The 144,179-nt window shown below is 39.0% G+C and overlaps 1 protein-coding gene and 1 pseudogene across 1 annotated transcript in view; one reads left to right on the top strand and one right to left on the bottom strand.

Annotated features, from left to right (window-relative positions):
• Nucleotides 1-54,749: 54,749 nt before the first annotated feature.
• On the top strand, nucleotides 54,750-104,198 carry LOC122903596 (annotated as a pseudogene).
• A 33,060-nt stretch (nucleotides 104,199-137,258) lies between these two features.
• Nucleotides 137,259-144,179, bottom strand: part of ADCYAP1 (adenylate cyclase activating polypeptide 1) — a 16,041-nt gene continuing 9,120 nt past the window's right edge. Inside the window, exon 6 of the mRNA XM_044241010.1 lies at nucleotides 137,259-137,278. Coding sequence (XP_044096945.1) covers nucleotides 137,275-137,278 — 4 coding nt within the window. The 3' untranslated portion in view covers nucleotides 137,259-137,274. The remainder of the gene's footprint in view (nucleotides 137,279-144,179) is intronic.

The raw sequence follows: 144,179 nt of genomic DNA, 5'->3' as shown, positions 1-144,179 counted from the left end.
CTTTGATGCATAAATTTTGTGTCAAGTATTTACTTACTTGTGGGTTTTGCCCTTATTCTTTCTGAGAATTGTGACTCTATTTCAGACCTGAGGTAGTTTAAAGCTAATTACTATACTGCATTATTATTATTTATATTTATTTGTTCCTTATAATAGTTTTCTATCTGTTAAATTCTTTCTTAAGTTTAGGGTTTTTCCATTCTTGGCAAGTGTTGATATTTTTAAAACAATCGATCTTCAAAGTACAACTAAAAATTATTAGAAGATTTCACAGAAGTATTTTTAAAGGAGCAGGAGAACACTGTGAACACAAAACAACTATTTACTATATTAAAATTTATCTTACCTGAAAGTGCTCAGTAAAGTTACTGGCCAATGGTAATGAAAATACAGATATTTCCATCATTTTACAGCCTTAGATTACTGACAATAAGAAGAAATAGATAATTCCATTCTCTTTAAATCAAAAGCATTTTACAACTCAAAATACTCTAAACTATAACTACAAAGTAATGTAAGGGGAGACTACTACATTTTTATGAGCACTTATTTTTAGTTCAGAACCATGGAAGTGAAAAAAAATCAACCAAAGCAAACATCAACCCATTTATTAAATCAGATGCTAATGTATCTTGCTATATAGGACAATGAGATACTAAAAGTAATTAAATAATTTATGTGGCCATCACAAAATCTCTTCCAATATATTCGTTATAATTTTAGAGATGCTTCAATTCCATTTCCAATGAACCATCAATTGTCTTCTAACATTTCAGCTCTAGGTTTCTCTACTAAGCAATTGGTGTACAAACAACTAAATGGTGTACAAAATGCAAAAATACATAAGGCATTACTACAATTAAAACACATTTTTTCAGTGCAAATTACTGTCTCATGTAACTGTTTCATAAACTCTGATTTGAGTTTAATAACTCAAAATAAAAAAACATGAATCAGAGGGGCGCCTGGGTGGCTCAGTGGGTTAGAGCCTCTGCCTTTGGCTCGGGTCCTGGGATCAAGCCCCACGTTGGGCTCTCTGCTCTGCAGGGAGCCTGCTTCCTCCTCTCTCTCTGCCTGCCTCTCTGCCTACTTGTGATTTCTCTCACTCTGTCAAATGGATAAAATCTTTAAAAAAAAAAAAAAACATGAATCAGAATTAAAGATACAAAAATAAGGATGTTTTAGTTAGAAAAGTCTTTCTCTTAGTTGACATTCTGTATCATTGCTTTGAACTATTATGAGTATTTTAAAAATGTAACACTCATAAACCAATTTTATTTCCAACTTCAGGCAACTTTTCCTTACCACCCAAGTATAGGGAGTAATTTTACCTAAATGCACTCAACAATCACTTTAACATAAAACTATGAGTCCCAGACCAAAAAACTAAACACTAAGAAATAAATAAGATCTAAAGTCATTTCCTATTGATAAAAAGTAGAAAACATGAACCATCATGCACTAAGTAACATCACATTAAAATATATCAAACAAAGCCTAACATAAATACAAGGAAATATTGACAGAACCTTAAGTATAGTGGGAGAGACACTCCTTTCAGTCTATGGCATTATAAGTAAGAGTATATATGATGACAATTAATGAAGTTTTAAACACAAATTCATGCTATATTTCCTAAAAAGAATACAATATCCTTTTGAATGTCTCTAGAATGTTTATTTTTTTAAAAATGGTGGTAGAAAACTTCAGAAAATTTATGTTTTAAATTCCCATGTCAACTTCAGAGAAAAACTCAATAAAGTTATAAGAGGGTAAAGTAGAGAGGCTACACACTCTGACAATAATGCAATTAAATTATAAATTAATAAGAAAATTTTAAGTGAAAGACTGATTACTTTTTTAAAACAAAACTATATTTTATTTAATAAAAATCTGATTAAAAAATAAATAAATATTTGATTTAAGAGGAAATATTACAAAACTAAGAAGACTAAATTTATCCAACCAACATTCATTAGGCCACTACTATATACCACCCACCATGCATTGAAATCACAAAGAATGAGATATCTGAAATACTTTCATAAAAATTAAAGTCTAATAAAAAAGAGAGAGACATAAAAGTAGCAAACAAACAAAAATAAAGTATGTCATATTTGCTTTAATGAATGTATCAAGCATGGTGAGTATCCGGGGCAATGAGGGGCTAACTGTACCTTGGCTAGGGAGTAAGTTTCATAAAATAAATCATCTTTAAAATAATGTCTTGACAGATGCTGGCGAGGATGCGGAGAAAGGGGAACCCTCCTACACTGTTGGTGGGAATACAAGCTGGTGCAACCACTCTGGAAAACAGCATGGAGCTTCCTCAGAAAGTTGAAAATAGAGCTACCCTATGACCCAGCAATCGCAGTGCTGGGTATTTACCCTAAAGATACAAATGTAGTGATCCGAAGGGGCACATGCACCCGAATGTTTATAGCAGCAATGTCCACAATAGCCAAACTATGGAAAGAATCTAGATGTCCATCAAGAGATGAATGGATAAAGAAAAGGTGGTAGATATATACAATGGAATACTATGCAGCCAAAAAAAAGAAATAAAATCTTGCCATTTGCGATGACATGGATGGAACTTGAGGGTATTGTGCTGAGCAAAATCAGAGAAAGACAATTATCATATGACCTCCCTGATATAAGGAAGTTGAGAGGCAATGTTGGGTGTTTGGGGGGTAGGAAAGGAATAAATAAAACAAGATGGGATCAGGAGGGAGACAAACCATAAGAGACTCTTAATCTCACAAAACAAACAAAGGGTTTCTGGGGGAATGAGGGTAGGGAGAGAGTGGTTGGGTTATGGACACTGGGGAAGGTATGTGCTATGGTGAGGGCTGCGAAGTGTATAAACCTGGCAATTCACAGACCTGCACCCCTGGGGCTAATAATACATTATATGTTAATTTAAAATTTTTTTTTAAATTTTTAAATAAAATTAAGTAATTAATTAATTTTAAAAAATAATGTCTTGAAATATTAAGAGTGTTAAGAATACTAAGGCTTAGTGACTTGAAATGGGAATCTTAAGCAGTGGGAAAAGATGTGAATCATCCTGGCAAGGTCAAGAATGATGTAATGTTGATCTGAGTCTTAAAGGATGAACAGGAGTTTAGCAAACAAATGAATAAAGATAAAGGAAATAACATATACAAACACAAAAATCACGTAATATTTGAGGAATTACAGCAAGTTATGATGAGTGAACCAGAGCTCTGATGGTCTAGCATAGTGAAAGAAAAGTGGTAGGAGGCATATAATAAAGAACTCTAGGTGTTTGGTTGAGAAATTAGACTTTATCCACAGGGATGGTGAGCATCCAACAATCTGTACATATCATCAGTAAGTGTTTGCTGAATCAATGTATTAATTATCTATTGCTGTGTAACTAATTGCCCCAAACCTTTGATACTTAAAACAACAATAATCTCACAAAATTTCCTAGGATCAGGAAGTCAGGAGTAGTTTAGCCAAGTGGATAGAGCTCAAAATCTTTGAAGTAGCTGTAACCCAGCTATCTGCTAGGACTATACTCATCTCAAGGTTCAGCGGTGGCTAGAGATTATCCTTTCACTTTCACTCAAGTGGCTATTGGGAGGAGGATACAATTCTTTGCAGTGCCAGCATGACCACAGAACTGCTCACAACATGGCTAAGTGATTTTGGGAATGGAGAGTGGTAAAACAACAAAACACCCAGGATGGAAGCTTTAGTCTTTTGTAATTTGATCTTAGAAGTCATTTACTACTCCCTCTGTCATATGCTACTGGTCAAACTCACCAAATGAAATACAATGTGAATTAACAAAAGTGTGAATATCAGAAGGTGGCAATCATTAAGGATTATCCTGGAGTCTGGTTACCACAGCGAAGAAATGGTTCCAAAGCAACAGAATCTTCTGGACCAAAGGGGCAAAGGAGATTCTGTGGGTAGCAAATTAGACCCAAAATGACTATCAATTTTCACTCCTGGGCAAGATGAAGGACTAGATTTATCTTCCCATGTGGGGGCATAGATAAAGTATATGAACAAAGATTTCAAAACATGAGTATAAAGACAGTGATCCTTGAGAGATAAGAAACAAATGAGAGGGGTTGCCTGGGTGGCTCCGTCGTTAAGCGTCTGCCTTCGGCTCAGGTCATGATCCCAGAGTCCTGGGATTGAGCCCCACATCAGGCTCTTTGCTCTGCGGGGGGCCCACTTCTCCCTCTCCCACTCCATCTGCAGTGTTCCTTCTCCAGCTGTGTCTCTCTCTGTCAAATAAATAAATAAAATCTTTTAAAAATAAAGAAAAAAAATAAATGAGAGAAGTTTTAAGATTCCCCAGATTACTGTCTAAGGAGAGTTTCTAGGAATGTCACAAAAGGAGGAATCAAGGCAGAGCTCAGCAGTCATTCAGACCCAAGAGGATAGAGGTGGAAGTCTGGGGAGGACAAATTGACTAGCGTTTGCAGGTCAGAATATTGAGAAGGAGAAGACTGAACAGGATTGCAGCCCCAGAAATCTTCAGGGGCTCCTCTCTGAAGAAGGTTCCTCTCCTAGTCTTCAGCTGTGTACTGATCATGCATGTATGGAAACTATCTGAGGCAGCAGAAATAACCAACTGAAAGGATAAGAAGTAACAGTACCTAGAACTCACACAGAACTGGGAATAACTCTCTTGTCCATAAGCTAAGACAGAAAAAAAACTAGTCATTTACAGGATACTGGATAGAAAGTTTCAAAGGACATTGCTTCAAATAGTTGGGGTAAACTGGAAGGGGAGGTGAATCATGAGAGACTATGGACTCTGAAAAACAATCTGAGGGGTTTGAAGTGGCGGGTGGGCGGGAGGTTGGGGTACCAGGTGGTGGGTATTATAGAGGGCACAGATTGCATGGAGCACTGGGTGTGGTGGAAAAATAATGAATACTGTTTTTCTGAAAATAAATAAATTAATTTAAAAAAATAGTGAGGAAAACTTACACCAAGACTAACTGCTCTGATTTCATCTAGCCACATTCTGAAATATGACTGTGGTACTGCCTTGAAGGAATTTAATGGCATACAAAAACAAAGTGTAAAAGTATTTACAGGAACAGAAAAACATCCAATATCCAACATCCAAATTCACAATAGGTAGTATCCAATCAAAAACTATGGGGCATATAAAGAAGAAAGCAAATATGATCTATAATGAGAAATTTTAAAAATTAACCATTAAAACCAACCTAGAAATGACATAGAATAATATTACACTAGAATATAATTAGTAATAATGTAATAGAATTAGTAAACAAGAACATCAAGACAATTATTTTATGCCTAAAAAGCTAAAAAAAACCCACATGTGTGAATTAGACACATAAATATACTTAAAAGACCCAAATTAAGCTTCTAGAGCTGAAAACTAAAGTATATTAAATAAAAAAATATTTTGGATGGGATTAACTGCAGAATAAACTGCAAAAGAAAATATTAGTCAACTTGAAGATATAATAATAGACAACTTTATGTAGTCTTATATACTTATAGCTGGAGTCCCTGAAAAAGGAGAGAAGTATAAAGGGGAAAAAACTTGAAGGAATAATGGCTAAATGTTTCTAAATTTGATGAAAACCATAAAAGCACAACAAACCTCAAATACCAAAAATGACAAAAGAAAAAATAGAAAAGCATACTAGGGCACATCATGATCAAATTGCTTAAAACCAGTGATAAATAGAAAATCTTAAACACGGGGGGGGGGGGAACATTATGTACAGAGGAACAAAGATATAGATTACAACAATTTCTTCCCCCAAACAACGCAAGCCAGAAGAGAATAAGCCATATCTTGAAAGTGCTAAAACTATCAATATACAGTTCTTGCCCACTGAAAATATCTTTCAGAAACAAAGGTGAGGGGCACCTGGGTGGCTCAGTGGATTTAAGCCTCTGCCTTCGGCTCAGGTCAGGATCCCAGGGTCCTGGGATCAAGCCCCGCATCAGGCTGTGCATGGCAGGGAGCCTGCTTCCCTTCCTGTCTCTCTGCCTGCCTCTCTGCCTATTTGTGATCTCTGCCTGTCAAATGAATAAATAAAAAATCTTAAAAAAAAAAAAAGAATTGGTACATCAGAAGTTAGTGAAAAGATTAAAAAAACAAAAAACCAAAACAAAGGTGATACAGACACAATCACGGATGTGCATGTACCCATGGATGAGTATCCATGCATACATTTTCTCACCTGTACACTTAGGGCTTAGGAGCAATGATACCTCAGTAGCAACAACCACACTTATTATCCTGATATTGGATTATTTATCAGTTTATTATTACTGTCATAATAAAGTACCACTTAAACAACAGGAGTTTACTGCCTCACAGGTCTGGAGGCTGGAAAACCAAGATCAAGGGGTCGCCAGGATTGGGTTTTTTCCCCAAGGCTATAAGAGAAAATCTGTCCCATGTCAGTCACTTAGCTTCTGCTGGTTTACAGTGTATCTCTGGCATTCCTTGGCTTGTCGAAGCATCACTCCAATCTCTGGCTTCATGTCCACACAGTGTTCTCCCAGGGTTAGGAGAGTCTTATGGAACCAGAAACTAAGAAAGTATTTTAGACTAAGATATCACTGAGATGGAAACATAGGAGGCTCTAGAATTTCTCTCCTCCAACAGATGCACTGAATATACTGCTACATGTGGAGCAATTCCTTCTGAGAGAAATTCAGAAACAATTGACTGACTCATACTCAATTGGCAACCAAGAAAATACTCACACAGAAATAGGTAGTAAAGGTGGAGATAAACTCTTGCCATAAATCCCATCTTTGGCACAGCACATTACAATTGGGAAAGAATTCCCAATTCCCCAGTTCTGAGGAGTGAAGTGTTTGGGTGATTCATATAGCACCCCAACTTTTAAGACTGCCACCCAAGAAACAGGCCCCCAAATCATCTAGCTCTGAACACCAACAGAGTTTGCATTCATGAGTCTCACAGGACTATAGCCAACAAACTAGCAGTTGTTAAAAAGACACAAAGGCATGTTCCTTGGCTATCACACCGAGGCTAGTGCAGAGGAACCAACAAAAATGCTCTTCTTCTAGTTTTTCCAAAGGGGTTTAACTACATTTTTTACCAGCTACCATTGGGGGTCTGGCTTCCAATTAGGTGTATCTAAGTGCTGACTGTGATCCTTTGCAGAGCCCAAAAGAGCCAGCAGACACTTCTCCTGACTTCTCCATCTGGCTTGCTCAAAAAAAAAAAAAACCCCAAGTCACAATATCTAGCCCCCTAATGTCAGGGTGCCCGGGACCCCGAACGGAAGTATAAGCCAAGGTGGTGGCTGGCGACATGCCAAAACGAGCGGTTTAGGAGACAAACAAGTGTCGTCCATTAAGGAAGTCGCTCTCATTGGCTTGAAAAGAGTGTGCTCACTGCGTGATCCCTGCATGCCCCCATAGGCTTCAATATACTGTCCACACGCTTTTCACATGTACCTCTCCCTGATTGGTTCGCACAGCCTTTATTACTAGGGTGCTCGCTGAAGACGGGGCATTTTCCTCCGGAGAGTGTAGAAGAAGGTACGCTGAAATAAAGAGCTCTTAACATCAGTGTGTCGTGCTTCTCTGCGGGCGGAGAATGCGCGATACTTGGTGCCGAAACGGGGATCAACTGATTAAAGGTGAGTAATTCTTAAGGTAAGAAATACAGGAATTAAAATTTAAAAGGAAGGCAGCCTTAACATTCGCGGTATTGCGACTATCCGGGTACGCGAAAAGCGGCCCAATCTGTAAACGGATACCAGGTACGCAGAAAGCGGCCACTGATAGACTACAAAAAATAAAAATAAAAAAAATAAATAAAAGGCCAAAGGTCTTGAGACAAATAATAATGGGGTCAGAGTTATCCAGACTCCGGATGGAGAGACCTTTGAGGGCTTTACTAAAAGCTAATGGAACGCCCCTAAAGGCTTCCTCAGCGAGGAGATTTTTACAAACCGTAGAGGAGGTCACCCCTTGGTTCTTAGATGAAGGGCTATTAAATATCTCTCAATGGGAATATTTGGGGGAAGATCTACAAAAGGCTAATGATAAGACCCCCCTAGCCACTGGCACCTTAGCCATATGGACTTTTGTAAAAAGCTGTTTAACTACGCCTGAAGAGAAATTTCAGCCCCCTCTAGAGGAAGGGAATGCAATTCTAGAGGAAGTGAAAGAGCAACGGTCACGCACCCATGTAACAAGCAGCAGCAGCAGCTCAGAAGGGGAACTTTCAGATGAGGAATTAGAACGTAAGGCGAGGAAATTGCGTATTAAAGATTTTCCCATGCCAACGGCGCCGCCTCCTGCATACAACCCAGAACACGGCACCCCCAAGAATGTTCAAAAGTGGAATGGATTTGACCCTCCCAATTCCTGCTGCTTCCCCGTCTTCGAGGACGCACAAAATCAGAGGTTTCATCAACCACTAGATTTCAAACTATTTAAGAACTTAAAGGAGGAAGCCAGTACTTACAGTGTTCAGGCTGCATTTACTGTGTCTCTGCTAGAATCCATAGCATCCCTAAATTTAACCCCTCGCGATTGGGAAAACATAACCAGAGCTGCCCTTTCAGGAGGTCATTATTTAATATGGAAAGCGAGTCATCGCGAATTCTGTCTGGATACTGCTAGACGAAATGCGGCAGCAGGTAATCCTGCATAGAACGTAGACATGCTTACTGGACAAGGGCAATATGACGATATACAGGCTCAAAACCTATATCCCCAGCTGTCTACTTGCAAATTGCCGCAGCAGCAACCAAAGCATGGAAAACCCTACAGGGCGCAGGGGATTTGCAAGGTCAACTATCCAAGGTTATTCAAGGGGCTAATGAGCCTTATGCAGATTTTGTGGATAGAGTAATACAAACTGCAAGCCGTATCTTTGGCGACGCGGAACAGGCCATGCCGCTAATTAAACAATTAGCCTATGAGCAGGCCAATAAGTGGTGTAAAGAGGCTATTCGCCCCTGGAAAAATAAAGACCTAACGATCTACTTAAAGGTCTGCAGAGACATAAATGATTCCACCATACAAGGTCAAGTTTTGGCTTCCGCTATTATTCAGGGGTTTAGCAAAACAAACCAAGCCAAAACACGACCAGGTGCATGTTATTCATGCGGACAAATGGGACACAAGAAGGCCGATTGCCCAAGCCCAAAACCCACCTTGGGTAAGGAACCAGGGCTTTGTCCCAGATGTAAAAAGGGAAACCATTGGTCTAGTGTATATCAATCACTCAAAGATAAAGAGGGAAATTATTTAGGCCCCAACCCGAGATTGTCAAAAAACGGGAAGTAGGGCCCAGCCCGGGGCCCTCAGCAAATATACGGGATGATTCAGCAGATCCCTCGGAAATGGTATCCTCCAACCCACAAGGGGGAACACGTAGAGCAACCACAAGAAGCGCAGGATGGGCCATCTGTGCCACCTCCCGATTGGTCCTAACCCCGGAAATGGGTGTTCAAGCAATAGATTCTGATTGGAATGTATCCATACCAGAAAACTCAGTAGGATTATTATTAGGAAGAAGCTCCACCACCCTAAAAGGTCTCATCATACATCCAGGGGTAATAGATCCTGACTTTAGAGGCAAGGTTAAAATTCTAGTATCCTCACCTAGAGGAATCACTGTCATTTCCCCGGGAGACCACATTGCTCAAATGCTCATCTTCCCTAGCAATCATGCCAATTGGCCCAGTGGGAGGAGGCTAAGAGGAGACAAAGGCTTTGGTTCTACAGGAGACCCACTCACCTGCTTTACCATGGATTTAGGCAGCCGACCCCTACTGGATCTTACCATAAGGGGAAAAAGATTTAAGGGACTCCTAGATACCGGAGCTGATAAAAGCATCATTAGTTCCACTGACTGGCCAAAAGGCTGGCCGCTTGTCACAGGTGACCAAACTCTCCGAGGGCTAGGTATAGCATCCAGCCCTGACCAGAGTGCAGCTTCCTTATTATGGAAAGATGATGAAGGGAATACTGGGATCTTCCAACCATATGTTTGCAACTTGCCCATCTCCCTATGGGGAAGGGATATATTACGACAAATGAATGTTAAACTTACTGCTGACAAAATTTATCAAGGAACCCCTGTAAAAGAAATGCTAAAAGGCATGGGATACGAGGAGGGAAGAGGCCTAGGAAAAAGACAACAGGGTCATATTCAACCTATCTCCATTCCCACCCCAAAAAATGATACAACCGGACTGGGTTTTTCTTAGGGGCCACTGATAAAGATGTCATCCCCATTATATGGAGAGATAATAAGCCTCGCTGGATCCCTCAGTGGCCCCTAACAAAAGAGAAATTAGAGGCTGCACATGCCTTGGTCAAAGAACAACTAACTGCAGGACACCTTCAGCCCTCTACTTCCCCTTGGAACACACCTATCTTTGTCATAAAGAAAAAATCTGAAAAGTGGAGACTATTACATGATCTCAGAGCAATAAATAGCCAGATGCATCCTATGGGTCCCATCCAATGTGGATTGCCTTTAGTTTCCGTGTTGCCAAGAAATTGGCCTACCATCATAGTAGATTTAAAAGATTGCTTTTTCTCCATTCCCTTACATAAGGACGATTGTTGGAGATTTGCCTTTACTCTACCTGCTATAAATCATTCCCAGCCAGATCAAAGATATGAATGGACAGTGTTGCCCCAGGGGATGACTAACAGTCCTACATTGTGTCAAATTTATGTAGATAAAGCCCTATGTTCCACCCGAGAAACTTTTACAGGACTAATAATCTATCATTATATGGATGATATCCTTCTATGTCATCAAGATACAATAATTTTACAAAATGCTTTATGTCACATGACCAAAGAATTAAGAGCATGGGGCTTTGCCATAGCTCCAGAAAAGATACAAACGGGAGAATTACAAAATTATCTGGAGACAAAATTATCCGCTACCACGGTTCGCCCCTTAAAACTTACTATTAGAGTTGATCAACTAACAACCTTAAACGATTTCCAAAAATTACTAGGAGACATAAACTGGATCAGGCCCTACCTTAGATTATCTACAGGTGAGTTAAAACCTCTATTTAATATTCTCAAAGGAGACCTAGATTTAAACTCAAAAAGATCCCTAACACCAGAGGCTAGACAGACTATTGATTTGATCCAAACCAGGTTGGAGTCCTTCCAGGTGGTCCACTGCGATCCAAGTCAACCTTTACTATTAATCGTCCTCCCAGAACCTCATAGTCCTTCAGGCCGTTATATGGCAGGATGGCTCACTACAAAGTATCCATTTAGCAAGTTCACCTGCAAGAATGTTACAACCTTACCCTCTGGCCCAGTCGCAACTTCTATTTAAGGGGATAGAAGCCTGCATGTCCACTTCGGTAGGCAGCCAGCCACCATTATCACACCATATACTGCAGACCAAATTAAATGGCTCACAAATAATAGCTCAGATTGGTCCATCCTTTACTGCACCACTATCGCAAGTTTTGACAATCATTACCCAAAACATCCTTGGATCCAATTTTGCAAGAATACCCCCATCATCTTCCCTAAAATAACAAGACATACCCCCATACATAACTGTCCAACCGTCTTCACTGATGGGTCAAAAAATGGAGTTGGTTCGGTTTACATAGATGGACACACTCACACCACCATCATACAGTCCTCATCTGCTCAAGTCTCTGAATTAGCTGCAGTAATTCTAGCCTTTAAATTATTAGATAAGACACCATTTAACCTGCTTACAGATAGTAATTATGTTGTCAACTCGCTAGCTGTATTAGAGACTATACCATACATCTCCCCACAATCTGTCATAGCCCCCTATTTCTCCACTTTACAAACATTAATTCTCAGCCGCTCCCAACCATTTTTTGTAGGACACATTAGAGCTCACACTAATCTACCCAGGCCCCTAACCAAAGGCAATAGTATAGCAGACATGGCCACTAAAAGTACCTTTATCTTCTCAATCCAAGATCAGGCAAAACTCTTTCATGAGAGATTCCATGTTAATTCCACCACCCTAACAAGAAAATTTCAAATACCAAAGATCATTGCTAGACAAATAGTCAAGGACTGCCAACACTGTGCACCTCTCATACCTGTTCAATCATTTGGAGTTAACCCTCGGGGTCTCTTACCCAATCATATTTGGCAAATGGACGTCACTCATATACCAGAGTTTGGAAATCTTAAATATGTCCACGTTTCAGTTGATACTAGTTCAGGGGTTATCATAGCCACTCCTCTAGCTGGAGAAAAGATAAGTAATGTTATTCAGCATTGTTCACATGCATTCGCTTGTTGGGGTTTCCCAAAAACCATTAAAACAGATAATGGACCAGCATATACCTCCAAAGCTTTTAAAAATTTTGCCGACATATTTGGCATACAATTAATAACTGGTATCCCCTATAACCCACAAGGCCAAGGAATCATAGAAAGGACCCATCTTACCTTAAAAAATTGTTTAATAAAACAAAAAGGGGGAATAGAGGCATCCTTCAGATCCCCAAAAGACAACTTAACCTAATCCTTTTTATTTTAAATTTTTTAACTTTGGATAATGAGGGGCGCTCAGCCGCTGATCATCATTACTCCCCAAATCAAACACCACAACAATGGGCGCGATGGAAAGATATCCTCACGGGAGAATGGAAGGGCCCAGATCCTGTGTTAAGATGGGCCCGAGGGTCTGTTTGTGTTCCACAGGACCGCCAAACACCTATTTGGGTACCAGAACGACTGACACGAGTGGCAAAAGATGCAGACCCTGCTCCTAGCGATAAACCTCCTGACGCTGACGAATGCAGCCCTGGAAACGAATGAAGATGCAAGCCACCAGCTATGGGCCACAGTTAAGGCCTGGCCTTTTCCCCTGCCTGTGGCAAATACTTCTCGCCTGTTACCCTTTATATTTAGTACTAACGCTACCTCTGAATGGCCTACATTACCCTTTGACCCTACTACTGCTCCTAACAACTTCTCAAAAATCTTTCTCCCTGGGAGTCTTTGTTTTGTTACCCACCATCTTGCCTCGCTGTAATTCAAAGGTCGTGTGGCCCCCTACCTGGACAGGATGCCAAAGCAGACTCTCCCCAGTATGCGTTTCCACAAACTGTCACTTCACCTTCTCACCTAAACTTGTTACCTTTACTAATTCTTCTTTCCATGGATATAACTATACCTATGGAAACCCTACCATGGCCGCGTGTGCCAATCCTTTTGACTCCTGGCTACTCTGCAACTCTGGAGGTGCATGCACCCAGCTCAATGCCTTGGCCTTCCTAAATGGGGGCAATTTCAAAAGCTGCAATTATACATACAACATCAGCACTAGTAGCTTTGAAACTAATGTAAAAGTAAATTGCTCAAATGGTGAACATTTCATTTGGCCCTACTCCAGTATGTTTGGACCCTATTCGTTTTTATTCTATCCAATTATTCAAGGGTCTCCAAAGGCTTCCTAAATTGTACAGAAAACAATGATACATGCCTTTTGTCTAGCTGCTGGAATAGTTCCACACATGATCTAGCCATAATCGCTCGCATCCCTACCTACATTCCTTTTCCGGTGCAGGTGTATAATCGGGAATTAGCAGTAATACTTAGAGAAAAGAGAGACTTTGGAATCACCGCTGCCATCATCACAGTGATAGCAGTGGCTGCCACCTCAGCAGCAGCCGCCAGAGCAGCCCTGGCACTCTCCATGCCAACTGCCCAAGCACTCAATAACCTCACTAGTTCCACGGCGACGGCCCTCTCAACACAAGCTGCCATCAATCAACACCTTCATAGAGGCATCATGTTACTGAGTCAACGAGTGGACCTCCTACAAGAACAAATGGACGTTGTCACAGAGGTCCTCACTTCCACCTGTGTAGCCACAATGACTGGACTCTGTATCACCAGCACACGATTCACCAATCTATCTCGAGCAGCCAACATTTCCAAACACCTTGGACTTTTGCTTAATGGATCTTGGACTTTTGAGTTTGACAATCTTACACGAACCCTGTGGCAGGAAATATCTTCCCTTAATACCTCAAGGGTTGATATAGCTAGAGCTACAGATCTTGTATCTTGGATTGCAAATGTTACTGGATTTGCTAAACAATGGGCGGGTTTGGGGGCTTTATTCATATTGTTTGGTTTAGGATTGTTATTCTTAACCCGCCTAGTCATAGGCCTAAGAGTATCAGCTCGCAGAGACCGCATTATTTTCCAGCAAGCCATGTCCGCTTTAGAAACAGGCGGCTCCCCTCAAATTTGGCTCAGTATGCTAGACCGGTAGTCAACGACGGGTAATGAAGGAGGTGACCATATACCAACCTAAGACAGAAGCGTAGCATACTCTACAGTCTTTGATGACGGGTAAGGACATGAGTCGACCCCTCAACCTAAGACAGGCACGGTCTCTTGCCACTTCATAAAACAAAAAAGGGGGAGCAGTCGGGGTGCCCGGGACCCTGAACGGAAGTATAAGCCAAGATGGCGACTGGCGACATGCCAATACAAGCGGTTTAGGAGACAAACAAGTGTCGTCCATTAAGGAAGTCGCTCTCATTGGCTTGAAAAGAGTGTGCTCACTGCGTGATCCCTGCATGCCCCCATAGGCTTCAATATACTGTCCACGCGCTTTTCACATGTACCTCTCCCTGATTGGTTCGCACAGCCTTTATTACTAGGGCGCTCGCTGAAGGCGGGGGATTTTCCTCCAGAGAGTGTAGAAGAAGGTACGCTGAAATAAAGAACTCTTAACATCAGTGTGTCGTGCTTCTCTGTGAGCGGAGAATGCGCGATACCCTAAGTTTTACAACCTGCAAGGAGCTTCCAGATATCTAGCCCCCTAAGTTTTACAACCCAGGGGATGGGCCCTCAAATAACCTATCTCTGATAGCCAAAAAAGCTCAGCATTCATAAGTCCCACAGAACCATATTAAATAAAGCAAACAGTTCTCCAATGGGCACAGAGGCACTTCTTACAACTGTCCTCACCTCCCAGGCACAGTGCCAATGGATCCAGATAAAAATGCTCTCTCCCAGTTTCTCCCCAGAAGAGATGTGACTGCCAGCTTTCCCACTGCTGCCTAGGGTTACAAAGTTAAATCACCCTGCATAAGGAAACTGTCCATGATCCTTCTGGGAACCTGAAAGAGCTGATAGGACAAATCCTCCCTGTCTCCACCAGCTCACTCAAACAGTAAAATCAAGTCTCCAGCTTCTTCCTGGAAGGAGGTTGTACACATTTCTAGTACACCAACTGTTACAGCTGCCATCCAAACCACCTATCTCTAGGAGATGATGGGGCACAGCATTCACAAGATGCTTGGAATCACACAAAGAGTTTGTTCTATATGGGAATCCAAGCTCTCCCAGAGACTCTTCCCTTTGGCTTAACACAGAGTGAGCAGGTAAAAATACCCAGTTCCCAGTTTCCCCCTGATGAAAGCTAGATGGCATATCTAACATCCTGACTTTCCCAACTGTTGTCTAAAGGTCTTCCAATTAGCCAGCATCAGGGGCTGAAGGGGCAGACAATGAATAGTCCTCTGGGGGCCTGAAGATGCATATGGGCATTTCCCATACCTTTGGGAGACTCACAGATCTTGGCACACCTTAAACTACTGGAACCAAATAAGAAGAAAGAGAGCAGCTGAGAAAGTCACAAAGGAGCAAGAGGCAACCAGGAGCTTGTCCAGGCTGATTAACAAGTTTCTTCTCCTGCATCAGGTCAGTCTGTCAATACTAGGAGATGTGGCTGTTTTATCTAATGCACAGAAACCAACACGGAGGTAAAAGAAAAAGAAGAAATATGGGCATATGTTCCAAGCAAAAGAACAAGATATGTCTTCAGAAACTGATCTTAATGAAACAGAGATAAATGATTTATCTGTCATAAAGATCCTCACTGAGGCCTGGAGAATAATGCATGGACAAAATGAAAATTTGGACAGAGAAATAGAATAGAATAATTTAGATAGAATAATTTAAAAAGGACCAAACAGAAATCATAGAACTAAAGAACACAACAACTGAACTGAAAAAAATAAATAAAGGGTTTCAACAACAGACTAGATCAACTGGAAGAAAGGATGAGGAACTTAATGTCAGGGCAGAGGAATTCATCCAATCATAAGATGAAGAAGAAAAAAAGAATGAAAAGAGTAAAGGATAGGTTAATGGACTTACTGGGACATCAACGACAGTGCCAATATATGTATTATAGAGATCCCAGAGGATACAAGAGGAGATAGACAAAGGGACAGAAAATGTTTCCAATGAAATAATAGCGAAAAACCTTCCTAACCAGGAAAAAGACATTCAGATCCAGGAAGCCCAAAAAGTACCAAAAAAAGATGAATCCGACCAACTGATAAACACTAATAAACTCTCAAAAGTTAAAGACAAAGAGAATCATAAATACTGTAAGAAAAAAACAACTTATCATGTACAAGAGAATACCCATGAGAAAATCAGTAGACTTTTCAGCAGGCCAGAAGGAAGCAGAAAAACTAATACTCTACACAACAAAGTCATCCTTCAAAATTGAAAGAGATTTGCCAGAATAAACTAAAGCTAAAGGAGTTCAAGCCCACGAGACTTGCCTTACAAGAAATTTTAAAGGCAATTCTTCAAGCTGAAATGAAAAAAATGGTAATTAGTAACATAAAAATGTATGAAAGTATAAAACTCAGTAGTAAAAGTAAATATACTTTTAACTATATATATATATACTTTTATATATATATATATATATACTTTTAACTATATATAGTTAAATTCAGAACATTCCAATATTGTAATTGTTATGGGTAATCACTTTGTAATTCCAGTATGTCACAATGGACTAAATTAGAAATCAAGAACAAAAAGATATCTGGAAAATCCCCAAACATGTGGAAATTAAACACAAATTGGAAAGAGGGAATAGAGAGAATAGAATAAAAAACAATGTAAAGCTGCATTATAAAGTATTTCAAAGTAAATGAAAACATCAAAATTGGTGGAATTCAACTAAAGTAGTACTTGGAAGGAAATTCATAACACTAAATTACTATAATAGGAAACAAGGATATAAAGTCAGTACCTCTACTTAAGAAGCTAGAAAAATAAGAGAAAATGAAAACCAAAGAAGGAGACAAGAATGATCACATGGAAATCAATGAAATAGAACACACCAAAAAAAAAATAGAGAAGAATCAATGAAAACACAAGCTATTTTTTTAGAGAAGATCAATAAAATTTATCAACCTCTAGCCAGGTTGATCAGGAAAAAAAGAAAAGAAAAGAAACAATTAGAAATGAAAGAGGTGACATTACTATAGATTCCACAGTTTATTAAAAGCATAAGGTGGCTCAGTTGGTTGGACAGCTGCTTTTGGCTCAGGTCATGATTCTGGAGTCCCAGGATCGAGTCCCATATCCGGCTCTCTGCTCGCTAGGGAGTCTGTTTCTTCTACTGACCTCTCTCCTCTCATGCTCTCTCTCATTCTCTCTCTATCTCTCTCAAATAAATAAATACATGTTTATTTATTTATTATAAATGCTTATTATTTATTTATAAATAAATAAACATGTATTTATTTATTTGAATCAAATAAATATTTTATTAAAATAAAATAAAATAAAAGCATAAGGAATGTTATGCACAACTTTATATACCTATAAATTTGACTTAACACTTATAAATTTGACAACATAAAATAATACAAATTCCTTTAAGACACAAACTACAAAATCTTGTCAAAAATAAATAAACTGAATAGCTCTATCCATTAAAGGAACTGGTTTGTTTTTTTTTAAGTAGGCTCCACACTAGGCACAAGACCTGTGAGATTCACAACCCTTAGATCAAGATCTAAGGTGAAATCAAGTGTCTGACACCTAACCAACTAAGCTCCCAGGCACCCCATGGCAACTGAAGTTCTAATTTAAAATCTTTCCATAAATAAGTAAGTAAATAAGTAAATAAATACTGTAGATCCAGACACGTCACTAGTTAATTCTGAATAATATTTAAGAAATAAATGTTACCAATCTACAAACACTTCCAGAAAATTGAAGGCCAAGGAATACTTCCCAACTCACTCTTTAAAGCCAGCATTATTCTCACAGAGCAGCCAGACAAAGACATTACAAGAAAATAAAACTACCCACCAATATCCTTCTTGAACATAACTACAAAAGTTCTTAAAATTTTAGCAAATTGAATCCAACAATAAATAAAATGGATAATATATCATGACTCAGACTCATGACTCATGGTTTATTTCCAGAAGGCAAAGTTGGTTTAATCATTCAAAATCAATCAATATAACACACCATATTAAGAGATGAAAAAAGAAAAACTGCATGATTATCTCACAGATGCATAAAAAGCATTTGACAAAATCAACATCCATTCCTGATTGAAAATTCTCCAAAGACTAGATGAAAGACATTTCAAGCTTTCCACATAAAATCAAGGACAATGCAAGGGTAATTGCTCTCTCTCAAACATTGTACAGAAGGTTTTAGACAGTACAATAAGGCAATAAGAGGAAATAAAGCATCTAGATTGGAAAGGAAATAGTAAAGCTCCCTTCATTCACAAACAAAAATTCATTTATATAGACAATTTAATAACAGCTATGAAAAAAAGAAAAACTAGACCTAATCAATGTGTTTAGCAAGGTTGCAGAATATAAAATACCCAGAAAACCATTGTATCTTCATATACTAGTAATGAACAATCAAAAATCATTTCTTTTCCTCTTTTCCTCTTTCAGCTACTACTTACAATAACTTCAAAATTATGAAATTCTTAGGGATAAATTTGACAGAAGACTTTTAAGATCTGTTCACTGAAAACTATAAAACATTGCTGAGTAAAATTTTAAAAACCTGAATAAATACTATAATCATGGGCCTAAAAAGTTAATACTTTTAAGATATTAATTCTCCCAAAATTGGCCTAAATATTCCATACAATTCCAGTCAAAATCCCAACAGGTTTTTGGCTAAGGTTTATTGAATATTTCACCAAAATCAAGGTCCATAAAGAAAAAAATTGCTAAATTAGCTTCTTCAAAATAAGAGATTTCTTTTTTTTATTCTTTATTTAAATTCAATTTAGTTAATATATACTTTATTATTAGCTTCAGGGTATAATTTAGTGATTTATTAGTTGTATATAACACCAAGTGCTCATTACATAAAGTGCCTTCCTTAATACCCATCAACCAATTATCCAATCCCCCCACCCATCTCCCCTCCAACAGCCCTGTTTGTTTCCTAGAGTTAAGCATCTCTTACGGTTGCCTCCTGCTCTATTTTCATCTTATTTTATTTTTCCTTCCCTTCCTCTATGCTCATCTGTTTTGTTTCTTAAATTCTACATATGAGTAAAATCATATGGTATTTGTCTTTCTCTGACTGACTTATTTTGCTTAGCATCATACCCTCCAGTTCCATCCACATCATTATAAATGGCAAGATTTCATTCTTTTTGATGGCTGACTAATAGTCCATTATGTATATATTATATATACATATAAAATCACATCTTCTTTATCCATTCATTTGGCAATGGACACCTGAGCTCTTTCCATAGTTTGGCTACTGTGGACATTGCTGCTATAGATATTGGGGTACATGTGCCCTTTTGAATCACTATATTTGCATCCTTTGGATAAATACTTAGCAGTGCAATTGCTGGGTCATAGTGATTTTTAACTTCTTAAGGAAACTCCATACTGTTTTACAGAATGGCTATACCAGTCTGCATTCCCACAAACACTGTAAGAGGATGCCCCTTTCTCCACATCCTCACCAATGGCTTTGGTTCCCAACTTGTTAATTTTATCCACTGTGACCAGTGTGAGTGTAAGGTGGTATCTATCATGGTTTCGATTTGTATTTCCCTGATGCTGAGTGATATTAAGCATTTTTTCATGTATCTGTTGCCCATTTGTATGTCTTCTTTGGAGAAATGACTGTTCATATCGTCTGTCCATTTCTTGATTGAATTTTTTTGTTTCTTGGGTTTTGAGTGTATTAAGTTCTTTATAGATTTTGGATACTAGCCCTTTATCTGATAAGACATTTGCAAGTATCTTCTCACATTCTATAGGTTGCCTTTTAGTTTTGTTGACTATTAACTACCACACACAAAAATAAACTCAAATTGGATAAAAGACCTGAATGTGAGACAGGACTCCATCAAAATCCTAGACCTTGGCCTCAGCAGCTTCTTGCTTAGACATGTCTCCAAAGGCAAGAGAATTAAGAGCAAAAAAATGAACTACTGGGACTTCATCAAGATAAAAAGCTTTGCAAAATTAGGGATTTCTGTTGTGAAAGACACTGTTGAAAGAATGAAAAAAGCTACAAACTGGAAGAAAATATTTGCAAATCACTTATCTAGGAATTCTATCCAGAATATACTTTTTTAAAAACTCCCAAAATTCAATAATAAAAAAATAAACATCCAAAACTAAAAAAAAAGAGGAGGGGTCAAAACACTTTAACAGATACTTCATCAAAGAAGATATAAGGATGGAAAATAAGCACACAAAAAGATGCTCAACTTTGGGGCTCAGTCAGTTGAATGTCTAACTCTTGGTTTCAGCTCAGATCATGATCTCAGGGTTGTGAGACTGAGCCCTGTGCTGGGCATGGAGCCTGCTTAAGATTCTCTCCCTCTCCCTCTGTCTCACCCCCAACTCACATTCTCTCTCTCTCTCTCTAGTAAATAAAGCTTTAAAAAAAAAAAAAGATTTCAATAGTTCTTAGGAAAATGCAAATTAAAACCACAGTAAGGTACCATTATACATTGATTTAAATTACTAAATGATACCAAGAGTTAGTAAGGATTTGGAACAATGGGAACTCCCACACTCTACTAGTGTGAAGGTAAAAATAGTACAGCCACTTTGAAAAGCAGCAGTTAACAGTTTAACATATACTTATATGACCTAACTATTCTACTCTTAAAACTGTCTACAAAATTTCATACCATTTTTTAATACCCAGATATGAAGAGAACCCAAATGTCCAGCAACAAGTGATGAATAAACAAACCAACATATCCATACAACAAAGTACCACTTAGCAATAAAAAGTGATGAACTATGATACACACAGATACACACACACACAAAATGAGTCAGTTTCAAAATTACTATGCTGTATAAAGGAATGCAGGCAAAAACACTACACATAATATGATTCAATTATATAAAATTCAAGAACATTCAAACCTCAGTGGTTACCTGAGGACAGAAGGGGAGGCAATAGGTTGTATCACGTTTTACACTCCAAACATGTGTACTTTATTGTATGTCAATTATACCATAATAAAGCTGTTAAAAAGTGGCTATCCATTATTATGAGTTTTAAGTACGTGAAACTTATTCCAAGTTTAAGAATATCACATAAATATTGACAACTTCAATCTCCCATATGATTTAATTTCATTTCTATTCAAACTCCATCTGTTTCCAACATTAACTAACTCAATCCCAATTGAACCTAATTATTCCCCCAGATTTAATTAGAATACCTTTGCCTTGCCTTAAATGGATGACTCTATAATCATACCTAAAGAATAGAGAAATTAACAAAGAGTATTTCATGTTTCAATTACCAAGAATCATCCAATTCTGATGGTATATGCAACTGTTTCTGGAAATAAAGAAACAAAATCTCAAAAATTTTTCATGCCAGCATGACTTCAAGTTTCCCCAATTATACTGAATACTCTCAAAAAATCCACTTTGAATTTTAGCTGGTCAAAAGAAATGAGATAATCACAGTGAAAACACAAGTTAAGCAAGTATCAGAGTTAATGTACTCCGAGAATAACTTTTTTATCTTTCCAAGAGAATATAAAGGGGCTCGTATTTTCACTGTCCTAAGCATTAGTGGTGGCTTTGATAGTCACTGAGATCCCTCAGTGTTCCTGAAGAGGTCCTTGCAATACAATCAAGTGTCTCTGGGAGCCCGGGGGGAATTAAATGGCAATCACCCAGATACAAATAAATAAATAAATAAATAACCTGTTGATAAAATCAAGAGAATGGAAACTTGGGTAGTCTTCATTCTCTCTTGCTAGTTGACCTAAGCAGTATTGACCAAAAAGCTCAAAATGTACCACCTCTTCTCCTGATGTGGTCTAATGAACTGCAGTTGAGGACAAAAGCTCCAAAACACGAGGTCTATTTTACTACAAGAGTGGTGAGTAAGGGGAAAATAAGCCCATTTTTCACAGTATTTCCCTTCTCTTATTCTGTTTCACTGTCTTAACACCTCTCAGTAAAACATCCTCAGAAAGCTCCTGTAACTTCTGCAGAGCCTAAGCTGACTCTCCATCTGCAGGCTAAGCAAGCAGCCTTCTCATTCCTCCAGCAAACTTTTTTGAAAAACTACTCTTCAAGGAAAGAGTTCATTTCATTCATATAAATGCTATAAAGAGAAACAAATACTATTAGACAAATTTCTATCATTACTTTAAAATTCCTTTTTCCTTTCCTCTCTCTCACACACACATTACTTTTTCAGGGTTGGGGAGCAGCAAATGAATAATGAACTTAATTTTCTCCCTATAAATAGGTCTTGCTCTCAATGCAAAGGAACCATTCTAACATCTTTGCAGAGCTGCTATTGGCAACGCTGGTGCATGAAAATTAGAAGAGTGAAAATCTTCTTAAACTGCCAGCTTTTCCACGAATCTAACACCAAATATATATATATAGAAAAAATACCAAGATTTAGACAAATAAAGATAAAAGTCTTGAGTTGTGAATGTCTGAGACAGGTGAGTGCATGTCAGGAGGTAATAGAGATTCAGGCAGTGGTGTACTATAGCAAACTTAACACTAGTTCATGATTATACAAGCCTGTTATACGAGCTCATCGTCTGATTATAAATTTTCAGAAATTTTGCAAGCTGGCAGTTAAATCTTTGGTACCTTGAAATTGGTCATTGAGGAAGTATTTATGTGGAAATCGGCAAATGTTAAAAATCAGGGCTTTGGGGGTGCCTGGGTGGCTCAGTGGGTTAAAGCCTCTGCCTCTGGCTCAGGTCATGATCTCAGGGTCCTAGGATTGAGGCCCGCATTGGGCTCTCTGCTCAGCAGGGAGCCTGCTTCCCCTTCTTCTCTCTCTGCCTGCCTCCCTGCCTGCTTCTAATCTCTGTCTGTCAAATAAATAAATAAAATCTTTAAAAAAAAAAATCAGGGGACGCCCGGGTGGCTCAGTTGGTTAAGCGGCTGCCTTCGGCTCGGGTCATGATCCCAGCGTCCTGGGATCGAGTCCCACATCGGGCTCCTTGCTCAGCAGGGAGCCTGCTTCTCCCTCTGCCTCTAGCCTGCCACTCTGTCTGCCTGTGCTTGCGCTCTGTATCTCTCTCTCTCTCTAACAAATAAATAAAAATCTTAAAAAAAAAAAATCAGGGCTTTTATTTTTTTTGTTTTAGTTGAGCTAATTGTTGAACATTTACCAGCACACTGCTGGGTGGATGATGAGAGCAGAGACAAAGACAGACCCTTCTAGGTAATAATACAAGGGAACCTTACTTTCAGCCCCATGTTAACTTAAAGGTAGAGTTCTACCAATTTGTAACATTTACAAAAATCTCTTAATTACCAAGAAGATTGGTAACCTGACATGTTAAGTTTTAAAAAAGTTTTAACTATAATAAAATGACAAAATACGCTTGTTAAAAAGAAACCCAGCAGGGAGGTTGTAAATACAATTCAAGCTTTTATGTCCAATTTCTGAAATACTCTTCCAAAAGTTATATTCCCTAGACCTAGCCAAACTACCAGTCTTTAGCTCTGACTCCCAAATTTAGACAAAGTCTGAATTTTGCAGGTGCTGTTTATTGAATGCTTTGACTGCAGATTCATCATCTGTAAATTTTTCAAGAGATTCTGAAAGCACAGTATGCTCAAAATACCACCTGAACAAAACAGAACCTTTGCAGAAGCTAAAAGCAATTAGGTGATAGATATAAAAGAAACACAGCATTCTCTTTCTTCGTTACAAATCTGTACTGGGAAGTGAGGTCATTGGGGATATTTGTGTTCTCTTATTTACATAGTTTAAGATGAGAGGAAGTGGAATCTGAAGTTAATTCATAAAAGTAGACAATCCAATCAAAATTATGATTCTACAAAATTCTCTGAATCAACTATAAGATTCACAATGTTTAAACTACCACATTTTGGAACACTTAGAGTTTAATAAAATAATCAGTAACATTTGCCACTTCTTAAAGTATTTTCAAAATTAAATGTAGGACATAAAAAGTCCATTTAAAAAAAACTAAAACCCATGGATATATTAAGGAATAAGTCTTTTTCACCAAAATGCAGTCATTCAAGGTTAATAATTTTAAGATCCAACAACAGTCAGCTTGACAACAGAAACTCCACAATGCAGAAACTGAAATACACCTGAAATTTTCAAATAATAGATAATACACTCATAATAAATACAAAAATAAATTTAAATTTAAAATTAATTGATTGATTAATTATTAATTAATAATTAATTAAAATAAATTTTAAAATAAATAAATGGTAATGCAACTTGATATAGAGCAATTAATTTTGTTTCTAGAGACTCTTTCTTTTCTGTTTGCAATAAAAGTAGAGATTAGACCACATATTTCAAAGTGCTATTATTGGATGAATCTGTTTCATTCAAGGACAGATCAAAGACTGACTAAATTTCTAACCACAACATTTTAAAGAAAAAAATTTCACAAATATGAAAGGAAAAAGTTTAAATCTTTATTAGAGAATTTCTTATCTTCTGTACACATATGTGATTGACAAAAGTGAAGATCCACTCAAAGAAAACTTACTATGTAAAAATTCACTGCTGAGTAAATGATTAAGGAGCATTAATTATTAAAATATAGTGGATATTTTCCATTTTATGAAAAGTCAGTATTGCTCTAGATCATGAATAGGACAAATAAAGCAGATTAACAGGCAGGAGTTACTATGCAACTATTAGTTAAGTAGTATGTCTATGAACAATGCTAAATGGTATGAGGAATGGTTATGATATTAAAAAACAGATAGTATGACCACAAATACAAGTGAAAATTAAATTTATGATACATACATGTACAAAGAAAAAACTTAAAATACAGCAAAAACATTAACAGTAGTCATTTACGCTTCTTATATATTATGTTTCTAATGTGTATATATTACATATGATTATAGGCTACTCATAATCAGAAAGCAATACATATTAAAGTAAAAATTAAATTGAGCCCAAAATTTAAAAGCTTCAAACTCTTTTTTTTAAGAATTTATTCATTTATTTGTCATGGAGAAAGAGAGCACAAGCAGGGGGAATGGGAAGCAGAAAGAGAAGAAAGCTCCCTGCTGAGCAAGAATTCCTGATTCTGAAGGGTTTGAAGTGGGGGGGAGGGGTAGAGGTTGGGGTACCAGGTAGTGGGTATTATAGAGGGCATGGATTGCATGGAGCACTGGGTGTGGTGAAAAAATAATGAATACTGTTATGCTGAAAATAAATAAAAAATAAATTTAAAAAAAAAAAAAAAAAGAATTCCTGATTCCAGACTAGATCCTAGGAAGGACCCTGGGAACATGACCTGAGCCGAAGGCAGATACAACCTGACTAAGGACTGAGCCACCCAGGTATCCCAACTTAAAACTCTTTCAAGTTGGATCTACTGAAATGCCTTATCTGAAAAACAACACAGAAACTAACATTTGTCCAAGTCTTAGTTCATGCTTTGGGATTTTAAAGGAAAATATTTATTTGGGTTACAGAAATTATGAAGCTTATCCCTTGGGGTGGATAGAATTCTAAGAATGGCCTCCAATGACCCATACCATTGTGTCATCTCCCCTGCTTTGAGCATGGGTGGAACCTATGAATATAGTAAGATATCACTCCTGATTATGTTACTTTATAAAGCAAAAGGGAAATTAACCTGGTGGACCCAATCTAGTCACGAGTCCTTTAAAAGTAGACAGTTTTCTCCAGATGATGACAGAACATGAAATTAGAAAAAGTCCCAGTGTGAGAAGGACTTGATATGCCCTTGTGGCTTTGGAGATAGAGAGGACCAGGTGAGAAAGAACCCAAATGGTCTCTAGGAACAGGGAGTGGCCCATGGCTGACAGCCAGCAAGGACCTCAGACCTACAGGAACTGGATCCTGTCAAAAATCTGAATTAAATTAGAAGCAAATTCTTCCCCAGAGCCTCCAGATAAAAGCCCAGCACTACCAACACTTTGATCTTGTGAGACCCTGAGCAGGAAAGCTCATCCCACTTCTAGCCCACAGAACTGTGAGATAAGAGACAGATAGTGTTTTAAGTCATTACACTTTTATTTGTCATGCAGCAACAGTCCTTTATACTGCCTTTCCAGGCAGGGTCTTTTGAGGGAGAATTTCCTTCAAATAACTTCAATCCCTTCAGAGTAGAATTTCTAGCAGGGTGTTTGCATTTTGAGACTCAAAGTCATTAACATTTCACATGATTTTGGTTCTACGTAATATAAGTTTCCAAAAGGCTATCAAATATTTTATCTATACAGTTTTGTTTTGTTTTGCATTTCATGTTGAGACCAAAAAATTACCCTGAGAAAATATTTCCAATACAATACAGCAGTCATGGTGAAAATAATTCCACAACCTGAAATTTGTTTTACAACCAATTTGGGAGGGAAAGAAACCAATATCATTAAATAAAATCACACCTGAATAGGGCCATCTTTTTTTAAAATTGAGCATTCTTGAATTTCAGTATTGGAGCATATTAATAGGGAAAAATATTTCTGAAAACATTTACCCTTGTCCCATTTACTATGGTTGGCCATTTTCTCCCATCCACCCCATGGAGCCATCCATATTGGGAGAGCCACTACCTAACCTGTCACTTCTGAAACCACGTCCTAAGTTGAAATTTAGCTTAATGATATTCCTTTAGACTTTCTTAGTCTGTAAGTCTACTTATTGCTCTTTTGACATCAAATCTAAGCTTGTCTGGAAGAGAACTGTGCTTTACACCAAAAGCAACTTAAAATAATTTTCTTTCCTAACTTTTAAATCCATTCCTCAAAATGCAATCAGAATTCACTCTAAGCCTGTCCCATGAGTAACAAAAAAGACTAAATGATGTCTGAGATCCCTTCCAAATTTAATATTCAATGGATTGGGCATTTAATGTAATTGGCAATAAAGCTAGGATAAAAACTTATTTTTACAAGATTTAAGCTAGAAGGTGAAGAGAATAACAAATGACCCCTGTCATAATTTGATGAAATTTCCTTTGAAGATCTCAGAGAATATTAAGGCCATACTTGATAGTCTTTGACTGCAACCACCTACAGGCTTCACATTATTTCGAGCATCTCCTCCAACTAGATGCTTCAGGCACAAAATGTAGAACCAAGAAACTATTCTGAGCTAAGGAAGTGTCCGCTTTTTTTTTTAGGTGCATTTCTTTCCAATGTTTTATTATCATGAAAAAGTAGACCAAAAGAACACCATTTTCAATCACCCTCAAACCTAACCAAGGGTCATAACAAATTTTCCATAGGTATTTTGATCGATCTTTCATTGAAATGGAAAAGCAAGGTGTCTACTAGCTCCTTTCATTTCATTTAGGAGAGAAGGATGGGAAGCAATAAAAGAGAGTAAGGGAGCACAATCAGATTTTAATATGTAGTATTTGGATGACTTGTAGTTTCATATTCCCAGACTTTCAGAGAATAACTATGTAATGATTGATACTTTGGGGAAATCATCAGGATATGAAATTAATTTCTTAGCCTGGAACTTTAATTTGGCACATGAAGAATTAAGACATAATAAAATCAAATATCCTTTATTAGCCATAATTCTCCTCAGGAAAAATTACTTTGTACTCCCACCCACCCATTCCTATCTCCACTCTATGATTTTGATTCACGATATGATGTCATCACCCACCTTTATTTTTAAACTGAGATTAATGTAATTAAACCCAATTTCATTTATCAGTCCTATCTGCAGAATCAAGTCTAGGAATAAAAATAAGCCTGGGAGAACACTGCTCTACTAGACCCAGTTAAAACTATGTTCACAAGGAAGTATTTTCTATAGGATTAAAAGGAAAGAATTAAGGATACAATTACCAAATTGCCTAAATACAACTTCAATGCTTCACGGATAACTTCTTGCACAGGATATAAACTGATAGGCCTCCATGCTTTATATCCAACTGGTCCCTCAGCCCCAGGACTCCCATTCCTCCCCTCTATTCTTATTAATCACACATCTCATTCTAAGAAGCCCAGTTCAAATGCCACCTCCTTCCTGGAAAAATTCTGTATCGCCATACCGCAGGTCATTCCTTCTAGTTCCCACTTTTATATTTCCCATCACTGGTCATGGACTAAACCTAGAGATTCAACAGAAGTAATTTAGGGATTATCCCATTCATCAAAGAGTTTATATTGTAAGGGTGCTTTAGAAAATAAGCCAGAGAAGGGGATGCTGCCTTAGCATAATAAAGCTAAGTCGCTCCTGAGAAATATTAGGAATAAATGTTTTAAATATTTTAATTAACATTAAAATATTAATTCCTCACTTAATGAGGAAGAAAAAAATCAATTCTCTGATAGAGAGGCACCAATTTCAAGCTCAGAGAGAAAGCCAGCTTCCAAACAGAGCAAAAACCCCTTGTGGTTTCTCTCCTCACCCCTATGCTGTGCCCACCCTCACCTCTTCCCTCTGCAAGGCCAATAGAGCTGAGCAGAGGATAATGTCCCGTCATTCACAAGACACTGGAGGCAATGATATCAGTAAAACACAAGGAGAGAAGATGTGGACTGAGATTCAATTTTTTTTTTTTTTTTTAAGATTCAAATATTTGAGAGGATGAGGGGGAAAGCATGGACTATCTCAAGGTATACCCAGGAGAACAGAAGGGCACTGAGGACACCTACAGGGAACAAGTTAAAGAGAGAATAAAAGTGGAGGAAGAGTTAGGAACAGGGGAGCTTCCATACGGGACAGCCCTCAAGGTTTACACAGTGGGGCCTCATCGTGTAGAATGCAAGGGAATGATGTTGCTAGAGCTCACTTTCTCCCCCACTCGGTATGGCTTGGGAAAATTACCTGTATCATCCAGTTGTGATTTACGTTTGTTTTTTTTTTTTACAATCATGACTTTTTACTGTACTTGTTTACTTATCTTTCTCCCCAAACTTATAGTCCTGTTTGTCTGTTCTGCTTGGTGTCAGGCCCAGTCTTTTACCCACAGTAGTTAACTGTAGTAGACACTGTTCATGACCCACCCAACAGCCACTCTTTTTCCACCCTATCAGAACCCTGACTTTCTGTGGTTACCTCCTGGTTACCTCCTCCAGAGGTAATCAGGATTAATTTTTAAGCCATTCAACGCATTGTATGCCTCTGACAACTATTACTGGTCTGGGGTGGGAATGTGATAGAAGTTGCTACAATCAGACTGAAGAAAAAGACTTTCATTCTATGCTTAAAGGAGTGGGGGGAAGGCATGAACCAGGAAACTTATGGCTTTAACTGACACTGGTGGCCGTCTTGCAATCACAAAGGATATAGGCTTAAGGTGAAAAAAAAACTGTGAGAATGGCAGAAAGCAGACACTAAGAACCCTGGATGTTAGTGCCATCACTCAGCCCCCAGCTTTATCATGACTGTGCCCCAGCGGACGTCTCACTCCCAGTTGTGGACAGTACTCTTCCACATTTTGATTCACTTTGAGTCACAGTTTTTATATTTGACTAGTAAAGTTACAAATGGGTTTTTTTTTAATTGAAAAACAGTGAATGAAAGTTATTTACACATATTTAATCATAGCTTTAAGGATTTGTTTTTTAAAAAGGGAATAAATGTCACAACAAAGGCTGTGGGAACTTGGGAGCTAGATAGACCATATGGAATTGAATGGAGAAAATGTTTATAGCTAACCCTTTGAATATAGAGAGGATAGTGGGCAAACACTGGAACTGGGTTTCAAGACCTTGAAATGACCAGATGGAAAATCAAGAATGGACTAGGAATACCGGGCAGAGAGCAAAGACAAGGATTTTAGCACAGAGACTAAAGGCAAACTTGGTTACAGAGAGCAGGCTACAAGTCAGTGATTCAGTCACAAGTTCTGTTAGACAGAATTCCTTGAAATAAGTATGATATCAAGATAGGACAGCTTTCATTCATTCAACTATTATTTGAGGACTTGCTTTATGCCAGGCACTGTGTAAGGTGCTAGAAATACAAAAGTAAGCAAGTACAAAGTACCTACCCTCATGGATCTTACAACCTAGTGGGGAGGTAGGCATTATTCAAACTCTAAAAATGTAATATTGCACCAGTAATATGAAATGAAGGAAAGCTACTCAGTGCTAGGAAAACATTGAAGCAGGATATGTGAGCTGGTAGGGACAGTTGCTAAGAAAGGTTTCATGAGGCACAGAATCTTGAACAGAGTTAAGAACTATTAGCAGAAACTGAATAGGTAAATAGAGGAGAAAGAAGAGCATTCCAGAAAGAGAGAAGAGTATGTACAAATGTCCTGGGACAAGGATGCTTAAGAGAGCCTGGGAAAAAGCTAGAGAGAAAGAGTGAAGGGAAGCATGGTAGGAGATGAAGCTAAACAGGCAATGAGATAAGGAGACAACATAGTAGGCCATAGTCTTTATCCTAAAAGCAATGGAGCCCATTAGAGCTTTCTTAGCAAAGGAGGTTATGAATTATATTTGTGCTTTGAAGGGACTACTCCAGAAGCAAGTGAGGGGAAATACCTGGAGAAGGACTCATGCAGATGAATAGGACCAGATAGGATGCAATTACAGTAACCCCCCAGGCAACATATGATGTCTAGAGCAGTAGCAATGACAACGGTGAGAAGTGGATAGATATGAAATATATTCAGGTGGTGAAAGCTATATTGCATAGGCATTATTGAGCAAGACAAAAAGAGCATCAATGAATGCCTAGGTGAAAGAGAAGATGGGGCCAACCACGAAAAAGACAGCACAGGGCCAGCTGTGGGGTTGACTTTAGTTTTTGTCTTTAACAGATTATGAATTCATCAGTGGTGTGAACTTGCATGCTAGGACCTTAATTATAGTTCTGGAGGGATGTAGTTCCTCCTCCCACAGAAATAAATTTGATTATTCCAATTATAAGGATAACAGTTCCCCAGACTAAAATGTTCACTCATGATGGAATGCAACAGTCATACATACACCCACTTCCAAGCCAAACATATTCCCTCCATTTTTTCAACTCTTTCTTTCTGCTTCTCTTGTCCCCTGGTCTCTTTTTGAAACCCCAGCAAAACTGCTTTCTTTTATTTAAGGTTTTTTCATTGTCCCCCCCCCACCCCCAACACCCTGCCAAGAATCAGGAATACTCAATGGAAACCAAAAAAAAAAAAAAAAAAAAAATTCCTTTGAAAGAAATACATCAACTTTGGCAGAAGTACTAGCAATTCTGTTATTATATATAGCCATATGGCATGAAGAAAAATTATCTAATTTATCCAAACTTCTTACTGAAAATTCACTTTAAAAGATAAAAAAAAATACAGCATATACTGCATCTAAAGCTTATACACTATAAATAGTCTCTTTTCCCTGAGATCATTAGGAAGCTCCTCATTTATACCTACAAAGCAAGAGGCCTCCTCCGTCTATACATAGATTTTTTTTAAGTTAAAAGATGATTAGAAACTAACATAGGGGACACATTAGATTTTTATTTTTCTTAAAGTGACCAAAATGGTGTACATTTATGAACAAGCTTCCTGACTAAATTTTAAGCATGACATCTGCAGACTAATGGGCTCCCTTTCTGAGAAGGTAAGACCTCTGATTACAGATAATGTGTACTGTACTTACTCTCCTTGAGAAAAGCAAGAGCATCTTTCAAAGTAATTACACGGATTTTTTTATTAATCAGTTTTCCCAATCCAAAACAACTATTCATACTCTCTTAGGGATGTAAAAACCTAGTAAAATTTCATTCATAGCCTAGTTTAGCAACAGCTAATGAAAAGTCAGATTCATTCTTCCTTACTCTCCCTCTACCAAATCACAACAACCAGACCTGTGGTGGTTGTCCCTGACCAGACAAGTACAAAATTAGGAAAATTAATGATGATACTATTTGTTGAACTGTACTTCATAAGAATTATTATTATTAATACCTACAATAATGAAAGGTAGAAATTCGTATCTTTATTTCATAAATGGAAGGAGAGAAACTTGAAAAGGCAGTAAGTTGTCCAAGACTGGAATGCCAGGAAAGAATAAAGCTGGGAATTAAGCTGAATTTTCTAATTCTAAAATCCATACTTTTTCTACCACAATTCTCTACTCATAAGTTGACCTCTCAGGGTCCGTTTCTAGATCCATTTCAGCTTTGGATCTTACAATGAGAGAGTTCTTAAAGTTTCTTTGGTACAAGCTCCTTCAACAGGAGAGAGAGGCAGCTTACAAAATATGGTGGGAGGCTTTTCCTTGGGAGGCAGTGGTGAGAAGCTCAAGTTCTGGAATCAGAATGAGGTCTGGATCTCATCTCTATACAGGTGTGACCCCCAGGGATATTTTCTCTAAGCCTCAGTCTCCCCATTTATCTACAAAGTAGATGAAAATATCTATCATAGAGTTATTTTTAGAATTTAAGGAAATCAAATAAAATATTTACCCTATTTTGGCGAATACCGAGTGTTCAATAAATAATGAATAATAAATAAATATTAATTAGAGCCTTTGCAAAGAGTAATAGCTAGTACCTTTTCTAGCTGGTACCTCTTCATTCATTTTAGTTTGGCTTTCTGGAAAAACAGTTTAACCCCTACATAGCAACAGAGTTTGTCAGAATCATCCCATTTTTAATACCCTTATAAAAGATGACTTCCTGCTCCTGCATGTTGTTCGGTAAGGAATAAGCTAGACGATCACCGTACTTTTGACTTCTATTAGCTGGTCAATTCAAATCTTTTTCATATAAACAGATGTCGAGCCAACCTAGTTCATAATACACATATACAACTGATTTGAGAATTTAAATGCAAACATTTTAAAATGTGCTCATTAGTTATCACCTTACATACAGAACAGATTCACAAGGATCATGAGATGATCCATGTGACTGACTGCATAAAGATTTTGTGGAGTGAAAGCTCTCAAAGCAGGCACTAAATATATGTCAACTGTCCCCTCCATAGAGTGTTGTTTTTGTCTAATGCCAAGATATCAGCATATCACCACAGACGGCAGCTTGAACAAATATGAGAACATGGACCTCTCCTGCTATTATTGGATTCTGTCTAATCCACCCCCATGGAGTCTATATATGGTCATTTCAGTTCATGTGGAAAAGGAGTCCAAATTGGTCATGTTTGCTGACATCAGAAAACAAGCCATTTATAGAAGGAACTCCTCTAAGCGCAGATATTTGTGGAAAGATTCCTATTCAGGTGGTAATTTGTGACTAATATTTTTGACTTTGTTCTTGATCTTAACTCTGCATTGGTTAGCCAAGAAATGTCCTTGCATCTTCCTACACCTGAACTTTAAAAGTATCAGTAAAAGGTAGATACCGAAAGTGTGAACTGCATCCAGAGTTCTCAAACTGACAGCACATTAGAATCACCTGGGCAGCTCCTTTAATCTACGAATGTCCAGACCTCACCTACCTAGATCAATTAGATCTGAACCTCTGTGGTGGCTTTTTAAAAGCTCCCTGAGGCATTCTAATTTGAATTGAGACTAGCTGACCTCAAAAGTCCCTTTCAATCCATCCTTCATTTTAGAAACACATGGGGTATTCTCCTCCCCTAAGATGTTATCCATGACTTTGCCTACTTACGTTAAAAGCAAAAATCGGGGTGAGGGGGAAGTATTCCACTCTCAAGAACTGTCTATACACATTTGTTATGCTTTGACCAAATACCTGCTATTTTCAGCAATTTCCTCTAAATAACATGTACATAGACTGAGCAAGGTTAAAGGGTTAAATGAAAGAATCAGCCCCCTATTTTTTTCTTTTGAGATCAGAAGCTATAACTCAGGCCCCATTCCTTTCTGCCTACATAGCTACATCTCATCCTTCCTTCTGAATTCTGAATCTCTCCCACTTCCTCCCTGTGGGATCTACAGAGTTCCCCTTATTCTCCCAACCACAAAAGAAAACACAAGCTACAAGTCAAGACTGCTTCCTCCTTGACCCCTATTCTACAGGCAAAAATGCTGAAGCCCAGACTGTGAAATGTTAGAACAGAGAATGCCAAATTCAAGCACTATGTTCCAATTATTTTCACCTTGTCTCTCAGAAATACACACAGATTTTCCTAACATGGTCATCTACAAAACTTTTCAGAAATCAAGAGTATACAAAGGGAAAGACATGCATATTGAAATGGGCTGGGATGAAGAGCACTAATATCATCCATGTAGTTTGAAATGCACCAAAAATTGGATTGATGGATGGATAGATTTTGTAGCAAAGTGACAGCAATGTTGAATCTGGGTGTTAAGTATGTGTTGCTCACTGTACAACTCTTTCAATGTCTCCATATGTTTGAAATTTTTTTAAATAATGGAGGAAAAGGATGTACTAGAGGAAAATCTGGATGAATCCCACAGACATAATAATAAGTGAAATAAGTCAAACAGCAAGAGTACATTTTTATGACTCCAATTACATAAAGGTCAAGAATAGTGAAATAATCTATGGGGAGAGAAGTTGGAATAATGGAAATCTTAGGGTGGGAAAACAGTGATTGGGAAATGTTATGAGAAAGCTTTCTACAGTGCTGGAAATGTTCTGTGCCTTGATTTATTTCTTGCTCTGTTTCTCAATACCCAGACATAATATGATTGAAAATAGATAAACAGATAGATAAGAATTCACTGACCTGTACAGTTTACTATAGTATACCTCAATTTAAAAAAAAAAAAAAGCTTTTAAATATTTACTAGGGAAAAATAGTCATATGAGTTTGCTATATTACTTTCAACAACTCAGTATTATTCATGTGGAATTAACTCGCACTCTGTAGCAAAGAACCACTTAACCATACACATAATCCTAATTCCTACAATTTCTGCCCAGAATTTCTTTTTCTACCCTGATAGCCTAGCCTAAGTGACCACAAGTGAACCTGAAAGGCTGCTGATCTGCCTCTCTTGAGATCTGAAACTTTTTTCAAAACAACAATCAAATTTTTTCTCCTCCTAGCTCTCTAAAATAAAGATTTCTCCAAAGCTGAAGGTAACCCAATTTGGAAAGTCTAAATACAGGAGGAAAGAAGGGAAAAATACCAGCCACAATCACAATTTTGCTTGTTGACTATTCTTTCAGTGTTACTCTTTGTTTACCTTTATGCAAAGAGAAAAGCAGTGTTGATGTTTCCTCCATTTTTCACCTTAATACTTCCTCCAGCAACTCCCTTAGTGAAGTTGGATAGAACTGGCTGAAACAACACTGTTTCATAAGGGGAGTCTCTGAGCAATGAAGCAAAGCTGCAGAGGTGAGTAGCAGAAAAGATGCACCCTTTTCTATCAGTATTCTTTATCTAAAAATTATAGTGATTCTATGTAAAATCCTGAACAATCAGCAAATCAGATCATTTTTTACTGACCCATTCATCAGTCTGAGATTTCTTGATGAGAAAACTAAGGTGAGAACCTAAGGGTGGCAGAAAAGTTTACATGACATTCTTAACAACCAACTCAGAGATAGATATCTTGAAAATCTAAGCCCAGTTATACTACATAAAACATTTAAACCATGTAAATACTGTGTAAATGCCCAAATGCTATTAAGGAGATCAGTCAAATATTTCTCTTGATGTCTATAGAACTCTGTGGTAACTTCAAACTTCTTTAACCTAAATTTTAAGCAATTGGAGAACCAAAACATGTTTCCATTTAAAGCAAAACTCCAAATCAATATGCAGGACTTTTTTTTTTTTTAACTTTACCATTCCTTAGGGGAAGAGAGAAGTTAATGAAAATTCTTAATTCTCTGTGTAAATGCTAAAAGATTCTGGAAATACTTTTATTTGAGGGGGATAATCCTCTGGAGGGAAATTTAATATTTGTATCAAAGGAGCAAGATGAATATTGTCAATCTCTACCAAATTCTGCTTTATTCAGTTTCTTACCTTTCAAATGCAAAGTTTGATCTCAGATTGTCTGGTATGAAAAGTTCCCCCAAATCCCAAAATGATCACTGTGGTTCTTAAGGCCCAAGCTGAGCTAGAGAGAGCTGAACTGTCAGATGTCGTAGGAACCAATTAAGACAACAAATCAAAATGAAAGTACCAGTCAAGCCTCTAATCACTTACTGCAATAGTATAAGCAAGAGACTAAACCAATTCCCTCTGCTCTATTTTCCCCATGGAACATGGTCAGTCACCAATCACTAGTTGATGGTCAGGTGAATCAGGACAGACAGGGTCATTTCACTGCCAAAGGAACCACAAACAAAAGGTTCCTGAAATATTATGGACCCTGAGGATAAGGTAAGGGAGAAGAAGTGAGAGGAGTGGAAAAATACTAAGTACTGAGTCAGAGTGGAAGAAAGTGTCTTTAAATTCTTCCCTTTCTGCGCCATAAGGACACCTCTGCAGAAGTCCCAAAATAAGAAGACCTCCACTTGGAGGCACTTGGGCTAGAAATGCAGCTATGTGTAAGAGCATGGCTGAGCAGGGGGCCTGAGTCCTTGAAAAGAACTCCTTTCATAGGCCGCAATGCACCAAGTCTGCCTTGGGGAGGGCAATGTTCCTCCACGAAGCCTGACATGTAATTACAATTACAAAAATTGTCAGTGGTCAAACCTGGCAGGAGCTGGACTCCTCAGTGATGACTTTCAAAAATATTCCATTTTGTTCATCTCCATCTTACCTTTAGGTTGTGAAAGAAATTCACTATGATTAAGATTGTGTATACACACACACACTTATATATGTAATATATATACATACATACATATATCCTCATATATGTAATATATTTATTTATTTATAAATATCTTTATATATTTATAATATATTTCAAATGTTTTCATAAGATATAAAACTTGCCTCAAAAACATATAATCTCACAGCAAACAAAACCTATGAAAGTAGAAGAGAAGAAATAATAAAGAGTGGAAATCAATGAAATTAATTTGAAAATAATTCAAAGCAAATGTGTAAGATAAACAATCATCAAAGCCAAAAGTTAGTTCTTTGAAAACATTGATAATATTGGATATCCCTAAGAGTGATCAAGGAAGAAAATAAGAAAACATAAACTACTGATATCAGAAATAAAAAGGGAGTTGCACTGCCATTTCTATAGACATGAGAAGAAAAAACAATCATGAAAACTAATAAAAAATTAGTTTATTAAAACCCCCAGGTCAATAAATTTTATAATTTGGGTAAAAGAAAAAATCCTCAAAAAATATAATTTATAAAAGCTATCCAAAGAAGAAGAAAAAATCTTAAGAGTGTGATATTCATTAACAAAACTTAATTCACTATTTAAACTTTCACACACACACACAAACACATAATACCTAAGCCCAGATGGTTTTACTGGTCAATTTTTCCAACCATTCACAGAACTAAAGACCAATTTAGCAAAAACTCTTCCAAAAAATGGAAAAATTATCTTTATATTATATTTAGAAACAGATATTCTTAGTATCTTTATAATGCCAGCAAAATGTTGATTCAAAATATGAAAAAAGGCAAATTTAATATAAAAGGCAAAAAAATAAACTTTTAAAGGAAACATTAATCACCTCACTTTGGAGAAAGAAATTTCTTTAAAAAGATAGAGAAAGCACATTAAAAGTACATTAAAATTGATCATTCCTATTCATGAGAAAAAGCACCATTAAGAGTGAAACAAAATCTATAGATGAAGATATTCACGAGTCATCTAACTACCACAAGACTCACATTCAGAATACACAAAGAACTTCTACAAGTTAATAAATAAAAGGTAGACAAGCCAACAGAAGAAATGACCAGAAGACTTAAACAGCCACTTAACAAAGGAAGGTATCTACATGGCTTGTAAGCATAAGACAAGGTTCTCAACATCATTAGTCATCAAGAAAACGCAAATTAAAATTACACTGAAAAAACACTCACCAGAAACTAAAAAGATAGAATGAGATAACACTCACAAAAAATTAGAAAGAGCAAATATTTGGGGAGTGCTGAAGATATGGAGCAAGCAGATTCTGTGGATGAGAGTACAAGTTGGTACATCTATGGAAAACTATTTGGCTATATGCCAGGAAGCTGAATATGTACATTTATTTTGCTGTACAGAAGCTTTTTAGTTTGATGTAGTCCCATTTGTTGATTATTTTGTTTCTTATGTTGTAGGTATTAGATCCAAAATATCATTCCAAGCCCCATGCCAAGGAGTTTTGTTCCTGTTTTCTTCTAGGAGTTTTATGCCCAGACAGGGGAATTAACTCATACACAAAGCTTAAGGTAACTCCCAGCCCCTCCCAAACAGAGAGTCTGTTTGAGAAACAGAGAGTACCCTAGAGTGGCCCATCACCCTCCCACCCAGGAAGGGAACCTGAGACACAGCCCCACCCACCGTGGAGAGTGTCTTCAACTCCACCCAACCAGAAAAGTGGCAAAAACACCTGAAAGCAGTGTAGTCCACTGGCCCTTGAGCAGAGAGAAAAGCAGCTAGAGCTGATAGTCTGCAGCACAAAGCCAGTGGCCCTATTTGGCCAGGGAATTTAGGGTATAAGTCACTTGACTTAAAGCAATAAACAAAGAATTTTATTGGTTTTAGAGCTGCTTCACCCACTACCTGGGCAGGGAATCTAATTCATAGTCCTCTCATGGCTGAATTAAGCCTTAATCCTGTCCAGCCTGGAACCTAACCAACACAGGGAAGCTGGACAGTCCATTCAAAAGCTCTATATACAGTGGCACTTAAAAAGACAGCATAGCGTGTGGCTTTCTCCATCTGGAGAGCAAATCAGTGAACTCACCTGACCAGGGAATCCAGTGTACACTATGGCCTGACTCAGGTCCCCAAACAATGAACTATAGGCTCTGGGTCCTGTCCTGTTGCCTTGTCAGGGTAGGGAAGCTAATTCATCACCCCATCTACTACTAAATAGAGTACCCAGTCCCAACCATCTGGTAAGTCTGACACAGAGAATCCAGGCAACCAGAGACACCATCCTATAGCCTCACTTGGATAGGGCACCAAGCCAAGCCAATCCTGTCCAACTATTCTCAGCCAGTGGCACAACTTCTCCATTCTCATCCTTTGAACTCGGACAGTTGCCTAACCCAAAAATACATCATAAAATAGCAGGTTGCACCTGCCCAAAGACCTTACCGGCAGAAACACCCAGAAACCCAGACTGAGCTAACTGGTGAAGAACTGTCTCTGCCAAAAATCCTATAAATTCTATAAAATATTCTATAAATTCTATAAAATAAACTCTAAATTCTGAAAGAATTCCTCAAATGTGAAGATACAACATAAGGAATCAAAGATCACAAGATCACAATAAAATCAGGTAAAAAAAATACCACCAAAGGAACCTAATAAATTAAGCTCCAATAACTGACCCTAAAGAAATGGAGATCTATGAACTGCCAGACAAAGAATTCAGATTAATCCTCTTATGGAAGTTTGGTGAACTACAAGAAAACTACAAGAAAAAAAAACAACTAAATGAAGTTAGGAAAACAATGAATGAAACAAAATGAGACACTGGAAAAGGAAAAACCAGCCAGCAAAACAAACAAACATAAAATCCTACAGCTGAAAATGAAATGCACTGCACTGAAGAAATTTATGGAGAGTTTCAAAAGTAGACTCAACCACGCAGAAGGAAAAATCGATGATCTGGAGAATAGGGTATCAGAAATCACCCAGTCAGAGTAGGGGGTGGGGGAGACTAAAGAGACTAAAGAAAGCCTATGGGAATTATGTGCACAATAAGAAGAGACAATACTCACATTACAGGAATTTCAGAAGAAGAGAAGAAGAAAGGGACTACGGCTGAAAATGTCCCAAAACTGGGGAGAGAGATGAACCCACATAGATCTATGTGGCCCAAAGGATCTCAAATAGATTGAACCAAAACAATGCTACATTGAAACACAATATAATTAAAATGTCAAAAGTCAGATACAATGAATTTTAAAAGCAGCAAGAGTAAAAAGAGAAGTGACATATAAGAGAAGCCCCATAAGACTATCAGCAGATTTTTCTATGCAGTATCGAGCCCAAACCCACATATTTTGGTAGTACTCATGGCACAAGTGATCACTGAATTTCATTAGACTTTACCCTGAAAACAACTTTGGATCAAGTCAAATATGGACAATTAATTTTTACAACTGAGAGAGTGGTAATGGCCAGCTGCCTTGCTACTCTCTTTCCTACCTCTGACAGGCTCCCCTAGCATAGTGGGATGTATACACTAGTATCCTCCAGTCAAGGTGGGTAAAGGATGGAATGCACCACCCTCCAATCTCTTTCCAAACACAGAATTAATTCATCTCAAATCACCAGTCCCCTGCTCAGAGGACATGAGTGGAGAACTATCACAACTTAGTGACCATGAGAAATGTTTGAATTCATGAAAAACAAACTGTGCCTGTTCACTCCTTCTCCACAGAAAATACAGGAACAATCAAAGAAAAAATTGTGGGAACTGTCAGGGTGTAACATTATGATATTTTTAAACCTGGAAATACAAAGTATTTTTCATACACCTTCTGAATTTACCCAAGTTCTCCTCTTGGCAAGGCACATTTGTGTTAGGTAAGTCATGCTGTATTATTATTCCAAACTAAGAAATTAATTTAAGCACTGACAGACTGAAAGAGGCAATCCACTTGTTCTGACCATGCAAGCATCTTAACCACAAGGTCAAATTAGTGCAGAAAGAGATGCATTTACCCAACATTATGTTATCAACATCACTTTTGGTGAAATGGAGAGTAAGAACCAAACTAAAAGCCTAACTGATTCGAAACAAGAAGTTCCCAAACAAAGAAACAGAATGTAGACTTTAAAATAAAACTGCTGCTCTAACAAATAGTTGGAACAGAATATTATATTGCGTCCTCAGTCTTGTGAACATAACATTCAGAGCAGAGTATTTGGAAGCATAAATATCACACAGCAATTAGTAATTGGCCTGATGCACCTGTCCTTGTCAGAGCAATCAGCACATTTTTCACTAGACAACCTCTCCCATTAACTGTGAGCATTCTGAGGCCAGAGGTCCGTTCATGACCAGCTTTTAATGCCCACTGTGGAGGAGGCATTCAATATATATTTTTTTGAATAATGATCACATGATTGAAATGAAATCAGTGAGTGACAGAGCCTTCCAGCTTTAACTTGAAAAGTCTTTGGTATGACGTTCTATGTAATCTTATCCCAATAAAGATATGTTTCCAGAAGTTAGCTCTGTTTCACCAGAACTAGCTGGCCCAATAGTTCTATTTAACATTACCCAATTAGGTCACAAAGACTGATTATGTACATAGTAGGCTAGTTAATTGTACGGTCAAAGACTGCAGCCTCAACTGACCAGTTCAACAGTTACACATTTAGAATCATTAAAATTACCTAATTATTAGACAGGATAGACATTTGTTGTGAAAATTCACAGCTGAGTGTGGATTTTGAGAGTGTTTCTCCTTCAGTTCATGAGTCAGGCCCAGGACAAGAGTATGTTAAAAACAGGAGAAGAGGTCCAAAATGAAGTCACTTGTGCTAAGCTTCACATCACCAAACATAGACTCAACTATACTTTTTGCTCTTGCAGAAATGGAATTTTTAACCAATCAATCAATACCAGTTAGGTAACAGACCCACCTGATAAGACCCTAGCCATTCCCTAAAGGGCAGGTTGCAATAACCAATCCACATTTTTGCCTAGTATAACTTATTTGTCCCTTATCCCTTCTCCCAGAAAAGTCTTTGATTTTACACAGTTCCTTGGATCTCCTTTGTATGTGCTAGATTGGATGATGCTTAGTTCTAATAAATTTTTACTCAAATAAACTTTTAAAATTTTGAATATGCCTCAGTTTATCTTTTAACAGTTTTAGTGTCAGAAGAGGGAACTGAAGGAGATCCCCAATGGACACCAGGAGCAATGAGTAACAGGCATAGGTCCATCAAGCCCCTGAACTTGCCACTTTCTTGTTTCCTTCCTCTGCACCTTTTGCCTTGTGAGCTTTTAGACTTTATTAGAGCATTTCTTTTTCTAGACTGGGTCTGGAAACCAGCCAAAGTCAGATTATACTGACTTAAAAACCAGCATGGGTCTGAAGTCAGATTGGTTCCAACTTAGAAACTGAGTTGAATCAAGGGTTAGACTGGGTCAAGTTTAGTTGGACTGGGTCCAGTATGAGGCCTCAAGTGAATAAAATTTTGTTTTAAGATGGAGCAAGCAGGTAAACCTAACTGAAGAGAGTATTTAAATTCACTGGCCATAGTTGAGAACTTTTAACCTAGATAAGCTTATCCAACTATGAGATGCCCTAAAGAAAAAGGGGGTTCAGTCAAACGCCCACCATAAAGAGTACAGGGAAAAATATTTTCCCCCTCTAATTTCTGGGGACCAGGATGAGACCCAACTCACTCCAGAATTATAGTCGGGATTCTGGGTAAACTGGTAGAAACCAGCAAAGTGTGAGAATTATTACCAAACTAAGCTCTCCAAGCTCTCCTAGATCCCTATCTGTGGTGCCTAGTTGAGAGAGAAAGGAAAAATTTCACAATATCCCTTCCTTTCTAAACTCAGATTGGCAGATAAAAAACATTTCTAAGAATTATACCTTTGAACTATGACTCATGAATTTGCTTTTAGGTACCCACTGGTTATCAACCCTTCTTTCCCAGGGATAGCTACTGCCTTCTTGTTTATCTTCTTGCATCCTGGAAAATGGGCTTAGCAATTACAGGTGGAAGTCCACAAAAATATGGCCAGACAGAAATATGCATCAAGGGTACTTGCGTGGCTCAGTTATTTAAGCATCTGATCTTGATTTCCACTCAGGTCATGATCTCAGGGTCCTGGCATTGAGCTATGCATCAGGCTCCCCGCTCAGCTGGGAGTCTGCTTCTCTCTCCCTCTGCCCCTCCCCCTGCTTGGCTTTCTCTCACTCTCAAACAAAAATAAAAAAATACTGTAAAAATACATAAAGGGGTTTTTTTTTAAGGTAAAAGAAATGTATGTTGTGTTCCATGTGTGGCTAGACACAGTGGGAAAGAAATGTGGGTAGCACTCCATTGAAAACTAGGGTCCTGCCAACTTTGAGAGGTATTATCTAAGCTTATTTTGGTTATCTTTGGGAGTGGCTTTGGATTTGGGGAGGCTAATATCTTTTGCACCCCCTTTGAGACAAATCCTATGTCCATGGAGTTGTTCAATACTGCTAGGAATATTTATTGTTTGTCCCTGTTGAAACCCGACAAGATATTTGAAGGAATTCCTTTTTTTAAGTAGCTCTATTGTCAGAAGTTTGTCAAGCTGATATTCAGAGCTTAACAGGAATTTTTTTTTTTAGGCCTTCTCCTCTAAGCTAAAATGAAACTACATACCCAAAGGGAAAGAAAAACATTCTGAAGGCTTTGTGGAAAGATGTACTAAAATATTCTGAAGACACACAGCTCTAAATCTAGAACATAGGAATCTTTTGATTTCCATCTTAGTTAAGATTTTCTCCCTGATACAAAGAAGCAAACTGGAGAAATTATACTTGGATAGGTGGATCTGGCTCTTGATATCTTTCTGGTTGCAACCCAATTCTTTGAGGAATTAAAATCAACTGTATTGGTCTTACAAACTGAGACTTCACAAACAGAAATGCAGCTCTAGAAACAACTCAAAGCACACCATCATTTTTAACAATCCCAAAACATTCCTATTCATTTCAACAGACTTGCAGATAATGTAAAAAAGTATGGACTTAGTGAAAAAAGTCACTTGATAAAACTTGCATTTTTTTTCTCTTTTAAAATATAAATATTCTACTTGTCATCTCTAGAACCCAAGGTAATTCTTATCAGAAGAAGAAAAAAAATCATTAAAAAAATCTAAGTCTCTTCCACAAATATAAGTAAAAAGCATTAGACATCTGAGCAGATAATCTTAAACTTATTCCATCTGCCAAAACACAATCTGAATCCCATTGCTCTTTTATAAATTAGGAGTTCCACAGTATCATACCCACACATCGGGCTCTGTGCAGAAGGTAGAGCCTACTTAAGACTCTCTCTCTCTCCCTCTGTCCCTCATCTCTCTCTCTCTCTCTACTATAATTATTCTTTATGGTATGTCAACTTAAAAATCTTTTTGGTAACTTGAAACCTTACAGTCATACTGAAATAAATTAAATAATGGATATTTGTTGACTATATAGATCATTTTCAAATAAAATGAAATGCTGAAAAACACTGAAATATTGAACCTCTCTAAGACTCTATAGGTTGCATTTCATGCTCATTTCAGTTTTAATCCAAAACCCTGTGAAGGCTGCTGGAGATGGTCATTAGGACAAGATTTTAAGAAATTGCTGTAGGTCAGTAGACAAAGAAACATGTGACAAAATCAGTGCATTTGTTTTTAAAAGCTGTCTTCAATATCTGTTTTTTCTAATTTTACATGGATCTTTTAAACATTCCATCTCCTAAAAATGTGAAAGCACCACAACTTTAGAGTTTAATATATAACTCTTTTTCCCCATTTTATTTACTTATTTATTTATTTTTAATTTTTTTTATAAACACATAATGTATTATTAGCCCCAGGGGTACAGGTCTGTGAATCGCCAGGTTTACACAGTTCACAGCATTCACCATAGAACATACCCTCCCCAATGTCCGTAACCCCACCACCCTCTCCCTAGGCCCCTCCCCCCAACCCCCCTCAGTTTGTTTTGTGACATTAAGAGTCTCTTATGATTTGTCTCCCTCCCAATCCCATCTTGTTTGATTTATTCCTTTCCTACCCACCAAACCCCCCACGTTGCATCTCCACTTCCTCTTATCAGGGAGATCATATGAGAGTTTTCTTTCTCCAATTCACTTATTTCGCTAAGCATAATGCCTTCTATTTCCATCTATGTTGTTGTAAATGGAAAGATTTCATTTCTTTTGATGGCTGCATAGTATTCCATTCTATATATATACCACCTTTTCTTTATCCATTCATCTGTTGATGGACATCTAGGTTCTTTCCATAGTTTGGCTATTGTGGACATTGCTGCTATAAACATTCAGGTGCACGTGCCCCTTCAGATCACTAATATATAACTCTAAATGTTAAAAGTTAACTGAGTAAAATAAGTCAGATAGAGAGAGACAAACACTGTATGTTATCACTTAGATGTACAATCTTAAAAAAAAAAAACTCATAGAACAAGAGATCAGATTGGAGGAATTGGGTGAAGGTGTTCAAAAGGTACAAATGTCCAGTTATAAAATAAATAAGTATTGGGGATATAAGGTACAACATGATGACTATAGTTAATAATGCTGTATGGTATATTTAAAAGTTCTCATCACAAGGAAAAAAATTGCAACAATATGAGGCAATTTACTTTAGTACTTATTTTGCAACATATATGAATCAAGCCATTATGATGCACACCTTAAACTTACACACCTTCGTATGTCAATTATATCTCAATAAAACTGAAAGGAAACTAAATAAATACTTCTGGTTTGGTCCTACCTGACTTAAATCCATTTTTTCTCAAATAAACTCTTCAAATTTTTTTTAACTTTAACTCATCTTCCAGTGTTTTATTTTATTTCCAAGGAGCAGCTAGCAATTTTCTTCAGGAATACCAATTCTGTGGATAACCTATCCTTTTTAAAGAGCACATTATAAAATAAAAGTGAAAATATTTAATATTTAAGACTATAAGATTCATTATAAAAGAAAAATAGCAACTGTAACCCCAGTTAAATAGGGAAATAGATTGTAAGTCAGTTCATCTCAAGGGCTCTGCAATTACTGAGACAATTATTATCATCTATGGAACATCAGTTCAAAGACGCCCCCTACCAGCTTGATGATTGCTTTTCAGATCAAGTGCCAATTTGAAATGTGTAACAGGACAGCTCCTTTCTTAGATGGTAATTTTCCATATTTTACTCTTATAATCCAAGCCACTTTTAGGAGACCTGAATGCAATATGAAGGAAAAATAGAACCAATAGAACCAACTCTTTCTAAACTTTACACTGAAATAAACTTATATACAAGTGTGTGCACAGGTCATCAGCATGAAGTTCACAAACTACCTAGCACCCCAAATCAAGAAACAGACTATCGGCACCCTCAGGAATGCCACCCTGTGTTCTCTCTAAGACTGGTCCTAACAAGGGTAGTTCTTGTCATCCCAACCTTTAACATCTAGGTCTGTTTTACCTGATCTATATTTTGTGCAACTGAGTCATCCATATTGTAGTTTATTGTAATAAATGGATCATTCTCATTTTTGTATAGTATTCCAGTATATGAATACAAATTTATCAAAATTTATCATTTATCTATTATTGATGGGCATTTGGATATTTTCCAATTGGGGATTATAATAGTGTGACTGTGACTATCCTGGTACCTATCTTTTGGTGAACCTATAGACACACTTTTGTTGGGTATACAGCTAGGTATGAAAATAATGTCACAACTTTAACTTTTGTAAGTAATGCCAGTTTTCAAAAAAGATCATACAAGTTTTTACTCTCACTCTGACACATGAGAGTTCCCAATTACATCACTTGCCTTGTATATCTAGATGATCAACATACATGTGTATCTCCTTAGGTGGCTGATACAAGGATGAAGAGAATGATGAGAAGACACTGTCAAACATAGGCAAAGTATAAAAATTTGTCTGTTTATATGAAGGAAAATAATCATCTACACATAGAAGACCACATAGTACAGGAACACAGTGAGGAAAAGGCAGGCAGATTTCCATAGCCATGAGTCTCCAACAAAGCCCCCAGCAGCAAATAATACAATTTGAGGTTCTTCCATCTATGCCATTCTCAGGGAATCTTTATGCATTCCTGGATTATAACTATTCTGGAAGTGCTGATGAAATATGTGTCTCCTCACTTTGGGCAGGCAACTAGGAATAATCTGATTCCCAATATATTCCCGAGTATTTATTTTTACTGTAAGAATGGAAAAAAGCAAGTCAATTCCTCAATAAACTATATTCCAAGCAAAATGCCCACTTGATATATTTTCTTACCCTTCTCAACAAACTGTAAATTCCTCCAGTATAGCAGATGTATTATTCATCTTGTATCCCAAATATTAATAACTGTATAGAATACAATAGGTGTTGAACAAATGCTTTTCAAACTGAACTGAGTAAAGCAATTATTATCGTTCCCACTTTACAGATGAGCATGGTGCCAGGCACAAGGTAAGCCCCTAGATGTGGTAGCTTCAACTAAATCTTACTCCAGAGCAAAGCTAAACCACACTGGAAATCAATTTAGTTGTATTACCCCAGCGAAGAAAATTAGGAAAGGAGATTTTACGTCAATATAAAGATAATAATTCTAATAGTCTAAATATCATTTGCTTTAGGAGTTACTACTAATAAAAGTGTTGTTTATGAAGTATTTAGTATGCTAACTCCACAAACATTATTTACTGAATACAATACAGTTGCTGAGTATATAGGGAAAAGCAGAAACACTTCTAGACCATGTGTTCATCAAAGTGATAGCAAATGTATTATCACAAAAATAAATGTAAAATTTTAACTGCATTACAGGTATATGGTCTATGATACATGAGAGGGATGAGGAGGCTTAATGTAAATTATCACTTTCCCTGAGAAAGTGATATTTAAATTGATGTCTAATGGCTGGTTAAGAATTAACAAGAAAATCAAAGGGGTACTGCTCTAAGTAAAGACCCCAAGTTAAGGGGAAGAGTGATGTATTTGAGGAACTACAAGAAGGCCAGCATGGAACAGAAAACAAAGAAGAGATGGACACTACATTGGGCCAGCTTACAAAGCATCTTGTGAACCTTATTAGGGATTTGGAACTTTATCCTAATATGATTAAGTGTGGATTTCCTCAAAGTAACATCCTAACTTTCTCCAGCAATTTTTGGCAAGCAGCAAAGGACACAGAAAGACAATAAAACGAGCGGAGGAATTTTAAGAGTCTGATGATGACTTCATTGTAATGGCTAGCCCTGAGATTAGGGCCACCAGGGAAACAAATTAGGTCTGAAGGAGTAGGTAAATGATACAAATAAATGGAAAAATATACATGGATTAGATACAAATAAATTAGATACAAATAAATGGAAAAATGATCATGGACTAGAAGAATGAATATTGATAAAATGTCCAAACTATCCAAAGCAATCTTCAGATTCAATGCAATTTTCATCAAAACGCCAATAGCATTTTTCACAAAACTAGAACAAATAATCCTAAAATATGTATGGAACCACAGAAGACCCCAAATAGCCAAAGCTATCTTGAGAAGGTTGAACAAAGCCGGAGGTATCATACTGCCAGATTCCAAGCTATACTATAAAGCTAAAGTAATTAAAATGAAAAAGTATTTAAGATGTTGATCAGACCTTTGCAAATCAAGTGCTAGCCTATCAATTCACAAGGGCAAATAATTCCCCCTTTATGAATAAACGTTAATGTTAACATATAAAAAGGTGATGGCTATAGTTTGGGGAGCTTTATTTCCTTTATTCAGCTTTTTTTTTTTTTAAGATTTTATTTATGTATTTGTCAGAGAGAGAGAGAGAACATAAGCAGGGAGAGCAGCAGGCAGAAGGAAAAGCAGACTCCTTGCCAAGTGAGGAGTCCAATGCAGGACTCAATCTCAGGACCCAGGGATCATGACCTGAGCTGAAGACAGATGCTTAATTGACTGAGCTACCCAGGCATCCCAACCTTTATTCAACTTCTTATTTAAGGTCATTTGACATCCAAGATCAGCAAGTTATTTATTTTTGGTCAAGGGTAGAATGCAAATATCTAACTTTTAAAAATTATAGGAATTAAAATACACAATCCTCAAGTGCCCTAAAGAAATTCTACTCGGTATAGTCAAAGAATTCTATCTCTTAAGCACTGCAGGCTGCATCTTGTAGATCAAAGGACTCTTGGTATTTTTCTAAAATATATTGCAACATTATTAAGAATGAGGAAAGAGATGAAGATGAAAAACCCATGGGAAATGAAACTGTTTTAATATCATCAGACAGTTTGAGAAGTAAAAATTAATGAAATTCTTTTAAAATATGAAATAGTAAGGAAAGAATTTTCTAGAAAATAATCATGTACACATACGCTTTCTTGACCAGATTCAAAGGGCAAACCTGTGTGAATCCAAAATATAAGCCTTCAATAAAATATAGACATTGTGCTCAGGCAGCCAGGTAAATGACCATCTGCCACATGACTTAAAAACTGCCAAGTGACACATTCTACAGCACGTACTAGAAACGCTAGAAATGCAGGAAGTGTCTGCTTCCAGCGTGGCACATTTGTTCTGCGGTTTCAACTCCAAGCATCCCATATTTCCTCCGAGGCCATGGCTTATAAATCAGATGAGATTGGTCATCTTGTAACAAAATGGATTTTTAAAATGTGATTTTGAAGAGATTGGAAAGTGTAATACAACAGGTTTTCCAGTCTTCAGTGCTGAGAAATGATTGTTTTATTGACGGCTCTATTGCAAATGTGATATCACTGCAGAAAGATGTAGACCTGTAACATTTTCAGGAGCCGTATCATTAGATGTTTTATTCCAGGGACTAAATGGTCAGATACCAATTATGTGCTCTACTCCAAAAGATAAAATAATAATGACTTGAGGGCTCCAGTCATTTCTTTATTTCTGAGTTAATCATGATATTTTGATAAAGCTACAAAGGAAAGCCCTAATGAAAAGTTCCAGTGAAATTTAAATATTCCAATATTGGTAGATGATTCATTACAATATAGATGTGTGGTTCCCACTTTAAATGTCACTATTGTTAAAATGAAAAATCCAAACAAATACTTTACAAAATCATTCTATATTTGCACCCATAGAAACGTAATATATTTCTAGCCTTCACATTAACATACACAAAAAAGAAAGCTTAAATTCAATACCCTGCTAAATTAATTCATTGCTGCCTTTTTAGCTATCCAAGCACTAGATGGCCTTTCGCCTTTTCCTCCTACAGCAGTTCAGAAAATACCCATTCTCCCCATCTCCCCTCACCCCTGGCTTGCATTTAATGACCAGAATTCATGCAAACTGGCTGCTCTTACAAGCTCATAAGGAGACGGCAAAATCTGGAACCAGGTGGATGACGGCCAGTTAATTGGATCTTTCTTCTCCAAACACCAGGGGACAGCTGGTTTGCATTGTTGTTCTAATGAGCTATGCTGAAATTGAAGCCGCACATTAGTGGGGGCTCTTCGGGTGCTATGTACAGTTGTGGAAATCACCCTCATCACTGCCAGAAGCCTTTATGGTGAAAACTTATTCTTTATTAAACTTGATGAGTTTCTTTACTTTAAAAAAAATGCAATCCCATATTAAGGGAAGATGACAATGTTTCTTAGTTGCCCCATTTTAGTCCTCAGATTTCTAAATGATCATTTCCTCTGTCACATACTCACTTGCATGGGCATACATATCTGATATGTACATGTGTCTCTGCACGCCACACGCACACACACTTCTCTTGGTAATCCTGTGGGGGAAGGGGCAGCATGGGTTTAATGGAGGCAGAATGAGTTTAAGCTTGTAGGCTTGGTAACCAGAGCCAAAGGCCAAAAGCCATTTTAAAAAATAAGAATAAAGCACAACTATGGAGTAGCTTTGTAAATCTTATTCTTTCAGAGGAAGGCCCATGCAGTGTTAACAACTTTCTTAAATATATCGGAAGAAAAGAAGGAAACGTGGAATACTCCCATTTTAAATGTAAGATCTAGGAAATGTGAGTAAATTGTCAAAAATCCAGAATCATAGGATTCTCCCCTCCCAAAAACCAAGTCTCTGAGGTCACTCACAGGTTACACAGGTAAAGGTCTGTGTTGTGAGACTGTCAAATGCTCAACATTTAGACAAGATGCTAAAGTGTAACTGGGTGTCTGCTTTCACTTTAATTTTTCAGAAAGACATGAGGTACCTTTTTCTTTCAATGTGTAATATAAAAATGGTTCCAAAATAGTGTCAAAATATAAAAGACTTAGTAAGATTCTTAAACTGTGAAGGCTTTTCTTTTTCCTTCAGGACAGTCAGAAGGCATACAAAGAATGATGGTTAGGCAACACTATAAAATTATTGATGAAACTGAAGTTCTCTGGCAATAAATCTTATTGGTTCTCTGGCTCTCACTTTCCCAAATATCCTTTAATTTTCTCTTTTATGCTGAAATTTAAGATCTTTACATTTTCACTTAGTTATCTAGAGGAATGAGGTGTTACTCAGCATTAAAATGTGTCACGCTACAACCCTCCCCTTATAAGAGACTCATCTAAATGATAATGAGCATGAAAAATTGATTATCTCCTAGGTTGAACTGGTCTTTGTATTTTTCATCTGACGAATCTAACAGTTCTAGAATAGGTCTCAAAACATAAACATGCCAGCAGTTCAATTAATAGAATAGTTAGAGGCAAATCTACAGGATGTTACCTATTTCAGGCAAAAAGCTTCTCTAATAATAGTGATTCATATCATAATTTCAACAGAAAAGAGCTAACTTCCTATTTAGACTTGTATGTGGCCTGTTTCCTTAAAATCCTCTAATCTAAGGCAGAAGACAGATCACAGAGTTTTAAGGCATACCAAAATATGAATTACAATGACCTAACCCTCTAATAAAAACATAATAATAATAAACATTTGATGAGAAAAGTAGTTCTTACATGAGACTATATTCTGGGGCTTTCTGGATCTTTCTGGATCTTTATCTGGATCTTTATCACCTTTTAATTTTCTGTTCTCAATTTTTTATATTCTCTCCTTTAAAATATGCATCCTTGGGGCGCCTGGATGACTCAGTCGTTAAGCGTCTGCCTTGGGCTCAGGTCATAATCCCAGGATCCTGGGATCAAGCCCTGCACTGGGCTCCTGGCTCCGAGGGAAGCCTGCTTCTCCCTCTCCCACTCCCCCTGGTTGTGTCCCCTCTCTCCCTATCTCTCTCTCTCTGTCAAATAAATAAATATGTGTGTGTGTGTGTGTGTGTGTGTGTGTGTGTGTATATGTATATATAAAAGATTCAACTTTCTTCTCTCTATGACTTCCCAAGCTATGGCTCTAATCTTAATCTCTGTACAGATCTACAGGGCCAAGTATCCACAGGAAGTCTCCTCAACCTGTATCATATACTTCCAAAACACATTCTGATTCAGTGTCCACATATCATCTCCTTCTCCTGATATCCAAGCTTCTGTCAATGGTGCCTATTCATTCCATATTACCCTGTAGTTTCTCTAGCATAACATGTTCTGCCATTTGTGATTTCTGCCTGTTTTCATGGGCACCCCCGGACTATGAGATCGTCAAGGTAGGGAATGTTTTGTTAGATAGATATATATAGATACACATAGATAGATAGATAGATAGATAGCCCCAGAAATTACTTTTTCTATATTCCTAAATATTGTTACTTAATAATGTTAAATGAATAAATATATAAACTATCCTATAGCATTTGATTCATATATCGCTATCATACTCATTTGAAAATGAATATGAAAATTCATATTGGTATCATTACCAAAAAATGAATGGCAACTGGTAACATTTGAATATGGATTGAATATTTGACAATAGTATTATACTAAGGTTGACTTTTCTAAATTTTATTATTGTTATGTGTCAGAATATTATGTGAATATATGTTAGAATGTTCTTGCTCTTAGGAACTATGCTAAAGTAATTAAGAGTGAAATATTAAGAAACCTTGAAGTCACATGATAGTTGTCATTACTGTTGATATTGGAAATAACTTTGTTTTTAAAATAAAACTATTAAATGCTGTGCTAAATTCAGATTTTATATGATGTAGTGCTATGCTAAACCAAGACAATTTTGGAAACTAATTAATGTTCTAACTCCTAAAGGAGTTCTGTCATGCCTAATCTCATATAACTCTAATATAATAAATACCTGACATCCCAAAAACAAAAACAGTCAGGATTCCAGAGGGTGTCTGAATGGTTAGATGCTATAATAGAACCAAAGCCTGCTCACAGGGACTATACTACGCATCATACATTTTTATTGAATATTTGCCTGATTTGCCTGCCAGGACTTTTGTCAAATGTCTTGGGAAATATTAAAATCTGTAAGCCGACAGATTCAACTTCAAAAAATTGTGACCTGAACCTGAAAATTCCACTAAAGGTAAAAAATAAATCTACAGACAAGAACAACTTTGCACCTTCAAATGAGTTTCAGATATTCTCCCTTCAAATTCCCACCACATTTCACCCGAGAACGTGGAAAGAAATACATATTCTGGACTTTCATTTGTTCTAGGAAAGGGAAAAAAAGAGAAACAGAGAGAAGGGGAAAAAAAAAAAACAGAACAAAGAGAGACAGGGACAGAGAAAGAATATGAATATTCTCTAAATGATTATTTTTCATTGATTTTCATGCCCACCCCACCCCCCATGGTTAAGATTCAAAGATTTCTAGGACTGCAAAGAACCTTAATGATCACTCACCCAGAGGTGTTTCAAACTGTGTCCCAAAAATCCCTAGAATACTTTGGCAACCCTGAGGGCCATTTTGGGAATCAAAGGAAAACTTGACCACTGCCTCCACCAGAACCACACTACTATTATTTGCTTTACCTACTGGGGCTCTGGGTAACATTTCACTCAAAAACTAGGTTCAGTCCCACTGTGATGCAGCTGGAAAAACAGACCAGAAAGGTTAAACGACTTCTAAAGTCCACACAGCATCAGGCATGACTAGAACCCAGCCAGCAGACCTTCAAACTTCCATTGCTATTCCCACATCAGCAGGAACTCCCAAAGCAGGCTGCACATCTATGTGATCTAAAGAGTTCATTCAGATGAAGACTCCAGATTATCAGTCCAGGTGATGCCATTCAGTGCGTCTGGGTTGAGGCCTGGCCATCTGTATTTCAGCTATGTCTGGATAATTCTGATTTAGCCAGTCCACAGACCAGATTTGGGGAAGCACTGCTACCTCCACTGATGCATGCATTAAGTCTCAAAACAAATACAGTTTATTTCTAATCAATGCTGAGCACGGGATCAGCAACCTGCCACCCAGGATCCTGCTATCAGCTGGTTCAGGAGTTTAGAAGGCTTAACAGTTAATTTAGCACCAATGAGAGAAGTGATTTATAGTGTGTGTGTGTGTGTGTGTGTGTGTGTGTGTGTGTATTTGCTCCTTAGGGACAGCTCTCAGAGGCTGGGGAAACAGCATGTCCACCTTGGCCTTAAGGCCTCTTCCAGATGGCTCTGAAATTAGCTAGAGGAATCAGCAGCATATTTTCAAAATCCTACATATCCACCCATGTGGTCTAAGCAAACTGAGCACTTTTAACGAGTCTTAGGAAAAGACCTTATTGGGTGCAGGAGACAAATGAAGAACCGCACCAACTGTCTCCCGCTGCTCCTCACTCTCTCAACATGAGCCCAGCAGCAGAAACTCTCGGGCAGGGATGCAGCTGACCATGCATGCAAGGCAGACGGCAAGTGTTGGCAGTGCTAAATCGACAGCATGGTTCCTGCTGGGGATAGAGATGGGAAAACTACAGGAAAACGCTAACCACAGCAGCCCGCACCTCGTAAAAGGAGCCTTAGCCCTTTTATTGTGGATGGTCCACTGGGTAAGCATTATTATAGGTCACAAACAGCACAGTCTACTCTCATACCTAGAAGGAGACCACTCTTCCCAGCCTCTTTACAGTTAGGCAGAGTTGGGTGACTAAGTCCGGCCAATGAGCTCTATACACAGGTACCTTGTGTCCCTTCTGGGAAAGGCTCCTGCACAGCCCTCCAGGTCTGTCTCCCCTGTCACTATGAACTGAAATCTAGGTGCTAATATTCCAAAACATTAGAAACAGAGGGATTCCTACGTCACTGCTTGAAACAGGGCTGCCCTACAGAGCATCAGGGTATATGCAATACACAATGCAAGCTCAAGAAATAATTCTTCACTGCCTCAAGCCACTGAGATTGCAATGTTAATTTGTTACTAGAGTGTTAGTTAGACTATCTTGCCTCATCTCCTCCTCTTCCCACACCTACGACTCCCTGCTCCTATCAGAAAAGGGATTGCTCCTACCCATGCATCTCACCAAGACTGTTAAAATCAGAAATAGAGGCTTTCTTCTCATTGGCCAGATCCCCCCAAAATCCTTTTTATTTTTTTTTATTTTATTTATTAGACAGAGATCACAGGTAGGCAGAGAAACAGGTAGAGAGATAGGAGGAATTAGGCTTCCCACGGAGCAGAGATCCCAATTCGGGACTCGATCCAGGACCCTGGGACAATGACCTGAGCCAAAGGCAGAGGCTTTACCCACTGAGCCACCCAGGCATCTTCCAAAATCCTTTTTAAAAAGTGGGCCCTAAACTATTGTTGGATCACCTGCCTTGTGATGTTATCTACCAAGATACCATTGAACAAATTAGGAGTGAACACCTATTCTAACTTAATGTGTAGGTCAAAAAAAATATATAATGTAAAAGAGACAGAGGTCTCTGTGAAGCTCCAACATTATGAGTGAATTTAGGGGTCTAAAACAACAGTGTCTTTTAAAAATTGCATAACTGAAGTACCAGCGTAGAGACTCAAGGCTGTTCCAGATCAGCCCACATCCGCAGGATGCTAGGTCTAGTCAAAATTCTTAATTTCAGAGCAAAGGCAAATACAAGATGAAAACAGTATTAGCAAAGTCTCTGTTCACACTGATGATCAACGGAATTCCCACTGCTTCTGTGCACAGAGGTAAACTCCCAAACTCATGTCACCCTAGAAATGGTCTATACAAGACCCAGAAAATAGATGTTAAACATGATGACCTTCTTTCAAAGCTATACAACAAGACGACCTTCTGCGCTACAACAAGCCCTGCCAAGCAGGTGGGTGATGCCCTTGCGGTCGCTGTGCAATCACCTAAGTGAAGGAACCATGGTTGACACAAGCAGGGAAAAAATACTGAAGTAGGGCTTCAAGCTCCTCAGCATAACTGTGACCTTCCAGAAATAGCAAAAGCAGCAGTATCACGAAAAGGTGTCCCAAGAGGCAGGGTAGGAGGACCTTGGTCGAGGTAGGCTTGCCAGCAGCTGCAAGTCTCAATGGACGGAAATCACACTGGTGTTTTAGGCACTCACAGACATCAATCCCAACCATGATTCTGAAATACTGCAGACTGTTGATGGGGAACAGACTAGGGATTGCTTTGTCCTGTCCCACAACGTGATAAGCATTAGGAAAATTGATTCTCAAATACAAACCTAAACATAACTACCTGGGAAAGCGGGCAGCAACTTAGAGCCCAGAATAGGAGCCCAGGCATCACTAGCAGGGCTCCAGGTCTCACATCTAACTGAGAGATTGTGTGACTTGGTGGGAACATCAATTCCCAGATGATAAGGAGTCCAGCCTTCCAAACCAAAGGCTTTGGTCCTAAGGCCAGGGCCAGCCATATCCCAGAAACATCCCTCTAACTTCCTCTCTTCAAGTTAACCCCAAAGTGCAATATAGTGACTAAAATCTCAAATACCCCTAAGCAAAGATCTAAATACAGAGGGAAACTGTGGGGTCCACTTCTAAAATTGCAGATTTGGGTGTTCCATGGCCAGAGCACAATAATGCTTTATACTACTTTCCATTATTTTAAGAAGGATTTTCTGCACATAACTCTACCCACAGTTAAATATACACAATAAACCTGCTCTGATTTCTGCTAAGTCATGATGAAATTCAAATCTAAGCCTCATGCTGAGGAATCATATATCACTGGAAACTTCTCATTTCAAAGCCCCTTTGCCAGACCAACTCTGAAAACATTGTTTTAGTTGAATAATTATTTAAATGTGTGCTCATAGGAAATATTATCAAATTATAGTAAATGAACAAATGCAATTAAATAAAACTATGGCTCCTCATACGCATGTAATGATCTGAGATGTTTGGCCCCAGGAAATGTAGATAGAGTGGACATTAATCTCTGTCCACTGACTCAGGTGTGCGAAATAATCCATTTTTTAATAAATAAATTTAATTTCTGGCTCAGTCCCCATCCCACAGCTTGCGGAGGGATACCCCTCTCTTCAGGGTCATGCTGAGGTCATCTGCCTTGATAAATTATTGCTAAGGTACCTCCTGATCTGAATCACATAGTTTCTTCAGATCCAGAAACTTCTTATGGCTCCTGTTGCTCTGCCAAGGGTAGAAAGATATATAAGGTTGGGACCCCCAAGCCTGAAGTAAGACCTTCCCCTATGCATTCACCATGCTGTCATTCTCTTTGGCATCTGCTGCCTCACCACTTACTACCCTGAAGACAGGTTTGGGTCCTCAGTGCTTCTCCCACAGCTGGGAGAATGAGGACTTCTGTCTAGTAGAAGACTACATATTCCTCCTTCTTCTTCCAAACCATCCTGATTCTTCCTCTAAATCTTCTCCTCTCTCTATTACCTTTGCAAACCATCCCATCCCCTTATGGACTTGGGTTTTTAGCAACAAACATGATAATGCATCACAGGTCATTTCTGTGTTCAGTGATACGACACAAATAACAAAATATCTTAACCCTTAGTTTAAAAACATAAAGCAAACTCAGGCACACAGAGCATTCTCTAATCTGTTGTGTTACATTTTAATAAACAAAGGAAATCTGCCCACAAATAAAAAAGGGTAAAATATCAGAAGTAAATTAGAAAAAATTTGAACTTTGAATAAGTACACTGCATAGCCTATTGGACTGCTTTCTCTTCACTAATTAGTGTCACTCAATTAAATCAAATAAATTTTCACTTAGTCCACTGGATTCAAGACTCATTAAAGCAATCAAACAACTTCCATTGAGGTTTTTTTTTCCCTCTACTCATACACACTCCATCAGATTGGCTCACAGCCCCACTGAGAAGCTGCTGGCAGCTCCAAATAAGTGATATTGAAGTTACTCTTATATTTCTGTTAATTCAACCTAGTTTTTTTTTTTTTTGGCTTAAAGATGGTATCTCCAAGTGTTCATAAATATGCATGTAAGAGAACTTTTTAAACTTGGATTTTTTTTTTCTTTTTGGCCTTCCAGGAATTTTTGAAGTCACGAATCTCTAGGCTAAGGAGAAATACCAGTAGTCAATCAGCACATCAAATTTACTAGGACTCAAAGAACTGTAAAAGCAAACAACAATGACATACCTACCACTTAATAGCTATGACATTGGCCATTTTAAGCACTAAAGAAGTGTTGGTAAGACTGAAGGGAACAAGAAGGGACACTCTCATGCACTGTTGGTGGAGGAACAACCTTTCTGGAGGACCAACTGGCTATGTTAGCTAAGAAAGCACTAGACGCTAACAGATAAACCCCTATTGTCTGCCCAGGGGCTCCACATGATGAGTCGTTCTTTTTTTTTTTTTTTTTTAAGATTTTATTCATTTACTTGACAGACAGAAATCACAAGTAGGCTGAGAGGCAGACAGAGAGAGAGGGGGAAGCAGGCTCCCCACTGAGCAGAGAGCCCCATGCGGGGCTCGATCCCAGGACTCTGAGATCATGACCTGAGCCGAACGCAGAGGCTTTAACCCACTGAGCCACCCAGGTGCCCCATGATGAGTAGTTCTTACTTATCTAGAGTCCAAAGGGGTAATCCTGATTGGTGGCAGAGGTCTCTCATCCTCTCACTGACAGGGAAGATGACAGAGCCTGATTGACAGAGCCTCCACCATCATCAGTTGGCTTTCAGGGTCACTCAGTCATCAGTACTCAGATGAAAGGTAGGAGAAGAGGGAAACTAGAGAGAAGGCACACCAGAAGGTGACACAAATTAGTTCTGCTCAGAGTTCATGGATGAGAATCAGGCCCATGGGCTGTTAACCGGCAGTGAATCTCCACTGTGGATGGAAGGCATGAGACAGTCTCTGCCAGGAAAGCTAAATAAATATATAAATTTACAAAGTGTACATACACACAGATATATAGATATATCTGTATCTATCTATCTATATATCTATATATATATAGATATATCTATGTGTCTGTATATATCTATATATGTATATATAGATATATCTGTATGTCTGTATATATCTATATATGTATACATATAGACGTATTTATATATATGCATACACACACACACAAATGGATACATACATAAATTTTTAAAAGTCATACTCTTCGTCCAAGCAATTCCATTTTTTTAATTTTATCTAAAGTAAATAAACAGATACATGCATCAAGATGTTCACTGAGGGCACCTGGCTGTGTCTCAGTTGGTAGAGTATGTGACTCCTGATCTTGGGGTGGTGAATTCAAGTCCCATGTTGGGTGTAGAAACTATTTAAAAATAAAATATTTAAAAACAAAAAAAAGATGTTCACTGACATTTTGCTTATGCTGGCAAAAAAAAATTAGAAACAACCTAAAAAATATTTTTAGGCAAATTAGGTTAAATAAATTCTAGCACATTTGTTTAATGAAATACTGTTCACAAATCAAGAATAATGCTATAAATATTTATTTGCTAATTGATATGGAATTTACAAACCAGGATACACAAGATGAGCTCATTTCTATAACAAAACATCTGGTAAATATACAGGTTGGTGATTCACCATGTAGAGCCCAGTTTCTCCACCTTTTATTACAACTTCTAAAATTCAATTTTACCCATTAACGTAGAAGAACTCAAGATCTGAGAGATTGACTAAAAAAATATTCTCGAGTCCAACTGAAAAACTACAATGCTGGTTTATTCTTTTGCAGTGAAAAAATATGTAGTGAAATTTTAATCCTAAAAATGCCCATTTCTTTTCTTTAAGAACACCTTCACCCAGTTATTAAGAAACTAAAAAATCAAGATTCTTTATCAGAAGCTGCTTCATGGGGGGTGGGGGCACCTGTGTGGCTCAGTTAGTTGCCCCACTCTTGACTTCTGCTCAGGTCAGGGTCTCAAGGTGACGAGATTGAGCCCCACGTCCAACTCAATGCTGAGCATGAAGCCTGCTTGAGAGTCTCTCTCTCCCTCCGCCCCTTCCCCCCAACCCATCCCTGCTCGGGAACACACTCCTTTCAAAGAAGAAGTTGCTTCATGAGCTCAATCCTCAAAAGAAAGGAAATGTCATGCTCTTGAGACTTTTTTTCTGGACTAGAAAATCCTCAACTGTTATTTAATCCACTCCTTCTCTATGACACAGACCATGTTAGACCCTAAGGATACCAAGGTGAACAGCACAGAATCTGCCATTTCAGAACTCACAGAGGACAAGAAAGAACCAGCATAAATAGCAGTCGTGACCTGATCTGTAAACAGAGTTTAGTAAGCGACACCCATATGTCGCTTACTAAATATTTCTCATATTTCTCATATGAGAAATACCCAGCCCAGTCAAGAAGGACTCCAAGAGAAACCAATATTTGGGTTAAACCAAAAAGGGTGAGAAAGTCTTTCATGGACAAATAAAGTGAGGAAGGACCTTCCAGTCAAAAGGACAAGCATATGCAAAGAAGATATTGTGAGCTCAAAGCCCGTGAACACCAGAGAAATATGCAAACCATGTTCCCAAACTGAAATAATATTACACATACAAAACATTGGGTGTGATGCTTGGGATAGACTAGGTGCTCAAATGTCAGTTTCCTTTCTTTTCTCCTTCCCCAATTCAGAGCAATTGAAGCAGAGTCAGAGTAAGAATTGTTTTGTGAAGTTTCTATATTTGGGAGACTCTTCCCCAGAAAAATAATACAAAATCAGTTGGAGAGTCTTGGAAGGGGCCCATGCAAATGAGTGGACACAAAGGTTATGCTTCAGTAGCTTTAGTCCGTGTGCCTCTGGCAGCATATAGGATTGATGGTAGAGATGGAACAGAGCAGGAGTAGTAGGAGAGGGGCACCATGGTGAGGACTCCAAGGCACTCCTGAGACTTCCCTTCAGGAAAGAAGAACTTTCTCCCCAGCCGCTAGGAATACAGCAAGGGGCATGCTGTTCATCCAAGCAACACACCTCCTTCCTGGAGCATCCTAGAAGGTGTAAAGTTCCACTCCCACACTCGATACAGAAACCCAGAAAACAGAAGTATCATCAAGCCCTTCATCAGTATATCATCAGTAAAGATTTGGTGGGCCAAATAGCAAAGAGAGCCCCGGCCCATGTCCAGTTCACACTGAGTGCCATAGGTCCACAGACCCACCTAGTGGTCATTTCCCCATCCCCGAATGTATATTTGGGATGCACACACCTGCTAGTTGCCAGAACCCATGCACTGGTTCCTTGGCCTATGGGGTAAGAATGAGTGTGGTATGGAAGACAAAGTGGTAACCTCTGAAACTGCAAAGTGCCCACCAACACCAAGATGGAAAATCAAGAATAATACTGCCTCCCAAGGACAGTGGCTGAGCTTAGTACCATATTTAAAGAAACAGATTCTATTCATTTAATTACCATCCTGGTCCCTGCAAAAACTAGAAGTCTTCCAGCATAGACATGGATTACTACAAATTCGACCAATTGGTATAACCCCACTTGCAGCCACTGTGCCACATGTGAAATCTTGGCTAGAGCAGCTCTGAGTGTATGGTTAGTGGCACTGATCTGGCATAGGCATTCTCTTCTATCCTTCCATAAAAGATCAGAAATAATTTGCATTCACCTGAAATGAACAACAGTAAACATTAATAGTCTTACACAAAGGCTATGTTAATTCTCTCACCCTCTGTCACAATTCAGCAAGAGACTTACTGGACATCTCAGACAGCACTACACTGGCACACTGGCCCACTCTATTGATGACACTGTGCCAATCAAAGCAGAGAAGGAAGATGTGACCTGTAGATTAGAGGCTTGGATAAACACATGAACTCCAGGATATGGGAGATACACCCTCTGAAAATTCAGGACCATATTAGTAAATTTTTTGCATACCATTATCAAATTTAAATGTCTAATGGACTGGGATGAACCAGGAGGTCCCCTGCAAAGTAAAGGACAAATACTATAATTTGTGTTTCTCACCATGAAGAAGGAAATGCAAAGCCTCGTAGGCTTCCTTGAGTTATGAAGACAGCATGTTCCATACCCAAGAATGTTGTTTCAACACACATGCCAAATTTCCGGCTTTTTGTGTAGGTCCAGACCATGAAAAGTCATCAGCTTTTCTTTTCATTGGAATCAGAGAAGCAAAGAGCTAAGCAGCAGATGTAGGCTGCAGTTCAAGCAACCCCCTGCCTTTTGGACCATATATCTCAAGATATATGGGATATGTGGTCCCTATGATAATAGAAGTTTCAGTGGTGAGAAAAGACACCATGTGCAATTTATGGCAATTACCTGTAGAAGAAGTATACCATTCAGCCACTGGATTCTGGGGCATGCCACCTGTAACAAAGAATCACACACCATTTGGGAAATGGTTGCTGGCATGTTACTGAGCCCTGTTAGAGATGAAATGTCTGATTATGGGACACCAACTCAGAACTGCCCCTGACGAACTGGACATACCAGAACCACCAAGTCATAGGTTGGACAGGTCCAGCTGTAAGCTGGAAATGACACATGTGGGATTGAACACAAACAGTGACAGAGAGCACAAGCAAGCTGCACAAGGAAGTAGCCTTGACCCACCCCTACTACCCAGAGTCTCTTCCTCAGTGCACACCTCTGGTCACCTAACTGGCCCCTTTTGACCAGCTGGTGATGGAATAAGAGAAAACCTGGATTTGGCTCATATATGGGTCAGCTCAGTATGTTGATGAAAGACAAAAATGGTGGGTATTAGGGAGGGCACGTATTGCATGGAGCACTGGATGTGGTGCAAAAATAATGAATACTGTTACACTGAAAAGAAATTTAAAAAAAAATAAAATGACTATTAAAAGTTATAAAAAAAAAAAAAGAAAGAAAGACAAAAATGAATGCTGGCTACAATACAACCTTATTCAGGATTGGTTTTGAACTACAGTGAATTCCAACAAGCAGAGCACAGGCAGTGACCACTTTATGAAAAGAGAAATGGGCTAAGCATAGACTGGGTTGGCTGACTCAGTCAAGAGCCTGGAAGAAAAATGTAAGATCAGAACCAAGAAGGTCTCAGATAGAACCATGTGGATAGACATACAGGAATAGGGACAAGGTCTGAAGATCTTCATACAATATGGCAATCCCCATCAGAAATAATCCATCACAGGGACTCCTGGGTGGCTCAGTTGGTTAAGCAGCTGCCTTCGGCTCAGGTCATGATCCCAGGGTCCTGGGATTGAGTCCCACATCGGGCTCCTTGCTCGGCAGGGAGCCTGCTTCTTCCTCTGCCTCTGCCTGCCTGTCTGCCTGTGCTCGCTTGCTCTCTCTCCCTCTGTCTCTGACAAATAAATAAAATCTTAAAAAAAAAAAAAAAGAAAAGAAATAATCCATCACAAAACAGGCACTAAACAACTACATAGACATAATGACTCAGCCAGCTGATGTCAGCCAGCTTCTGTCAGTAGCCATCCCATGTCAGACACAATGGAATTTACATTACTAACTACTACTAGATTAAAGGATTAGTTATGGTGGCATTGATGGAGGTTAAGCATGGGTTCAAAGAATGACCTTTCACCTATCAAGGGTGATCCAACTACTGTGACTGCTGAATGTCTAGCCTACGAACAGCAAAAACTAATGCTGAGTTCCCCATACAGCACCATCCTTCAAGGGGCCAACCACCCTCAGGTGACAAGCTAATTACACTGGACCCCTTCTTACACAGAACAAAGTTACTCATTTTCATAGGAACAGACATATATTCTGGTTAATATATTCTGGGAAAGGCTTGCCATTCCTACCATAGGGCCTCGGCCAGCATTACTGTCCAAAGGCTTAGAGAATATTTGATCCTCTGGCAAAGAATCCTACATAATACTGCATCAACCAAGGAACGCATATTACAGCAAAGAAGCTATAGGACAGGGCAGTGACCATGGAACCTATTCTCATATGATGTAGTATAATACCAAGAAGCTGATAGCTGGTAGTCTGTTGAAAGCACAGCTGAAATTCCAACTCAGAAGTACTGCAAGGATGGGGGAGGGAGCCATCCTTCAGGATGCAGTGCACATTTTAAATCACTGATGTTTATACAAGCACTACTTCCTGAGTCAGTAGAATAAATGGGTCTGACAATCAAGGAATGGAAGGAAGAGTGGTTCCATATACCATTATCCCCAGGGCCCCATTTGCAAAGTTTGCACTTCCTGGCCCTGCAACTTGGGGCTCTGTGGCTTTACAAGTCCTGGTACCCAAAGAGAGAATGCTTCCCCTGGGGGACACACCAAGAATCTCTCTGAACAGCCATAGCTTCTACGTGGGCACTAAAGGCTCCTCAACCAAAGGCTTAGACCACTCAGCAATGAGGGTCTGGGTCACACCAACAAGTTATCCAGTAATATCAGCAGAGTTGTTTAAAAAGGTAATGAGAATATGGAACAAAGAGCAGAGGACGGTAACTGTAGGAATGCAGGGGTTAGGGTTAACAAATTACCTTCCTCTTCTAAGTGTGCCTCAGACAAAGAAAGGCCCTAGAGGGGAGTTGCTTCCAAATTTTATACAAATAATTGGATCAAAATGACTCAAAGGATTGACTGCACTACCTGGAACCCCAGCTTCTGGAAGTGCTAAAAGCAGGAGCTCTCAGCTATGAGCCCCCTAGGTACAATACCTCTACTAAAGAGAAACACTTCACCCAAGATCACACCTCCTTCCTAGGATGGCCAGAATCTATTGACTGATTGACATGGCATGCAATGGCCCAGTGCCTGGCTCAGCTCAACACAACTCTGAAGGGTCATCTCAGGTTCAGAAAACCCCAGAGAGTCAGCTGAGGCCTCTGCTGAGAATGTACCACAGCCCAATCCTGCTGCCTTCCCTTCTACAGATGTTGGCCTCAAGGGTATGTCCTACTGAACTACTGAATTTTTATCTTCATCTCAGGGAACTTGACCTGAGATATGCACCAAAATAGAGTCACCAAAGATACATATGTCTGCCAGGTAAGTTTTCTCCTCTGAATGGTATGTGATAAACACCAATACATTTATCATCCAACTTGCCTGCATAATTATCTACTATAAACAAGCAAAAGTATAACTGACTTGATCACAATTTATTTTTATTAAATAGATACTATCTAAAGAAGGGGTCAGAATCCTGTCATCCAAGATGACCCCAGATGTCCAGTTTGATTAGACTTTTTCTTCAAATATGATTCACTACCAATCAGATAAAACCCAATTCACTCTTGTTTTAGAAGTAAGTCACAGCCAAAAAGACTAATTAAATGTCTGGTGGGCTAGCTCTTCCCATTACCAGGTTGATCTAGGGTCTTCAGCAGCAGTACTTGGAATCAGATCCTTGTTTATGATTTCTTGAAGTCCCTTGCTTTAAGATCCCTCATCTTGGCCATCCTAGGACAACAAAAGGCATAGAAGAGCTCTCTCCCTATTCCTCAGTTCATTTTTTTCTGCCAGATACTCTCCTATTGCCTGGGTCAGTCAGCAGCTCACCTTTCATTTCTAGAGAAAGACAAGAGAACTCTTATCATTAATCTTCTCTTTCCTGTTCCCTTTAAATGGTACTGAAAGGGAAAATACTGCTGTCTTCCCAACCCCAGAATTACACAAATTTATGAAAGCCAATTAACTGCAGAAGGAAAAACCCATAATTCAAGTAGACATGAAGCTACAAATCATACAAAATAAAAGAAAGTTCTAAGTGTGGCCTGGCCTTCTCCATATCAAAATGGTGTCTGGGGAACTAAACAACTAAGCAACTTTAGGGGAGAAGAAATGGGAAAATAAAAGGCTGGCTCTGTGCTCTATACTACTTAAGTCATCCAAGACCTAAAAACACCCTGTTGTTGAAGACCCTTTGTTAAGAAATGGTTCTACTCAAAATCAAAATGATAATAACAGATGTCTGTTTCCTAAAATCATACCCTCCGTATCAATAAAGTGGCTAGATTAAAAACAATTTATGATGGTGATATAAAATAACAATAACTGGGGTACCTGGGAGGCTCAGTTCATTGGGTGCTCAACTCTTTTTTTTTTTTAAAAAGATTTTATTTATTTATTTGTCAGAGAGAGTGAGCACAGGCAGACAGAGTGGCAGGTAGAGGCAGAGAAAGAAGCAGGCTCCCCGCTGAGCAGGGAGCCCAATGTGGGACTCCATCTCAGGATGCTGGGATCATGACCTGAGCCGAAGGCAGCTGCTTAACCAACTTAGCCAGGCGTCCCATGGGTGTTCAACTCTTATTTCAGCTCAGGTCATGACCTCAGGGTTGTGGGATCAACCCCAACATCAGGCTCTGCACTAGGCATGGAGCCTGGTCAGGATTCTCTCTCTTCCTCTGCCTCTCCCCCCATGCCCATGGTCTCTCTCTCTCTCAAATAAATAAATAAATAGATTAATTAATTAATTAACCATAAATGAGGAGTTTAGGGTTCTTGGCCCAGACCTCCTGCTAAAGATGAGTCACCTTCCTCTCCTGAGGTCTCCTCTTCATCTTTTGTTTACACAAATGGGGAAGGGAGAGTGAGGGCTAGCTTTCCCAAAAACATTTTGTAATAAACATGTATTACTTAATAGTGGAAATAATAAAAATTATTTTATTCTTTGAAAAATAAACTTTAAAGGTAATTTCTAAGTTTCCATCCAAGGCTAAAATTTTATGAACTACACTGCAGTAATTCATCATTCCCAGCCCATATGCCACTCAAAATCTGGCTACAGTAACAATCTGCATGCCTACAACCTCCAAATTTACATCTCTGAGTCCTACGCCTCCTCTGAGCACCAGACTTGTATACAACTGTCTGCTCCATATATCCATTTGGAAATCTCAAAAGCACCTCAAATGCTTCCCTCAAACAAGTGTCATGACTTTTTGCCCCAAATCTGATTCTCCCCCAGTGATCTTTATCACAGTGACAAGCACATCACCTAATAAGTATAATGAACAAGGTAACTAGAATAAGACTTGATACCTCCCACCTCCTTCATCTTCTATTTTCAATCAATCAATTCCTATCAATTTATCACTAAATAACTCAGACCATCCACTGGTATTCCACACAGACCATGTAATCCAAGCTATGATGACTTCTAACTGGCACTAGGCAACAGCTTACCCTCTTGCCCTCGAAATCTTTACTTGCCCCATATCCTTCTCCACACTACAATTAGTGATGTTTCAAAATGAAAATATCATAATGCTGTTCCCCTCCTAAAACTCTCAAATGATTTCCCTATTCTCGTACAATCACAAAATCTTTACCTTTTACTATAAGGCCCCAGATAATCTGGAGTGTTGACCTCCACTCCTCTTTTGGAGCTCCAGCCACAACAGCCGCTTTAAGTTTCTTAAATATACATGCTCCCTCCCACCTCAGTACCTTTGCACACATTCCCCCAGAGCTGCAGAACTCTGTTATGAAATGAATGTTCCTATGTCCCTACCGAAAGTCATATGTTGAAATCCTAGCTCCAAATGTAATGATGTTAGGAGGAGGGGTCATTATAATGTGATTGGGTCATGAAGGTGGAACCCTCATGAATACAATTAGTGCCCTTGTAAGAAGAAACATGAGAGTTTACTCACTCGTTCTCTCTCTCACTCTTTCTCCTCTCTGTCCTGTGAAGACACAGCAAGAAGACAGAAATCTGCAAACCTGGAAGCAGCCCCTCACCAGACCCAAATCTGACAGCACCTTGATCTTGGACTTCCCAACCTCCCAAACTGCGAGAATTAAATGTTTGTCATTTAAGCCACCTAGTCTGTGGTATTTGTTACAACAGCCTGAGGTGCCTAAGACACACTCCTTTTTCTCTGCCTACTTACTCTTACTTTCCCTTGGATCTCCATTCAAAAACCACTTCCTCAGGGAACCCTTCTCTGGCGCACAGTTTAAACTAGTTTTTTTTGTTACAAGTTCTCATAGTACCTCATATATTTTCTTTATAGCACTTAGTCTAGTTTATAAATGATGAATGTAGGGGGCTATTTATTCCATATCTGTCTTTCCTACCAGGTAAATTTTATAGGGCTAAGACTTGTTTGTTATTCATGTTACTCCAATACCTCACTCAGAGATTAGCACATAATAGGCACTCAAGAAGTATTTCTTTACTGACTGGATGAGTCAATGAATGAATGAATGAATGAAAGCAGAGAAAAGTAATAAGGCATTTTTCTTATTGTTTTTGCTCAAATACCTAGTTTTTCTCTTAACTTTACCGCACTTTGACTATGAAGATATAATTTGGGACTGCTGCTCAAATTTCATCAATTTTAGAGGAGAAAAGATATCTACTCATCAAATTAAATTGTTAAGAATGATTATTTGCTATTTCCATAATAATTAAAAGATGTCAAGTAAAACTGAGTCCTGATAATCCTTCTGGGGAAATTATTATTAGGTCAAGAAAAAATAGAAGCTTAGAAATATTTGTAACACTCTCCAGGAATGAGTTATCATCCCTGAGTATTATGCAGTGGAAAAGATTTGAATTACTGCCAGCTCTACTTCTCCATAAGTATTCTAGCCAAGTGTCTCACACACTTCAATCTTAGACACCTAATGAGGTCCCCAAACCACTCTCTAACCTGGAGACCATTGGAAAAGAAATGAGGAGTGTTTCTGGTGGTACATAGATAGACAAGTACACCAGTCTAATGAAAACCAGAGAAAACATATGAATAGCAGGGAGAGAGGGAAGAGGGATGGATATTTTCTGATTCAGTCTCTGATCAGCTTACCTCCCTATCCCTCTGTCCTTGGAAATGAATTTTGTAATGCCACCCCCAACTATGAAGATACAAAGATAGGTAGGACATTCATTAAATACTTGGGATCTTGGGCCCAGGGCACTCATCATCTTTGATTTATCCCTTCACTGTGGCCCTTTGGCCAGCTCTGCCTCTAGAGAACAAACTGACACCAAGATTCTCAGCCACGTCTTTCATCAGCACCAAATTCAATTTATAAAAACGCAAGAGTTACCTTTCTCAGTGAAAATGCGCCAGACAATATTTCGGAGGCAAGTCATGCCCACATCACGTGACATGTTTGACTGAATCTCTAAACTGATTTCCCCTTCCCTCTACCCTTTACTGCTTTCTTTTAAGAGGAAAAAAAGAAATAGAAACAGGAGAAGGCAGGAATCAATCACTGAGGTCCGCATTCCCTCTTCTTCCAATGTGACTTGAATAAAGCACTCATCCTTAAGATAAAGCATCAGTTGGTCCTGGACTGGAGAGAAATTTACAAAGGACACAATAACAACAAAAAAAAAGCTTCAGAGGCATGCAGCCAGGCACCTGAAAACAAGACCAGCGACAGGTGCTGTTTAAGATCTCTGCCTTTAACTCCGGGGGCCTCAGGATAAATAGTTCCCATAACCTCCCAAAGAAGAGAATGAGACTCACAAGGTGCATAATTTTGATATAATTAAGAAGAGAGGCTTAGAGTTTCCTTTTTGTAAAGCCATCCATGACTGCCCTGACACACTTAGCTACACGTGCACATGCATACAAATAAACACACACATCCCTTCAGCTATGATAGCACAATTTTTTGGTATCTCTGTTGTATCACTGGATACAGTGATACATAATTATTTGTCTACAATAAATCTTCACTGTACTAGGAGATCTGCTGGAGCCACATTTTTCAGCTTTATAGCTTCACTGCACAGCAAAATAGGTGCTCAGTAAGTGTTTGTTGAATAAATAGGTAAATAAAAGAATGCAAAAATCTGTCAAGATTAGCTGATTAAAACTTTACATTTTTAGGGGCGCATTGGTGGCTCAGTTGGTTAAGCATCCAACTCTTGGTTTTGGCTCAGGTCATGAATTCATGGGTTGGGAAGTCTGCTTGAAGATTCTCTCCCTCTACCCTTCCTCCCACTCTCTCTCTAAAAATAAATAAATAAATATTTTTTTTTAAAAAATCTTTTGTTCTTAACATAATGATTAAGGTTGGTCAACCAATTTATTCCTTTTATTTTAAATGTTTTTCTGTTTATAGACATAGACATTTTTTAAAAATATTTTATTTATTTGACAGAGAGAGACAGCAAGAGAGGGAACACAAGCAGGGGGAGTGGGAGAGGGAGAACCAGGCTTCCCACTGAGCAGGGAACCTGGTTCAGGGCTCAATCCCAGGACCCTGGGATCATGACCTGAGCCAAAGGCAGATGCTTAACAATTGAGTCATCCAGGTGCCCCTAGACATAATCATTTTTAATCATGCAATATTAAATATACACAAAAATGTATAAGAACTAGCACAATGAACATTAGGGTGCCACCTTTCTTAAGAAACAAAACATTACTGATAAAACTAGAAATTTGCTTGTACGCTCCTCCCTTATCCCCACTCTCACCCCACCCAGAGATAAGCATTATCCTGAGTCTGGAGTCTATAAAGTAATCACTTTAAGATAAAGCTGGGGGCTTTGAAGTAAAAATAAGCAAAGATAAACTCAAAATGGATAAAAGCCTCAATGTGAGACAGGAATCCATCAGAATCCTAGAGGAGAACATACTCAGTAACCTCTTCGATATCAGCCACAGCAACTTCTTTCAAGATATGTCTCCAAAGGCAAAGGAAACAGAAGTGAAGATGAACTTTTGGGACTTCATCAAGATCAAAAGCTTCTGCACAGCAAAGGAAACAGTCAACAAAACAAAGAGGCAACCCACGGAAAGGGAGAAGATATTTGCAAATGACACTACAGACAAAAGATTGATATCCAGGATCTATAAAGAACTCCTCAAACTCAACACACACAAAACAGATAATCATATCAAAAAAGGGGCAGAAGATATGAACAGACACTTCTCCAATGAAGACATATAAACGGCTATCAGACACGTGAAAAAATGTTCATCATCACTAGCCATCAGGGAGATTCAGATTAAAACCACATTGAGATACCACCTTACACCAGTTAGAATGGCCAAAATTAACAAGACAGAAAACAACATGTGTTGGACAGGATGTGGAGAAAGGGGAACCCTCTTACACTGTTGGTGGGAATGCAAGTTGGTGTAGTCACTTTGGGTAAAATAGTGTGGAAATGTGGCCTGGGTGGCGCAGTTGGTTGGACGACTGCCTTCGGCTCAGGGCGTGATCCTGGAGTCCCGGGATCGAGTCCCACATCAGGCTCCCAGCTCCATGGGGAGTCTGCTTCGCTCTCTGACCTTCTCCTCGCTCATGCTCTCTCTGTCTCTCTCTCTCAAATAAATAAATAAATAATCTAAAAAAAAAAAAAAAGAAAAAAAAAAAGAAATTAAAAATAGAACTTCCCTATGACCCTGCAATTTCTCTACTGGGTATTTACACCAAAGATACAGAGGTAGTGAAAAGAAGGGCCATCTGTACCCCAATGTTTATAGCAGCAATGGCCACGGTCGCCAACTGTGGAAAGAACCAAGATGCCCTTCAGCGGATGAATGGATAAGGAAGATGTGGTCTATATACACTATGGAGTATTATGCCTCCATCAGAAAGGACGAATACCCAACTTTTGTAGCAACATGGACAGGACTGGAAGAGATTATGCTGAGTGAAATAAGTCAAGCAGAGAGAGCCAATTATCATATGGTTTCACTTATTTTGGAGTATAACAAATAGCATGGAGGACATGGGGAGATAGAGAGAAGAAGGAAGTTGGGGGAAATTGGAAGGGGAGGTGAACCATGAGAGACTATGGACTCTGAAAAACAATCTGAGGGTTTTGAAGGGGCGGGGGGTGGGAGGTCAGGGTACCAGGTGGTGGGTATTATAGAGGGCATGGATTGCGTGGAGCACTGGGTGTGGTTCAAAAATAATGAATATTGTTATGCTGAAAAGAAAAAAAAATAAGCATGACAGTGTCATTTCTTTAAGTCAGCATGAACAGAGGTTTGCCTTACACAAAACTTTAGAGTGTGACAGCAATTATTATTCAAAATTTCACTAATAAAAACAGACTCAATAATAATTTAAAATGAAAACCAAGGCAAATATCTCCAGCCTGTCTATATACAAACAAAGATGAACAACTGGGACTACATCAAACTAAAAAGCTTTTATATAGTTGAGGAAAACATCAACAAAAGAGCAAAACAACCTACTGAATGGAAAATGATATTTGCAAATGATATATCAAATAAGGGATTAATATCCAAGACATATAAAGAACTTCTATAACTCAACACAGATAATAACAATAATAATCCCATTAAAAAATGGGCAGAGAGGGGCACCTGGGTGGCTCGGTGGGGTGGGGCCTCTGCCTTCGGTTCGGGTCATGGTCCCAGAGTCCTGGGATCAGCACCACGTCAGGCTCTCTGCTCAGCGGGGAGCCTGCTTCCTCCTCTCTCTGCCTGGCTCTCTGCCTACTTGTGATCTCTGCCTGTCAAATAAATAAATAAAATCTTAAAAAAAAAAATGGGCAGAGAACCTAAATAGACATTGTTCCACAAAATACATGCCAAAAAACACATGAAAAGATGCTCAACATCACTAGTCATTAGGGAAATGCAAATCAAAACCACAATGAGACATCACTTTACACCTGTTAGAATGGTCATCATTGAAGATAAGAGATTATGAATACCAGCCTGGATATGGAGAAAAGGGAAAGTTTGTATACTGTTGGTGAGATTGTAAACTAATACAGTCACTATGGAAAATAGTATGGAGGATCCTCAAAAAATTAAAAATAGAAGTACAATATAGTCCAGCAATTCCATTTCTAGGATTATATTTCCAAAGGAAATTAAAACATTAACTTAATATCTGCATTCCCATGTTCATGGCAGCTTTACAATGACCAACATATGGAAACAACCTAAGTGGCCATCAAGAGATGAATGGATAAAGAAGTTGGAATATTATTCAGCCATTAAAAAGGGAGAAATCCAGGGGTACCTGAGTGGCTCAGTGGGTTAAGCCTCTGCCTTCAGCTCAGGTCATGATCTCAGGATCCTGGGATGGAGCCCCACATCGGGCTTTCTGCTCAGCAGGGAGCCTGCTTCTCCCTCTCTCTCTGCGGGCTGCTCTGCCCACTTGTGATCTCTCTCTCTCTCTGTCAAATCAATAAAAATCTGAAAGAAAAAATGGATATACTTCTGTACTGTCTGAAATTCAAAAAAAAAAAAGAGAGGAAATCCTGTCATTTGCAACAATATAGATGAGCTTTGAGGGTATCAGGCTAAGTGAAAGTCAGAGAAAGACAAATACTGTATGATCTCACTTATATGTGGAATCTAAAAAAAGAAACCAAACTCATAGAGAAAGTGATTAGATTTGTGGTTACCAAAGGTGGGAGGTAAGGGAATTATAGGAAGTTAGTCACAAGGTACAAACTTGGAGTTATAAGATAAATAAGGGCTGTAATGTACCACATAATAACAAGAGTCACACTGGTGCATGATATGTAGGAAAATTGGTAAGAGCACAGATCCTATGAGTTCATATCACAAGAAAATTTTTATTTCCTTCTTTGCCTTTTTCTTTTTATTGTGTCTACATGAGATGATGGATGCAAATTTACTGTGGTAATCATTTCACAGTAAATGTAAGTCAAACCACTATGCTATACACCTTAAACTTATACAGTGATGTATATCAATTATATCTCAGGAAAACTTGGAGAAAAGAATGTCCAGGTCACTAAAATATTATGGCAAGTTATTCTCATTTTCTTTCTTAATAAAGCATAATGTTTCAAGTTAGATGATAATAGAATTATAATGATTTAAACTAGTAGAGTGAAAATCAGGTCTCTGCTCTGATTAAATAGATAAATAATAGATTAGATGATTGATAGATGATAGAGAGAGAGAAATGATAGACATATAATAGATAAAGATTTTTTTAAAGATTTTATTTATTTATTTGACAGATCACAAGTAGGCAGAGAGGTTGGCAGAGAAAGAGAGGGGGAAGCAGGCTCCCTGCTGCCTGATACGGGGCTTGATCCCAGGACCCTGGGATCATGACCTGAGCCAAAGGGAAAAGCTTTAACCCACTGAGCCACCCAGGCGACCCAATAGATAAAGATTTAAGACCACTCCAAACTGATCCTTTCTGCTTCTATATTTGATCAAACATTTCTTTGGTTTCCTATGGGCAGACACTGTTGATTACTCATTCCACAACCATGTCCCCATTTTCCTTGGTAACAAAACAATGATTTTGTTTAGGTGGTAATAACTTATTTTCCTGGAAATGAATTTTGATTGGTCTATACCAGCATATCACTCGCAATCCGTGCGGCCGAGCAAGTGGCTGAAAGAAATAAAAAGAAGCCTGTTGTGTACTTCTGAGAAAGACTTTTCTCTATGAAAGAAGAAAGATGTGAATGGTGAATGTTCTTCTTTGCTTCTTCATTCTTGTTATGGATATTTTTATGTGAAAATCTGATGCTTGGACCTGTAGCAGCCATTTTGAAACCATGAGGTCACATACACGAAGGTGAAACTAATTCTCCAACAATACAGGAAAAAGAAGAAAAGAAACCAGATCATCAATGGCATCATTTACCCGTCAAACAAGCCTGAGATCATATTCCTTCAGGCTTTTATTAAGTAAACAATAAATCTCCTTATGGTTTGAGTCACTACTAGCTGAGGACATCCTGATGTATTTTTAAACACTAAAGAAATAAGGAAATGACCTAAGAATTTTCAGTTGGAAAAAAAAGTTTTATGAAGCTTCTAAAACTGGTGAAAAATGTCTTGGATATACCTATTTATGATCAAGTAAGTATGTATCATTAGGGTATCATGGAGAATAGTAGTAACAATCTGTAGTCTCTTGGTTGAACTTTACTTAGTAAGTTTTTTCCAGGTCACAGTATTATATTTTAGGAGGAACAATAGAAAAGTCAAATATAAGTAGCAATTAAAATGATGAAGACCATAAACAAATCTTAAATAAACAGTTGAATTACTTTTAGGTTGTGTAATAAAAGACATAAGGAATCATGACTGATAATTTAAGCATCTGTACATTTTTGATGCAGTATGGACACATGGAAAAAATATTCTGGCCTACCTTGCCACGAAATTCCTCCTTTTATATTCCCTATAATTATACCATTCATCCAATTGTCAGTGTCAGAAAATTGAGTCATTTTTTAACTCCTCCATCCCCCTACAAAACCCCCATATTCAGTAAATTACAAAAATTTCTGGCTCCACCTTATTAGGGTCTCTCAAATTCCTCTAATTCTCTCCATATTCAATGTCACATCCAGTGTTGACCACCATCATCTCTCACTTGGACCACAGAAGTAACCTCTTAATAGGTCTTCTTCTCTCTGGTCTCACTCCTCCTTAGTACAGCTTCCAAAATGAGCTTTCCAGATTGCTCCCCTACTTGAAACACTTCAGTGTTCTCTACCTGCCTTCAAAATAACTTTAATATTTTTTAACACACTGTTTTATTAGTTCCAGATGTACAATATAATGAGTCAACAATTCCATACATCACCTGGTGCTCATCACAAGTGCAATCCTTAAACCCCATCACCAATTAAATCCATCCTCCACCCCCACCCCTCTGATAACCATCAGTTTGTTTTCTATAGTTAAGAGTCTGTTTCTTAATTTTTCTCTCTCTCTCTTTCTCTGTGTTTCTCTCTCTCTCTCTCTTTTCTGTCTGCTTGTTTGTTTTGTTTCTTGGACATTGGCTATAGCAACTTCTTTTTCTAGATATGTCTCCTGAGGCAAAGGAAACAGAAGCAAAAATAAACCATTGGGACTACATCAAAAACATCTTCTGCACAGTGAAGGAAACAATCAACTAAAAGGCAACCTACAGAATGAGAGATGATAACTGCAAATGACATATCTGATAAAGGGTTAGTATCCAAAATTTATAAAGAACTTATAAAACTCAACACCCAATAATCAAATAGTCCAATTTAAAAATGGGTAGAAGACATGGAAATTTCTCCAAAGAAGATATCCAGATGGCCAACAGACACATGAAAGGATATTCATCATCATTTACCATCAGGGAAATGCAAATCAAAATCACAATGAGATATCACCTCACACCTGTCAGAATGGTTAAAATCAACAACACAAGAAAAAGGTGTTGGCAAGGATATGGAGAAAAAGAAACCCTCGTGCACTGTTAGTGAGAATGCAAACTGGTGCAGCCACTATGAAAACACTGATGGCTAGTGATGATGAACATTTTTTCATGTGTCTGACAGCCATTTGTATGTCTTCATTGGAGAAGTGTCTGTTCATGTCTTCTGCCCATTTTTTGACATGATTATCTGTTTTGTGTGTGTTGAGTTTGAGAAGTTCTTCATAGATCCTAGATATCAACCTTTTGTCTGTACTGTCATTTGAAAATATCTTCTCCCATTCTGTGGGGTGCCTCTTTGTTTTGTTGACTGTTTCCTTTGCTGTGCAGAAGCTTTTGATCTTGATGAAGTCCCAAAAGTTCATTTTCGCTTTTGTTTCCTTTGCCTTTGGAGACATATCTTGAAAGAAGTTGCTGTGGCTGATATCGAAGAGGTTACTGCCTATGTTCTCTAGGATTCTGATGGATTCCTGTCTCACATTGAGGTCTTTTATCCATTTCAAGTTTATCTTTGTGTACGATGTAAGAGAATGGTCAAGTTTCATTCTTCTACATATAGCCGTCCAATTTTCCCAGCACCATTTATTGAAGAGACTTTTTTCCACTGTATATTTTTTCCTACTTTGTCAAAGATTATTTGACCATAGAGTTGAGTGTCCATATCTGGGCTCTCTAAGAGTTCCTTTAAAAATTAAAAATTAGGGGCGCCTGGGTGGCTCAGTGGGTTAAGCCTCTGCCTTCGGCTCAAGTCATGATCTCAGGGTCCTGGGATCGAGCCCCACATCGGGCTCTCTGCTCAGCGGGGAGCCTGCTTCCTCCTCTCTCTCTGCCTGCCTCTCTGCCTATGTGTGATCTCTGTCAAATAAATAAATAAAATCTAAAAAAAAAAAAAATTAAAAATTGAAGTACCCTATAATCCAGCAACTGTACTACTGGGTATTTACCCAAAGAATACAAAAAACACTAATTCAAATGAATACATGCATCCTCTGTTTATAGCAACATTATTTACAATAGCCAAGAGTCTACTGATTGATAAATGAATAAATAAGAGGTGGTATTTGCATATAAAATAGAGTATTATTCAGCCATGAAAAAGAATGAAATCTTGACATTTGCAACTACATGGGTGGAGCTAGAGAGTATAACACTAAGCAAAATAAGTCAGAGAAGGACAAATGCCATATAATTAAAGAGACATCAGTATTCTCAGCCCTTCATAATTTGTCTCATGCCCATTATTTATATTCTCATCTCATTACTTTCCCCCCAATTACCCCATGCACATACCAAAATACCTGCAAGCTCTCTAAAGCACGTCAGATGGTTTCAAACTTCTGTGTCTCTTTGTTTCTTCAATATCCATGGGAGAAACACACACACACACACACACACACACACACACATACACAACAGTCGCTTCAAAATTCTGCTCAAAATTCTCCTCCATCCCTGGAGTTCCTAAAGCTCTCCTTCCCTGGACAACAAAGACTGAAGGACACAGGCATACTAATGATACATTTAAGTGTTGCAATAGCCTTGGTCAGACAGGAGAGCAAGGACAGCACCAGCTGCAGTAGAGAGAAGCTGCATGGGCTACAGAAGCCAGGGTCAAGAAGTTAGATAAATTCTATATAAATGAAACTTCACTCCCATGAAATCAGACAGGGAAAATTCAGGTAAAAACTAATAGGATAGGAATGGGAGAGACAAGGAGATTGTCAGTATCTGAAATGAAGAGTAGGAGCAGAGTCCAGGATTAACTGAGCCAATATGGGGGGTGACTACAGGCTAGATGGCCACTAGTGTGGCTTAGGGAAGTATCGGTTACAGATAAATAAGACAAGTTCTCAGCTTTTGCTCTGGGCTCCAAAAGTAAAGAGAAGTGAACTACTCATTGTCATTCTCTTTACAGAGGCAATATTTCTATAAGCTCATTACTGAAATTTTGGAAAAAGGACTCCAGTCTTATTTGTGGCTCCCTGAACTGTGTGAGAACCCAAACTCATGGAGGTTAAAAGAGAAGCCAAATGGGGGCGCCTGGGTGGCTCAGTGGGTTAAAGCCTCTGCCTTCGGCTCAGGTCATGATCTCAGGGTCCTGGGATCGAGTCCCGCATCGGGCTCTCTGCTCAGCTGGGAGCCTGCTTCCTCCTCTCTCTCTGCCTGCCTCTCTGCCTACTTGTGATCTGTCTGTCAAATAAATAAATAAATAAAAATCTAAAAAAAAAGAGAAGCCAAATGATCTCAGACAACTCTTCTTTCCTCAGAATAGCCTTTCTCACCTGAGGCTCCACAGGCCTTAATGATCTGCCTTTAGAATTCCCCCATGCAGGGACACCTGGTTGTTTCAGTTTGTTAGGCATCTGCCTTCAGCTCAGGTCATGGTCTCAGGGTCCTAGGACTGAGCCATGTATTGGGCTCCCTCCTCAGCAGGGAGTCTGCTTCTCCCTCTCACTTTCTTCTGTGTGCTCTCTCTCTCTCTAGTAAATAAATAAAATCTTTAAAAAAAAAAAAAAAGAATTGCATCATGCAAATAGACACCAGACTATTTCACTTTTCAATCTGAAACTTCTTCCATGCCACTTTGAGTCCATAGTGTACAGACATGTCTGGCACATAAATGTGTGACCAGCAGCATTTACTAAATGAATGAATAAGAAAATATTTTCCAAAATGAAAAATTAAGATGGCTCTATTTCTCAAAATAAGTTATACAAATGGCAATAAGCACATGAAAAGATTGTCAACATCACGAATTATTAGAGAAATGAACACCAAAACCACAGTGAGAAACTACTTCACTAAGGTAACTGTGATTAAAAAGAAAGGCAACAGCATGTGTTGACAAGGCTACAGGGAAACTGGAGCCCTCATGTGCTGCTCATGAGAATGTAAAATGGTACCACATCTTACCTGGAAAACATTTTGGCAGTTCCTCAAAAAGTTAAACAGAACTACCATATAACCCAGCAATTCTGCTCCTAGATATATACACAAGGAACTGAAAACATACATTCACACAAAAACTTACACTACCCTAATGTTAATAATGGCATTATTCATAATAGTGCAAAAGTAGAAACAATCCAAATAACCACTAATGAATAGATAAACAAAATACAGTATGTGCCATGCAATGAAATATTATTCAGTCATAAAAAGAAATGAAGTACTGCTACATGCTATAACAAAGATGAGCCCTGAAATCCCTTGATAAGAAGTCAAACACAAAAGGCCTTATACTGGGGTGCCTGGGTGGTTTAGTGAGTTAAGCCTATGCCTCCAGCTCAGATCATGATCTCAGGGTCCTGGGATGGAGCCCTTCAATGGGCTCTTTGCTCAGTGGGGAGCCTGCTTCCCCCTCTCTCTCTGCCTGTCTCTCTGCCTACTTGTGATCTCTCTCTCTCTGTGATAAATAAATAAGTAAAATCTTTAAAAATAATAATAATAGTAATTAGGATGATTGGATGGATAATACATTACTACAGAGCAGATTCTGGCCAGTTCTTTTAGAAGTACTTTCTACTTTTAGAAATAGATATCCCCACCTATGGAAATAAATTCCTCCTTCAGGTAATGAGCTGCCTATCTCAGGGACTATTTAAAAAAAGCTTGTCAGATATACCCTTATGTTTACTGCAGCATTATTTATAATATTTTTACAATATTACAAATATTACAAAATTACAGTATTATTTATAATAATTACAATTTACAACAGCAAGATATGGAAGCAACCCAAGTGTCTATCCAGACGTGAATAGACAAAGAAAATGTGATTCATACATGTACACACACACACATACACACACGTACAGTGGAATATTACCCAGCCATAAAAACAGAATGAGATCCTGCCATTTGTGACAATACGAATGGATCCAGATGGTCTTATGCTAAGTGAGATAAGTCAGACAAAGAAAGACAAATACCACATGATCTTACTTATATGTGGAATCAAAACAAAACAAATGAACAAAAAAACAAAAAACAGACTGCTAAATACAGAGAATAAACTGGTGGTTGCCAAAGAAGAGGTATATAGGGAGATGGGTGAAATCAATAAAGAGGATTAAGAGGTACAAACTTTGTTATAAAATAAGTCACAAAGATGAAAAGTACAGCATAAGGAATAGAGTCAATAATATTGAAGTAACATGGTATGGGGATAGATACAGAGTACACCTAACATGGTGAGCACTGTGTAATGCACAGAATTGTCAAATCACTATGTTGTACACCTGAAATTAATATACTACTCTATGTTAATTCTACTTCAATAGAAAAAATCAAATAAAATAAAATACAAAATAAGAAAAAGTAGATAAGCTTGTCAGGAGTGCTATAACAGGAATTCCTACATTACACTTGAGATTGGACTACCTTACAAATTCCCTATCACATTAGGTACTCCCTAGTGCCCTATGCAAAACAGGAACTCAATTATAAATAAATAAATGTCAACAAATGCCTGGTGAATAAGTTAACAAACCCTCATAAAGCATTTATTAAGCATATCTGCACATGATGCTGTACTAATCAGCAAATGCCAACTTTTTCATTGAAAGCTTACTATGGATGGAAGCCAATCTGTCCCTGATAGGCAGAGAGGTGAACTTCACATATTCTATGTTGGGTTTTATCAGCTGCTGGAGAAGTTATTTAGAAGAAAACCAATAATGGCTGGTAAACTCTAATTGTCCAGCTGAGTGAATATAAACACTGCTGGCCAACACCGTTTATACACCCCACCAGTGGAGAATATGCAGCTCTCTCAAAGAGGAGGGAACTAGGGGTCTGTGTTAGTTTTCAAATCCTGGGAAAACAAGAGACATTATCAGAAGAACAGCATTCCCTGACATCAGAATAATGTCCACAAAGTCCATGGGGCGAACTTCATTCCAACATTTACAGTACTGAGCCCAGTACTGGGAAAAGAGTAACACTCATTTTATATGTAAATTTTTCATATGCTTTTATAAATTTTTTCCCTCTTTCTCTCCAAAAAGGTTTTTTGCATTCCCCTACCTCTGTGTTACGGGTTGATTTGCAGCCCTCCCAAAAAGATATGTTGAAGTCTTAATCCCCACGTGCCAGAATGTGACCTTATTTGGAGATAAATCTCTACAGAGGTAATCAAGTTAAAATAAGGTTATGAAGGTGCCCCCTAATCCAATATGACTGGTGTTCTTTTAGACACAGACACACACATACAGAGGGAAAACACATGTGATACAACAGAAGTCAACTAACACCAATGATTGGCCAGCAAGTCATCTAGCAAGAAACTAGGAAGCAGGCATGAACAAATTCTCCATCACAGGCCACAGAGAAGCAATCTTGCTGACACTTTTGATCTTGGACTTCTGGTCTCCGGAAGTGGGAGATCATCAACTTCTGGCACTTAAACCAGCCAGTCTGTGGTTCTGTGTCACAGTAGCCCTAGCTAACCAATCCAACCCACCATCTGCCAGCAGCAGCAGCACCTTCCACCTTGCTATCCTTGTCATTTCTTGTCCTGACTTCCACATGCTAGGAGCTAACTTTAAAACCCACACTGAAAAATCCAGCCAGTCCGGGAACACGCAAGCTTGTAAGTGTCCAAGACCATCTTCCCTCTGTGAGGACAGTCTGTGTCCTCTAGGCCTCTGCAGGAAACAAAAGGGACTAAAATATCATGATCCACTCCACCCCTATTCATTTTTATTATATACCATTCATCTTTAGCAGAGTGGCAAAACAAAACAAAACAAAAAAAGAGAAAGAAACAAAGAAAAGCTGTTCTTAAAATGGCAATTTCATGAAGTTAAACATGATTTTGAATAAGTGAGGCCCAAGGGCTCAATAAACAAATATGAACAGATGTTCCAAACTGTGCAAAGAATGTGACAATGGAAAAGAGGGAATAATGTTGCCAGACTGACATTTCATACCAAGGCCCTGTCTGAGCTCCCAGTCACCAGTACACCTGCTGCAGGAGTCGCATTTCGTTATGATTTAATATACTCAGTAATGAGTTCAAAAGTGCATCATGCACATAACTTCATTCTAAGGTCTGTAAATTAGAGTGATCTTCTAATGAGGGATAATAAGTCACATTTCCAGCCTGCCCTGAGGAAGCCACGAGCAGAGCAAACTCTCTAGCTCAGAGAAAAGGGCCTGTCTGCCCTCTCTCTCTCCATGCTAGAGCCTCTGAGGAGGTCAGCTGTCTAGAGAATGGTGCCCCTACCCCAGCAGCCACCACACTTCCTGGCTGCAGAGTCAAGATTGGTATGTCTGCAGAGTTTGGGGAATGGGGGTGCTCCAGCCAATATCAACAAATACGACCCTCCCTAAGCCCAAAGTCAGCCTCACAGTTTGATGAAGAAACTAAACAGAGAAAGCAGAACTATTCACCCTGTGGAGGAAAAAAGTCTTAACATGCAATGCTATGAAGGATATTTCAGAGAAAACAAATTTAGGTTGATGACAAGTTTCCAGCTTTAGAACAAAATAATTCCTTTGTGCGCTTTAGCCAGGGTTCATCTGTAAATCATTCCTGAGGACCTACTATGTGCCAAACATCATGCAAAGAGCTAAGAAAGGTAGTAAAGATGATAAATACAGTTGCTGCCCATGGAGAACAGTGATGGGCAAGAGATCAGACATGGGAGTCAGACTCACCTAGACTTCAACCCTGAGTCAGTTACTTATTAGCGGGGTGATCCTGGGGAAGTCATATGACCTTTCTGAGCCTCAGCTTCCTCACTGTAAAATAGAAATAGTATGTCCTACAGAATATTTTGTAGCATTTCTAGTACATAGTAATCACTTGAAAACAACTATTATAATTTTTATATGTTAATGTGTAAATGCTGATGAACACATCATCTTTGTAGATTTGCCTTTAAATGTCCTTCAGGAGCATCTGTTCTGCCTTTCCAGCTAGAAGCAGAAACAACGTCTTCTTTTTCTTTTTCTTTTAATATCCTCCAACTGTTTGTAGCATAATGATGGTTGCCTGCATTCCCACACCAGTGTCCTAGACCACCTATAATAGACCATAAAATTACATAGTTGAGAATGATGTGTTATGATGCTGCTCAGGACGAATTAATGGGGTAATAGTTAAGGAAAGACTTGGAAGCAAGTGTTACTGTGATTGGGTGTCTTGCTCTAGTCCCAAAACAGAAAACTTAGTTTTGCTCCTCACTCTCTGTCTAGAGTAAACCAGTCTACACCAGAACCAATATATGCTCAGGCCCCAGAAGCAAGGAAAAGATAGAGTCTATAGAATACATTGGTATTATGTAAATTCGCATAGCATGTATATGTTCCCACATAATAACCTCAGTTATGAGACCCACAGAGATTGGCCTGTTCCTGAATCACATGAAATATTTTTCAAATAATATCCTCACTCCAAGAAGAGGAAATAAACTGTTTCTTCTGAGGAATCGGCAGCTTTCCTAAGGAACCAAATGTTCTCCAGGACACAAACCATTTGCCTTCCAAAAAGAGATTATTTTCTCCCTTCGTCAACAAGAGAGAGAGTTTACTGCTTTTAACTCAGAAGGTATATCTAACCTAAACCTGTTCAAGAATGTCTTCATACATTTCTTGGCTATTTTCAAGGGCTTATCATAAGAATGTATTTAAAATATAATCAAATATTATATGGAATATGGTTTTCTGTGTTTTATCAAAAGTTACACTGAGGGGCATCTGGGCAGCACAGATGGTTAAGTGTGCGACTCAGGTCGTGATGTTAGGGTCATGAGATCAAGCCCTGCATCTGGCTCCCCATTCAGCATTTGGAGTCTCCTTAAGGCTCTTTTTCCCTCTCACTCTGTCCCTCCCGCACATCACACTAACTCACGCTCTCTCTCTAAAATAAATAAATCTTTTGAAATAAGAAAGTTACAGTGATGTCTTCTTAGGGAAGAATAAGAATAAATTCCGTTATAAAATTCAATAAATTCTTCCTTTTCTCAAAAATAAGGTATTTAATGATAAAAGGGAGGTTAGAGTCGACAAGGGATAAAAAGATCTTTTAATGTTTCCAAGAAGGCCATCAAATATAGAACAAATTGTCACACACGTTCAGCCCTTCAAGAGACTCACAGTTTCCCTTAGATGCTCCTAAAAGAATTAATGATACAGACAATGGCTCAATGGGAAGTAGACGCTCCATAATCTGGCCACCATTCTTAACTCGTGCTTTATTCTCCAGCCTTCTGCTGCTCTGTGGGCTCAGGCTGGCATGCCCATTTATGTACTCTCCTAGGACCCAACCTCTCCAGACTCCCATGAACTGCTAATGGACCCAACTGGCTTGTCCCAGCCTCTCTCCACCTGGGTCCTGCCTTCGGGGACAGCCCTGACAAGGTTTGGCGAGGCCCAGAAGGGCCGATTCTGACAGCCAACTGCTTGTTTTGAATGATTTAATCTGCTCAAGACTAGCAGCTGTATCAGGTGATACCTTGAGACTTGAGGCTTTTGAATAAATATTCTAACAATTCATGGATAAATCCCCCAGTAGAGCCAGACAGAGAAATGTCCTATCCATTTAAAACATGGACAGAGAAAATATGACTGGTGGTAAAATAATTTAACCTCAGTCCAGACCTATTATCAGCTGCAGACTAGCGGACTGGTTTAATCCTTTCAAAACTACGGGATTTTCTATGGCGTAGATGTGTGATAAATTAGAGGAGGGGGGCCAGTCACGGGGATAGTGAGATGAGCATCTCCATTTTAGCCTAACTAAGAGGAGATTATCCCTCACCTCTGAGGTTTGAATAAAAGAGAAAGAAAGCTGAGAAAAGCAATTAAGAGGGCTTAATAAGGGTCTGAGAAGGTTTTGCTGCAAGCAATAATACGGCTTGTCTAGTGGAAGACAGGAAGAACGTTTCAGTCCTATTTAGAACATCTGAAGCCAGATCTGCATGTGGAACTGAATGAACACTAGTCGTTTGTATTTGGATAATTCACCAGTTGCCACTAAGAAATTACCCTGGGGAAGGCTTTCTGGGAAGGACATGGGGGAGGGGAGCAAAGGACGGCCTGTGTCCTTTCACCTGATTGTTCAGAGCCTGGACTCATTTGCATAGTCCTCCGAGGATGAAGTCTTTTCTGCCATTTGGTAGATTGCCATCAAATTTCAAATGACATGATGCACCGTAGATTTATGCACCGTGAAGCGGATACTGCAGGGGGCTGGTATATTTGTGTTTCATTTCCAGTTAAACAATACACAAGGGCTGTCACACTAACAAGGTTTATAATGATTGACTTGTTCAGCCGTATCGAGACCTTTACTTCAATGGAACAGAAGCCTCAATAAACAGGAAATTTATATTTGAACAGATGTCTGTCTAGAAGGGTGGTACCATATTTCTGCCTGACTTGATTCAGAGTGAATCAAGCACATTCTCCTCCCACCCCCCAAGCACACACACAGCTACATTCTGGACAATGTGCAGAATCTCTGGGTCACTAGCATCTGACTCTCGTAAAATAGAATCCCTTAAAATGTGTTTAAGTCCTCTGAACGAATTACCAGGCATAATTCAACATTTGGCTATGCTTAAATACAAATTCATGATTTTTTAAAATGCATACATCATACCAGAACAAAAAGAAAGAATCTTTATCTCTGATTTGGAGCACTTTAATTCATTGAGCCTGAATTTTTTCACTTATGAATTAGGAATAATAAAACCCATGGTAAAATGTTGTTATAAGAATTAGATAAGAAAAAGTCTGTGAAAATCTGGTACATAATTGATGGCCAATAAATGTTTAAAAAACTACACAGATGATATAACTGACCCTCTAGGTATACCTGATTGCACCTTTGACTGATGAATTCATATTATTTGTGACAAAATTAAGAACAGTCAGAATGTTTAGGAATAGAGCAACGCAGATATAAAGAGAGAAAAATGCGTTCCTAGAACATGATATATCCAGTGAGTTGGGCAAGTATGACAGTGGCCACTGCCAGGGATTGGATCCCTGGGGAGCTAGATGAAACTTGCTAAGTATTAAGATATGAGAGAGTCAAAGGAAAGTTGAAGGAAATTATTTCCATGCTTGGATTCAAAAATACCTAGCTAGGTTTGTTAAGTGAATGAATGAAAAAAAGAACAAAAGAATACATACATTCTGACAAAATCAATCACCTCCAATTAATCCAAGATTTCTTTACGATTACCATTTATTGATTCAGCATATATTATTGGACCCATACCATGTGCCAGATAATGTGCTAGGCACTGAGGATACAAGAGTGGGAAGATACATGCCTTCCTAAAGTTCATAGTCTAGTACGGAGTCAGATGAATATTTGCATAAAGATAAAAATTGTGGTAAGTACTATGATGGAAAACTACCGAATACTATGGAAGCATTCTTATACCTTAGGAAACTAATGTCTGAGACCTGAGGTATGTGTAGGAATCAGCTAAGTAAGAAATGTGTGGAGTTCTAGGCAGGGGGAACAGCATGTGGGAAGTCCTGAGGCAGAAAAGAGCTTGGGGCATTTTGAGAACAGGCTTTAATGGCTGGAATATCATACGCAAAGGGAAGACTGGCAAGAGTTGGCAAAAACTGGGGCACCTGGGTGGCTCAGTCAGTTAAGCATCTGCATTTGGCTCAGATTATGATCCTAGACTTATGGGATCATAGCTTCCTACTCATCGGGAAGTCTGCTTCTCTCTCTCTCCCTCTGCCCTTCCCCCTATCCCCAATGCTCTCTTTCTTGCTCACTCTCTCAGATAAATAATTTTTTTAATCTTTAAAAAAAAAAAAAAAGAGTTGGCGGAAACCAAACCCAGCAGTCTTACTGGCTTTGTAGTTTATTCTAAGTATAATGGGAAATAATGACTTGATCAAATTTTTGCTTTTAAAAAGTTATTCTGGGCGCCTGGGTGGCTCAGTGGGTTAAGCCGCTGCCTTCGGCTCAGGTCATGATCTCAGGGTCCTGGGACTGAGTCCCGCACCGGGCCCTCTGCTCAGCAGGGAGCCTGCTTCCTCCTCTCTCTCTCTGCCTGCCTCTCTGCCTACTTGCGATCTCTCTCTGTCAAATAAATAAATAAAATCTTTTTTAAATAAATAAATAAATAAAATAAAAATTTATTCTGACTACAGTGTACTAAACGAATCAGAAATATAAAAAGGATGTGCAAATACTATTGAAAAGCTACTGCAGTCACCCTAACAAGAGATGACACAGGCTTACACTAGAACGTGGAGATGAATTTAATATGTATTTTTGAAGTAGAATTATTAAACCTAAAATTCAATTAGCAGTGGCCTGGCAACAGGACAGATAGTGGTACTACTCACTAAATGGAATATTCCAGAAGAGCAGATTGGGGAGCGGGAGCAATGGGAAAAGATCAAGAACTTAATTCTGGACAATTCAAGTTGAAATGTCGGCAGCCACCAAAAAGTGGATGTGTCTAGAATGCAGTTATACCTAGATTACAGAGCTCAAAAAAGAAGTCAAAGCAGAAGATATAAATTGGGAAGTCATAGGCATATACAAACAATAAATAAAATCACAGGAGTGGCTGCAATTGCGGGCAGAAAGTACAGAGGAGGAAGAAAAGAGAGTTTAACATTTCAAGGTAGGTCAAGTAGACTGGGAAGGAGAAGCCATGGGATGGGATGAAAATAAAAATGCTGGGGGTGGGGCAGGGGGATGGTAAGAGAAGAAAGCATTTCAATAAGGAATGTTGAATGTTGCTGCAAATAAAGTAAAATGAGAACTAAAGTGGGTCAGTTGGATTCAACACATGCAAGTAACCTTAGGAAGTCCTGATACAATGGAATTGTGGGGCAGAAGCCAGGCTGGAGTGGGTTGGAAAGTCAGACGTGAGGGGGCCCTGGGTGGCTTAGACAGTTAAGTGGCTGCCTTCAGCTTGATCCTAGGGTGGAGCCCCACATCTTGGGGCTCTCTACTGAATGGGGAGTCTGCTTCCCCTCCTTCCTCCGCCCCTCTTCCCAGTTGTGTTTTCTCTCCTGCACTCTCTTTAAAATAAATAAATAAATAGATAGATAGATAGATAAGATCTTGAAAAAAAGAAAAGGAAAGAAAGAAATCAGAAGTGAGGAAATGCAAGGCTGTGGGCAGATAAGGCTTGTGGCAGTGGAAGCACGGAGATGGGAGAGAGACTGGGGTCAAAGAAGGGTGGTAGTGGGAGTCATTTGTCATCTTTGCTGTTGCCGTCATTATACTTCCTGGTAGGAAATACTACAACATACATTAATACCAATCAAATAAAAGCTAGAGGGAGTGGAATTCAAATCGCACGTGGAGCAAGTATCCTTGGATAAGAGGAGGGGTGTGTCCTCTGTCACAACGTGTGAATAGAGGGCACAGACATGGTCTTCGGTGGAGATCATGTGAAGAGAACTTGGGTAGTTTCCACCTGAAAGTTTCCTTTTTAAATATGAGGCAAGGTCACCTTCTGAGACTGAGGAAGAACCAGAAGATTTAAGCAGAATGGAAAAGAAATGAAACAGTCATTGTGGAAAGCAGGATGGAGCTTACTAGACAAAGCAGTGCTGGATTTGTCATATACTGGGAGAAAACAATTAAGAAGTTTAGTAAACTCAACACCCAAAGAGCAAATAATCCAATTAAGAAATGGGCAGAGGACATGAACAGACATTTCTGCAAAGAAGACATCCAGATGGCCAACAGACACATGAAAAAGTGCTCCATATCACTCGGCATCAGGGAAATACAAATCAAAACCACAATGAGATATCACCTCACACCAGTCAGAATGGCGAAAATCAACAAGTCAGGAAATGACAGATGCTGGCGAGGATGTGGAGAAAGGGGAACCCTCCTACACTGTTGGTGGGAATGCAAGCTGGTGCAACCACTCTGGAAAACAGCATGGAGGTTCCTCAAAATGTTGAAAATAGAACTGCCCTATGACCCAGCAATTGCACTACTGGGTATTTACCCTAAAGATACAAACGTAGTGATCCGAAGGGGCACGTGCACCTGAATGTTTATAGCAGCAATGTCCACAATAGCCAAACTATGGAAAGAACCTAGATGTCCATCAACAGATGAATGGATAAAGAAGAGGTGGTATATATACACAATGGAATACTATGCAGCCATCAAAAGAAATGAAATCTTGCCATTTGCGACAACATGGATGGAACTAGAGCGTATCATGCTTAGCGAAATAAGTCAAGCAGAGAAAGACAAATACCATATGATCTCCCTGATATGAGGAAGTGGTGATGCAACATGGGGGCTTAAGTGGGTAGGAGAAGAATAAATGAAACAAGATGGGACTGGGAGGGAGACAAACCATAAGTGACTCTTAATCTTACAAAACAAACTGTGGGTTGCTGAGGGGAGGGGGGTTGGGGATGGGGGGTGAGGTTATGGACATTGGGGAGGGTATGTGCTTTGGTGAGTGCTGTGAAGTGTGTAAACCTGGCGATTCACAGACCTGTACCCCTGGGGATAAAAATATATGTTTATAAAAAATAAAAAATTTTTTAAAAAAAAGAAGTTTGGTTAGGGGGAGTACACAGTGTTGCCATCTGCCAGGTTGTGTGATATTCTCCAACAATGCCATGCCCTTCAGGGGTGGACCTGGAGAAGTTCGATGGCTGGATTTCTCCCAAGCTGGAGTTTTAGCAGGTAGGTGGAACAGAAAAAAAAAAAAAAAAAAGGCGGGTATTTGCAACAAAGGAATGGTTGTGATGAGCAATGGAGGACAAGAAGGACTATGGGGAGAGAAAAAGTGAAAGGGCCAGTGGACTGGAGATGCAGGGGACATCAAGAAAGCAGGGAAGACACAAACTGCAGGTCTCAGGGTGCAAGATGTGCAATTTAGATATTCTGCAGAGGTGAAAGCCTCTAGTGATGACAGCATCCGCATGTAAGCCATGGAAGAGGGTCGACTTAAAGAAGAAGAGGAGAAAGCCATTGTAGATGAAGTGTTCCAAAACTGAAATTTGAGATGTTGAACAAATTTAACCATGGTTATTTAAGTTACGGGAGAAAACAGAAGTTAAAGTGGACAGAAAAACTGAGCCATGGTTTTAAAGTCTTTATCAAGAGAGAGTAAATATCAAAGAGATTTACTCACTAAAGAGTAAGCAAATTACAATGAAGAAAACGAGGGAGAATGAGGTACAGCAGACTGGTTTGAATTCAAGAGTTTTTATAAAAGGAGGGGGTAGTTATGGTCTAAAAGTTTCGTGAGGGTGGAATGAAGACATCTACCCTCTGGCCAACCCCACAATTAATCAAGCACAAGAAAATTGCCTCTACCTGAGAGCATCTTAAACCATTTGTAGTTATTGTTATTTTATGTTCCTTGAGAGCATCTCAAGGAACATAAAATAACAATAACTACAAATGGCTTAAGTGCCAACCCTATGATAAGAATATTTTATATATTACAAAAACCATTAGGTATTATTCCCATTTCACAGATGAGGAAACTAAGCTTAGACACTGTTAAATAACTTTTATATATATATATATATATATATATATATATTACAAATGGCAGAGCTGAAGCCATATGTTGAAGGAAAACTGCAGTTATTGAAATGTTTCTGAGGGATTATTATACTGACAAGATGCAATGCTTCTTTTGTAATTAGAAGGATCCTGAAAAGCATTTATTCTACGGACAAATGATGAAGTAATAAAAGCCTTGTAGACTGCCACATGCAGGCAAAGGTGGTTATTTCATCCCATGTCCTTGAGGAAGGAACCACTCTTGGTCCCTCCTGCCCCCTCCTTTCCCCTTTTCCCTCACTCTCCTGCAATATAAACTCATGAACGCCAAGTCCCACTTTGTCTCCCCTGAGTCACATAGTAGTTGCTAAACAAGTATTTGGTGAACTGAAACAAGAAAAACATCCAGACTCAACCAATCCACTGGTCTCTCTTACTCACTGAGACAAGGACAGAAGAGAAAGAATGCAACAGTTTCTCTTGCTGCATCCCTAGCCCCTCAGGAAGTTTGTGGTCATTTTATTTCACATAGTGATAAAGAGACTAACCATATATTCAGGACATGTAGCTCTTGGTCTGGATTTTAGGACAGACCTCAGGACCAGAGAGAGCAAAACAACCGCACATTGGCAAGGAATTCTCCAATTCTCAGGATTAGGCCCTCATATTTTCTCTAGAACACAAGAACAAAAGGAAAACTATTTCCCCTTTGCTACTAACCCCTCTTCTTCTCTCTCTAATTTTCAACCATAAAACACCTGGGTATTAAACATGAAGAAATGTGGGAGAGCTAAGGTAAGAGCCCACCACTCAAACCCAGGGAACCTGATCCACAATGCTGTCAGATACCTAAAAATGGCATTTTTCAAAATCTGAGATTTCAATCTAGTCTGATTCAGATTATAAATGCTTCTACATATAGGTTAGGCACCCACTGCAAAAACCCACCACGTCTTCTCAGGAAGTTGACTATGACCTCATTATTTAAACATTTCACTTACTTGGTCAGCTATCATTCCATTCCTGTAAGTGCTAGAAGCTACAAAGATGTGCCATGATTGTGATTTGTGTTACTCTCTGCAACCCACAGAGGTCTCCCTGACTGGTGCAAAACTCAGAATGACAGCAGGAGAAGGAGAAGCTTTTGTCAACTCATCAGAAGCGTGTGAGTCAGGCCAATGTATGCCTTGATCCAGGCCTGACATTGGAAAGGCTGTGGACACAGGTGAGGCCAAACCATCAAATCCATCATCATCACACTGTCCACCTGCAAAACGTGCCAACCATTCTACAAATAGGGCCCCAACACCCAATCTCCATCCTTCTAGGAGACTGCAGTGCACACACTCAGAATACCTTTTCTTCAAAATGTCATTAAAATATTTCTTTTCTCTTTTTAATATTTCAGTATTTCAAGAGGAAGGAGGCAGAAGCTGGTTGCAGGGCTCTAGACGTTGTCAGCAAACCCCTCCTTACATCTGATGACTTTCTTACAGGAAACTGTCATCTTGATGAGGCTCCAGATGTGTCCTTGCAAGAAGGACAGAAGTAGAATGGTGATCTGGGCCAAAGAAATAGATCAAGAAAGGTCAAAGAGAATACCCCAAAGGGGGATTCTCCTACATCTTTATCAGTCTGCTCAGACCATCCTAAGAGAGATACAAGAACACTGAGATCCATTTACCACCTTCTGACTTAATTTTATTGGCTCAGTACCATCACCAGGTGATAAAGCCAATTCTCCACTACATGCCCCTTATGAATTCTTTAAATGCTTGGATCGTATAATTCTTACTAAAGTTACCAGCTACATAGTATTACTATCCCCATTTTATATACAAGGAAACTGAGGCACAGAAGCACTGCTGACAAGTGGAGGTAGGAGGCAAACCCACACATCTCAGGCTCTACAGTGCTAGCGTGTGGCCATTACACAACGGTGCTTCCCGGAAGACAAAACCTGCAGCGGCTAGATGCAAACTGGTGGTAGCCAAGATTCAAAACTGATTCGTTTTCCCATCCATTCTTATCTCTTATCTGCAACCCAAACCACAGAGGAGGCAGAAAAGATAGCAAGTCTGCCAAACACGGAATAGAAATTTCAGAAATGAGGTTGTGAGTTTCAATAGAAACATAAGGGATAGGGTCCTCTGGTTTGCTTCATTTTCCGAATATGCCAGGACAGACTACTCCAGATCCTGTGAACCTGATCGTCAAATGCAGTAGGAGGTTAAGGTTCAGGGTGCTGGAATTATCACCTGGGGGCTCCAGCCCACAAAGAGAAAGCATTCCTCTCTCCCACTGCCTTTGCAGCGAGTGACAAGAAAGTGAAAGATGTGGTGAGTCTGTTTTCTGTCATTCATCATGACTGCAGACTCCCAGGGATGCTATGGGAATAGGACTTCAGGCAGTAAAAAGAGGTGGGTGTCGTAACTTCAACAACATGAGAAAAAGGAAAACAGATCTGCAGAAGCCTGGGGAACAGAATGTAAGAGAACCTGAAATGTTCTTGGTTTCAGTCACATATACAAATTATGAACCAGTTGGAATTCATCAGAAATTTTCTGTGGGCCAACTTTGCAGCGAAATGCTTCGCTCAGTCTGGAGAAGTGTGAAGAACTGGCAGCTGACTTGGGATGGCTTGTTTTGAGTTTCATTCTGGGTTCACCCCACAGTTTACATCTCCAGAGCCCTCCGATACCCAGCTGAGACAGCTTCCATGGAGAAGATTGTCACTGGAGACATCACACACAATTAAGCTGTACATTGGCTTCCAAAGAGTGTGCTCCTCTCTAAGTGGCAACTGATGACTCACAGAGCCATCTGAACCAGTGGTATAGCTACCTCCCTCCCCTTCCCGGTGCTAGGAACTCACTTCCGGCTTTCTCCAGGTCATTCCATTAGCTTTCTCAAACAACACGGCAAAAGTAGGAAGATGAGTAAACTGGGGACCAGATGAATAGTTGATGTGCCCACATCCAGGCTGTAAGTGAACAGAGCTAAGATCCAAGCCACTTCACAACACAGACAAGGGTCTACCCTGTACCAGCACTGTAGTTATCTAAGATCACTGAGATGCTGCGCCACCCTCAAGGAACTGACAGTCTATCTGGGTGTGCTTCACCTCCTGGGTTCCAAATCCAAATTTTTTAGCCACTTCTAAAATACCATAACTACCCTAAAGCACTTATTGTCTGTATCATTTGTTTGAGACTTAGCACAGATTATCTGGGATGATAGTTCTCTTCCTAAGTGTATGAGATATATTTATAACTGGGTTTTAAGCTATTTGAAGACAAAGGCTGTGTGACACCTTTGTGTTCCCATACCTAGCACTGTATCTTGCATATGATGGGCTGACTCAGTAGATACTTTTTGATACTGTTGGTGGTAGTGTTCATGTAGGAGACAGATAGCAATTGGAATGGAGTAGAGAAGCAAATTTGTTCCCTCTGTACCAACAAAAGAGTGTATTTGCAGAAACACAGTGTGTGCATATATATATATATATATATATGTATGTATATATATATACACACACATATATATATTCCATATATATATTCCACACACATATATATGTGTGTATATGTATATATATATATGTTTAAAAATATACATATAATTTTAAAAATTAAGAAACACAACACATATATATGTGTGTGTATATATATATATACATGATTAAAACTCATTTAAGCATGAGCTACAAACTAGTTATGTATAATTCAGAATACAGGCTCTTGAGTCAGACTACCTACATTTGAAATCATTCCCACCACCTACTTTTTAGCTGTATGACCTTAAGCATGTTACCTGAATTCTCTGTGTCTCGGTATCCTTATCTATAAAATAGTAATAATAACAGTAAGATGTCTGTGAAGATTATGCAAGTTAATACATACAAAACATTTAGAACAGTGTCAGACACATAGTAAGTGCTCAATGAAAGTTAACTTTTTAATTTTGCTTCAATGCAGTTAATATATAGTCATAAAATTGGCAGAGACAAATCACAGACCACAAAACCTGTTCATGGATTTTTTTTTTTCTAAAGATTTTATTTATTTATTTGACAGACAGAGATCACAAGCAGGCAGAGAGGCAGGCAGGCAGAGAGAGGAGGAAGCAGGCTCCCCGCCGAGCAGAGAGCCCGATGTGGGACTCGATCCCAGGACCCCGAGACCATGACCCGAGCCGAAGGCAGCGGCCTAACCCACTGAGCCAAGTAGTCTCCATGCCCACCCAGCACACAGCCCAACAAAGGGCTCAATCTCACAACCCTCAAATCAAGACCTGAGCTGAGATCAAGAGTGAGACACTTAACCAGCTGAGCCAAAAAGGCTCCCCTGTTCATTGATTTATTTTAAATAATTACTTCTAAGTAATATCCTGGGTTCAGTATGCATTAAGTTCAATGCTTCTTCAGCTATGATTAATAACTAATGCAACAAATATTTATTAAGTACCCATTGCGTGCTAGAAGACAGAGACATAGACTATGGCTTCTCTCAAAGAGCTTGTAGCTAGCAGTGAATTTAGCTCAGGAAGTGCAGGGACAAGGGATGGCACAAGGTTGGCTATGGAACAAGTCAACTATGGAACACATACAAGGGATATATAACCCAACACAGAGGGGTCAAAGGAGGCCTCTACCAAATTTTGAAAAACAAGTAGAAGTGAGCCAGATAAAGAAGGGAGAAAGAAATTGATGAAAACATAATTACATTTATAATTATAATACCAGGGATGCCTGGGTGGCTCAGTTGGTTAAGCCACTACCTTTGGCTCAGGTCATGATGCCAGGGTCCTGGGATCGAGTCCCACATCTGGCTCCTTGCTCGGCGGGGAGCCTGCTTCTCTCTCTGCCTCTGCCTGCCACTCTGCCTACTTGTGTTCTCTCTCTCTCTCTGACAAATAAATAAAATATTTAAAAATAACAATAATAATACCATGTATTTCCATATGTCTTTACAATTTCAAAAATGTTGTATCACTTATCTCATTTAATGAAAACTGATCAGTAACTGGTCCAAAATGTGGGCACATGAGTTGCACCAGACTAATCAAGGCCATTCTCTGAGGATTTTTTTTCATTTGAGCTGTGAAGAAATGTGTCTTTATCTCTCTGGTCACAATTTACAAAGGTGGGAGGACAGACCTGCCTGCTGTCATGTCCCCAGCTGAGCGGACAAACAGCTGGTGAGAAAGAACGAGGCTTGCAGGAAAAGAGGCAGAAACAAGAGAGATGGTGTTTCATGGGCTGGATCCAGTAGTTCCTACGGCCAGCTCCAACCTGCCCTTTCCACTTGGAATTACATGCACCGCTAATGACAATGAATACCTATCATAATACTGATAATGAGCATGTATTGGGTGTTTAATATGTACCAAAGCCCGGGCCAACCTCTGCACAATTCCAGGAGCCAGGGAAGGAAAGAATGAGCTACTGTATAACTGCCCATCTCTCAATGACTTGAATTGAATTCCTGCTTAGCCAACAGCTAAGAACTGTCTCATTTGGGCAGCATCACTAGATATTCAGTATAGACAATGAAATCTAGTGGCTTGTTGCTATTTTTTTAAATATCCTTTCATTTACTTTCTCTGTAAGTCCAAAGATGTGTTGCACTCTGGAAAGGACAACTGTTTACATACAGACAGTTTTTGGTCCCTTGCAGTCTGCTACTTGGGAAGGAAAGGAGAGAGGAGAGACCAGCTCTACAGGCATGCTTCTCACAGAGCCTACTACCCGACCTGCCGTCAACTTGCTATGTAGACACTTAACATGATAAGCCCCATGATGCCCTCCTGTCCTCTCTCAGCAATGGCTATTTGGATATAATTCTTCACATTGTCCCTCTGCACCTCTCAGACAAGGGGCTACCCTCTAGCAAGTGGTCAGAAAAGTCTTAAAAATATTCCTATAGTCCCCCCAGTACTTCTCTCTTGCCAGATGCAAATTCTCCCTCCATCAGCAAGGGCAATTTACTCTGTGCCACAGCTCCAAATTGCCTGCATGCTCATCTCCAAAAGTACAAACCCTCCTCTTTCAATGTGCTACTTACTGTTGTTGCCAAAGACACTAGAAAACAAGTTGATTTCCAAGCCACACAAAGCATGAGAAAAATAACAGCAATATAACCTCAGAGCAGCTTAGCCCCTTATGATATTCCAAATACATATGATTTACCCCACTGTTGTTTTTTTTTTAACAATATGGGAATTGCGTAATGCAATTTGGACAGATATTTTTACCCCATTTCACAGATCACAGAAAGCACATTTATTTCTTCAAGGTTACCAGACTATATGTGATAGAGCCAGCCAAGGACCCCATGCATCTTGCCTATTACACTCTGAGAAGAAGGCAGCCATTATAAAGATACAACTCCCGAACTAATAATAAAAATCGTTTAAGTTTAAAACCTTGGTTGCCTTTTCCTTCACTTTCTTCCTAGACTATATGATGCTTGGCTTTAACAGATACATATTATGTTTGGACAGAAATAATTTATATTTTATCTCCTTTGAAAAGAGAGTCCAAAAACAGGATTCATTTTCATTAAGGGCTCTGTGTGGGGTACGCAGCAGTGGCTGTCATGCAAACCATTTCCCATCTCATACCTTGAAATGAAAATGAAGGAGTAGTCCAAAACTGAGAGGTAGAAGATAATCTCTTTAAAATAAGGACTTCAAACATAGCTTTTGGAGTACTATGAATGTCTCCCACACTTCATATCAGGGTGGCTGACTGGTAGATAAGTCAGAAAACTCCAGAGGAAAAAAAGTTTTCTTCCCAGTTCTTCCCCAAGAGAGATTTTAAATATTAATCACTTTCTCATTAGAAAAGCCATGTTTGTTCAAAAGAGGGAGTTTTCCCATCCTCTTCAAAACAATCACTACCCAGCCCAAGAGAGTCAAGCAACAGTCATCAAATGGAACCATTTTGGTGGTGTCCCTGGTTCCCTGAGAAGACACAGTGGTAAGACAAATGATAGGACCTCAAGCTGCAGCAAATAACTGGGGACTGTACCACATGGCCTATGGCAAAGAGATACCCAAACGCTTGCTTTAACTCAAAGTTAAAACATTAGCATTTTGCCCATGGCGCTCTGCACTGGAGCCTCCAGGGGTCACTATTAAATGTCACAGCTTATTCAACCAGCACGTCTCCCAGGACCCAAGCCCCAAAAGTTCTTCTCTAGCCAAAACTTTAATAACTCTTGTCAAACTCCTTTTGATAGAATATTTTAGGACTTTGACATTCCTTGACATATTTATTCTTTGTCTTTAAAACAACCTTCATTGTTAAAGTTTTTACATTTTTTTTTTATTTTCAAGGAACAAAAAGTGATTCTTCTAACACTTCACAACTAAGAAAACCCAAATAACCTGCATAACTCATGAGGTACCCATTACTAATATGCACTGCTTCTTCCTCTAAAATCATTCATTTTCCATTTCTGTATAGTTTACACACACATAGAAAAAAGGAAGGGAGAATTCAGATGTGGGCAGGAAAAAGGCCCAGAAAACAACTCAAATAGGAGGATTATACTGTGTGTGTGTGTGTGTGTGTGTGTGTATTCACGTAGATAAGAAAAGAATTATATATTATATATTCAGTATACTTACATAGGTAATGTAACGGGCAGGTTGTTAAAATCCCACAGGAAGGATATTAATGTATTATTTTTAAATTATCTTAGCAAGTACACAAAAGTAGCAAGTAATTTATCCCAGTTTTACTAAATACCAACAACACTTAAGCAACCAAAAGCTGAGCAGTTGTTTTAAATATAAGGTAATTTAAATTTGGTTTTAGTCCATAACAACTTTTTCTAAACTGAGTTCCCCAAAGTGGTTCAAAAATGTTACAAACCATTTCCTTCTTTTGGAGAAGCACAATGCACAGAAAGAGAGCTATTGAACCTAGCATTTAACCTAGTTGTTTAACATAGGATTTTGTAAACTTATTTGACCAATGAACATATAATTCATTGATTATCTTTTAATTTATCATCAATCCTAACCAACTGTGCCACTCAGGCACCCCAATATTTAAGAATTTTTAAATGCCATATGTATATATACACATATATTTAAATTCCAAATTTTTGGAATTAAATTCCAAAAATTAAAAAAAATATATATATATATTTGTTGTTGTTGTTCTTGATTTTTGAAATTTCCTTTTGGGAGACTATCTTACTATCCAGAGAATCCATGTCAATATATATATATTATAATCCAAGTTTATCAATTTCATTTTCCTTTGTCATGTTCTTCTAGTGCTGTAAAAATTTACAGTGATATACGAAGCTTTATCATTTCACACAATAAGTAATAGTTTGTTTCTCAAAAAAATAAAAAACTCAAAGCATACTGCAAGCATTTTGTAAATCATTTTCATAACACAACTGTGACACAAGTGATTAACTGTTCCATTTTACAGATGTAGAAAAGGCATCTTAAAGAGTGAGTAATAAAGTTTGGAAATAAAACTCACTTATTGAGCCTTCAGAATGTAATCTTTCATCCAGATGGCAATGCTCCTCTACAAATTAAAAGTTTGGTTCTCTCTGTGTGTGACCAGCTCCTTGGGAAAAAATAAAATAAAATAAAGAACAATTGAAAAGTACTATCAATGAAATCTTCTCCACAATAGAAATATTTGATCAAGGATCTCTTCCACCAGGATTCTGAATAACAAGCTAAGAGAGCAACCCCCTTCAAGCGGTAAGAGAAAGCACTTGGTGATACCATGCTAATGCAAAGCCAAAGAGTTTTAGTATCAATCATCAATTTCCAGCCATCTACTTCCTTTTTAAAAGCTAACAAGGGCTTTGCAGAGTCATTTGCCCTAGGCCACAAAATCAAATGCAAAACAGCCAAATCAGTTGAAATAATTTTAAATCTCTTAAAATAATGGAATCTTCTGCATTCATTGAATATGCTTGAAATAGTCAATGGTTATTAAATCAGTTATTGTTGTTATTCTCACTTTCAAATGGTTTGGCAGCTATCATTTAAGAAAAAGCTTCCTAACAGCTTTGCCAGTGCCTTCAGTCCTCAGACGTGTGTGCACATGCATGCACGCACATGAACACACACACACACTCAAACACACTTATCTTCTGGTCTCCGCCAGGACATCCTATTCCTTTCAAAATCAAAAATAATTTTAAAAATTGGATTTTTTTTCCTTCTGTAACATTTTCATTCTTAACATTTAACCTTGCCTCCTGGTGCATTTTGCCCAGCAGAAATGCTTATTTGGACAAAGTCCCATTTGTGTGTCCCATTCCTAACAGGACAGCCCAGCCAGGTCTCCCTAAACTCTCATTTCTCCTCATCTCTTGACTTGGGTGAATAGATCTTGGCCAATTTTTTTTTCTATTCAAAGGGAAGTTAGGGGGTAGGTGAGCTTTGATGCTGGAATAATGTTCAGTTCCTTTATCACTGGTGTTCTTCTGCCTTTTGAGGCCTCCTGGAAACTAAAGACTAGTTCAACTAGTCCAAGAATCTGAGGCCAAGGCTGGGCTCAGCTTTGGGCTGCTCTGCCTGCCCACCCACCCACCCACCACAGACGCCACCCACTGCCTTCATGGTTTCCATTATTTCCATCCCGTCACCCACTACTCCTGTCCCTGGGTTCTGCCAGGCCACTGGATCATTTTTCATCACTGGCCACCAGGCAAGCTTCTCAAAAACCTGGCCAGCCTGAATACCATCTGTCCTCCAGTACCTTCCTTGGCCACCTGGACAGTCTGTCAATACACTAAGTTCCAAGCACTTGAGTATAAGTATCCAGAATTTTCAATCCTTCCTAAGACACTGACAATCTGGAAGAACCAGAGTCTGAAAATTTCACTAGCCAGACAGGAGACACCCACCGTGCCAAGTACAGAAAGTTGCTTAATATGTACACATTGAACAAACAATAAGTACTGGCCATTACACACAGATAGCTCCACCCCTGACATCCGCCCCTTCCCTGTAAAACTGATCACCAGGCACAAGTGAATAAGAGAATGTGAATCATCAGATTAAGGTATGGTGGCTCACAGTGCTGACTTTGGATTCAGAATGCCATGACCCCATTCCACGTCCACCACTTACTGTATAATCTTTGGAAGGCTACTTGGACTTCCTAACCTCAATGTTCACATCAATAAAATGGGAAGATAATCACTTACCTCATTAGATTTCTATAAGGACTACAACGAGCAACATAAGTGGCCGTGCAAGTCCCTAGGCTAAAGCTGACACAAAAGAAATGTTAGCTATGATTAGCATTAAGTCCTTCCCATCAGTTACAACCAGAAAGGGGAATAAGAAATAAACAAGACAACAATGTGGTGCCTGAGAATGTCAAATAGCTGACTGTAGGTAACTGCAAGCATTTTTCCCTAACTTCCACTTTTGATATTTTCACAGTGTTTGCCAGGGATAGCAGCCCATAACACCAGACAACCAGCAGATCGACATGTCAGCAATTCTCAGTCTTCAACGGCGCCCCAACTAACGTCACAACAACGAGCCACTCCAGCTCTCTTCAATGTGCTGCTAAAGGGTGGGAGGTATATTTCTGCTTCAGGAGCTATTAAAAATCCAAGATTACTTTGGCCCTTGAATACTCTTGAAGAACCCTTGTCGCAAGCTGGTCAGGCTTTCAAGTTTCTCTTGACTGGCTCACTGGACTTTGTACCATGCTAGGTATTATCCTCCTGGACCCAGCTTCTAAGGTCAGAATTCTTAGTGGTCCAGAGCAAGCTGGCTTTGGAGTCTTGACCTCTTTCAGAGAGAGAATGCCACCTTCTTCAAAGTCCTCTAACACCAATTTCACTTTGACTATTTGCTACAATTTGAAAAATCCTCTAGAGAGATGCTGAAACGTGTAACACTGTGCAGAGTATGTCTAAAGAATAGAAAAAGTTATCCAGCCAAAGGACTGCTTTTCAAAAATGTGGGCTCTGATCCATTAGTAAGAAGTGATATTTACTTGATTCAAGAAGCTTGGTTTTAGTAAAATAGAATAAAGTAATGGAATGGAAGGGAAGGGAAGGGAATAGAATACAACAGAAAAACAACTAAATAGGCAATATCAGAATATGTCCCAGGTAATAGAGGTATTGTGTCAGGTTTTAATTACATATAGATGTATATGGATCACAAAGTGTAATGAAAGTGTAATTCTCACTATGGATCAAGATGAAATATTTTTTCAATCACATGTGTAACAGGATGCCTAAGCAGTATGGGCATACCTCGTTTTACTGTACTTCACATTATTGTGCTTCATAGATATTGTGTTTTTCACAAATTGAAGGTTTGTGGACACCCTCATGAGAGAGTCTACTGGTGCCATTTTTCCAATAGCATTTGCTCACTTCACTTCATGTCTCTGTGTCACATTTTGGTAATTCTCATATTTCAAGACTTTCGTTGTTATTATGTTTGTTACGGTGATCTGTGAGCAGTAATCTTTGATGTTACTATTGCCTGGACACTACAAACTGGGCCCACAGGAGACAGCAAACTTAATCAATAAATGTCACGTGTGCTCGGACTGCTCCACCAACCAGCCCTTACCCCATCTCTTTCTTTCCCTCTCCCCAGTCTTCGCTATTCCCTAAGACACAACAATATTGAAACAATGGCCTCTAAGTACCCAAGTGAAAGAGTTGCACATCTATCACTTTAAATCAAAAGCTAGAAATGATTTAGCTTAGTGAGGAAGATAGGCCAAAAGCTGGGCCTTTTGTACTAAACAGTTAGCCAAGTTGTGAATGCAAAGGTAAAGTTCTTGAAGGAAACTGAAAGTTCTACTTCAGTGAACATATGAATGATAAGAAAGTGAAGCAGCCTTATTGCTGCAGTGGAGAAAGTTTGAGTGGTCTGGATAGAAGATCAAGCAGCCACAACATTCCTGTAAGCAAACATCTAATCCAGAATAAGGCCCTGACTCTCTTCAGTTCTGGGAAGGCTGAGAGAGGTGAGGCAGCTCAGGAGAGAAGTCTGAAGCTGGCAGAGAGTGGATCATGAGGTTTAAGGCAAGAAGCCGCCTCCATGACATCAAAAGTGCAAGGTGAAGCAGCAAGTGCTAATGGAGAAGCCACAGCAAGTGATTCAGAAGCTCTAACAAAGATCACTACTGAAGGTGGCTACACTAAATGACCGATTTTCGAGGTAGACAAAACAACCTTCTATTGGAAAGAGAGGCCATCTAGGACTTTCATAGCTAAAACAGGGAAGTCAATGCCTGGCTTCAAAGCTTCAAAGGATAGGCTGGTTCTCTTGTTAGGGGTTACTGAACCTGGTGACTTTAAGTGGAAGCCAGTGACACTGAGCATTCTGACAACTCTCGGGCTCTTAAGAATTATGCTAAATCTGCTCTGCCTGTGTTCTAGGAATGGACAACGAAGCCTGGATAACAGTGTGTCTGTTGACAATATGGTTTACTGTTGAAACCTATTGCTCAGAAAAGATTCCTTTCAAAATAGTAATGGTTACTCAACAGCTCTGAAGGAGATGCACAATGAGATGAATGTGGTTATCACCCCTGCTAACTCAACCTCCATTCTGTAGCCCATGGATCAAGTAGTAATTTTGACTTTCAAGTCTTATGATTTAAGAAATACATTTCATAAGACCATAGTTGCCATAAATGCTGATTCCTCTGATGAATCTGGGCAAAGTCAGCTGAAAACCTCTGAAAAGGATTCACCATTCTACATGCTATTAAGAACTTCATGACCCATGGGAAGAGGTCAAAATTATCAACATCAACAGAAGTTTGGAAGAAGTTGATTCCAACCCTCATGGATGACTTGGAGGGGCTCCAGACTTCAGTGGAGGAAGTCACTGCAGATGTGGTAGAAACAGCAAGAGAACCAGAATTAGAAGTGGAGCCTGAAAATGTGACTGAATTGCTACAAGTTCATGATCAAACTTGAACAGATGAACAGCTATTTTTTGTGGATGAACAAAGAAAGTGGTTTCTTGAGATGGAATCTACTCCTGGTGAAGATGCTGTGAAGACTGTTAAAATGACAGTGAAGTATTTAGAATACTCCCAAAACTTAGTTGGGAAAGCAGTGGCAGGTTTGGAGTGGATTGACTCCAATTTGGAAAGAAGTTCTACTGGTAAAATGCTATCAAACAGCATCGCACACTACAGAGAAATTGATCATGAAAGGAAGAGTCAATTGGTGCAGCAAACTTCATCGTTGTCTTATTTTAAGAACTTGCCACAGCCACCCAATCCCTCAGCAACCATCACCCTGAAGAGTCGGTCACTCTAAAATGGAAGCAAGACCCTCCACAGCAAAAAATATTATGACTTGCTGAAAGCTCAACTTGGCATATTTTAGCAATCAAGTATTTTTAAATTAAGATATATACATTGTTTTTTAGACATAAAGCTAGTATTACATCTAAGAGACTACAGTATAACATAAACATAACTTTTATATATACCAGTCTTCTAGGGTTTCTAGACTCAATTCCAACTTGGGGGCCAGGGTTGTGGGGTTCCACCCACACAACATCAGGGAATTCTTGGACACCAGCAAGGTGTCCGAGAATTCAACCCAGTGCGAACTATCTACCCAGAGGTAGCATCAGATTATACAGGGTAAGGGTTCAGTCCTAAAAGACTGTCTCCCAGCCTCCCACTTCAATTGCCAATCACAAGCCCCAGGCTGTTTGTTGCCTGTGCTTCTAACTGGATACAGATTGGAGGTTCCACTAACCCCTTCCATGGAATTCAGAAATCACATGCTAGTCCAGTTGTGACGTGAACTGCTGACCCACTGGATATAAAGCAGAGGTTCTCTGGACCTGTTCCTCAGGTTCAATTAATTCACTAGAGCAGCTCCAGAACTCAAAGAAACATTTTACTTACTGCATCACCAGTTTATTATAAAAAGATGTAACTCAGAAACAACCAGATGGACGAGATGCACAGGGCAAAGCGCGTGGGCAGGGGCACAGAGCTTCCAGGCCTTCTCCAGACATGACACTCTCCACACACCTCCCCCCCCACCACACACCCCGTGTTCACTACCCAGAAGCTCTCTAAACCCAGGCCTGACTAACTCATTGACCCTTGGTTAAAGCAACCTGGCCTCTCTCCCTTACAGAAGTTTGGGAAATTTCAGTCCCACCCCTCCAAGCACAAGATTGGTTCTCCAGGAAACCAGCCCCATCTTTAGTTACCTAAAGGCAGTTTCCAAATTGCCTCATTAACGTAACAAAAAACACCTTTATCACAGGAAATTTCCAAAAGTTTTAGAAGCCATAAGCCAAGGACCTTAGAGAAAGACCAAATACACATGAGAAATATATATTTGGTCATCTTGATGACCAGATCGTAATATTGCAACTGAGAAACCAAAAGAATTAATTTGACTCACTTTATTGCAAAATTAACTTTACTGAGGTAGTCTGGAAGCAAATGTTCCGTATCTCTGAGGTGTGCCCTATTGACCCATTCTTCTACCTGTAACAATAACTTTTCAGTCTGGGGTAGGGGGTGAACATTGGAAAAACAGCAGAGAATATAGTCAAATTTAGCTGCAGGTCTCAAAGTTATTTAAATAAATTTAGGAAAAATTAAGACTCAGCTTACATCAAACACCTAGAAACTTAAGTAGTAGTTAGAGAACACAGACTAGACACCAGACTGTTGAGATTCAAATCTTTGTCCCTTGCTGGCTATGTCTTAATGGGTCAATTACTTAGCCTCTCCAAGCCTAAGGGTCCTCTTCTGTGAAATAAGGATAAAAGTAGTTAGTAGGAAAATGAAATTTGGTATTATAATGAATTATTATAAATGGATTACATAGCACTTAACACAGGCCTGGCACAAAGTAAGCTCTATTAGCTATCATTATATTTGCTATTGAAATTGGGTAGTTATTGTTGTTCATTACATGAGAAAAATATACAGTTGTCTAAATAACATCATCTAAAAGATAACACCCAGTACACCATGAAGACCAAACAGTTATTTTCCCTCATTAAGCCACCCAGTGTATTAAAATTCCTGGTGACTCAAAACACCAAATCTGCCTGAACAATTAAGAGATGCCTAGAGCTCCCTTTCGAAACAGAGCCACCCAAAGAGGAGGTGTAGCTTTAAGGATCCATGGTTAACACCATGATATTTTGTTCCGCACAGTGATAGCCAGCATGGGTTCAAAAATAAACACACAAAAAAAAAAAAATTAAAAAAAAAAAAATAAACACAAATACTATACCCAATTGGTCATGTGTGAAGAAAATTTTGCCTTTCAATCTTTTTTCATAAAACATTAAAAGGAATTCCAAAGAGATTTTGATTAATTATTTCACAGCCTTAATATCGGACTTGGAGCTAGTTTTGCTTTCGGGTTTTCAGGTTGTTCTTTTTTTACAGTTACTTCTCTTACCTATTTGCATTAGCCCTTTCGGGACTTTCTCTGTGGCTCAGTGAAAACACACGGTGAAGGAAGGTGAGGAGCAGGTGATGGGGTGGCAGGGCCGGGAGGCAAGAAACCTAGCTACCCATACACTGATGAGAATAGTATTTTCTAGCTCTTGTTTTTTCGGTCTCTTCTCTCTCAACACTATGTTCCACTTCACAGCAGCAGGGAAAAAATGTGGTACATTCCTGCCACTTGAGGATGGGTTGAATATGGAACTCTTTCGTAAAGAAGAGATTTCTCCAAGCCCCAGATTGCTTACGCAATCTCTAAATGAAATTAGGGTGAACTAGACAAGGACTTTTTTTGAAAGATTTTATTTTTAAGTAATCTCTACACCTAATGTGGGGCTCGGACTCACAACCTGGAGATCCAAGTTACATAATCCACCAACTGATCCAACCAGGTGCTCCAAGGACATATTTAAAACTCCGTCTTTGATTTAGGCTGTCTTCATTCCAGCCTATAAACCCACAGGTCCTCAGATCCAACTAATCACACTCTGCAGCCTGAAAGTTAGCTTTAACATATGAGAAAGAATATTCTTAGTGCAGTAAAAACACAGGTGAATCTGTTTTTAATTCAGATACCAGATTACAGAAACAGTCATGTGATAAAGAAACTATGTGCCCAGTGCTACAGTGAATGTTTTTATACATTATCTCATATAATCTTCATCCTTTGACAATGTTTATCCCCATTTTACCGATGATAAAACTGAGGCTAAGAATAGCTAAGTAATTTGTTTGAGCCCACACAGCTAGCAAACAGTGTGGCCAACAATGAGAAAGGAATCAGAGCTCCTCTGTTCCCACAACATCCCTCCAATAACAATAAGTACCCCAGTCTTTATATTTGCTTCCACAAACCATCCTACAAACCTCTGAGAACAGACAGGGAGGTGAACTGAACAGAGAGAAAGGGAAAACCAGTGTGATTTCACAACCTCCTCTGATTCACAAACATCCCCACAGACCAGAATCTATGGGGACATCAGTAGAATTGGACTCTCATCCCAGCTCTGGAAAAACGTGTCCAAGAGTAGTTTAGCACCAGGCAAAATAAAAACAACAGAGCATAGAGCCAGACTGCTCTTGGGAGTAGAGTAATACAGGAGGACAGCCAGAGCATTCATAGCAGGCAGAAAGTCTCACACAATTTTAAAGAAGTACCTCTGTTAGTGACATATCACAATTTATAAATATGTTCAACTCATCAATGTCTCAATAAACATCACCTCTACTTGAAACAACAGGCTGAAGAGATCATATCTAGTGATACGTTTTAACTTTTCTGGTACCAAATAATAGTATCATTATGTTCCAGCCATGTTTGAACTAGAAACAATGCAATGAAATTTTAATGGGGAAAAAAAAAACCTTTAAATTGACATGAAATTTCCTAATTGAAAAATGAATCCTCTATAGTCCCAAAGAAACACACAGGGTGCAGACTATGGTTATTGTTTTAAGAAGCAGATAATCCATATTAATGTGTTGTCTTAAGAATTCTTTGATCAGTTAAACATTTGCCGTAAATCAGAAATGTTTGCATAACTCAGCATCATTCAAAATCAAAATGCATATACAATCCAATCTGAGATCATTTCAAAGGCTTGTTCCCATCACATGTTCAGACAGATGAAGAAATTTTATACAAAGCCCCTATTCTTAATGAAAATCCATCTCTCCTTCATCCCTCACCTCTGGCTGTTCTTGACAAAAAGCTTTTCCCTAAAGAAAGTGGATTGAGTAGGAATGTGGAAAAAGAGACATAATGTGTATTCAACCCTCTGCCTGCTGCCAGCTCTTGGGATTTAACCGGCTTTGAAATATGTATAAGCTAGGGTGACTGTTGTATTATTCATCAAAGATTTATCAGACCTCTAATACACAGTTATACACAGTGACCATGGGTTGCTTTAAAATAATAATAATAATAATAACAAAATGTGTAATAAAATAGATCTTTTATTTTTAAAAAAAAATGCTCTCTAGGAAAAGAAAAAACAGAACAGTTGTTAAAAGTTAATATCTAGGCTTTTAAATAAAAATTATAGCAAGGCTACCCATCCTCCAACACTGTTTTCAAATAAACAATTCAGCCTTGGTTGGGGGGGAGGTCCCTTCCTCACCTGGGGTCCTTTATAAAGCAGGATTCACCTGTAAAGAATCAATACCTTCCTTCAGGAGATAAACATTACAAAAACCTCTGAAAAAGTCATTGTGGCCCACATAGTTAAATTATCCTTTAAAGAGGGAAAGCAACAGAAACCACTGTACCATTCCTTTCCAGTCCTAGCTTTTGGGTTTTGTTTGTTAAATGGAAGAGGATTGGCAGGCAACCAACGTTCCTTTCTAGTTTTACCAACCATACAGAAGGGATTGCACAGATGTAGTTGTACAGATCTGAGCCTCAGCAATTCTGTGACTTGGCCAAGGTCACTTTATTTCTTTATTCAACAAATATGTAGAGTCCCCAAAATGTGCTAAGCATTGTCTTACATATGCCAATGTGTATAGTTACAGTGTACCATGTATAGTGTACCTATACATAAGATGGTGTGTACTCTGGATAGTGATTTAAAAAACAGCTCTGACCACTGCCCTTCTGGGGCTCAGTGGCTCTGAGGACAACAAGGGTGTGTAAGCCCACTGATGGTTGACTCTCAGCCCTGGAGCCAGGCCCAGCCCACGAGGAGGTTTGCACCAATTAGAGGCAAAAGGAAAATGTACAGGGTGCAGAGTTCCATGAAGTTGAAGGTACTCTGCTTTAAAAGGAGTACTATTTTCCTTATTTTATTTTGCTAAAATTTTCCTTTCTTTGAAATGTTGGTGAGAAAAGATAGCAATGGCTTTTTTTTTTTTTCTATGTCCTCATTTAGAAAACCAATTCTACTTTTTAAAATCTACTGGTTTGTGCAATCCAAGTCCAGGAGACTCTGCTTTGCACCACAATACCCTCTCTCAGGGAATCAGCATATGCAGAGGTCAGGGAAGGAAGGTCACAAAAGCAAAAGCAGGAAGCCTCCAATTTGACATGGGCTGGGGTTGGCAGCTATTTCTTCCTACAATTGGAACTCCAGCTTGAAAAAGTATGTTAACACAGTTAATAAAGTGTGTCCCTGGCTGTACAACAAATTCATATCAAGAATGGAGAGCTGCGGGCGCCTGGGTGGCTCAGTGGGTTAAGCCGCTGCCTTCGGCTCAGGTCATGATCTCAGGGTCCTGGGATCGAGTCCCGCATCGGGCTCTCTGCTCTGCAGGGAGCCTGCTTCCTCCTCTCTCTCTCTCTCTGCCTGCCTCTCTGCCTACTTGTAATCTCTCTCTGTCAAATAAATAAATAAAATCTTTAAATAAAAAAAAAAAGAATGGAGAGCTGGACCACCAAGACTGTTCTTTTATGAAATAAATTAATTAGTGAATATTATGGAGAGCTTGAAAGTGGTAAAGGGTTATGTCCACGCTGCATGCCATCAAGATTACAGAAACAAGATTAGAACTGAATGAGGTGTGTACCTGCTGAGGAAGCATTTCAGGAAGTCTCTAAGTGCACATTGTTAACCTCAACATACACAAGCAGGCCTCTTATAATGTCCTGGTTGTGTTTCCTCCTGAGTAAAGGATTGAGAGCTTTCCAAGTAGCCTTTCTCCCCTCTCAATCTACAAATAGTAGTGGCCTTGTTCCTACTGTTGGATTTTTCAACTTCGCTTATCCCAATTCTGGGCCCTTCTGCCAAGCAAAGAGGAAGGCTAAAAGAAGCAGAGGGCAGGTGCATGAGTACCTCAGCACCGAATAATAAAGCACAGCTCCTTTTCATCCTCTGTTGCAAAAAACTGTCACTCAACTCCACTGTGCTCCCAGTGGAAAATGCTTACTCCCAAAAGTTCTGTCTTATAAAATTTCTAGAATCATAACAACAGTGACCGTTTATTGAGTGCTTTTCCATTCGCACAGCAATCCATATAAATAGGTAGCATCATCCTCAATTTCTAGGCAAAAAAAAAAAAAAAACTAAGACCTAACGAGACTAAGTAACTTGACCAAAATCACAGAGTGCAGGACTTACACCGAGTCCCAAGCTCTGCTTTTAATCCATGACGTCGTTCAGCCTCCCGCAAAAGCCCTACAGCATAAGGAATCAGGCAGGTTTCCCTTCCAAATGAAAACTGAATCTATTCCAGTGGCTGCTGTGATACAGCTGTGGTGCTGCTCGTTCTGGGGCACTGGGAGTGTGGTCTGATGAAAACATGCAGCTTTGTCCCTCTACAGGCATTGCCCTCCGCCGAACCAGAGGCTGCAGGCAGCACCCAGTGACTGACTGATGATGCAAAGGCCAGGTCCTTCTGCCTCAATCTGGGACAACTTTGAAAAGCGATCCCTCTTCAGAGTGCACCATGGGATCAGCTGTCACTGCATCCCAGTTCATCCTCCCCCCCTGCCCAATCTTGTTTTTATAAAAACCACTCGAACACAAATCTGAGTCTGCCTCCCAGGGAAACTAGAATACAACATTTATAATAACGTATGATTTTTATGGCACACACTTACTATTAGAACAAGAGCTATTCAAAAGTTTTCTCTATAACAAGAAATTTGTTTTATCAGACTATCTATAATTGAAGGTTCCAAATGCCCCCACCTGGTCTGTAATATTGAGGTACTGTAAGAAACCTTCTGTCCCTCTTACTGATTACTGATATTCTATTATTGTTATTCAAGCCATGAAAACACTTGAGGACAATATCCTTGCTTTGAATGTTGAGGCTGCTGAACCAAGGTTTGGACCATGGGGAGAAGAATTAAAGCCCAATGGGGAGAGAGGCAGGACTTGGGGAAATATGGGAATTTTTTTGGAGAAAGACCATCATCTTCACAATCAACCTCGTATCTGTTACATCAACAGATCAATTATCATTTAATCACAAAACTGACGATCTAGAACTATACTGTCCAATATAGTAGCCACTAACCAGACACATATGGCTATTTAATATTAGTTAAATTCAGAAAGTTAAAAATTCAGTTTCTCAGTCATACCAGCCATATTTCAAATCCTCAGTGGCCATGTGTGGTTAGTGGCTAAAATATTGGACAGTACAAAATTTGCACATACCCATCACTGCTAAAATGTTCTATTGGTACTAGTCTAAAATGAAAAACATTTTGCCCATTAAAAACTGTCACTTTTAAACTAATCACTACTAAATTGTCTCCATATTCCTATGGAATAAGAAGAGTCCCTTTGATGATAATTCACATGAGATTCCTCTTTACTACTGAATTACTGAGACCAGATTCACCAGCCATCATACAACATTCTACCCAGGATTCGGGCTCTGTGCAAATGAACAGCCCACCTGTATGAACAAGCAGGCCACAGTTACATAGCTACTGGAGATAGCACTAAGAGAGAAGTGGAGTCAGCTTTCTGGTATGCATGAGTACAAGACAAGAGGCCATGAATTCTGCAGAAAGAATAATGCAGAGAACTACTGCTTTCACATTACAGAAAATGGTTGTCCAGAGGCGGCAGCCTACGGAATACAGTGCAGGAAAGAGTTAACACAGTGAGCCCTACCGCCAACCCTTGAAAGATCTGCTTGCAAGGTTGGCCTTTGGCTGGTGTCCAAGAACTTGGTTCTCAGGAAGGTTCCCATAACCCCCAGAACTAAGGTGGCTTATTATGCCTAAATTGTTTCCACAGACAAAATGGTTTATGCTGAACCCCTGCTTTCCCTCTGGAGTCTAGAATTTTGGTATGTGACAAGCAGAGGCTGCCTACATGACCCAGTAAAAACCCTGGGTGCTGAATCTCTAATGAGCTTCCAGGGTTGGCGTTTTTCACATGCATTGTCATAATTCATTACCGGGAGAATTAAAATACATCCTGTGTGTCTCCACTTCAGAGAACCCTTGGAGACTGCACCTGGCTTCCCTAGGACTGGCTGCACCATGAACCTTTTCTCTTTGCTGATTTGGCTTTCAATCCTTTCACTGAGATAAATCATTGCCATAAGTACTACTACACTGAGTCCTGCACATCTTCCTGGTGAATCATTGAGCCTGTGGGTCTCCTTGACCCCAACACAGATATTGTCTCTCACAGACAAGTCTCCTAATAAACTCCACCTGAGTGACAGAAAGGACTACTGATTCTTCCCTAGAAGCCAAGGCAAGGACTCAGGTGTGCCCTGCCCCTTGTGCATGGTTTTACCAGAAGATCATTTTTCTCCAGATGAGTGGGGCAAATACTAACATGGTGACCCCGATCACTTATTTTCATATAAACAGGCATTATATCAAGTCTCTTTGGCATCCCCTGAGGTTCATTACTTGGGTGACAAACAGACTTTTTTGTCTATTGTTACCTTTCCTTCACTCTTAAAGAGGATCAAGCTCAAAAAAATCATCTGAAGTTTTCAACAAAGAAAGCAAATGAAAAACCATCATACTGATTAACAGGGAATGATTAATAATGTAGGCTCACTTACTTAAGGTACAGACTACAGCCAAGTTGAGACAACCTCCAGGACAATAGTGACTTATCCAGGCATCAGTAGGGGATCCTACACTTCTCCTGTTGGAGGAATGAAAAACAGTCTTCTCTTATACCTGGGAATTCTGCCTGATAACGTGGAATGGGAATTCTTTAAATATTCTTTTCTTTTTAAAGATTATATTTGTTTGCTTGGCAGAGAGAGACATAGTGGGAGAGGGAACACAAACATGGGGAATTGGAGAGGGAGAAGGGCTTAACTGGGAGCCTGATGCAGGGTTCGAACCCAGGACCCTGGGATCATGACCTGAGCCAAAGACAGATGCTTAATGACTTAGCCACCCAGACACCCCTTAATATTCTTTAAAAAGGATCCCAAAGCTAGATGTAAGGATAAAAGGAACTCCAGGCTTATTTTCAAGAACCAACCATTTTGTTCCTCTAACAAGAAATGGTTTGACATCAACATATTGACAAATACGTTACTGATTCAGCCACATGGCTGTTACACTTTAGATGGAAGCTCCTGTCAGACTAACTTCACAAATAAAAAGTCATTATAATATGACACTGTCAGTAACATAGACAACTTCCAACTCCTGATAGCCTATAAAATGAAAAGCTCTTTCTCAATGAACCAATAGATGTGGCCACCACTTACCCGGTGTTAATTAAATTATTTTTGTGTGTAATCTCATTTAATTAAATAATCTAGCAAGGAGAGCATTATTACTCCCAATCAATAGGCATGAAACGGAGGCAGAGAACTATGGAAATTTGCCCAAGGATAAGCAAGAAAGTAGGGAAGTCAGGGCCAAAACAGGTTGGCTGACTCCAGAGCCAACACTGCCAGTCACTAGACTTGAAATTGTGCCAGTCACCTGGAGAAAACAAATTGAGAGAGGCCACAACACATGCTTCAGCTCTTTCTTTAAAGAATTTGGGGCTGCAGGGTGCCTGGGTGGTTCAGTGAGTTAAAGCCTCTGCCTTCGGCTCAGGTCATGATCTCTGGGTCCTTGAGCCCCCTCAACGGGCTCTCTGCTCAGCAGGGAGCCTGCTACCCGCCCCCCCCACCCCCGCCGAACTTTGCCTGCCTCTCTGCTTACTTGTGATTTCTCTCTGTCAAATAAATAAATAAAATCTTTAAAAAAATAAAAAATAAAGAATTTGGGGCTGCTTCCAAGAGTACACTAGATTTTCTTGTTATATAATCTACTTCTAGGATTAAAGCTGTCCATTGGACAGAGGACAGTAATGCTCTTTGTTACGGAGGCTCCACTTGGTAGTAAACTACTTCTTTTAAGTACAAAACAACCCTAAAATGATTCCTCCAACTTTTCAAACTATGAAATTAACAACATCAGTCCTCACATACAAAGTCAAGTGCTATTAAATAAAAGGATATAAGCATGTAAAGAGAAAGAGGAATGATCCTGGAAAGTAAAGACCTGTAACCTTCTCATGAACTAGGTCCAGTGTTAACGATTTTGCTTAAACCAATGGCACTTGGAAAGCAGATTTTCTACTCACTGTCTAAAGTAACAAGATGTTTCTAGTTTTATCAAGCCTACTGTTTATTTGTTAATTCCTAAAATGTGTCCTAAGTCCAAATTCTCCAATACTTTTCTAATAATTTTTTCTAAACTGACTCAGAGTTGTACAAATTTTTCCCTCTGGATTCATAAAGTACTCCACTTATTTTACCAATTTATCCTGTCAACAACTCTATCCCTATCCCTGAATTACAGGTGGAGAACTAAACCCAGGACTACCATTAGAATTATCCAGAGCCACAGAGTGAGTTCCAGATGGGTTGCAATATCCCCAGTGCTCTTTCCTCTAAACAGTTATATAATTCTTTGGTATGTATGTGTTAGTGTGTGTATATATATTTTACTTGCTATTTCTTTGGGGGTCATTTCCACAGTCTGGATAGCTATCTGAATAGCCTCTTGTTCCCAAAGCAATCTACCAAAGTTCAAGATGTACCCAGCACAGTCTGAGCTAATTACCTGAGTGGAGGATGGGGTGCCATTTGCTAAGGAAACAATTCATATATGATAAAATGGGTTTTGGATTAAAAATAGAGAAGCTTCGGGGTGAGACAATGGGGAAAAATATGTAAATATTAGAACTGCTCCCAAACCTAGAACGTATGTTTACATATGTCCATGGATGTATTTTAAAAATTTCCCCATATATGTACAACATCATCAGTAAAATCCTTGTTGAAGCAAGCCCTTGCCAAATACTTGTTAATGGAGTGGTTTGTGCAGTAAGAGACTTGAAAGTAACACAAAGTTACCAAACAGACACTCAAATCCCAGGAACTGAAAAGACTACTACAAGTAACACTGTCATCATCTATGCATAAAGGAAAATGTCATCCTTTTGTTAAGTATACTGGATGTGCCTGGAACTGGGATAAATGGTTTGTTTAAATCATTCCACTTATTCCCAGTAGGAACTCTTCAAGGTAAATATTGCCACTGCCATTTTGTAAATGTGGAAAACGATTCAGGGGGATTAAGTAACTTGCCCAAGGGTACACAGTACCAAGTGTCCCTTGGATAAAACACACAGACGAAGAAAGGCTGAAACCAACAAAAAACTCAGTGGAGGGAGCTTTAAGGGCTTCCCTACCATTTCATTATAGTAAAATTTCATTTCATTATTCTGGTAAAAGAAATATTTCTAGCCTAATAGACCTGAAGATAAAACAGAACTGATACCATATTTATGTTATTATATAATCAAGCAAGTCAAATCATATATTTAGAGCCCAGCTGGGGCTATTTCTTTCCTGTGCCACTACCTTTCTTTAAGGTACTTTTATTTAAGTGGAATTCCTTTATGTAAAAAGTATAATTTTGGAGCATAAGGGATATAAGAATTACAGAGAAGCTACTATTTGATGAGAAAAGTGAAGTAGTAATAGAAGTTGTAATAATCATAATATTACTATTTAGTCCATTATCTTAAGCACTTTATACAGAATATTTAATCTTCATAACAATCTTATGGGGATACTAAAATCACCCCCTATTTTACGGGCGAAGAAACTGAGGCACAAAGAATTGAGTTGCTTGTGAAGGTCACACTGAACAAATGGAAGAATCAACATTCATACTCAAGAGAATAGGCTCTGAACTAAGAATTAGGAGAAATTAAGGTCCTCCTGGCTTTTCTTCCCATCCTTACCGTCCACCCCATCTTCAGCACCTCCACAAGAGCTCTTAACCCTTTTCTCTGTTAAGGGATGACAATGATTAAAGAAGGGAAACTGGTTTTGAGTAGGATTTTGTGTAATACGAGATGCAGTTAAATTTTTTCTGCTGGGAAAAACTGTCCTACCTCCACCCTACTGCAGCTTCCAACCAAATATTCCTCTCCCTTTTCCAGCCCACTCAAATGGATTTGTTCTGTCTCTGAGTTATAGCAGAAAGTACACTGATGACAACCAATGACACAAAGCATATCACTCACAACCAATGCATATACATTTTAACACAGAACTTCAAATGGGACAACCCTTAATTATAGAATTGCAGGCACTGTAGCAGGTTTGGGAGCTGCATCAAGAACAGTGGGTCTCCAGGGCGCCTGGGGGGCTCAGTTGGTTAAGTGACTGCCTTCAGCTCAGGTCATGATCCCAGAGTCCTGGGATCAAGTCCCACAACAGGCTCACAGCTCCATGGGGAGTCTGCTTCTCCCTCTGACCTCCCCTCTCATGCTCTCTCAATCTGTCTCTCTCTCAAATAAATAAATAAATAAACGAATAGTGGGTCTCCAGAGGAACTCATCCAATTAGGAGCATTCTGAATGATACTGACATGTGTGTACTATGTAATGTATAGTATTATAAATTTGCAATCATACGATATTATAAAGTAACACCGATGAACTTATAAGGTTAAATAAAAGTAAATTACCTTAAAATATACACTGAGGACTCAGAATTAGATGGACAGATCCAAATCATGACTATAAAAAGTACTAGAGAGGTGTCTGTGTGGTTCAATGGGTTAAGCCTCTGCCTTCAGCTCAGGTCATGATCTCAGGGTCCTGGGATGGAGCCCAGAAGCTCTCTGCTCAGCAGGGAACCTGCTTCCCCTCTCTCTCTCTGCCTGTCTATCTGCCTACTTGTGATTGCTGTCTGTCAAATAAATAAATAAATCCTTTTTTTTTTTAAAGTACTAGAAATTATAGAATCTGCACTAGAAACTTCTGGAATTAGAATAATGCCTCATCATTACAGGAAAGTTTAGGTGTAGATGGCTCTTACTGTTTATTCTTGGCCCTGATCCTCTAAAATGTCCATTTGTTTCATGCCATGAGAACAGCCAGACAAATGAAGATCAATCTAGACATTCTCATCAGATCAGACCCAAAGATGATGGTATACTCACCAAGTCTAGGATTCAGACATATCCACTCATGCTAAGGTTGGATTTCCTGCACCTCTTTTTTTTGGGGGGGGGGTTGTGGATTTGATTGTGTAGGCACTGCTACAGATACTTTATTGGGAGACGGGATCTAACTGAACCTCTGCTATTAACTAGTTTTGTAAATTTGAGTAAATCATTTAACAACTCTAGTCCTCACTTCTGATGAATGACCAGGGTAATGAAAGAATCCCTCTGATCCTGACTGGCTTGAAAATTCAGTGATTCAGAACAAACCATCTACATTAAACACAATACAGTGTTGTGACTAAACACAAATGTAGATTCAACACAAATACAATGTTGTGTGAAGGAAATAAGACAGATGGGCACATTTTGTATAATTCTACTTATTTTTTAAAAAGCAGACAAAATATTTGTTCAAAGACAGAAACCACTACCTTTGGAAGAAGACAGTGAGGGAAAGTCCTCTGGGGTGCTGGTAATTTCTCCAACTTGATACTGGCTAAATGAGTGTAAATACTTGGTGACAATTCACTGGTACCCTTATAATTTGTAGACTTTTCTGCATGTATGCTATGCTTGGTTAAAAAGTTGTGTTTTTTTTTTAAAAAAATGTATAGTGTTTCCAACCCATGGTGCAGTTCTCAAATTCATGAAGTAAAGGAAAGCTCTCCCTTTTACTCTGTGCTGCATCAGTCTGGGAAAACAGAGGAGGAAGTGAACACCTGTTGAGCACTTACTATATGCTACTCACTTTTCTGTAGAAGTCCAAGATCAGGGTGCTAGCATGATTGGGTTCTTGTGAGCCTTCTCCCCACCAGGTCACAGACTGGTCACACCAGGTCACAACTTCTTCTTGTGGCCTCACTAGGCAGAAGAAGACAGGAAAGCTCCCTGGGGTCTCTTTTATAAGGCCACTAATCTACTCAGGAGGGCTCCACCCTTCTGAATGACCTAACTCTCTCCCAAAGGCCCCATCTCCTATTAGCAACACATTGGTTAGAATTTCAACATGTGAACTTAGCAGAGGATACGAACGTGCAGTCAACTACATGTACCTCGTCACTATTCTTATAACAAGGCTCTGAGATATCTATTACCATCTACATTTACAAATGAGGACTGAGGCTCAGCAAGTGTGAGACGCTTGCCTAAACTCACGCAGCAGTAAGCAATTGAGCCCAGGTCTGTCTGCCTAGGTCGGTAATGCTCTTTTCATTATGTCTTGCTGAAAATCATAGCAATTTGGGGTTTATAAAAAAATCTTTAGTCATAAGGTCTCACATGCAAGAAGAGTTTGGGAAAGGTAGAAAATACTTTCCCAAAATTTGGGCACCTCGGTGGCTCCATTGGTTATGTGGCTGCCTTTGGCTCAGGTCATGATCCCAGGGTCCTGGGATCGAGGCCTACATCAGGCTCCCTGGAGAGCCAGCTTCTCCCTCTCCCTCTGCCTGCTGCTCTGCCTACTTGTTCTCTCTATCTCTCTGCTAACTAAATAAGTAAAATCTTAAAAAATATATATTTCCTCCTGGGGATAAAAATACATTATATGTTTATTAAAATTTTTTAAAATTAAATTAAATTAAATATATATTTTTCCCCAAAATTAAAAATGCAGTCCAAGGTTAAATATTTGCAAGTTCCTGGATGTTACTCATTTAGAAGGAGGTAAATAGAGCCACTTAGCCCATCTTGGCTCATCATACGATGTATGCTTGAAAATAAAATCTTTTCTTATGAACCACTCCCTCTTGAAGATTTAAAAAAGCTCTCAGTGTCTGAAAGATCCTTTTCAACTACATTAACCACTGCCTTAAACACACATGCAAGACTCATAAACACTGACCTTATTCATTCCAGGAAATCCATTTAAACGGCAAAGAAAAAAAACAGTCAACAAGATGAAAAAGCATAGGAGAAAGAATGGGAGAAAATATTAGCAAACCATCTTTCTGATAAGGGGTTAATTTCCAAAATATATAAGGAGCTCATACAATCTAATAGGGGGGAAAAAACTAATTTAAAATGGGCAGAAGACCTGAATAGACATTTTTCTATTAAAAACATACAGATGGCCAACAGCCACATGAAAAGATGCTTGACATCACTAATCATCAGAGAAATGCAAATCAAAACCACAATGAGATATCACCTCACACCTGTTAGGATGACTATTATCAAAAAGACAAAAGGTGAGGATGTGGAGAAAAAGGATCCCTGGTGCACTTTGGTGGAAATGTAAAGTGGTTTGGTCACTACAAAAAAAAAAAAAAAATGGAGAATCCTCAAAAATTAAAAATAGAACAACTGTATGATCCAGCAACCTCACTTCTCTATACATACCCAAAGCAAATGAAAACAGGGTATTGAAAAGATATCTGCATTCCCATGTGCATTGCAGAATTATTCACAATAGCCAAGACATGAAAACAACCTAAGTGTCCACTGGCAGATGAATAAAGAAGAAGTAGGGGGCGCCTGGGTGGCTCAGTGGGTTAAAGCCTCTGCCTTCGGCTCAGGTCATGATCTCAGGGTCCTGGGATCCAGCCCCACATCAGGCTCTCTGCCCAGCAGGGAGTCTGCTTCCTCCTCTCTCTCTGCCTACCCCTCTGCCTACTTGTGATATCTCTCTCTCTCTCTCTCTCTGTTAAATAAATAAATAAAACCTTTAAAAAAAAGAAGAAGAAGATGTAGTATATACATACAATGGAGTATTACTTAGCCATAAAAAAGAAATCCTGTCATTTGCTTCAAGGGGGATGGACCTTGAGGGTACTATGCTAAGCCATTAAATAAGCCACACAGAGAAAGACAAATACTGCATAATGTCATTTATACGTGGAATCTAAAAAAACCAAACTCACAGAAACAGAATAGAATAGTGGTTGCCTACGGCTGGAGATGAGGGAAAATGGGGAGATGATGGTCAAAGGGTACAAACTTCCAGTTATAAGATATTAAGTTCTTACAGTTCTGGGAATCTAAAGTACAGTATGGTAACTATAGTTAAAACACTGTATTATATATTTGAAAGTAGCTAAGACAGATCTTAAATGTTCCCACCACACGCACGCGCGCACACACACGCAAATGGTGATTAGGTGAGGCGATGAAAATATCAACTCGTCCCCATTGTAGTAATCATTTCACAAAACAGGGGTCCCCCAAAATCCACGGAGAACATTCCACGACCCCCGCGGGATCCGTGAAACCACGGATAGTACCAAACCCCATATATACTATGTTTCTTCCTATACGTGCATACCTATGATAAAGTTTGATTTGTAAATTTAGCACAGTAAGAGATTAACAACAATAACTAATAATAAAATGGAACAATTCCAACCATATACAAAAGTATCCTATTGTATTATTCTCACCCTGCAGGATGAGACGAAGTCAGGTGAACGACGGAGGCACTGCCATGTAGAAGTGGAGTACTATTCAGCTTCCGACGATTCGTCAGAAAGAAGGATGACGGAAGCGATGGAAAGCAAAACCGAAACTGCGGCCGACAGGGGACTACTGTATATACATATATACCCAGATCAAGTGATCATATTTGACACCTTATGTGTACTGTCTATACATATATGCCAGTATCAAGTAGTCATATTTTACACCTTAAGTGTACACCTTATGTCAATTATATGTTAATAAAGCTAGAAAATGAATGAATGAATGAATGAATGAATACCGCTGCTACCCACTGCCAGAAAAAGTTACACACACTCGGATGTCGGATCACTTCAGACAATATATAACATTCTTCTATTTAATTCATATGCTTCCTATACCATACAGGAAAAGTATTAAGTGGGTTTAAACTTTTTTAGATAATTCAGGTTGAGACAAAATGAAAAATCCTTCCGGAAGCCTGTACTCAGGACCTTCCCAGCCTGTTCCCCTTTCACCAAGAATACCACATTCCTCTCTTCTCCCACCAAACTCTCAGGGTGGCTCACTTCAGTAAGGTGATAGAAGGAAAGCAATAGGACTGGCAGCATTCATTCTAATATCAGTTTTCCAAGGTAGTCGTCTTTTTAAAGTAAAGCTTATTTATCCACATAAATTCCTACTAGATGAAATATGATTCCAGCCTATGTACCCAAGGAAATTAAAGAATTCCAGTACTGTGGGAGAAAGAGAGCCATTATTATCACTTCTTGAAGAAGGTAGCTATTGTCCATGATGCAAGAAGCTTCACTAAGAGCTTACAGCACTTAGAATATGATTTAAGGATGATGGCCGTGAGTCACACTCCTTGAACCCTAAGTGGTTTGATCACTAATGCGTTTTTCCCTATTTCTAGATTGGCAAAGTTCCAATAACTTATAGGCATATATTTATACAGATAATATTTCAAATATCATACCGAGATGCTGTCAGGAAGCTGATGTTTAAATAAGTGGGGAAAGAATTCTAACTAGCTAGAATATACAGCCATGATCTCTAAACGAGTCTGTTATTCAGTCTTCTCAGCTCCCCATACCCATTCTTTTTAAGACGGATTCTTGCTTTCCACTTCCATTGCTTTATTACACATATATAAACACAAAGAAAAATGAAGCAAGAACTAGATTTATGTTCATCAGAATGTGGGTGAACTGGTACCATTGTTAATAGGGGTTTAAATTTGATAATGAAATCTTTGGCACAGTGTGGTATTCCAACACCCAGCCAATTTTTATTATCTACTAGGTGTCAAGCATTGAAATTCACTGTTGGAATTACTGCCATATCTCAGTTCTTGCATGCCTGCAGAGAGACTGGACCATCAAATACCCTTTCTTGGACCCCAGCACCACACAGTAGAGTCATGAAACAAATAGGAGAGTCAATGCAGGTCAATATGTTTAAAACATGACTCCAGCGGGACATTAAGATAAAGGATAAGCAGGATTTGGAAATTATAGCAAAGAGCCAATTTGAAGAGGAATGTTTCTAAGTTCCAAAATTTACATTTTTTAAGCAAGTGGAAATCAAGTAGTGGTATTGGAAAACAAGAGCATATTATGAATGGGGAAATATTTTCTAACAAGATACTTACCTCATCCTCTCTGGAAAACTTTTCCCTTTCTGAGCCTGAATCTCTAGTATACTTCCTTGTGTCCACTGTTTAATAGTATCTAGAGTGCCTAGTACAGTATCTGGCAAATATCTATTCAGTAGGCACTCAATAAACATTTATTGCATGAGTGAATGAACTGTTGAAATCAGTGACTCATATTTTACTCAGCAAATACAACTACAAATGGTGTTTTAATTAATTCAGCAACATGGTGTTGATTCTAAATGTGTTTTATTAAACCATAAGCAAGCTCTGAGATTGTGATACTAACAAAGGTAATTTTTCTACCAGAATATAATTATAGTAATGAATTACTAGATTTATTTGTTAAATACAGAATATTAATAGGCTTTAATCAGCTTCCTAAACTGTGCAGGAAAAAACTTTTTTTTTTTTTTACTTAAGTAGGCACTGTACTTTTCCTAACAAGATAAATTATTTTCCAGTTTTAGTTATTACTTCCCCTAGAACGTGCTTTGTCCTCTTAACCCTAACCTTCCCCCAAACAGTCGTCACCGCTCCAAGGGCAACGACCAGGAGACCGGAGCTGGAGCCGGGAGGCGGTTTTTCCTTCCTGAGCGGAGTCGTCGGGGTCGACGTCACCCGGCGGCGGGGCAGCTCTGACGGACCGCACCCACCCCGCCCCGCCCCGAAGAGCAGGACTGTGGGCTGCCGGCTTCCCTGGGCCCCACCGCGCCAGCGCTTGACATTTAGTCCTCGGTAGCTGGTCTCTCCACTCTCTTCCCGCGGCTCATTCTACAATCTTCCGCGACCAGAGAAGTTGCAGGGGGGAGTGGTGTGCACAAACGTTTAAATACTTAAGCTACCAGATTTCTCAGTACCAGGAAGGAAGTACCTCCCTTGGACCCAAGCAAAAGAAGGGCCTTGTCTCTGGCCCTTGTCCAACTGCACCTCCCCCAGCCCTGCCAATGAGGGCATCTGCAGAGCCAAAGGTACATACATGCACACCCAGAGGTGACACCCCCTCTCCTAGACCACACTCAGAATGCCTAGGACCCCAGAGTTCCCAGGTCAAACAACACAAGCTACTTCCAGAAGCTGTGGAAGCCCACTTTCCAGAATCCCTCCTCTAGGGCTAGACAACACCTAGGGGGCTCGCCCTCAGCCTCAGGGTTGTAACCAACAGAGAGCCCACACAAGTGCATGTAAGATAGGGGCAAAGATGGGGGGTTGGGGTGCCTAGTCTCAGGCAAAGGAACAGTGTTTGCTCTTCCTGTGTCACAACCACCAAGGAGACCAAGGATTCTAAATTCAAAATTACTGAAATAAACATGCATCATAATATTGGTTAATTTTGAGTGTGGAATTGTGGGTGATTTTTTTCCTATGTGTTCTATATTTGTTTTGCCTCAGTTTTTAAAGTTGAGATAATGATAGGACATTCCTCATTAAATTGTCATAAATCTAAATGAGAGGGACACCTGGCTGGCTCAGTCCAGAGAGCATGTGACTCTTGATCTCGGGGTTGTGAGTTTGGGCCCCTCGCTGGGTGTAGAAATCACTTAAATAAATAAATAAATAATTTAAGACTAAATGACTAAATGAGATAATGCATTAAAGCTTGAAGCACAATGGATAAATGCTTAACTACAATTTTCATTACACAGACACTAATTTTGTAACTAGAAACATAGGCAATAGATGCTATTTTAAAACCCTATTTTAAAGACAAAAACAAAAACAGCCGTCCAGGTCACTGCTAAAGTGCATGTGTCAGGAACGTCTCCTTACTTGCAAGATAAGTTGCTGCCTGATTCATGAATTACTTAATAAAACCATTTAGATCTTTAAAGAAGAAAAAAAGTGTATGTGTCAAGAAAGAAAGTAAAAACAAATACAGTTTGGTAGCTTGATGTCTTTTCAGAATTTAGAAGTATGGTTTGTAGACCTCCATAATGGTGCCCCCAGCTTTGCAAATGTTAAGAGTGCTTTCTTCAAATTCTTTTCTTTTTTTTTTTAAGATTTTATTTATTTATTTATTTGATTGATTGATTGATTGATTGATTTTATTATATAGAGAGAGATCACAAGTAGACAGAGAGGCTGGCAGAGAGAAAGAGGAGGAAATAGGCTCCCTGCTGAGCAGACCCCATCCCAGGACCTCGGGATCACGACCTGAGCGAAGGCAGAGGCTTTAACCCACTGAGCCACCCAGGCACCCCACCCCTCAAATTCTTTTCTTACATTCAGGTGTCCAAATGTACTGAGTATACTTAGTGAAGTATTACAAGTGATATCCTGCCCATTTAAACCTTTGAGGTTTCTTGTTCTCAAATTTACCAACAGAGGTGCTTGGTTCAAAAGAATAACTTCTCTTGAGATAGCCTGTGAAGATCAACAAAGTTCATCTCTAATAGAAATAGTATTTACAAATAATAATAAAATTTATCAAGCCTTGAGCCTATGCCCAAAGTATAGCAAGAAATAATTTGCTATTATTTTATTCAATCCTCAAAACTCTAAGGTAGGTGTTAATATTATTTTATTTTATAAATGATGAAACTGAAGTATAAAGAAGTTCCGTAGCTTGACTGAGTTTCCACAGTCTGGAAACTGATGTTTACACAGACAACATCCTGGATGCCAGCTGGGCTCAGCTCTCTGCCCCTTATTCTGGATGCCTCCAGAATCAGCATCACAATCCCCTCCCATCTCTGCATCCTTTCTTCCTTTGGCACTCTTGCTGTTGCCTTTGCACAGTCCCACCCAGAACTCAGGCCTCCAACTCAGATTTCTAGTTATAACTGCTTAAAGCCTTGAATACAAAGATTACTTTGGGTGACTGAGGCCCTTCAACACACACTCTGGAGTGCAAGGGTACCATGGAATCAGGCGAGCGATGCCCCAGGATGAGATGAGAGAAGTGGAACTGAGTCATGGAGGTTCCAAAGGGAGTCAGATAAGTCAGAGAATGGGGCACAGACAGTACACCCTCATGCCGGAAGCGTGCTCTGCGTGTCTTTCCACTCTGCTGCACCTCGGAAGAGGAGGGACAGAAAAGGACAGAACTGAGAGGGTGTACAGACATGAGCCTCGGTGTTGCTGCCAGGGAAAAGGGCATTGAACTGATGGAGAGCCTCCAGGGTAGGGAACACAGTTTGGATCAGAGAGAATAGTAAGTAAAATTCACTCTTCTTCATTAAACTCTGTACCAAATTCATTCTTGTTTGTTTGTTTAGTTAAATCTATGTTTAAAAAACAAAAACAGAATCTAACCAATGTGTATTTGAAATATAGAGATGTGGGTAAGGGTGAGCCACAAATTTCTTCAAAACTGGTATGTGTTGGGGATACAGCTCATGAGCCCAGAGAGGCAAAATGTTCCCAGAAGCATGTCACCAGATGATATAGTTTGGGAAGGAGCAAAAGGACAAGAGAAGAGCATCTTTTCTTTCCATCTCCCTTTCTCTCTTTTCTTTCTTCAAATGCACTGACTGAATATGCTGACTTTGGGGGGCTAAACTGAGGTACAATCATGACATCTGCCCTCTTTAGAGAGAGAGAGATGAAAATGATATTTCATTTTAAATCCACATTTCAGTTCAACCTCACCCTTAGGTACAAAAGCATCTAGGGCATTCAAAAACTCTTACTTGCTCTTGTTTCTGTTACCATGACAACAGGAATCTGCTCTGAATGGACAGGAAGGGTAGGGAAACAAATATGTTTCAACCTCCTTGAGAAATACTTTCTTGCTGATAGCACAACGTTTCCGGTGTTCCTGGCTTCTAAGCATATGTAGGGACAGAAACTTTTCTCTTCCTTCCTTCTAGGTTCTTTGGCTGATCTAATAATTAAAGACATAAGACAGAGTAATAGGAGAAAAGCAAATCTAATTTCATACTAATGGGAACCCATAAAAATATGAGACCTCAAAGGAGTGACCAAAGCAGGCAGCTTTTTAAAAAACATTTCCTTGTTTAAAAAAAACAAGGACACAATAAATTTGTGAAGAATTGACAAGACAAAGGAGTTGGGGGTCGGGGCAGCAGATCATTGAAGAAGTAACAAGGTTTCCTTATCCAGCCTCCTCAGCCCCGAATTCCCCATCTCTGGTGATGAGGACGGCTTCTACCCTCCTGGTACAGGGAGGGTATATTTCAAATGGGAGATTTATTTCCTGCTTTTAGGGAAACAAAGGAGGATCCTTCTTGCACCAGCTGCTTCTTTTCTTCTTCTTTTTTTTAAATTGAAGTATAGTTGACATACAACGTTATATTTGTCCCAGGTGTACAATATAGTGATTCAAAAATGCTATAGAACCAGCTGTTTCTTAAGTAAGTTTAATTCAAAATCATCAATATGCCAAAGTGGTATATTTGGGGATTCTCCTTCACATATTAAGTGGTTAATAGAAGTACCATCAGGAACTTGATTCTCTCTAGGATCTAAGCTATGTGGCTAAGGAACAACCTGTTTGATCCAATTCTTCTACCTGATGGAAGGCAGCAGGTGGGGCTCACAAAAAGCCCTCTATCAACTCTCAACAGTAGCCAAGACACACAGGGCTGTGGTTCTGCATGGCCTCAGATAGGTGCACAGCCTATGCTAGGAATGGCCACAGTCAAGACTTACTGGAAACAAAGCCAAGAACCCTTTGTAGAGTCTGAATCCTGGTTATGACTCAAAGAGAAAATAACAAGGTCCCTCTCCCAGCCATCCTCACAGCAGTTATAATCTGTACCTGATCCCGTTCAATATTTTTGAATCCTATTGTATGCCAGACCCTCTATACAATTATTAGGTCTAGCCACCTCAGCATCTTTATAAACAGGTGCAATTATCCCCACTTTTCACCAGGAAAACCAATGTTCAAAGAGGTTAAAAAAACTTGTCCAGATTCACAGGGCTATCAAAGACAGTCTCACCTTCAAATTCACGTAAGTAAAAAGAGAAGCCCGTCCCATGTTCTGCTGCAATGCAGGAAGTGGGGAGAATGCTGAGCAACCCCATCACTGATTGGCAACACAGTAATCAACAGTAAACCAAAAGCTTGGTCCTTACTCCCAAGTAGCTTGCACACTGAGGCACTCAGACCATAGACAATATGTATGATTTTTAAATATGTATATGATTATATATACATGATTGTATATAATGTATATGTGATTATAAGTTGTAATAAGTGTTGTTAAGGAAATGATGCCCTAAGAAAGAATTATGACTTCATCCTTATGAAAAATTCTGCCCTCCGGAGCCTTCTTCCTTGCAAAGCAAATGCAGAGACTTGATCCACAGGCCTGAGATGATGGGCTAGGGAGCAGCTCTGCACCGTGACAGAGAATATGAACTTGCTCTCAGTCCACCATTTGACACCCAGGTCTGCTACAACCTAATTGTATGACCTGGGACAGGCAACTTAAAACTCTAAAGTTGGCCTCCCCAAATGCAGCAATACATATAAAGCATGTAGCTGAACCTGGTATATAATATAAATATGAGTTTTCTCCATGATATTATTATTGGCACTATTTCCCTCCCACCCACACCAAAAGTCCTCCCACATATTTCCTGGTATGGCAATGGGAAATGGTGGCCTCTAGAGATTATGGAACTAAAGACAAGGAGGATCAGCTTAACTAGATGAAAATGTCTACTTCTTCTGCCCAGGCTGACCGAGCTTCTTTCTCTCCTGTGTTATCTATAAGCTGATGCAGCAAATACTGTCCATGACCCACTTCCATGTCCTCAAATCCCTTCACCATTTTCATGCTCACTGGGTCCTTAGCGCACTCTCTCTGGTGGTCTGCGCTCCAGCTGTCTGAACCTGAATTTATGCCTCCCGGGGACAGCCCTAACCTCTGCATGACTGACAGGTGCGGAGGATAAAAGGATAAAACCCTGCTTCTCTACAGCCTGATGGAGGAGGCAACTTGAATGAGTGCTCTCCTTTGTAGAACTTTGCTCCATACTACACCCTCTTCCCCTTTCAAGTCACACTTCCCAACCCCCTATCAGGGGACACTTCCGACTAAGTAAACAGCTTTCACAAAAATCCACTTAAGGTCTGCTTCTGAGGAACCAACCTAAGACAGGTTAGTGTTAATTGGCTTAAACACTTGCTTTAAAAGCATGGTTAGAAATAAAACACTCAGGTAAGAAATCCTTTCATTTTAGCAAGGCTTGACACACAACTTTTAGTATTCTCCGAGACTTGAAGAGAGTACCAGTGGGCATTTCGTCCTTCAGTATGAAAGATGGAAGACTATTAGAGTCAAGAAGTGTAAACACAGTGATGCATTTTGGAACAAGATGCACCTTCTGGGCAGCAATCACTCCTGAGTTAGAGTCATCAGATTTTCCATTGTTGCTTGTTCTCAAATGAAATGTTTCCTAAACAAAATTCAGAATGTGCCAGAACAAGCAAGACTTTCTTAGGTGCTCAAAATTACAAAGAGATTCTAAACTTTTAAGGTAAATGCAACTAGTAGGAGTAAAGTATTCACCATTTGAATGCTTGATGGAATCCTATCTAAGAGAATCTCTTTATTCCTAGAGCTTAATTGTCTAAATATGTAACCTGTAGACATGCAACATTGGTGTCTACAATTTCTGGGTGGCTTTTCGTTAGATTAAAATGTACCCAGGCTTTCCCTTTAGGAAAAAAAAAAATTCAGCTCTAATTAGAAATGATTTTTGAGACTAGACTCCTTTGTCATGACTGTTGCTATATGGTCTTAGATGTGAAATTTCTGATATTATGAACATAACATTCAGAGTTTAGAGATCATCTAGACTTATTTTTTCTTTCTAGAGTTCTACATTTCCAGTTTTTCCATAATAGGTATATGGATATATATAAGATATTTTTACATATATGTATATACAGATATGCATATCCTTATGTGCTTTGTGTGTATATAAAAACATATACATATGTATGTATAAACATACAAAGAAAAAGATTATTTTACAAGCTGAAGTTTCCAAATTGGACCAAGTTCAAGTGTATGGACAGTTAAAGTATTTTAAATTAGAATAATGCAACAGTTTAGCTTATATATTACCAAATTGTTTTTTCAGTAATAAGACTTATTGCTGAAGGTGGGAGTATAAACTCATATATTCTTTGAAAACAATTTAGCAGGAGCCTTTAAAGTTAGTAATCCAATAGCTTTATGCATATAAAACTGCTATAAATAAAAAGTCTTGTGTATAAATATGCACTTTTTTGGTAACATTAAATAGGTTGTCTACCTTTTATTGAACTTAACATATTTATAGAGAACGATACAATTCAATAAATCTCACAAACTGAACCTACCCATAGAACCATCACCCAAATAAAGAAGCAGACATTACCACGACCCCAGAACATAATAGCTTTCCAAAGAAGAAACAAATTAATGTCCAACAACAGAGAAAAATTTAAGATGGGATGAACTAGGGAAATGTGAAGCAAAGACAACCAGACAAAGCAATAAATAAGATTTCTGTAGACACAGAGTCATAAACTTGCAAGAGCTGTATTAGTGGTGGTGTGGCCAAGGCAATGGGAAATTGTGCCAAGTGGCCTTTATGAAGAATATTCAGGAGAATCACAGTAACCAAGGCTCTGAGTAAAAGTTCTGCTCAGGTCAGGTCTTTCCTAAAGCTTCTGTAAATGAGGTCTAGGTTGACATATAATCTAAACCAAATGCTAAAAGTAAGTAGGCAATCACAGAGGGGAGAAGCAGATAAGGATGACAGCCTCACCGAGGATGAAAAATATGGAAACATATTCTGTATGCGGAGAAAAGATGGAGTTCACCATTTTGAAGCACACAGTGAACATTTACATCAAATCAGATTATAGCCGAAGACTAATGAGAAAACCAAGCTTAACCAATTGGTGTAACCAGCTATTACCATCTGGTTTATGACTAAGCACAGCTAAATTAAGCATGAGCCTGAGATACAGACCAAGAACATGTAGAATAGTTTCAGAAGCCAGAGCAAAGAAGCCTAAATAATGCAACAATAACATTCCAACAAACAAACCTAATGCTCCTGGAAGCTAGGGTGGCAAGAACATTTTTCACCCATACATGTCCAGGCTTCAGGGAGAAACGAGAGAACCAGGTAATAATATCCACCTAGACAGTCCAGGTTTCACAGGAACCCTGAGAGAAAAGAGTAAGCTAGGTATGACAGAGCTATCTCCATGACTTCCACAGGACCAAGGTCAAACCAAAGTCATTGCAGTTGGGGGTTTCTTAGCCTGGGGAAAGACAGGACTAGTTTGTTTCATAGATTCATTCTTTCTTTCAACAAATAGTTACTGAGTCCCTACTAAGTGTCAGACACTGTGCTATCCAATTTTTCACTGAGAAAAATTCATACGGGTCCAGGCCGTAAGAGGCTATCACCTAAACTGTGATAAGGAAAGACATGTTTACCTGCAAGCTAATGAAGTTGCAGTTCAGGCTGAATTTCAAGGCCTGCACCTAATTATTTTTTCACTATTTTGTATTCTTTGGGTCCCACAAAGGCCCCACTTCTGTTGATGAGTCCTGTGAAAAGGCCAAATTCCTATGATGGCATCTCTCATGCTTCATTACACACATTTATTTGCAGATTTGTCTTTCCCTAGAACCTTGAGCCCCTTCACATTAGGGACATTTCTAATTTATCTTTGTGTCTCTATATTCAATGCAGATGTTAAATAAGTGAATAGACTTAATTAAACTTTTAGTTATCCATATACTAATTGATGGCTTTCATGTTTCTGAACATAATTTGTTCCCTTTTTGCTTTCCCTCAGGAAAGTTCCTTTTGAAAATTCCAATCTGACCAGGCTGGAATAAGTGAGGAATTTTTGACTCCTAGTCAGACCAAGGAGCCAAGAAAAAAAGCAGCTTTTTGTGGCCAGGTGAGGTAGCAACAGCAGGTCACAGGTAGAAAATCTGTGACGTGTGGAGTTGCTGAATCAATTAAGGAAATGAGGTGCCTGGAACAACCACTCTCCTCAAACCATTTGAGTGAAGAAGTAACAAAGTTTGTTTATCTACCTTTCTCAGCCCTGAATTCCCCATCTCTGGTGATAAGGATGACTTCTACCCTCCTGGCACAGGGAAGGTATCTTTCACATGGAAGATTTATTTCTTTCTTCCAGGGTGACAAAGGAGATCAGGGTGCCTTTTTTTTTTCCTTTTATTTATTTATTCAACAGAGAGAGAAGGCCAGAGAGGGAAAAAAGCAGGGGGAATGGGAGAGGGAGAAGCAGTCTTCCCGCCGAGCAGGGAGCCCTATGCGGGGCTCGATCCCAGGCCAGGACTCTGAGATCATGACTGGAACCAAAGGCAGAGGCCCAGTGACAGAGACATTTGGGTGCCACGAGTACCTTTCTTGTACCTGTTTCTCAAGTAAATTTAATTCAAAATAATCAGTATGCCAAAGTAATCTATTTTAGGGTGGCATCTTCTACTCCCCTCCAGCATGAGGCATATTTTGAAAATGTATGCAGATCACAAGTCTTGACCTATCCTTCAGCTTGCCAGAAGCAAGAGTATCTGAATCCTCTTTTGGAGAACCTTAAGAATCATTTAGAGAGAAATTTAAGAATCTTTAAAGGTCATGGACTCCAGATTCCCTCCCTTTGCAACATCCATCCTCCCATGGAGCAATTTCTGTTGGAAGCAGCCTTTCAGCATTTAAATGGCTCCAACTATTAAAATCCAAAGGAGACTCACTTAGGCCCTGCTGCACACACACCATGCTCACTGCTCTACACACACCACGTCTCCAAGCCTTGGCTCTTGTCAGTGACTGCCTGAAATAACCACCCCTACCCTTCCAGCTTCATCCCTCCTGCCTGTTCCCACAGTAAGGTTTTCATCCACACCTCTCCTATTATATTTCTCTCCCAACGTGACAATATTTGCATTTCCATCTTCCTTCCAAAATAATGTGAGCTCCTTGAGGGTAATTTCTCTCCCTTCTGGCCCTAGTACCTAGCTCATACAATAAATGAGAGGTTTTTGAATGAATGTGGATAATGTATTATTCAAATCATTGACTCCTCCTTTTGGAGGCAAAAAATTTCTTACACGTCCCAATTGCCTCCCCATTTCCACATCTAATTGCTGGAAGACCTTTACCTTTGTCATAATTTTAAAGGTAAAAATCAACTCGGTAGTATGAACTGCAAAACAACCAAATCAAACCCAAATGATACAAAATGATGTCCCAAAATAGAACCTAAAACAGAGAGCTATATTAAGGTACCTAATTAAATAAGGAAAATGAGAAACTTGCTTTTGCATTACAAGTTCCTAGTTTTACCTAAATGAATGATAAAAGAAAGTGTGGAAGAGCAAAATGACTTCACAGTAAAACTCTAAGCCCCAGAAGATCCTAGCATTCCTTCTATTCTAAACTTAGCTCAGCCACTGGCCCACCATGTGAATGAGTCACTGTTCTTCCTTGACTTAAATCATCCCTCTTATAAAACTTGTTAAAGAAAGACGTCACTGCAAATTAGATGTTGTAGCTAAGTTTAGCCATCCTTAGGACATAAATATTATAACTTATGTGAGTTCAATCATTTTTGTTTCATGACTTATATTTGGTCATGTGCTTAAATATATGTTTTTATACATGCTGTAGCTAAAGATACACCTTATGCATAGATAGAGACTTATATTTTTATATAATATTAATACAATATATATGCAAATATCCACAGAAAGCACCTTGCACAGAAACATCCTTGAGCTATTTTAAGAGGCAGCATTATTTTACTGACAAGTGTTCAAAATTTAGCTCTCTGACTTGCCCCTAGCCTAACCTCTGAATTGACTATTCTCAGAGAGACTATGTGAGTGTGTAAGGGTACATATTAAGGAGAAAGACCCTGTCCCTGGCTTCTCAGATAATGCCATTCATAGTGTAACTGAGGGATTCATGGGGTCTCTTTGTCAGAAATATACCCCTATAGGCTTGTCAGAAGGCTGAGATTCCAGTTATCACCAGTATAACCTTCATTCTTTATGAGCCTTCTTAAAGATGCAGGTGTCTTCATGGATTAGGACACTGTGTTATCTCCTAAAGGATGCACACTTAAAATCTGACTGACTGGAGAAGTTAGTTTATCTGACCAACCCACTACCACCCACTGTTGTCATCTCTTTGAGATTAGGATCCTGAAAGAATGAGGAAAAGGAAAGCTATGTATGGTGATTTAAGAAGCCCCAAATATTGCTTGGGAGGCAGAAGACAGAAACCTGGATAGTCCAGCAGTTTCATGAGGGTCTCAGCCTGAAGAAGCAGGTGGCAGAGGAGAGTAACAGGGACACTAGAAGCCAGGTAAGTATCAGCAAAAAGCTAACCCTGGCCAGTGGCCAAGGCTGACTGCTGCATGAGACTTACAGAGAACTTTTTGTAAGTTACAGAGAACTTTTTCATGTCATGTGAATCTCATAAAATCCCAGTGAAGTAGGTATTGTTATGTGTATCCTCATTTTATAAAAGAAGAACATGAGATTCAGTAACTGAGTCACTCACGCATGGTCACTCAACTAGGAAATGGCAGAACCAGGCTGCAAGCTATGGTCTTCAAAATCTAGCCAGTCTTCTTCTTTCATCTTTCTGATTGCATTTGTCAGGCCAAGCAGTGGGGGATTCTGTCTCCTCCAACACAAAGAGATGTGGTTATGTGGCATGGCTCAGTTTCCACTTACTATGGTCAGATCTGGCCCAAGCTCCCCAGCAACAGTCAATAGCCTGCTCTAATATATCAGGGAAGCCAGTGTCCTTGCAAACATAAGGCAAATGGCTAAAGAAGAAACATAAAAGGGAGGCAAATATTAAGACAGGTAAGGAAGGTATCCCGAACCCCCTGATCCAAAAGAGAATGTTGCTCACATCATCTTGTGTGGTCAAAAGAAAATCTGAGACCAGGGAATACAGATTCTGGAAGAAGTCATGTGATCATCAAGCCTTCCACGAACAGGAAAAAAAAGGCAAGCTTCAATTTTCTTAAGAGACTCATTCCCTTGTTCAGTCATCTTTCCTTTTAAAAAGGTGTTCTTTTTTAATCTAATTTAAATGTTTTCCACTAGCTTTCTTAGGTCTGCTCAGGAAGAGATCATCAGTGCCTATATTTAATACTTCAAAGCCTACTAAGAATCCCTTCAGTATTTCCTCTCCAGTAAAATAGCCACAACTCCTTTGATAGCTCTTTGTAAAGCCTAAGTCCTATTTTTCATGCCTTTAATCAATTCCATTGCTCATCTGTGGTCCCTTTCCAATTTTATCACACACATCTCAAGATGTGAAGACCAAAAACAGTGCCCTGGATGCATTACTCTAGGGAACGGACCAATAAAAGGCTGGTTTCTTAGCTCCTGGAAGAAGATCACAAAATAAGAGACAGGGTCATGTTCATGCCCAAATATCACATAAATAACAGAACTGCCTTGCTGACTCATTGAATGTGCATTCCACTTGCTGCCACTCCCCTGGGACAATGCCCTCCCTCCTCAGCTGCAGCCCAGTGGTCCATGTTGAACACTCCTGCCCGGAACTCTATCCTGACCCTTCCTGGGCAGCACTGCTAGAGAAGAGAGAACCACAGCAGCTCACAAGTTTAAAATAGTAGCCACTCCTCATTATCACAGATGACTAGAGAGTCACAGAATTTTAGAACAAAAGGAATGTTCAGCACCACACAAGAAAGAAAGAATTCATAGTATATATAGGTGCTCAATGAAGGCTCTACAGGTACAAATAGCCTAACAGTGTTTGTAGGTGATTTATACACTTAGGTCTGTCTGTATAAAAGGAAACATTATCCTCATTCCCCAGCTCACAGGTTTGATCAGCAAAGTGGCCAAAACTGAGAAAGCCAGAAGTACCCAGCGCTTGTTAGAAGATCTATCACAGTTGGACTAGCATTCACTTAACCAGTTTTCTCTCTTGTTTTCCCTTTCCACTTGCATATTTAAACAAGCTATTTGTTCCTCACAAAGGGGAACTGCTGCAACCTGAACTTTCTCACTTTCCTCCCTGAAGCAAAACAAGATTGGGTAAGTAAAAGACCCAGAAACATTCTAATCAGGATTCTAATCAACAACTATGATTCAGGCAAACAAGAAAACAGATTCCAGAGTTCACAAAGAGCCTGCTGATTCTGCTAGAGGCATTTCTAGCACAAGTAACTCAAGCTTTAACTTTTAATAGAGATGTCCTCATATCTGAATGCCCCAGGCCTCTCTGCCTGGAGGAGCTGAGGGCCTATGGCAAATACTTACTCAGTCTCAGAGCATCCTTTTGAGAGTGGTATCTTTCTACTCTACTGATGGAATGCAACCCTGTAGAGGCTTCTGAGGTAGCACCATGTGCCCCTTACTCTCACAGAGCATACAGCATGGGGCCTGCACCATTTCACATTCCCCCAGAATGAGTCCAGTTCTCAGGAATGTTAGCTTGATACCTGCATTGCCAGCTTGGTAATGTAAGGTGGTCATTTCAATAGAGAGTAGTCTGCAAAATCAGTAAAATTATTCTATTCTATTCATTTTAGTAGGTGAACTCTTGTCTATTTGCAAAAGAATGCAGTTATTTGTTAATGATATTTAGGCCAATTGAAACACAATGAAGACAAGAGGTGTTTGCACTCCTCTGTTCACTACAACATTATTCAAACTAGCAAGAGGTGTCCAGTGATGGATAAGCAAATAAAATGGGGTACACACATACACATTGGACTATTATTCAGTCATAAAAAAAGAAGGAAATCCTATCATACGCTACCGGTATGCACCTTGAGGACATTATACTAACCGAATAAGCCAGGCAAGGAAGGGTAAATACTGCTTGATTCCACTTATATGAGGTATCTAAAGTAGTCAGACTCACCAGTTCAAAGAGTAGAATGGTGGTTACCCTGGGGCTGGTACAAGGGGCAAATGGGGAACTACTGTTCAATGGGTATAGTTTCAGACACGTAAAATGAAAAGGTTCTAGAGATCTGCTGTACAACTTCGTGTTTATAATAAGCAATATTGTACTGTACACTTAAAATTTAAGAGGGTAGATCCGATTTGTTTCTTACCACAATAAAAAAAAATGCAATCCCCTCTACTTCACTGTAAATAACAAACTGAATTGACAATAAAATTATATGCATATCAAAATAACACACACACACACAGTAAGAATAGAGCATTTAAGAATGAATAAAGACAAGGTTCTGGAGTACGTTCTAGAGATGCCTACTGTACTCAGTCTGCCTAGATCTAGAACCAGGGCCACCTTTATGACCTTACAACCTATATAGTCACATTGCACCCTGAGCTCAGAACAGACCTGTACTTAGTTTAACACTCTGCTGGTGGTGCCTAGAGATTCTTAATATTTTTTTTTTAGAAAGGGCTTTACATTTTCATTTTGTCTAGGCCCCACATAGTGGGGAGCTGGTCCTGCTGAGAACTGGTTGTGTCTGTTCAGACTGGTCATCTTCACATATTTCATTCCATGTGCCTGGAAAGTGATGATGTCCAGTCATTATTGTATAATCTATGCACTGGGGTCAATGGGTTATAAAATAAGAAAACACATTAGGGTATTAGACACAGGTAGTTTCCTTGCTAAAGGTAGTTTCTGTAACCATTTAAGTAATTAAGCTGGGATATGGAGTATTATAGTTGGGAGTAAAAGAGATTTGGAAATCTATGACTTTAATCTTCCCTCTGCCTGACAATACCCACCCCTGAACAGGCCAATAACCAAGGCTACCCTCCCAAGCACATCCCCAGCAAACTGAAAGGCCTGCAAAATCATGCTCATCAAATCTCCTCCAGCCTGATATCTTCTATCGTTTGCTTAAAATGGATCCTTTCTCTTATAACAGTAATGATAGAATATGGTAGGTGTCCAAGTGCTCATATTCACCAATGCTCCAGCCCAGTTCTCTGAAGGATTTCCTCAGGGTTATCTAAAGGAACCAGAAAGAATAGGTATTTTCAGAGACTTGAGTTGAATATTCTTACAACAACTGGGTGATCAAGTTACCTACAGTTTTTAGATCATGTGAATGAAAAGCAAAACTAAGCCTAAAGTCTAAATGACTCTAGTTTACACAGAGATAATTTGTTAAGAATGACTACAAATTAGTTATCTCACGGTATAATCAAACAAACCCTTATTTCATAAATTTGTTTATTTTTTCCATCCCATGGTAGGATGCCTGTTACAGTAATATTAGGGATATAAGCTATTCATTAAAATTAAACCGTTTTAAAAAAAGAAAAAGGCACTCTCTCCCCTATTACTTCTCAAACAAAAATCCTAGTAAGAAAAGCAGGACCTCTCCCCATTACTGGTAATAATAGAAAGAAACACGTACTGATTAGATTTGTGAGAATCTAGAAGCCTTGTTTTGGCAGTTTCAATATCCTTTTCACCAGCCTTTCCACCAAGATGTCTAGCAATCAACAAATTGAACTAGTTCACATTTTTGTTTCTTCTCCTTCCCTCTAATTGAAGCACAATAAATAATCTCATGATCAGAGCACAGAATCTGCAAATGGGATCATCAGCTCCTTCCATAATTATAAAAGTTATATGAGCAAGATATGCCCCTTGCAAAATCACAATCCCAAGATAGCCTCCATAAAATTAATGCTAAAAGCACCATTTACTTCCCCAGCTACTGTAGGACCAAGCATCTTGTTTCCACAGCCAAGAAAGTATATGACAGTAAAGAAATCAGAATGCCTTCCTCTGATGAGCCCTGAGTGGAGTAGTCAAAAGAGATCTTAGCAGGGGATCATCCAAGAACATCTGCATCTACAAGCAAGATGGAAAATTCCCAAACACTTAAGAAAGTCTCGTGTCTATTGTTTGAATGCTTTTTTTTTTTTCATTTCTCATCAAAGCTTAAATTTTAGAGACACACAAGTCAATGCCCAAAGTCAAATATCCTTGGGGCCTTTGAGCAACTACAAAGAACCGAGCTCTAATTTGGAAGCTTATGTTTTCTTAGAAAACAAACCCATATTCATTTAACCAATCTATAACTTTTAGTGAGCACCTACTTTGTGCATGTTCTGTTACTGTTCCCATCTGTCACCTGAAAGCATTAGATGCTTTCACCTACTTGGATCAGAAAAGAAGAAAAGCAGAGTTCCTGCAGAATTCATACAACCTCAGGACAGAGACACTTTGGGTATTCAAAGGAGTAAACTTTGACTCTTCTTTCAAAAGACATTTGTTGTTGTCCAAATCCTTCCTAATATCTAACCAAAATCCTTCATGTTACAATTTATTTTTTCCTGTTGTCTATATGGACAATAATTGTTTACCACCTTTCACAGGATTCATTCCAAGTCAACAAATAGTGATTGAGTGCCCATTATGTGCCAGAAACTACAAACCTTAAGGAATGGAAGTTGAATAATTATGGTCCTTGGGTTCTCAACCTATCAGCAAAAGATATGTATGCAACTAAATACTAAACTAGTACTATGACAAGCTGCAGCAGAAAAACAGAGAAAGGAACTGGTCTTCCCTTGAAAGATCAGTAGAATTTGACCATGAAAAAAAAAAAAAAGAATATAAGAGCATTCCAAAGAAAAAGAGTCATAAGTAGAAGGTGATAGATGAGAAGAGAAAGGTAGATTGGAGTCAATTATTAAAGATAGTACAAAGACTTTGGATTCCAGCTAATAGGTTTTAGGAAGTCATAGAAATTTTTCAAGCTAGCATAGGGAAGTAACATAACCAGGGACTTGTTTTACATAAATCATTCTGGAGGCAGAGGAGAATGACTAGGAAGAGCAATTAGAGCCAAAGTGTTGGGAGGCTATTGCAAAAAGAGCAGAAGATTGTGTGAATATGGAGCTCTGCAGAAAATAGGATTGGAAAATTCATAAGACTTAGAGGTCAATTAAATGAATGGAGTAAAGAGGAGGAAACAGAAGAATGCTCTGAGATATTTAGATTCAATAGCATGGTAGATAACGATGGTGGAATAAATGTTGGTAATGATTTTATTGGGAACATACTGAGTTTGAGGTACCCATTGGACAACCAGTGAATGTCAGATGGACATTTGAATTCACTCACAAGAGCTGTGTAATTGAGAGTCATCAGACCATCACAGATGAGCTCATCCAAGGTAAAAATATATTTTACCTATATATATATTTACCTATAGAATAGTATAGGTAAAGGAAAAGTATAGGATAAAGGAGGAAGAACAGAACTTGAGGCCATCCACATTTAAAAGGAAGAAGAGGCATTATGGGGAAAAAAAAGACCAGGACAAGGAGGAGAAAAGTATGGGGACAGGAAGGCAACCAGTAGATTCAAGTCAAGTGAAAAGAAATCTTCAGGAATGAAGGAGATGCTAGATAACACAGGATGAGGCTACAGAGTTATTGGTTTCAGGAAGTATGGGACAATTAAATACGAAGAAAATTCAGTAAAATTTTGGAGGACATACAAATGGCCAGAAATCGAGATAGAAACAAACTGAAAAAATAAAACAGTTCAGTAAAGGGGAAAAAAACTGAGATAGTTTTGTTTTTCTTTGTTTTTACTATGTGGGAGGCAAAGTTAACAATGAAGTTAGAGAGCAAGATGAACGGAGGGTCTTGAAGAATAAAAAGAACAAGTACAGGAAATAGAAAAAAGAACTGATTAGAAGTGAATGCATTATAGATTCAATGGGCATAGGTAATCATAAATTTATAAGCAGAGCTGGATCAAAACAGATTCGAGATTTTTCCAAGAGTCCTCAGCAACCAGGAGGAAGCATATGGTTGGGCTGATCCAAGTTTAAGTGTTAAGGTGAGTATAGAAGAAATGGTCAGAGAATGAACGCATTTAGGGATCCAGGGAGGGTCATTAAACTGATCCAAGATGGGTGAGGAAATGGTGAGGGGAGAAAGAGACAGGTAGCCTATAAAACAAAGCATAGGATGTCAGAAAACTAGAGGGAGTCTCTATTGAGTTTTGTCTTAAAAAAAAAAAAAAGACTTTTTTAGAGCAGTTTTTGGTTTACAACAAAATTCAGAGGAAGGTATGCAAGCCATACATGCAAGCCTCTCCCATTTTCAACATTTCTCACTAGAATGGTGCGATTTTTACCAAGAATGGATCTACTTTGACACATAATCACCCAAAGCCCGTAGTTTACTTTAAGGCAACTCTTGGTGTTGTACATTCTATAGGTTTAGACAAAAGTATAATGGTATATCCATTATTATAATATAGAGGGTTTTTTTACTGCCCTAAAAATTCCCTGTGCTCTACCTGTTCAAATCTCCTGTCCCTACCCCAACCCCCATCCCCAGCCCATCTGCCATCCCTTGATACTACTGATTATTTTACTGTCTCCAAAGTTTTGCCTTTTTCAGAAAGTCATGTAGTTGGAATCATACAGTTTGAAGATTGGCTTTTTTCACATAGTAATATGCATTTAAGTTTTGTCTTCTTTCACATAGATTGGCTTCTTTCACATAGTAACATGCATTTAAGTTTTGTCCATATCTCTTCGTGGCTTGATCTGATCATTTATTTTTAATACAGAATGTACTATATTTGCCTGGATGTACTATAGTTTATTTATCCATTCACTTACTGAAGGACATCTTGATTCTTCCAAATTTTGGCAATTATGAACGAAGCTGCCTTAAACATCCATGGACAGGTTTCTGTGTAGACCTAAATCCAGCCTAACTGCTGAATCTTGCAGTAAGAGTATGTTCAGTTTATAAGAAACAGCCAAACTGTCTTCCAAAGTGTCTCTCTGCTGTGTTTTATCACAAGCTTCATGGATGTAGGCAATGGCAGCAATGATTGGTACTCAGGAAGCAGAGTTTTTTAAAAATTTCAGAGTGGAGCATTTCTAAGGCACTAGTGGTTCAAAGAAGTACCATATTTGGTAGCATAGGTTGGAGAGGGCTCCTCAAAGCATAGTTTTTACTATAGTTTAAAAAAAAAAGTTACTAGGGTTCACTTCTAGGTATTTTATAATTTTTATATATTAAAACATTAAAGCACAATTTTAGCAGAAAATGTGAAGTCTTTGGAACCTTGAGGCACTGGAAATTGTAACACTTCCTGTTGGCTGGAACCTCTGCCGGCCAGTTTTAATACCCTCTTCTGAGCTCTGAAGAAAAGATACTGAGCCACCTTGAGTTGGGTTTTCCATTACTTGGAACACAATTCCTAGCCAAGATTACAAAAAATAAAACAAACAAACAAAAAACCCAGCTTAAGCAAGAAGGGGATTTATTGGCTTATATCACAAGAACAGTCCAGTAGTAGTTTCAGGCTTAAGTGTTGGTTTGATTCAAGGGCTCAAAGATATTGTCAAGGACATGTTTCTTCTTTGTCTCTCCTGGTATCATCTCCACTATGAGGCTGGCTCCTTATGTGGTGTGTTACATTATATCCTACACCACCCAGAAGGAAAATAAAACTTCTTTTCCCATAAGAAAAAATTCCAATAAAAATTCCAGGAAAAAAAAGTTCTTCTCTAATCTCTCTATCCTAAGATAGATCACATGTCAAGTCCTGCCATGTGGCCAGGAGTACAATTATCCTGAGTAGTTATATCTAGAAGTGGAGTTAGTGTCCCACAAAAGCCAAGAGTGACATATGGTCAATAGAGCAAAAATCAGGGTACTTAATAAGAGGAGAAATGTGCACAGATACATTTCATACTGTCTATTTTCTTTTAGGTTTATAGGTAATATTCCTCCCTGAATTAGGATCCTGTAATGTCCAGCAAAGATAGAGACAAGAAAATAAATTTAGACAAGATAATACCACCTACTATAATGTTCCATTGTTGTTAGAAAACAGTTTCCATTATGTCCTCTTTCCTGTGTATGAACTCAGGTTCAAATCACATCTCTGTTGACGGGAGAAGTTTCTTTGGCAGCAGCAGCAAACTATTCTGTAAATTATCATATTTAAGGGTAGTCCAATTTCCCATCTCTGTCTCAAGAAATCCCTTTTTCCTTTATTCTAGGAAAAGGTATTATTGTCTTGAGGCATAAAGTAAATTCTTTTTAGTATGAAAATACAATCCTCCTTTTCTTTATCAGAATGTCAGAAACAAATGCCTAGCGCTTGAGCATATTGCAGACTTTTGCCTGTAAGTGCATTTATATTTATTTTATCTTATGGCAGGAGCACATCTAATTTGGCATTCTTTTCTACATAGTTTTTTTCCTGGAGGGAGATCTAGTTTGATTTATGATGAACACTTAATTAGTAAGTTAATTTCACTTCCTATATACAGTTTGCAGCTGTCCTATTAGAGTAAGGGGGAGATGCCACGGTGAATTCTGTAAGTCCCCTGGTTAGTTCAGTCACTCAAGGAGATATTTACTGTGTTCCCAAAATTATGTTGGCATTAAAGTGCAGTGCACTGGCCATGACCTCCAGGAGTTCATCTAGCTGGGAAGACAGTCATGAGCTTATAAAACAATTAAAATAAGTCAATCAGAGAAAGACAATTATCATATGATCTCACTGATCTGAGGAATCTGAGAAACAAAACAGAGGATCATAGGGGAAGCGAGGGGAAAAATGAAACAAAATGAAGCCAGGGAGGGAGACAAACCATGAGAAACTTAATCTCAGGATGAGGATTGCTGGAGGGGAGGGGGCGTGGCAGGGATGGGGTGGTTGGGCGGTGGAGATTGGGAAGAGTCTGTGCTATGGTGAGCACTGTGAATTGTGTAAGACTGATGAATCACAGACCTGCATCCCTGAAATAAATTATACATTATATGTTAATAAAAGAAAGAGAGAGGAAGGCAGGCAGGCAGAGCAGAGCAAAATTAGAGATCAGAAGTAGTACTACAGAGAGTAAGGGTCACAGGAGACAGGAAGAAATGAAGCTATGGTCACTTGAAGAGCCCTAGAAAAAGAGGACTTGAGTTGGAGCTTACAGAATATTTAGATGAGGTAGATAGAGAATAGACATTGGGGCACAGAGGGATGGTTGGGAGATGAAAAGGAGCTTTAGCACTGTAAAGACAGATATGAATCCATCCTTCCAAAGAGGAAGGATTGAGTTGGAGAACAGTGGGAATGACTACACTGAGCTGACCAGCTACGAAGCAATGGGCAGTGGCAAGAGCAGCAGGCACCTTCCTTCATCAAAAAGCATTGCAATGAAAGACAAGAGTTCAGACTTGATCTTGGTTCCCAATCTTGTAACCATGTGAACAGTAAGGTTGAATCTGAGGTCATAGCCGGTCATCCAGTGGAAATCCTTTTGTAAACAGTTGTGGGGATACATTCAAGCCAAATCTGGATATGATGTAATCCGAAGTTGACTTCTGGATCCGCAGAATTACTGCCAGCTGGCTGCATGGTTTCTCTCAGTAATTTCATTAATCTCTCAGTCATGTGATTGGATTTTTCGGACTCTAATTATAGGATCACTCTCCTTCTAGAAGCCCTTTTGATAGAGAATATATAAGTAAAATAATGCAAACTATGGCCTTACTGACCTACAGGAAATACAGCAATTTTTTGAAGAACCTAATATCCATCCTGGGAGAATATATTGTTGATATATTACTGTGTGTAGGTAGCATGACGTGTTGCTTATTTAACATGAAAAAAAAAAAATCCACCCAGTCCCAGCACACATACATTCATACACATATCACCAAATTCTAAATCTAGGGGGCCTCAAACTTAGGGCCCATTAATCTAAGGTTTTTACTTAAAACACAGATTCACTTGTTCTGGTGGAGGCCTGCAATTACATTATTAATAATGATCTTGTAGCGGAAGAATATTCTTTGGAAAAATACTACCTTAACTCCCATGTATTAGTTAAACTCTCTTAACCCATGTGCCTG

Source organism: Neovison vison, chromosome 3 (genome assembly GCF_020171115.1).
Source record: "Neovison vison isolate M4711 chromosome 3, ASM_NN_V1, whole genome shotgun sequence".
NCBI classification, from domain to species: Eukaryota; Metazoa; Chordata; class Mammalia; order Carnivora; family Mustelidae; genus Neogale; species Neogale vison.
This window is presented reverse-complemented; position numbering and strand designations above follow the sequence as displayed.